General features: G+C 42.5%; 2 protein-coding genes across 6 annotated transcripts; one reads left to right on the forward strand and one right to left on the reverse strand.

Annotated features, from left to right (window-relative positions):
• Positions 1-40527: 40527 nt before the first annotated feature.
• On the forward strand, positions 40528-65815 carry TMEM184B (transmembrane protein 184B). 2 transcript variants are annotated; one of them, XM_060245462.1, is made up of 8 exons: positions 40528-40777; positions 45135-45300; positions 52988-53078; positions 54310-54385; positions 61540-61631; positions 62316-62485; positions 63152-63346; positions 65150-65815. In XM_060245462.1, the coding sequence occupies exons 1-8, from the start codon at positions 40574-40576 to the stop codon at positions 65419-65421; spliced, it is 1266 nt and encodes a 421-aa protein (XP_060101445.1). In that variant the 5' UTR covers positions 40528-40573; the 3' UTR covers positions 65422-65815. The 2 variants fall into 2 exon arrangements, with proteins under 2 accessions (XP_060101445.1, XP_060101446.1); XM_060245463.1 differs by having other exon boundaries at positions 65180-65815.
• Positions 65816-76591: 10776 nt separating this feature from the next.
• MAFF (MAF bZIP transcription factor F) lies at positions 76592-102098 on the reverse strand. 4 transcript variants are annotated; one of them, XM_060245466.1, is made up of 3 exons: positions 101877-102093; positions 82309-82379; positions 76592-79818 (listed from the first exon to the last, which is right to left on the reverse strand). In XM_060245466.1, exons 2-3 carry the CDS (start codon positions 82342-82344, stop codon positions 79405-79407), a joined length of 450 nt encoding a protein of 149 aa, XP_060101449.1. In that variant the 5' UTR covers positions 82345-82379; positions 101877-102093; the 3' UTR covers positions 76592-79404. The 4 variants fall into 4 exon arrangements, with proteins under 4 accessions (XP_060101449.1, XP_060101448.1, XP_060101447.1 ...); XM_060245465.1 differs by having other exon boundaries at positions 101767-102092; XM_060245464.1 differs by lacking the exon at positions 101877-102093 and adding an exon at positions 101172-101250.
• Between the last annotated feature and the right edge of the window lie 2071 nt (positions 102099-104169).

Genomic DNA, 104169 nt, shown 5'->3' on the forward strand with positions numbered 1-104169 from the left:
TGATATTCGTGTGATAGCTGAAGACACATGGGAAAGGCAACACCCTTCAAAACATGTAGCCTGTGCTTTGAATTCCAGAAGGGGGGTGCTATATGGATTTACAAATTCTGTGACAATCTCAACTGTCCAGACAAGTGGACATCAAGAACAGATTGTAGTACTCATTGACTTTATAGTGTTCAGTAATGTAACAAGTGTTTTAGTTTTGCACAGAGGATAAATTTATATTATTCCATTGAATCCTAAATTGGCCACTCCATGCAAATTAAAAAAAATCCCACAAAAGGGAAGTACCAAGGTTTAGGGTATATGCTCCTTCAAACCTAGGATATACCACTGGGTAATCTCCAAGTCTGCAGAAAAACAGGAAAACTTGCCAAGAGGGTTTTAAAGGACTGCATGCATGGACATTGTAGAAAAAAATAGCATGAAAATGTAATGAAAAAGGGGAACAGGAGAAGGGAAAGAAACCAAAAATAAGGGTGATCCATCTCTAAGACCCTTTCACTCTGCTTCTGACCATATTCTGTCCAGTTTTGGGCATCTTCATGACATAAGTCTGAAATTATAAAAAAGATCACTACCAGCAGGTATGTTGTACCGTTTCTATCTGGGCACAGCGATCTCTTCTATTATTATTTAAGCCTTTAAACCTTTTAAAAGTCACTTTAAAATTGGTTAAAAGATTTACAGTTTGGCCTATTCGTCTCGCTTTGTGCGTTCTTTCTAAACCTGGGAACAGAACCTAGCCACCTGCCTTGTTGTCTGGTGGTTCCTATCTGACAGAAGGTAATTTGAGTTTATTTGACCTTCCATTCTCTCCTGCCAAACAGCGTTTTTGGTTTATTAGTGTATGATGCTGGATAGTGGTTGGATTTCCGATTCTCAAAGCTTGAACCTTGCTGAATAGCCTTGAGAAAGCCACTCATACATAGCTGTGAAGAATATAGTGAGACGAAATTCTGCAGGCCTTTGTGTGCTGCGCTGTGCTGGAGAAATTACAGAGCTGGCAGGGATCTTGTTTAGCATCAGGAATCATGTTGAAAATACGTTGTCAATACTGCTCTGCTGGAGGTTCAGAGTCTTGCAGTGCCTGGATGGAAAGCACACTTAATGGGAACAGCTAACAGCTCAGTGCAGCAGCTTGGATGGAGTGCCTTCTCTGTGGCTAGAATTCAGATTTTAGGATTGTGTATCTGAAGATGTCACCTGCTTACCAAAGAAACAACATGAGCTGCTCAAGCATATTGGTGAGAATGCTGTGCTGTTGTTGCTAGCTTATAATTGCTCCAGTTAGTCTGCGTCAGGAAAGACCCTAATTGCCAGGTCAAATATCGGAGAGAACTCTACTAGTCACGCTATAGGACAGGGAATTTCAGTGGGTGGTATTTTTCCATCAGCACAGTGCTACGATTGATGTAAAACTTGCTGAAAGTTGCCCCTTCTGTATGGCTGCCTTCTTTCTTACCTGAATCTGGTAGCCTTGGACACACTGTCTTCATATGAGACAGCATTAAACTGCTCGGCTAGTGCAGCACAAACTAGCAGGCTTTCCCAAGCCCTGCTTTGTTGTGTTCCCTGTGCCTGGTATTACTAGGCTATAAGCCTTTCGTAGAGTATGTCCTCTGAATTCATTTGCAGCACCTGGGGCAACTCTGGGCACTTAATATAACATTCTCTTAATTTCGCCCATTAATGTTATTACTTGGCATTCTAGAAAATGAGAATGGAATAAATCACATTCAGGTTTTATTGCCCGCAACTTTATCAAAGCTGAATATTAACACTTTTTAAAAATGCTAGCAAAATAATTTTTTTTAAAAAAACTTGTGTGTTACCCTCATAGCCTGCTCAAAATAGCTTACAGAGTTCTGTCACAGCATGACTCTGAGAGCTGCTAAATTTGCATACCAATTTACATGCACTTTAAAAAACTGCACCATAGCTTTAAAACATTTGCTTTTCCTTGTCTTTTAAACATATTTTTGGGTTTTCTTTCTTAGTGTTGGGAATGCTACCTAAAAGTCAACTGTTTGTCTTTGAGGTTTAAGGTGACTGTAAGAAGATGGCAAGTTTGTGGATCTGATTGTGGCAGAGGTGTCTGGAGGCCTGTTTGGAAGGCTAAGCAATGCAAGGTGAGAAGAAAGACTGGGCTACATTTGTCTTCTGCTAGTTAGTTTCTTGGCTTGTTTTTCGAGGCTTTTATCCACAAATATGCTCTGTGGAAAGAATAAAAACAGCAATATATTTTGTTGTGCAATCATTCAGGATCCATGTATACAATTTAATACCTCCAAAGGTGGTGTTTTTAGGTGACTGCATAAACATCTGTGGTAATGCCACCCATGGGTAGCAGAATGTTTATGTAATCAACAGCCCCTTAGATCATTTCACTTTTCTGTAACCAACAGCAAGGAAAACTGCCAGATTTTGTAAAGTGCAGACAGTTGTCTTAAGATAACTAGCTATGAGGTATATGAATTAATCTCAACCCAGCTTGTTTCCTTGCTTGTACCTGCACCCTGACATGTCCTTCATAACTTCTTAACTTGTCCCACATCCTTACATCCTGGAGCTTCAGTACTGCCCCTCTCCACCCTTTACGGATGGTAATGTGACAGCTTCTGGAGAGGGGCTATTGAGCTGATCATGACCCAGGCCCCTGGACCTCTGCTCCAAAGTCTGGCCTTGGCAGCACAACTCTTGAGCTGTGTCCCTCAGGAGTTCAATATCACAGAGGCACAATCTAACAAGATATTCCTTGCTGAAGTGCAGGGTGGAGGTTTGAGGGAGATGATTTCATGCTTCATTTCTTCACTTCTGAGGGATTTCTTGCCAAGGTACAATGGATGAAGCGGGATCAAAATTTCAAGCAGAACTGTGAGCTAACTTTCACTTTTATGTTTTATATCTGGAAAGTACACCCAAGTGCTGCCAATATCAGATTCAAAGGAGGTATATATAACTTAGCACACATTTTCTTTAAATGACATGACTGCAGATAGAGAAAGGGTCAAGCTGCTGCTGCTTCTAAGTATTTTAATCTGATAGAAAACCACTAAGAAAATTTTGTATAGCTATATAAATGTAAACAGAGCTAATATATTCAATTTCAACATAAAATTCTATCACAAGCCACTGTATACAATCACAGGATCAACCTTTTTCTTCCAACCCTCCAAAAAATTAAAGTTCATAACAGAATCAATTCATGTGCAAAAATCTGGTCCAAAGGAGGGATCAGGAAATCTTTACAGCCTTCATACAGATGCCCCTTCTAGATAATTCAAGGCATTTCAATTCTGTTTTTTTTCAGTTGTCTGGCTGTTAAATGGACCCGATTTTAATAACTTTTCATACAGACACAAAGTTCACAGCTTACAACAATAAATCGGTGGGTCATTGCATTGTTTTGTTTTGCACTTAAGTTAGGGAGAATGTAAGAACATAAGAGAAGTCATGTTGGATCGAGCCAATGGTCCATCTAGTCCAAGACTCTGTGTCACACAGTGGCCAAAACCCAGGTGCTATCAAAAGATACACCAGTGGGAATAAAACTCTAGAATCCCTCCCATTGCTGCCCCCTAGGCACCAAGAATACAGAGCATCACTGCCCCAGACATAGTGTTCCATCTATACGTTGGGGCTAATAGCCACTGATGGAACTCTGCTCCATATGTTTATCCAGTCCCCGCTTAAAGTTGTCAGAGCCAGTGTGGTGTAGTAGTTAAGTGTGCAGACTCTTATCTGGGAGAACCAGGTTTGATTCCCCACTCCTCCACATGCACCTCATTTCGTTGCTCTCTTTTTGTTGAGAACAATGACAATAAATTTATCTATCTATCTATCTGATGTGTCTGTTAGTCAGTCACAACTTCTTGCACAGCTGTTTCTCTTAAGGGCGGTTTCTGTTAAAGCTCTCTTAGCTCCACCTACCTCACAGGGTGCCTGTAGAGGGGAAGGGAAAGGAGACTAAGCTGCTCTGAGACTCCTTCAGGTAGTGAAGGGTGGGGTATAAATCCAATCTCCTCTTCTTCTATGCCTGTAGCCACCATCACTTCCTATGGCTGTAAATTCCATGTGTTAATTACTTTTTGAATAAGTGCTTCTTTTTATCTGTTCTAAAACTATTGCTCATAAATTTATTTGTATTGTGAGAAAGGGAGAAAAGTACTACTTTCTCTAGCTTCCCTATCATATGCATAATTTTGTAAACCTTTATCATGTCACCTCTCAGTCATTATTTTTCCACACTAAAGTGGCCGTAACCTCTTTAACCTTTCTTCATAGGAAAAGTGTTCCATCCCCTTAATCATTTTAGTTGCCCTCTTCTGCACTGTTTCCAATGCTATATTTTTTTAAGTGTGACCAGAACTGTACACAGTATTTCAAAAGGGGTTGCATCACAGATTTCTACAGCGCAGCTAAGCGGTAGAGTATCCATTTAGCACTCCTAAAGCCCCAGGGCCAACCTGTATCACCTCCAATGAAAGATCTTACAGAACAGGTGTTGGAAAAAACTTTGCCTAAAATGCTAGAGAGCAGACAACACTGAGCTTAATAGGTCAATCATTTGATTTGGCAGAAGGCAGGCTTATCTTTTCATGTGAAAAAAGTAAATGAATTGACATGCTTCCTGCACAGAAAAGATGGATTACCAAGAATGTTATCAGCTTTCACAAATACAGAGACGGGTCAGTTTTAATATTAAATAATGTTTTCTCTTGTTTTCCTCTCATCATATTCTGTTCTCCAACCATATGTGTTTAATGTATAATTAGAATAAGCATTTTAAAAATTAAATTAAAACAGCTCTATAAAAGGGTTATGATAACTAACTTATGTTGCAGACTGAAAATAGTGATTCTTCAAGGGAAGGGGCATATGGGCATGGAGGAGGCTAACTATTGAGGGCCTTGAGGATTTTAGGCAGCCCCTTCTCTCTACTTGAAGTTGGTTCTGATGGCAGACAAGAGTTCTTTTCTATGACCCATCTTGTGCTGAGGATTAATTCAGATCCTAGATAGCTCCAAAAGGCCCTTTAAAAATGATACATAGCGAACAGCAGTTGGCCATCAGGTTAGATGCATGCCTGAAATCTATGTGCTTGTATGTATATATAAAAAATATACATAAATGAAGATAGATTCAGGTGGGTAGCCATGTTGATCTAAACCAACAGAACAAAGAAGTGTGCATGCGCACAAAAGCTTATACCCAGAATTAAACTTTGTTAGTCATAAAGGTGTCACTGGACTCAAACTTTGTTCTTTACCTAAATGAAATTACCTTGTCTGATGGAGTGTTGTTCTTAAATCCTCATTGTTCTACTGGATGTTTGATGGACATTCAATAATGTTGCATTAAATTCCCTGGAGTAGGGTTAACCCATGTAATATATAGTAAAATAATAATATATACCGGTATATAGAAAAAAATAAAAAAATGAGGAGCTTTGAAGGGGGGACTTCCCACTTTTACTAGGCTAAATGACAATGACGTTAGGTCTGTCTTAGCTAAAAATGGGCGATAATTTCTCTATCTAGATGCAGTTCAGTAATCAACCTGGCTGCCTGCAGAGACTGGGGTAATTTGTTGACTGTTACCAGTAAAAAATAACATCAGTATCTACCCAGGATGATTTAAGCAGAAGTTATAACCCTGTACTAGGGCAGAGTAGTGCATTAGGGACAATTCCCTACCAATGCTGATTATGTATTAAATACACACAGCTGATGGCTGTGATGATGCCCTATACTTCCTATTAAGCCTGTAGTGTAGAATTTCCTATTACGAGATGATGCTGAAACCATTGAGTCAGCAAGGTTTCCCATTCCAGCAAATATGAACTGTCTGTGGGACTAACTATGGCATCAGTTGTGAGATCTGCCAGGATTGCATTTACCAAGGCAACTGATTCACCTTCCTTTGGTGCAGTCTGTTAATCAAGGTGCATCAGGAAGCTCTTTTCCAATCTTCATCCCACCTATTCAGCACTGCACCAATGAGCACATGGCCCTTGGGAAACCTTCTTTAAAGCTGTTTCAGCAAAGTATTCCATTTCTAACCTACCTCTTCACAAGAGATTAGGATGACTAATACTGTTTAAATACACATTGCAATCAGTGTTCCCCCTAAGCTGAGTTAGTGAGAAGTAGCTCACAGATTTTTCGCCTCTGGTGCACACATTTTTGTCTTAGCTCAGGAAGGATGGGCACAGAGCAAACTAATTTATGCAGTAGCCAAATTGCTCTCTCACAACTTTAATACCAGTAGCTCACAAAGTAGAATTTTTGCTCACAAGACTCCACAGCTTAGAGGGAGCATTGATTGCAATGAAAAATGGTGCCCTCTTTTAAAAAAACAAAATAAAACAACTGCTTAATAAACTGGAGTTCCTTAAATGCTGGGTTCTTAAAGGCTGGTTCCATCAGAAGTATTTTGCTTCTGACTTCAGCCTTCTTCAAATGGTGTGAGAGCTGTTTACTTAGGATATTTTTGTGTGGCCTCTCAACAGCAAGGTCCTTGAGACAGGTCATCTGTGAGCAAATACCACAGGGCTAGGTACTGCCTCTAAAATGTCCAAACTACATGGGTAAGGCCAATCATTTGGGTCTTCCCTGTGGAATTGTTTCCCATTGAATAGTTTCCCCCCCAGTGGTGTAAGACCAACATGTTGGGTTCTGCCTACATAGCAGAGTCATTTAGACCTTGTTCACATACATAGGAGAATACAAATTGGTGGCAAGGAGGAAGAGTTCTCAGGCATTGAAGCAGAGTATCACTAGAGGATCATCGCCACTGCAGGTGGTGGATTCCAACTCTGAAAGGTCCTTTTGGCTGCGCACACAACTTCCACTCCATTTAAACCAAATTTGCACAGCAACCTTCCTTTTTTATTTCCATCCTTTCCTTCTATTTGATATACATGGTGGTCCTCTTTCTTTTATACTTGCAGCCTGTGAGGCAAGTCAGGCAGATAGAGACTGGCTAGCCCAAGGTTGCTTAGTGACAATATGACTGAGGGTTTGAATCTGGATCCTCCTACTCCAACACTCCAGCCCCATAGCTAGGATCTATGGGGGGAGGAGGCTGTAAGGGTAAGAACAGGAACCTGGGGGCTGCCCCTATCCCCACTCCTGTGCATTTTAAATCACACAAGAGAAGCATGCAGGGGCAGCCACATCCCCTCCCACATGATTTAAAGGGTTTACCAATCACTATGGCATACTGATCTTGTTTGGTGCAGTGGTTAAGTGCGCAGACTCTTATCTGGGAGAACTGGGTTTGATTCCCCACTCCTCCACTTGCAGCTGCTGGAATGGCCTTGGGTCAGACATAGCTCTCGTAGGAGTTGTCCTTGAAAGGGCAGCTGCTGTAAGAGCTCTCTCAGCCTCACCTACCTCACAGGGTGTCTGTTGTGAGGGAGGGGGGGAGATAAAGGATCTTGAGAGTCCCTTGGACTGCAAGAAGATCAAATCAGTCAGTCCTAAGGGAAATCAACCCAGACTGTTCCCTGGAAGGTCAGATGCTGAAGCTGAGGCTCAAATACTTTGGACACCAAATGAGAAGAGAGCACTCACTGGAGAAGATCCTGATGCTGGGAAAGAAGGCAAAAGAAGAAGGGGAAGGAAAAAGATGAGATGGCTGGAAAGCGTTACTGATGTAACAAACATAAATTTGAGCAGACTTCGGAGAATGGTGGAAGACAGGAGGGCCTGGCGTGACTTTGTCCATGGGGGGTGAGGTCACAAAGAGTCAGACTCGACTATGCGACTGAACAATTATATATATATCCCACATTTACATGGCACCTGATCTGTTTAGGTATACTACTTATCTTGGGTGGCCACCTCACCATAGGCTGTTTCATAGGTAAATAGCTCCCATGTGGCTGAGAGAATGCTTAAAAAGAAGACTTTGATGGCCCCCTTTCTTGCATGCTCACAAGGGAGTTATGTTTGTGTCACGCTCTTCCTTGCTTGGATGTGTTATTTACACATATCTCAGCCAAGTGGCGGAAACTGGCTCCCATGCAATTTGTTCTGTGTGTGTTTAGGTTAATTGATCTAAGGACAGGGCGTTCTACAACTGTGGAGCAATGGCTGAGAGTACTTCTGTTTGCACCTTTGCTGGTACACAGACAATGCACTTGATTGATCTTAGCAACATGATGGAACAGAGTACAAAAGATTGTCTTGGAGAGCTTTAGGGGCTTAAATAGGTCAAAACTAGCACCTAGAATTTATGCAACAGTTGTTGGTCTTCATAATACTTCATAATAAAAAATTAAAAATAACTCTTGGTTCTCTCTGGCCTTGTTCTGATCTATCTCTTGCATTTTTGCTATTGATCATTGTTTTTGTCTTATTCAAGCTTCAGGTTAATTTCAGCTAGGGCTGGGGGTTTAAAACACTGCAAAGGCTGTGCCCACAAACATAAGGAAAAGGTTCTTGCTTTTTTAGGGTCTTTTTTAGTGTTGGCTGGGGATATCTGATTTCAAATAACTGACTTTGTTATTAACCATACTGGGTAAATTCAATCTTGCCCCCCTCCTCTCTCACCCAAGCCTAACCCACAGGGTTGTGAGGATGTGATACAGGAGAAGATGAATGTGTACACTGTCCTGAGTTCCTTAAAGGAAGGGCAGGATACAAAAAGAGGTGGATTGAACTGCTGGCTACATTTATTGGGGACAATTTATTGTATTGTACTAAAAGGAAAGCATCTCTGAATGTAAGCTGCTCCTCCTAAAAATGAATCTACATTTATTCAGGATATTTTTCTATGCCTCTTCAGACTCAAAGCTCTCTCTCTCTCGGCTTGACTTCGCGAACGAAGATTTAAGAAGGGTGCAGTAGTCCATGTCTGCTGCAGGCTCGCTGGTGGCTGACAAGACCTATGCGGGACAGGCAGATCCGGCCACAGTGGCTGCAGGGAAAAGTCTGATTTGGGGTTGGTGCTGTAGCAGTGCTGTACAGTTTTGATCTGTCAATCTCCTTTTGTCCTCAAGACCAGCTATGTGTGCGTTCTCAAAGGAAGAGACAGCCTGGTGGATGGTGTGCCTCCATGCTTTGCGATCTGAGGCTAGGTCAGACCACTGGTGATGGTTGATGCGACAGGTGCCAAGGGATTTCTTCAAGGAGTCCTTGTACCTCTTCTTTGGTGCCCCTCTATTTCGATGGCCGGTGGAAAGTTCGCCATACAGAGCAATCTTGGGAAGGCGGTGGTTTTCCATCCTAGAAATATGCCCTGCCCAGCGCAGCTGCGTCTTCAACAGCAGTGCCTCGATGCTTGTAACCTCCGCCCTCTTGAGGACTTCAGTGTTGGTCACAAAGTCACTCCAGTGGATGTTGAGGATGGTGCGAAGGCAGCGCTGATGAAAGCGCTCAAGGAGTCGCAGGTGATGATGGTATAAAACCCACGATTCGGAGCCATAGATGAGGGTTGTCATCACAACCACTTTGTAAACATTGATCTTTGTGCCTTTTTTCAGATGCTTGTTGCTCCACACTCTTTTGTGCAGTCGGCCAAATGCACGGTTTGCCTTTGCCAGCCTGTTGTCAATCTCCTTGTCGATCTTGGCATCTGAGGAGATGATGCACCCCAGGTAGCTGAACTGCTGGACTGAAGCACCTTACAATTAAAGCTACATGACAATATTCCTAAAGTAATTAAAAACAAGTTACATTTCTGTAACTTGTATGCAAATTTAAGATGGCCAGTTCTTTTTATTGCTGGCACTTAGTGGAGGAGAACCTGCCTGTCTTTTAGGTAAACAGGTATCACAAGACTCCCAAAGGCTTCTGACTTCTAATCATCAGGGACTGCTGCCATGCTGTTTCTGCAGATTTAAATGTACAGACCAGGTAAGTCAATATTTCTTATCAGCCAAGTTCCGTTGATATAAGAGCATGAAACCTTCTGAGTTTTGATCTGTCAACATGGCCTTTGCCCTCCATGAATATTAGCTGCTCTGTTCTTTCTACTAAAAGAAATCCCCAGATCAATACACAGTATTCTTCATTTTATTATTTTTTTCTGTCCAGACAGGAAAGCTGTTTCATACTATGAATTATTTAAGCAGGAAATACTTCTGTTATGTCAGTGGATTCCATAGCAAGTGGAATTGTATTTTTTTAAAGTGCAAGCAAAAATGTGAATGTATGTTTGTTTGTTTTTTAAAGTGTAAGTGTGAGTTTCAGCACCCTGGCCCAAGCAAGGTTTTTAAGCACAAGCACACAGAATTATGGAATGGAATAAATCAATTTAGCCAATCTGTGTGAAGATATTGGATTTATATCCCGCCCTCTATTCCGAAGAGTCTCAGAGCAGCTCACAATCTCCTTTACCTTCCTCCCCCACAACAGACACCCTGTGAGGTGGGTGGAATTTAAGGCACTGTTCATTGTGTTGTCTCTAATTTTGTAAACCAAATTACATTGTAAATTGTAAATAACGTTCCACTAGACTGTTCCACAATTTTGTAATCCTTGCTTTACTGTCAATATTAAACTGTATTTTAGTACAGTGTTCTCAAGGAAGATTATAAATGAAATAAATAAATAAATGTAAAGATGTTACACACCTCTTTATTACATTTGCTGTGTGAAATACTGGGGTAACTGCCATTTCCTGCCCAATTCATCTTGTACTTGGCTGTATTAACAGCTATCCTTTTGCCTATCTTACAGCTAATTTTTTTTACTTCAGGTATATGAAAGGCATTCAACTGCTCTTCACCATGACACCTTATCTATGGGACCTGATCTACTTTGAGTATCTTATCCTAAGGGGAAGGATTGTATCACCTTGTCCCAGAAATAGTTTCCTGTTTGCGCAAGAGTCATGCCCCGACATGTCTGTGGTTGTGCTAATCTCTGCAGAGATCAGTATATGGCCTCTGTCATGTATTAAGGGGGGAAACACACCCAGTTTGGTGTAGTGGTTAAGTGCGCAGACTCTAATCTGGAAGAACCAGGTTTGATTCCCCACTCCTGTACATGCACCTGCTGAGTGACATTGGGTCAGTCACTGAACTGTTCTCTCAAAGCAGTTTCTGTCAGAGCTCTCTCAGCCCCACCTACCTCACAGGTTGTCTGTTGTGGGGAGAGGAAGGGAGGGAGATTGTAAGCCACTCTGAAACTCCAAGTGAAGTTTCAGTAGATGCCTGCTCCCCAGAGTGAGGAAAATAATGCCCAAAAGCCTGGGACTAGTTATTGGAGTCTCCAAGATAGGGTTCATGCTCGAGCACAGGACCCATGTGTGGGACTGCACAGAGACCACAAAGGTTATCTGTATTGATCTCATTCCTACACGCATCTCCAGAGGAACAAATCAGAAGTGACAATGTCAAATTATTTTCTAAACAAAACACAATAAATATTCCTAATTACTTCTCTGTTCGTTTGGCTTTCACTGTTTAATTAGCAAAGTGTGTTTATCAGCTTAATTCTGTTTGTCCTCACAATTGTTGATGGTATTCCCATTTTATTGAGAAGAGACTGAGGTTGAGAAGACTGTGACTTACCTAGGTCAATATAATGAGTATGCAACAGCTAGGATTTGAGTTTAAGTCTCCTGTCTATTAATGATTTATAGTTTTTGTGTTCAATATTATTACAAATGTAAATATATGGCTATAGTATAGCATTAAATTGGCTTCCATATGTAAATAGGCCTAGAGTAGTTTAAAACCTAGATAGTTCTTTTAAAAAGCCACTGCTGTTTTGTCTACTTTCAGGAAATGGACATGTATAATGGGTGTTAGTTATGTGAAAGGAACAGTATTTACTTGATTAATCTCTTATCAGAATGTTACAGAAACTGCCAAAGTCTATGCCTTATTCTGCAACCACACACAATTCCACATAAATGGAAATAGGTATTGGGTACAAATTTAGTAACTGGAGGATCTCAGCTTTATTTTCTTTTCAGATAATAAGTTTCTATTCCCCGGTGGGGAAAATAGGTTTACTGAGAATGCAGTGAAATTGACAGAATAGGATTTTATTGGTCAGGAATTTCAATCCCCAGCTCTTTGTTCTTCCTCATAACAAGCAGCAACAAAATAAATATATGCCAATATGATGATTTGCATAATTTATACAGGTGGGATCATCCAGATTTTTTGATGCAGTGTGTTTAGTTTTTGTGGCTAATCATTATGACCACCAAGGACTGTAATAAACTTTACTACCTTAGTACTACCACCAAGTATTTAGTTTAAGACAGGAGTCCAGTGATAACTTAAAGACATACAAAACTTATTCCAGCATAAGTTTATGTGATTCAGAGTTCATTTCATCAGATGTAATTTTTGTTAAGGCCTTCAAAGATCACCAAAGTCCTGTATAATTTTCCTGCTACCCATCTGGAATGATCAGCTAATATTAGAAGTCAATGTCTAAAGCTTGTGTCCCATACAGCAGAAATTGTGACTAGCCTGTAGGTGTCATTAACCAAAGCAATCTCATATTCAAAGGATTGGTGTGAACATACATTGGAGCTGCCTGAAAAGCTTTTGTAATGCAAATAAAGAATATTGGCCCTAACGAAAGAACAAAGCACCAATTTAAAGTAAAGAGCACTTCAAAGGAACAGAGGGTTTATCGAGATCAGCAGCATTTGATCAAACCTCCAGACCCTGAAGAGAATCAAAGGAGCTGAGCTTAGTGAAAAGTTAAGAGGGTTATACTTTGCTCCTTTGCTGCCAGCTACTACCATGGAAAGGGCTATGTATGGGGATGGAGCTTGCCAAAGGTCAGTTAGGTATTGATACATTTTAAAACTGGGATGGCAAGTACTAGTATTTAGCATTAAATAAGAAAAGATCAAGTGTTTCTTGCACCTTGTCATTCGTAATCATCATAAAATGTGTATCTCCTAAACACTGGAGTATAATAAATATTGTGGCACTTAAAATACAAACAAGGGAGAGTCTCTGCTAGAAACTAGATTGCAGTGAAACATGATACATAGTTCAGTTTTTCTACCTTGCTGTCTGAATCGATCCAAGTTTCAGAAGCACTGCATCTGAGGTAATGGGAAAGCTTTGTCCCATTTAGTTCTATGATGGCACATTCGCATGGTGTAAATGTCCTCATGCTGCTGTCAGCAGTCACGTGAACCAGCCCAGCCCATACTTCAAGGCCTGTTCCCATAGCACTCAGTCATGTTCAACAGTAAACAGACTGGCATACCTTCTCAGCGCAGTTCACTTTGTCCTGTGAACTGGCTCAGAATCTAATTCATAAAACCTTTGGGGAACCTTGTTTCAAAACACATGGACTACTAGTTTGTTTGCCTGGTTTGGCCGTACAGAGGGTTCTGGTGGCAGGTACATTGTATCATCCCTGTGCAAGCCTATGTGGCCTGAGAATGCATATGGGAGATGGTAGCTAACATGTCACCATTTACAGTGTCACTATCTGTCAGCTTTTTATGTTTTTATGGGTTTGAGAAGTTTTGATGTTGCATATGTGTCTCCCCCATTCCCAATTATTATGCCAAGTCAATATTCCAGTCTTTTGGTGGCCTTGATTATGTTTGGCTTTTCTACCTTTGAGCTATTATTTTGCTTCATACTCCCAGCTTTTATTTTGTTACTTATTGTCGGTCTGAGCTGTTTATAACTTTGTACTGCTGTTAGTGCTTTGAATTCTTATTCTGATATTATGGTTTGATGGTGTGATCTGCCTGAGTCACCCTTGTTCTGGAAATACAGCAAGTAAATACACCCAACAAATAAAATATTGGACTGTGAGTTTTGTGTTTTGGTCTGCACAAGCAATTTCATGTATGTTGGTGTTGACTGAGACACTCCCATAATTTGCCCTGTTATAATGAGATCTTTGTGATGTGTTGTGTGTTTTTTCCTCTGCAATTAAGTGCATAATCCTTTTTAATGCTTTCAAATACTTTTTCCTAAAGGATGTTTTTGCAATCAAAAATATTTTCCCCTTTTCTCACTTCAGGAGAAGTCCCTTTCTCCTCAGTCAAGAAAAGATAAAGGCACTCTGAAATTTTTTCCCCTTCAGGTGGGAAGACAAAAGTGGAGAAGGTGCTTTTGCTTATTCCACATTTAGCACCATGGTATCAATTTACTAAGAGCCCCATGGCACAGAGTGGTAAGCTGCAGTACTGCAGTCCAAGCTCTGCTCATGACCTGAGTCCGCTCCTGGCAGAAGCTGGGTTCAAGTAGCCAGCTCAAGGTTGACTCAGCCTTCCATCCTTTTGAGGTGGGTAAAACAAGTACCCAGCTTGCTGGGGGTAAAGTGTAAATGACTAGGGAAGGCAATGGCAAACCACCCTGTAAAAAGTCTGCCATGAAAACGTGAAAGCTATGTCATCCCAGAGTTGGAAATTACTGATACTTGCACAGGGGACTATCTTTTTAACAAATCAATTTACTATATGCGCGCCTATAATCTATTTGATAGAATCACACTGAAAAGACACAAAGATGTCATTTTATAGAAAGAGTCACAACTGTGTGTCATAAAATAAATGCTGTCTGATTCTAGAGAGAAGCTTCTAGTGAACCTGAAGGAGACTTTGCATGCAGATGTCACCTCCTGCAGGGTTTTAGACAGTCTAGTGGAAGGAAAGATGTTTACCTTCCAAATGGCTACTGTGGAAACCTGGGCTCAAAAGGTATGTGTGGGTGGACTCCTGCTCTGCTGGAAAAGAGAGCATGCTAATTTAAAAACGTATGTTAATAGAAATTATGTGTAAAAGAGATCTGAAAAGATTATTGTCAATAGCCTGCATAATGCCCACACATAATGCTTTGAGACATAAGGAAAGGCGGGGTATAGATATTTTAATAAATACATTAAAATAAGTGTGTTTAGGATTGAAGTGGGGCAACTGGAACTTTGCATGTTAACTCAGTCACAAATCCCTATAATCACTTCCTGCCTTAAAATGCAAAGTTTGGTTGGCAAGGCCTAAACAATTATTTGTTCTTGAAGTTCACTGTGAGAAGTTTGAAAACATTAGCAAAACAAAATGTGCTAGATAGTGTACAGTGTAAACAGGTGGAGAAGGTCTTTCAAAAGCATATATGCTCAGAATTCAAGCTGCATATTCCATAGGACCATCACCTTGTATGTAGCAGCCATTTGCAGTGAACAGAAAGTAAGTTTTTAATGTGATTCCTGATAAGACAAAAAGCCTTTCCTAAAAATGTCTCCTGAGTGCCCTCTTTGGGCACAACTGGGTACTATCCAGTTTTTCATAGGCATGGCCAGCTTTTCCCATTCTGGTCAATTGTCAGATAAGGCTTACACACACACAAGCAAATAGACAAGAGAGATTGTTACCTGTTTGGAGCTTTTGAGAAATGAGTTTGTTGTGATGTACCTATAAGACCTCTTCAGCATTAGGCTTGTACTCTTTCAGCCCAATTTTTTCAGTGCCTAAAAAGTATCTGTTTTGAGCTTCCTTTTCTGCTTCCTTTCCCTTTTTTCAGGTGTGGACTTTAACAATAATTTTCTATTAAATATGAACTGTGAGTTCCCCAGCATGTAGGGGCCTGATTCGAAGCAGGACTGCAGCATGTGTGAAGAGGGTGCTTATGCTCCCCACCTCCCGCCATCATTCCTCTCATAGGACCTGAAATGGCTTTTGCCCATTAGGTGCTCCATAATTTGGGTGTTTTGTAAACTGTAGTTAAGATTTAAGAAAAAGATGTAGAGAAGGCAGCCCAAAACAGGATGAGTAACAGGATGTTTAGGTACAGGTCCTTTCACAGCCAAAGCTGGACTTTGTCAATAGGAGAGTGCTGGCTCATTTACAGGTATATCTGCAAATAAGGGAATGGAAAATCCAAATCAATAGACCAGGGGTGGGGAACCTCTGTCCCGAGTGCCGTATACAGCCCTCGAGGTCACTTGGTGTGACCCTCGGGAATTGCTGGACCGAACCAAGCCATATGGCAGTTACTGCCACAGTTCAGTTTGCACTTGATTATCCCAGATGGTATGGCCTAATATAGTAATGAGTGTGTGATCTAATATGCTAATATTAGAGGATGTGGTCTAATATGCTACTGAGTTCCTGCTCTTTGCCTAGGGTGGCGCACTGGGTGTGTGTGTGTGTGCCAGATTAGACTCTCCCCACATGACTTCAAATAGAAAAACAATTATTTGCATTAATTTTGCTGGCCTGAATCATTTCCTTCAGCTGAGCACTGTTTTTTAAGTTGATAATTTTTATGGCCCATGAATGATGTTATAAATATCCATATGGCCCTTTGGAGAAAAAAGGTTCCCCACTCCTGCAATAGACTCTTCAAGAATTCTTCCACCAAGCCCAAATGTACCTCAGTATTTTAGTATCAATGATATTTGATAATCAGAAAACTATGATCTGAATATGAACAATTAAGTTCAGAAGGGTTTTTTTTCTTATTTTCTTGAGTTACCTTTCATCCTGTTTATGCTCACAGGCAGCCTTGCTGGAGAGGGATTTATTTCAAGAGGATGATTGGGGGAGGGGACTGAGTGAGGGGGGACATGCCTTAGATAGGCAAAACCAAGTTGATCAGGGTGGATTTTGGAATGCTACCACTTTTAGAAGAAGAATCAGCTGCCACTGATGTATTTTGGTAACCAGACTTTTTCCTATTATAAAACCAGACTAATCCTTTCATGGAGATATTTTTATGTCATACATTAAAGAGTCTCTCCCCACCCTCACCCAAAAAAATACTATAGGTAAGGCAAATGAATGCTTCAGACGTGGTGGAAACCCACTGGCCTCAGTTCTGGCTGGCCCAGCTTTGCATATGATGGAGAAATCCCATGAGCCTCTACAACATAGACAGACAACTCCTGAGAGAAGTCTTCAGCATATTTCTGCCTTTATTCTCCAGCAGTTGTCTTTAGTGTTGAGTTGAGAAAATCACAAAATTGTTCTTTTCCTGATTTTTAGCAATTTTCAGCTGTTAAGAGTTGATCGCATATTAAGCCAGTCCTTAAATATTTTCCTTTCACCAGAACTTTCAAGTGATCTTTGTGCTAAAATATAATTTCAAAAAAAATCATCCATAGACTACAATAAAAGAACTAATGCCTAGAGTTTCAGACTAGAATCTGGGAGTCCCAGGGTCAAATCCCTACCATGATAATGGAAGCTCACTGGGTGATCTAGGACAGTCACGTACACTCTGTCTAACATACTTAACAGGCTTGTTCTGAGGATGAACTGGAGAAATTATGCAAGCCATTTTGGATTCCCATTGGGGGAAAAGATGGGGGTATAAATGAAGTAATAAATGAAATTAGACTACTGTTGTTTTCTGTATGGGGCTTCTTTTAACTATTCTCATGCTGCTGTTTTGGATGTTAGAGTAGCTTTATTTGTATTGTGTGTATTATAGTACCAAGACAGGCCACAGCTATGATTAGAAACAAACAAAACCCCCCCACTCTTCTGGAAAAGTGTTGTGTTCAAATTCATTCTTCAAGTCAAGACTCTACCAATGCCCCAGGGCCAGTCAGTGTCTCTCCCCCTGCCCAGCCAACCTCATAGACTTGCTGGAAGTAGAAAATGATGGCTATTATGTAAATCTATCACAGCTCCTTGGAAGAAGGATGGGATTAAAAATAAATTGTTTTAATGCAAAGACACATGAGTCCTTGATGATCACAGCCTCCACAACTCTAAAGACCTTCAAGAATAGTTCTCTTTTTTGAAGTCTTGTGACATGGACTTTGTTGTAACTGATGCCTCTTCATGCATCTAATGAAGTGGTCTTCAGTACAAAAAAGCTTATGCCAAAACACTGAGAAAGAGAGATCATCTATGTAATCATAAACAGAGTCACACTCCACGGCAGGCTTGAAATTTAAATCTAATTTTTGCTACATTAACGGAATAGTAATTATGTAATTAATTAATTATGTTTTGTGATTATGATTATTGGTTTTCCCTCTTGTTAGTCTAGTTTGGTTTTAAATTATTTGTAATTTGTTTTCTATTTACTGTCTTGTTTTATCTTGAGCTTAGGACCATTGGTCAAAAAAACTAACAAATAAAAGGAAAGGATATATTTATTCATAAACCATTGTCTGTATTCACAACCAGGGCTAGTTCCTCTGCTCACCATGGTGTGCCCCCACTCACACCTCCTTTTCTGCTGCCTGATCCTGAGCCCTTCCATCAACCACCTGCATAAGGCCCTTTCCTTCTCAACACTGGGTTGTGTGTATGGCTTGCCCAGGGTGCTGTAATGTGCACATGTACACCCATCCCCAGAGCTCCTGGGCAGCATATGCAGCACAGAATGTGAGTGGTGGAATATGAACAAGCAAGCGGATGGGAGAAAACTGCACCATAAGGGGGTTGGTAGCAGGAAGCCTTGAACCCCTGGCAGCTGCCTCAGCCCATATGCTGATGACAGACCTCAACAATGATGCCATTTTGGAGAGTTATAGTCACTTATCATTTTCCAAAGAGAGAATGGTGAGGGTTTCCATTGCAAACCTCCACTGAAGAGTGAACTGAGAAGTGTAAATGACCCTAGCTGGAACAAGCCAAGTTGTTAAGGTTGCCAATCTCCAGGTGTGGTGTGGAGATCTCTTAAAATTACAGCAGGTCTCTAGATGGACAGAGCCATTCCCTTGAAGAAAATGACTGCTTTGGAGGGTGGACTGTATGGCAGTCCTCTTCAGTTCCTTCCCCTCTCCAAACCCTACCCTCAGTAGGTTTTGTCCTCAAATCTCAAGGAATTTCCCAACCCAGAGCTGGCAGCCCAAGACTGGCCCTTGTGCCACTACAAACCAACACTCTGGGGCCAACATGTAAGGCTACTGATGAACTGATCTTGTTGCTATAGAACAAAGCAGTAGACAAGTTGGTCTTAAAGGTACAACTTGTCTACTGCTTTGTTCTATTGCTTCAACACGACTGCCCACTTGGATCTGATCTTGTTGCTGCTGTGAAAGGTCTGAGCTAACTGGTTCCTAATGTGCTGGCAGAGTTGAGGGGCTTGTTTACGCAAGTGCTGATGACCCTCCAGGGCATGAGCCCGCTGAGAAATTGCCCTGTAAGTCTAAGGTGCTACTGCCCTGGAATCTACCTGTAAGTCAAATAGCTAGTCCCTTTGACCCCCTGTGCTATCCATTAGGGTTTGCTGATATCCCGCATCAGGGCTTACTTATCCATTAGGCACAGTAGGTACAATCCCTAGGGCCCATGATACTTTTTAGGGGCACATGAAAATGTTTTAAATTATTTTAAAATAGGAAGGGGCAAATGAACTTGAGTAAAGTTTTAATGTTTTTTCTCACATCAGAAAAAATGAAATATTTAGGGCCCATGAAAATCTGATAAATTTTGCATAAAACAGAAAAAAAATGTTGAAGTAATTAGTTATACAATTTTTTAAAAAATACTGCTATTAAGGTGGGAGGGGCCCACGAAGGCATAAAGTACCTTTTCCTCACAAAATTTTTAGGGCTTACAAAAATGTTTTATTTTCCCTTTGATAAAAAAACCATAAACGGTAGTACTAATGATTTATTTTCATGCCTTTGATATATGCACTATTTTATAGTATAGTGAGAAGCTTAGTGACTAAACTCTATGGCCAATATTGCCTTGGCCATAGGCACCAATTCAATGATGGCCCCAGTTTTCGCTCTGATATTTAGACAAAAACTCTATGGTAGACCCTTTGCTGCAATGATGGCCCAGCCTGGGTAAGTCCAATTTTTGAGGTAGGTCCCCCTGCAGCTAGCCAGTTGATTGGCAGCAGGGCAGTGGGGTTTAGCTAAGGTTGCCAACCTCCAGGAGGCAGCTGGAGATCATCTGTTATTACAACTGCTCTCCAGGTGAAAGAGATCAGTTCACCTGGAGAAAATGGCCACTTTGGAATGTAAACTCTATCTTCTATAGCAGGGGTCCCCAACCCCTGGGCCGTGGACCAGTACTGCTCTGTGGCCTGTTAGCAACTGGGCCGTGGAGTGAGGCAGAGACCTTCACCTACTCCTTACTTAAAGACCCCCATGGGGGTAGGGTTGCCAATTCCCAGGTGGGGGCAGAGGATCCCCCAGTTTGGAGGCCCTCCCCCCGTGTCAGGGTCGTCAGAAAGCAGGAGGAAGGGAGGGAAATGTCTGCTGGGAACTCTGTTATTCCCTATGGAAATTTATTCCCATAGAAAATAATGGAGAATTGATCCATGGGTATCTGGGGCTCTGGGGGGGGGCTTTTTTTTGAGGTAGAGGCACCAAATTTTCCGTACAGCATCTAGTGCCTCTCCCCAAAATATCCCCCAAGTTTCAAAACGATTGGACCAGGGGGTCCAATTTTATGAGCCCCAAAAGAAGGTGCCCCTATCCTTCATTATTTCCTATGGAAGGAAGCCATTGAAAAGGTGTGCCGTCCCTTTAAATGTGATGGCCAGAACTCCCTTTGGAGTTCAATTATGCTTGTCACAGCCTTGATCTTGGCTCCACCCCTAATGTCTCCTGGCTCCACCCCCAAAGTCCCCAGATATTTCTTAAATTGGACTTGGCAACCCTACATGGGGGGCAGGAACAGGGTGTGGGCATGGGGGCAGCCGGGGAAAGCAAGAAACCCCAGCATCCCACCCCCCTCCCGTGGAAAAATTGTCTTCCACAAAATTGGTCCCTGGTGCCAAAAAGGTTGGGTGCCACTGTTCTACAGCATTATGCCCCACTGAAGTCCCTTCCCTCCTCAAACCCCACGCTCTCTAGGCTTCACCCCAAATATTCTGGTATTTCCCAAGACAGAGCTGGCAACTCTAAATCTAGCTGAGCCTGGCAAGTGAAGGCCCCTGCCCTCCACCAGGAATCCAGCATCCTAATACATACTTCAACTGCGTTGGTATAAAGATTTATATAATCCAGTCTGGACTATATTCGCCTTTATACCAAGGCACTCATAAAATCTAATTTTTAATATTAACGGGGCAGGCAGGGCCCACAAAGGCAAAAGTGCCCAGAAAGTCATAATACAGCCCCGCTCACCAACCCATGGGCTGCAAAACATCTGGAAGAATACAGTTCCGTGACTATACTATAGAATGCCACAACGTTATTATATTATATATCCTATATAACGCCACAACAGCAGCAGCAGCAACAAGTGTCTCGTGATCCTTGAAAGGCTACCCACATTTGATGTGCGGCTTGAGGTTTTGCGTCTCTGAGTGACTGAGGAGGATGCTCTTCTTGCATCATCGGATGAAATGACGACCGAAGATGCTTCTGGCGGGGAAGTCTCTGAGATGCCACAAGAAGATTCCTTTTCGAAGCAGACTACTCGAAAGGGATTTTGAAGCCTGTATAAGTGTCGTGTTGCGGGGCTATTTCAGCACACGTGGAGTCCTCAACAGGTTTACACAAAACTTGAGGTAAGTCCCTTGTTATCCAGGAGGGTCTTACTCCCAGGAAAGAGTCCGCAGGATCGCAGCCTTTTGCGTATGTGTGGGGCGGAGAGGGGAAGGAGGAAAGCGGCCTCGACAGAGACCGGTGGTACTTAGCAACGTCAACTAAGAAGTCTGAGGAGGCCTGGGGGGGGGGGCGGGGAGGAAGCGGCCACAAACTGCGAGCCTCGGCCGCACTTAACGGCGAGACAAGGGACGCTGTCCTATAATTCACCAGTCGCAGAGTGGCGCCCAGAAGCCACCGGTGCACTGTCCCTTTAAGGACCCACTGCTTATGTCATTTTCTCGTTAGCCCCTCCCCGCCCGGAAGGCGGGGGGCTGTGGAGTGGGGGCGGAGAGAGAGGGGCGAGTGAGCGAGCCTGGCGCCTGCGCGGAACTGCTTCTCTCCTTCTGTCCAATCTTTCTGCTCAGCCGTTCTTCTCTCTCAACCCCCCCCCCCCGGGTCGAGGCAGCAGACCTGAGAGCGGCTCGGGTGAGGACGGGAACGGAGCAGAGCGGCTGCGTAGCCACGGAACTTGCCGAGGGAGGCCCGGCTGCCTTGGCCATGGGCTCCTGAGGGCCTCTCGCTCCGCCCCGTCCCTCGAGTGACGGAGCGGTCCGTGCCCGACGAGGGGGAACGGGGGGAGCAGCGACCCCGCCAGCCTCGGTCCGGCTGGCCCTGGCGGTGCCGCGTGGCGGTAAGGAGGGAAGGGAGGGATGAAAGCAGCGCTTGGACACAGTGTGGAGCCTCGCCGAAGAGTGCCAGCGGGGAATGCTGGGTGGCACCAGCAGCAGGTGATGCTGGAAGAACAGGCTGGCAGTGGCGAGGGAATGGCGATTAGCCACGAAGGGCAGCTCCTCCGGGCTCTCAGTGCCACCTTGGCCCAGTTGGCAATGCCGTAAAGGCCTTTGAAAGAGAGGCGAGGGGAGTTCCGTAATACCCTGGGTGGGGGGTGGGATATGTTCAACAACTGGGTGAAAGCAATCTGTGGAGGCATGTTCGTGCTGATCATTGGCATCACGAAGGCAAACACGCCCGCGAGCCCCTGAAAATCTGGGTCCTGAGTGGACCACATGGAGTTGCTTACAGATATCGTGCAAAATGGGCCAGACTGAATTTCTTTATTTACTCCCTTGTAGGTTTTCCAAGCCACGTTCTGCTTCGGATGTATTTAGGATGACTTAATGATAATCAAATACATGGGGATAATCCTGGGTGCTAAGGTAGTACGACTAGAGGCTCAATAAGGATAGTCTGGTGGGGTGCTGAATATGGGTGTTGTGGTGCTGAATGGGTGATGGTAGCCTTGGATGTTTGCACATAGTTGTGAGAGGTGTCACATTTGGGTGCCCATTGTCTAAGTGATGGCACCAAAAGGTGGGACCTTTATCCACACAAAGTGATAAGGGGGCACTTGTGCTGCAGTTTCCTGCCACAAGTGGAATTGAACATAGCAAGAAACATGGTAAATAGAATAGTGTACAGCAAGTACTATACATTTTACTTAATTTGTGAATTGTGGTGAATGTTGTCTTGAGTGGCATAGCATAGGCCATTGTATTTTGGTAATGAATGTGGCTCTAGGTGAAATGCTTGTGAGGTGATGCGAGGCTAATAGCTGTTAAGTGGAGTATCAGTGCTGAATCAGACTTGTTTTAATCATTCTTGTCTCAGTGAAATATTTGATGTTGGAATTAAAGCATTTTGATATTGATCAAAAGTGCTATTGAGATTTCAGTATACTTTTGATGCACTAAGCCTTTTGTTGTTGAACTCTTTTTTCCCCAGAGAAATACTAACAGTAGACACTCTACTTACCAAGTTTCATGAACCCAAGTTGAACGATACCATATTACCTGACTGTATTTCTTTCTCTTGTTTCTGTCTGTTAGAATATGTGTAGACTTACTTGTTGGAGGCCATGAATACTTGTTAAATGTAATTTGTCCATATATCACAAAACAAGTGCCTTAGAGGCACATATGTGTTATTTTTTCCTAGCCTACACTGTCATGTTGACTTCAAAGGTTACCCTGAGAGCCAGTGCACATTTGTTGTTTTGACCTGGAGCTAGGAGTTGGGAATGGCATGTGTACATTTAAATTATTCTATGTTTCTTCATAATATGCATGAAAACAGCATTCAGACACTGTTTCTGCACCTATTGCTGGGGAGGGGAAGAATTATTTTACCGCATATCTTTAGTTGTTGGTGCCATATGTACATTTTGCAGTTCACATTGAGTACTCTTGGTGCCCGAGTTCAAAATATAACATGTGAATTGGTAGTGTGATTTATGTACAAAGTATGAAGTAAGCTTTATGGAGAGTATATGGAAATGATAACACTTTTAACTATCATTCTCATAATTTGTTGTTGTTATTTATTAAATTTATAACCTTCCCCTAAAGGGCTCAGGGTGGTATACATCATAAAATAAACATAAACCATTAAAACTAAAAATAGAAAATAACAAATGGTTAAAAACAGATAAAAACTATAATTTCTCGAGATAAAAGATGGCGTAAACACGCCCTCTGTAGGAAATTTGTTGTGTGTTTGAAACTTCTGATATTAAAAACAAATACATACAGGTTTTAATATTTCATGTGTGATGTTCATGCAAATCTTATTTTGCATGCATGCTCAAAAGTGTGTGTTATAGAATGAAGCATGTATATAACTTGTAATGGTTGCAGTATACCCAGGTGTTGAGTGTATTCTGTATCATACAATATGAGATAAAATGGGTGGAACAACTCTACCAAACTACAATTCTAGTTGTACTTTTCTTATTCTGTAAAACCTGGGAGCAAAACTTAACTGGCAGTCACAGCAGCTCCTTAAAATTGATGCCAACTGTGATCCTGAATGCTACAGAAAAGGCCTAGAAAACAGTGATGAGTGACTTACAGACTTAAGACAGGACCATATTTTTCTTATTTTGATTTCATTCATTCCAGTCCTCTCACAGTCTTCTACTAGCACTCTTTCAGTGCAATCCCATTCAGAGTTTGAAATAAATGTGCTCTAGAGTAGCTCTGCAAAGGACTTCGCTCTTAGAACTATAAGTGATGGAAAATCAGTTTTCTGCCAAGACAGTTAATCTGGCAGAGCCCCAGGGCCGGGGTGTCCTAAAAAAGTGATCTGTAACCAATCTCAGCAGTATAGTGAGATAAATAAAGCCTTTAGCTAAAATAGCTGTAAAAGATGATGGACAATGAAAATAATATCTAGCAAAGCAATTTCCAGTATAAGTTACGTATTGGGGGGGAGAAGGGGGATCTCTCTTGAGGCAGCATGTTCTATAGCTATGTGGTCACTTTATCAAGAGCTGTCAGTTTTAATGTGTGATATTCTAGGTACATGGTGTGGCTCCATTGGAATCTTGTCTGTAGTTGCATCCCATTTTTGGTACTAGCCTAGCAGGATGTTCACTGAGGTTTAGTTTTGTTTATTTCAATGCAAACAGTGACTGAAAAGCAAAGGTTCAGTTTGCATCCAGGGAACACGGACACAACCGCAGAGCATATAGTGCAATCTAGTGATCATTTTAATAATCCCTGAGGGACACAATTTACAGGAAGCAGAAAGGGGAGGAGAGAATTAACAAACATGTTTCACCTGCAGCACTGTATGCTCTTTAAACAGCACTGTAACTGTTATTGGATTATGGTTACCTTTTAGCCTCTACTCTCACTGAGCAGTGAATGAATGGTTTCTGATAGTACAGTCATAATGAAACTGTTGTCTTTGTGATAGACATTATATGTCTGTTGGATTCCCATCTGATGGAGTTCCATCTCTTGGAAGACACTGTGTTTCCATGTCTCTTCCAATTATTGATCCCTCTACCTTATCTAAGGAAGGTACTCATTAATTTTCATAGGTGGGACATGCATGTCTTTGATTCATACATTATAGAGTACACGGGTTAGTTCTGGGGTACCCACACTGTGGCCTGTGTAACAGTTGCACATGAGTTGCAAGTTCATCTCAATTTCCAAGTGTGGGGTGCCCAATTTGGATTGCAAATCCAGTGTGCTGGAAAAAGACTTTTAGCCTTTCACCCTACACACAATTATCCTGTCCTGAAATGATGTGTGTGTTTGGGGGGGGGGGGGTGTAATTTGGTCTGTTGAGGAAGCTAATGGGTATACACCTGGGTTTTTCTATTGGGCCAAATAGCACACACCCCTAAGACCATTGCATGTTGGAAGAGAGCACAGGATAGGGGGGAGGCTGAAGCCCCCCTTCTTCACTTGCAATCCAGTTGTGATCTGAATTGCGCATCACACGCACAGGAACTGAGGTCATCCCACAACTCTGGTATAACTGTTACGCAGGGTGGGTAGCTCAGATCTAACCTATGTCCTGTGTAATGTGTGAATCAGTTTTTATTATCAGTCTGTCTAAGCCTGTAGTATTTTAGAAGCATAGTATATTATTAGATGTTCCTTTTTAAACTGGCATTAAAAAACACATTAACGTGTTTTATGATGTTTATTATATTTTATGATGTTTATTATACCTTTCTCACTGAGACAGTGGTTTAACCAATGTAAACTAATACAGTCAATAGAATGAGACATCTAATAGGCAGTGTAATAGGAATAGGATTAGAGAATTTTGAAACAAAGAAAGTTATAGCCATGAGACATTAAACAGTGCAGAAAACGTGATTTGCCTTTTCAATGGGCCAACTGTGTTGTCTCGTATACTCTTTATGTTATTCAGTTATATAATGTAGGTATCTTAGGAAATCCATAGTTGGCAATTATTTTAATGTGTTTATCAAAATGGAGCATTGTAACAGCTGTAGGGTCACTGAATTGTTCAGTGTACTTCAGAATCACACCCTTATATGTCCTGATGGATTTACTATGATGTGCTCTGTGTTGGACTGTGTTATGTTTAGAAAATCTTATTGGCCGAAAATATGGTTACAAGAGTAACTCAAGCCTGTTGTGAAAACCAACACCAGATTTGGTCCAGTTACACTGGTTGCTACATTATGTTTTGGCCCCATTCACAGTGCTGGTGTTGTCTTGTAAAGCCCTAAATGTTGTAGGATGGAAAATACCTGCGGGATCATCTGCACTCATATGACCCTGCTTGTGTTTTGAAATCTGTTGGTGGTGCCCTTCTCTGTGTGCCTACAATAACAGAAGTAAGGTTTCTGAGAAAGGGCCTTTTTTGTTCTCTCCCCAGGAGTTTCATCTGCCCGCTTACTCTTGGCCTTCTAGAAATCTATTAGAAATGAAATCAACAGATTTCCTTTCCCTGATTTTGTTGCTTCTTTAATCATCACAATTTGTGCCCCCCCCCCCCCGATTTTATTACTGACTGCTGGTTTTGTCCTATCCCTGATTTTGCATTCCTTCAAGTTTTGTCATTTGCTGCTGTTTTAGCATTTATTTTATTTACATTCCATTTAAATCTGCAGGTGCATGCTCATGATGAAAATGGACATCCAGTGACATTTTATCTATTTATTTTATTTATTTAGACTTTTATACTATCTTCCCCATCAGTGGGCTGGGGGCGGTACACAACAAATTAATATAAAATACATTTTAAAAGATAAAAATATAATACTATAAATCCAACATTGCATGGCACCATAATACAGTTCTGCCCCCTCCCCCATTTATATTAGCAATGTGGGGAGAGGGGAAAGCAGTTAGTGAACCAACAAGTGATTAAAATCATTGCTGCCCTCAACCATACACTTGGCAGAACATCTCTGCCTTATAGGGATTGTAAACAGATCCTGCAGGGTCGTGATGTTAGTAGGCAGAGAGTTCTACTCGAAGTCAAGACCAAGAAGGCTCTGGTTCTGGTTGAGGACAACTGGATGCTCTTTAAGCCAGGGGCTTATAGTAGGTGTTATTCACTTGAGCATAATGCTCTCTGGGGAACATACCAGGAGAGACAGCCTTGTAGATATGTCGGTCCTTGACCATTTAGGGCCTTAAAGGGACCAAAACCTTGAACCTGACCCAGTACTCAACTTGAAGCCAGTGTAGCTGGCAAATCACAGGTTGTATGTGTGCAGTTATCAGTGTCCCCATAAGAACCCTCGCTGCTGTATTCTGGACAAGCTGTAACTTCCAGATCAATCTCAATGGCAGCCCTACATAGAGCAAGTTACAGCAATTAGTATAATTGAACACAGAGTCCAGTGGCATCTTTAAGATTAATAAAGTTTTATTCAGGACACGAGCTTTCATATGCACGCACACTTCATCAGACAGAATGGATCAGTCTGTACCTGTGCGAGTTTCTTTGTACTTGTGTACCTGTGTAAGTTTCTTTGATTGAATTAGACTTTAGGGTATCACAGATCTCTTGTGTTTAACTTCACTAAACTAACATGGTTATCCTCTGGAATCTGTGAAATTTGGGAGCTGATGACGTCTCCCCATTTCAAATATTTTCTTTGCTACAAATCCAGTTGGTTTGTCTCAGCAAGAAATTAGATTTCAGATTACTGAATGAGGTTAGGGTACAAAAGAAGTTGTGCCCACTCCCCTGTTGTATCTGCAGAGCTGGGGAAATGAAACTTTTTTCCAACTTTCTGTTCTCCTAATTGGATTTTAGAAAGTCCTCCAAACTTGCATGCACACACACAAACCATAGCTTGTGATCTTCTGTGTACTTCTTTTTATTTGGGGAGCAACAACAGTAGGGTCATGGGTTCAGAATCTGATTCTGGAAGCAGTCAAAGAATTTGATCCTGTTTTCAAAGGAAGCATGGGATCAGCTCCTGGCATTTCCATTTGTTTCCTGCCCCCCCTCCTCCCCAAAAAGGGACTTACTGTGGTATGCAGACCTATTATAATGAGAATCACCCTACCAAAACAAAGAAATGGCAGAAATTAATAGAGCAGGAAAATGCTGTCTTGGAGAAAGAGAGAACAGCTCATGGTAAGAGGGCTTCATTTCCAATCTCAGGTCTGACTTGGTGTATAAATGGGCAACTGAATTGATTGCCTTGGAGCAAAGGGAAAAACAGGCCAAAGATGGAATGATGAGGGTGCAGACAGCCACAGGGATGAGAGGAAAGGACTGTGAAATAACGGTGAGGAGACAAGTTTATTGCTTTGTTCGGGAATAAACTGAGAAACTTAAATTTGTGCAGTAATGTTATTGCATGTCTAAATCATGTAGATATTGTCAATATGCATTTAATTAAAATTTGTAATCATTTGGAAGTTGAGCAGTTACCAGACAAAATCATTGTCGATACTCCTTTTCTTTCATCGTTTACAGCAAAGAGCCTTTTGTTCTGACAGGGTTTTTTTTTAAAGCCTGAGTGGTATTTTCTGTCTTTTGTTCCACTGAGTGCGTTGCCAGCTGTTTGGATAAGATATGATGAATGGACAAAAATCTCACGAGCATTTAGGCTGTACACTCCTCCACAGCGTGATTACAAGAGCTTTGTTTGGATGATAGTTTGTTATGCAGATAGTTGAATTATATCATTTAATGAACAGGCTGGTCCATGTGGGTGGACAAAATTGTTATATGCAATCCAGAAGTGATAGTAAGCTGGTTTGGGGTGTGTGATCCCAGAAGGTACAGAAGAGATGGGGAGCACCTGGTAACAAGAAGGCTTGTGGTATCAACTGATCTTTTGTTCTGTGATCAAAGTGGCTGCAGCCTCATTTTCTTCTTCATTATGAAGCTGCATCATGGTGTCATGGCACAATAATAGTATGTCAAAGAAAGGCAGAGAATGAGTGTGAATTTGGTGGGTGAGTTGTTTCCTACTTTCTCATTCCCACTGCCCCCCCTCCCAAGAACAAAAAACATAGAACAGAAATTGGTGATGTAAATTGTAAACTGATTAGGTTTTTCAATTCTTTTAGGCCCCGTTTCCACCTTTTAGTTCATACACAAAATACACATCTGCATGTTTCCTCTGTTATACTTACCTGTACCCTGTTTTCCAAGAGGTTGTGGAATTGCTTTACATGATTTTTGTTTTTTAAAAAAATTCTAGACAAAACTTTCAAAAACACACTCCACTGCATTCCAGAATTGCTTTCTTCTTGTAATTGGAATGCAACTGAAGAGCAGATAAGGGTCCTGTAACTGGTTCTGAAAAGTAGAGACATCACCCTGCCAACAAAAGTCCATATAGTCAAAGCGATGGTAGTAATGTATGACTGTGAGAGCTGAACCATAAGGAAGGCCGACATGGGGATACTGAGGTCTGCCTTACAGTGGCTCTCCTCTTTCCTCCAAGGTTGGGGACAAAGGGTGGCGAGTGGGGAAATGCTGTCTCAGAGACACCCACTTATTTGTGGGGTGCCCAGTGTTGTTTAATAGCTATATGTGCCCCCTTGCCCAGATGGTCAGGAGGTATGGGCTGGGTTGCCATCAGTATGTGGATGACACCCAGCTATATCTATTGATGCGTGGCCGGTCTGCCTGCGCCCCAGAGAATTTGGACCTGGCGCTGCAAGCTGTGGTATCATGGCTCATGCTGAGTTGGCTAAAGCTGAATCCAATGAAGACGGAGGTTTTCTATCTAAGTTGCAGTGGCCCGGGAAGGGTGATTCCTCTACCAGCCTTCGATGGGGTGCCATTGACGCCAGCATCAAGGGTTAAGAGCTTGGGAGTGCTCCTGGAGTCTTCCTTAGCTATGGAGTCCCAAGTAGCAGCCACTGCCAGAGCTGCTTTTTTCATCGACGAACACAGTTGGTCCCCTACCTTGAGCGCAGTGACTTAGCAATGGTGATCCATGCCTTGGTCACCTCAAGAATTGATTACTGTAACGCTGTCTACATGGGGCTGCCCTTGACTCAGATTCGGAAGCTGCAGCTGGTGCAGAATGCTACAGCCAGACTACTAATGAGGCTTCCTTGTCAGGAGCACATTCAACCTGTGCTGGGAGCGCTACACTGGCTGCCTGTTGGGTCCTGAATCAGTTTCAAGGTCCTGGTATTAATCTTCAAAGCCCTAGGACCTACCTATCTGCGGGGCCCCCTTGCCCCACATGTTCCCCAGATAGCAGTGCGATCAAGTTCTCAAAATCTTTTGGCTGTCCCTGGGCTAAAGGAGGCTAGACTCCTTCACCAGAGCAAGAGTCTTCTTGGTTGTGGCCCCAATACTTTGGAACACCCTTCCAGAAGCCATCAGGGCCCTGTGGGATTTATCGCAGTTCCGCAGGGCCTGCAAGACTGAACTGTTTCGGATGGCATATAGCATCTAATGGGAGAGGGCTGCCACCACAGCTGGATCCATAGCACTTTTATTACTAATTGCCCAGGATCTGTGTGCGTGAGAAATAAAATATTATATGATCTGCCTGAAGTAGCACCATTGTTATTTATCTGATTGTTTTATTGTTTTAATATTGTTTTGTTTACTGTCTGTTTTATGCTGTTAGCCGCCTTGAGTCTGTATGGAATGGGTGGGATATAAATATAACGTAAATAAATAAAGGCCGAGCACAGAAGAATAGATGCTTTTGATCTGTGGTGCTGGAGAAGAATCATGAGAGCCCCTTGGACTGCAAGAAGATCAAATCAGTCAGTTCTAAGGGAAATCGGCCCTGACTGTTCTCTGGAAGATCAGATGCTAAAGCTGAAGCTCAAATACTTTGGCCACCAAATGAGAAGGGAGCACTCACTGGAGAAGATCCTGATGCTGGGAAAGACAGAAGGAAAAAGAAGAAGGGGAAGGCAAAAGATGAGATGGCTGGACAACGTTACTGATGTAGCAAACACGAATTTTGAGCAGACTTTGGAGGATGGTGGATGACAGGAGGGCCTGGCATGACTTTGTCCATGGGGTCGCAAAGAGTCGGACTCGACTGTGCGACTGAATAACAAAAATAGGATCTGTTATAGACAGCTTCTGTAGAGAATACAGTACTGTAGTTCTTTTTGTCATACCTACCTATATTAGGTGATTCCTTTTCTTTCTGATGTCTCTTATTTGATCCTTTCCTTCTGCCTTTTCCTGGTCTTGAGATTTTCACCTGTACTTTTAAAAAACCAAAATACAAAACACCAAGAAACAAACTGATGTCATGATGTACCTAGAATCAGTGCAGGAATTATGGGCAGAATGTGGCCAATCAGAGGAAAGCCAGGAGTTCTAAAAGAATTGGCAGGGTGTAGCATGTGGGATAAGGTGAATGGATTTCCCAGTGTCTGTCAAATGCCTGCTTGGCTTATTACTGTTATTTTTTTTTTGGGGGGGGGGATTACCATCAAATATAGTGACCCAATGTGGTTTTCGAGGCAAGAGACTTTCAGAGGTGGGCTGCCATTTCCTGCCTCTGTGTAGCAGCTTCATATTCCTTGGCCGTTTCCCATCCAAATACTAATCAAGGCTGATCCTGTTTTAGCTTTTGAGATGTGATGAGACTGGTCTAGCCAGGGCTCTCTAGATCAGGACTGTTACTACAGATTACTAGAACAAAATATGAGTCTGAAAGCACCTTAAAGACCAACAACATTTTCCAAGATGCAAGTGCAAGTTGCATGAGTCAAAACTCGTTTGTTAGATACAGATGAGAAGGAAGTTCTATCAATTCTTTATGTCTATGTCAGAAGGTGAGAGGGGGTGTATCAGAGAAGGGCCAATGGGTCTGTGAAAAAATGAATTTTTTCCTGGGAGGCTGGCAAGGATCAAAGCCTCTGCTTTGCGGTTTAACAGGTTTTTTCTTTTCTTTCTCTGGGCAGAGAACAGGTTTGCCTCAGCCCACCTTATTACAAATGTTAATGGTTGTAGACAAAAGTGGTCAAGCTTCCCCTTTTCCCCACCCCCCTTCAGGCAGGGAATAGAGAGTTGAGTTGTCAAATTGTAAAGAGGCTTGAGGAAGAAACTTTTTGGATACACAGGAAAAGCTTCCTTGACCTGAAGAAGAAGAACTGCAGATTTATACCCCGCCCTTCTCTCTGAATCAGAGACTCAGAGTGGCTTACAATCTCCTATATCTTCTCCCCCCACAACAGACACCCTGTGAGGTGGGTGGGGCTGAGAGGGCTCTCACAGCAACTGCCCTTTCAAGGACAACCTCTGCCAGAGCTGTGGCTAACCCAAGGCCATTCCAGCAGGTGCAAGTGGAGGAGTGGGGAATCAAACCCGGTTCTCCCAGATAAAAGTCCACGCACTTAACCACTACACCAAACTGGCTCCAACCTGGACTTATTGGTCAAAGAGTACCAGAGATGACAAAATCTCCTTGCAAGAGGGGAAGGCTCTCTCTTTTCTTTGGGATGCTGCTTTCAGGAGAAATCTCAGCTGAGCTCTGAAGCACACACCCATTTTGACCATGTGCTCACCTGGAGAGTTGGAAGAAGCTTTAAGGTAATGGTAACTCTGTGGAGAACTAAAATAATCCTATATTTCAACAGCTGATAGGGTACGTATAGAAAAAGGGACAGAGGATTTGCATTTTTACCAATTTCTTTTGGATTCCTAGCTCAGTCTGGTGCTATGCTAAAAGTATGTTTGTAGACATTTTCTTTTTAATACATACCTTATAGCTCTTCATGCTCTGTATTACATAGATCTACACCATCTTGAATATGCTGTCTGAAGAGGGGAGCCAGGGGGGCCGGCAGTTGGCAAGCAGCTGTTTCCCCAAGGGTGCCCAAGGCAGTAATCTGTCCCCACTGAGCAATGGGGGAGACTGAGACAAGGCCTCTTAATTTTGAAGAGAATCTGGGAGTCCTGATCCTCCCAGTGGAAAATCAAGTGGTGTGGTGAGTTAATAGTGAAAAAAGCCCCTCCAGGGAATTGGGAATCTCTAGGTAGGCAGGGCAGAATAGAACTTGCAGGCCAGAGCAGGCATGTTCTGCCACAGGATCAACATGCAAAATTACAGTGCAAACATACGCTTGGTAAGAGATATAGACAAAGGTGGGAATTGCAGAAAATTAACATCTGTTATGGGATAGGAATCTTTGCCCCTGTTTAACCTGAGAAGGGGGGTGCGGTCTGTGGTCCTGAACTTGTTAATGAATTCTAGTTCAGCACTTTCATGTTATAATCTCCTCTTGCAGCTTCAGTGTTGAAGAATTACCACTCTTAGGTTAGCAATCAAATGTCCTGAAACACTGAAGTATTCTCCTGCTGGTTTTAGAGTATTGTGGTTTTTAATGTCGGATTTATGTACAGATTTATGTACACTTATATTATGACATATATTGTCATGAGCCCTGACGAGGAGCTGGAAGGGTTAACAGACCTGGAAGAGTTGCCACCCAGTTCCTCAGCTGAACAAACAGCAGCTGGCTGGCCCATCAATCACTCTCCAGGCACCAGTGTCAGCTGTTGATGATCAATCTCTTCCAAGCTCTCCCCATCCCATCTCAAGAGTTCAAAACAGGCTCCGGAAAGAACTTTCATAGTGAAGACATGAGGCACGCCGATGCTTCAGATTTCTCAGCCCTGAGTTTTAGCAGAGTCACTGCCACCCAGTGAGCAGGCTGATTGAGGCTCCCATATAGCTCCCAGGACCTGGTAACTTTGTGGAAGCAACAAGTCTATTCTCTGGCTTGCATCCATACTCCTTCCTGATTCCTGATCCTGAGGAGGAGGAGCTGGAAGGATTAACAGACCTGGAAGAGTTGCCACCCAGTTCCTCAGCTGAACAAACAGGAGCTGGCCCATCAATCACTCTCCAGGCACCAGTGTCAGCTGTTGACGATCAATATCCTCCAAGCTCTCCCCATCCTGTCTCAAGAGTTCAAAACAGGCTCCGGAAAGAACTTTCAGAGTGAAGACATGAGGCACGCTGATGCTTCAGATCTCTCAGCTCTGAGTTTTAGCAGAGTCACTGCCACCCAGGGAGCAGGCTGATTGAGGCTCCCATGTAGCTCCCACCCAGGACCTGGTAATCTTGTGGAAGCAACAAGCCTATTCTCTGGCTTGCATCCACGTTCCTTCCTGGACTCCTTCCTGGACTGGCTTTGGACTCCTGCCTGCCTGCATCCTGAGAATGTGACATATATAACATTGGGATATGAGCAAGTGAATGAACCTGAGATGGTACGACTGTTGTTATTAGGTCTGGTGCTTGTGTTGTCAGAGTCTGTATGGGGACAAAGTTGCCATTTTGGTTTATTGCATGTATTGCTCTCATGGTATCCATAATGAAACTTCCTTCTTCCTGATTTTTTTATGTTTGCATTGCATTGAGACTTTTTTTTATATAGCTATATATAGCTTTCAACTATATGTATTTGTTTTGCACCTTTTTATATCCTTGTGCATCACCTTTTAGGAAGATTGGTTGTAAACCTGTTCAAGCTGGCTTTCAATATCTAACCAGGAGGCAACCACTATTCCACCATCCCACAGCATTAATACCTGAACCCATCCCAGCATAAATTTATTTATTGCATTTATATCCTGCCCTCCCCTAGGGCTAGGTATGCAGGAGGCCTCTGCACACTTTATTAGTTTTTAAATCTTGATATTTTTCCTTCAATGGAGCAAGGACTAGAAGGCCAGCAGCACTGGACAAGTGACTGACTCCCATATAAATTCCAAGGAACAGGCAAAGAACTGTTTAACCTCAGTTATTCCTCCTCTGTGGACAGCATCCACAAGCCTTGGTAGAAAGCTTTCTTTAGGCATCTGAGGTATTTGCTATTAATTTCCAGTGTCTTTTTCGCTTTGCTGTGCGTGATCAGCTGAGAGTACATAATAAGGGAACGACTGATTTTGCTAGATTAAGTAGCCCTTTGTGTGCCTGAAAATTAAGGGAAAGAAAGGTGGCTGAGGAGCATAATTTATGTGTTGGGAGGAGGAAGACAGTGCTTAGGATCAGGGACTGTGCTGGCATTGATAGAAAACTTTTGTGAGCCACACATAAGATGTGGGCCTGAAGATATTTGTCCCTGTTAATGTGATCCTACACCCTGGCAGCAGCTGAAGTTTTCAGTCTGTTTTCAAAGGCATGCCTACACCTTGTAGTACCTTAGGGGTCCTTGAATTTACAAAGACATGAATAAGTGGTAGCAGGAATACATATTCATAGTAAAATGAATATTTCCCCAGCCACAGATGAGTTTTTTATTTTTCTGTCAGCAAGGCCAAGTTCTGGACTAAACCTCTCTGTCCCTCCAGGGAGATTTTGTCAGAAGCTACTACTCACCAACAGGTAGTTGCATACTCAGATTTGCTACCAACTTGGAAAAATAACAGTAAGGAAGCCATTTTTCAGTTGTATGTTATTTCACCATTGAACATCTCTTGTCGAAATAAAATTTGTTGTTTTCCACATAACTTGATTCTTTGGTTGCTGTAAAACACAGAGTAGAAAACATTACCTGAAAAATACAGCATGTGTTCTGAAAATGTATAGAGGAAAAATGAGTATTTGTGAATAATAGAGATGTCATGTGGCAGTATTCAACCTGCATTCACCAGAGGGCAGTATGTGTCTCATGTGTTGTCTTTATCCTCATCTAATTACACACATGCCATTTAAAGTACTCTCCTTTTCTCTCTTCCCCTCCCTCCCCAATCTTTGTTGTCTCCATTGTCTTCCATTTCTCTCAAGTCTTGGTTGGCTTGTAAGAAATTAAGAATAGGGTCTTTAAGATCTTGAAGTTTATAGTTTTGTGCCTGGCTAATAAGAGAACAAGCTGGTCATAGCAAACACCCTCTTCCAACAACCTAAAAGGTGAATCTACACATAGACATCACCTGATGGGTGACACAGAAATCAGATTGATTATATATTCTGCAGTCAAAAGATGGAGAAGCTCCTTACAGTCAGCAAAAACAAGACATAGAGCTGACTGCAGCTCAGATCATGAGCTACTCATTGTAAAATTCAGGCTTAAACTGAAGAAAACTGGGGAAGCCATTAGGCCATTCAGGTTTGACCTTGATCACATCCCTTATGAATATACAGTGGAGGTGAAGAATAGGTTTAAGAAAGTTTATATTCCAATCCCAAAGAAAAGTAATGCCAAGGAATGTTCAAATTATTGCACCATTGCACTCATTTTACATGCCAGCAAGATCATGTTAAAGATCCTACAAGCTATGTTTCAGCATATGTAGATTGTGAACTACCAGAAGTTCAAGCTGGGTTTTGGAGAGGTAGAGGAACTAGAGATCAAATTGCCAACTTTCACTGGATTATGGAGAAAGCACGGGAGTATCAGAAAAACGTCTATTTCTGCTTCATTTATTATGCTAAAGCCTTTTACTGTGTGGATCACAAAAAACTGTGGCAAGTTCTTAAAGAGATGGGAGTACCAGACCACCTCACATGTCTCTTGAGAAACCTGTATAAGGGTCAAAAAGCAACTGTCAGAATGGGATATGGAACAACTGATTGGTTTAGAATAGGAAAAGTGGTTCAGCAAGGATGTATATGGCCACCTTGCCTATTTAATTTATATGCAGAGTTCCTCATGCGGAATGCTGGCCTGGATGAAGCACAAGCTGGAATTAAGATTGTGGGGGGTGGGCATCAACAATCTCAGATATGCAGATGACACCACTTTAATGACAGAAAGCGAAGAGGACCTAAAGAACCTCTTGTTGAGGATGAAAGAGGAGAGCACAAAAGTAGGCTTGAAACTCAACATTAAAAAAAACTAAGATTATGACATCTGACCCCATCACTCCTTGGCAACATTTAACACCTTTGGAAATCCCACAGGGATGAAGTAATAGGTTATTGCAAAGATTCTAAGCACACTCTTTACCATGAATTTGAGCAGACTTCAGAGGATAGTGGACGACAGGAGAGCCTAGCTGTCACAAAGGGGACACAAAGAATCAGAATCGACTGTGGGACTGAACAACTACAAAAATAATACTTTGCAATTATACAGCGCACTGGAGTGGTCAAAATGTCTCATGTACGTTATTTCAAAAATTCTTGCAATAGCATTAAAAGTATTGTTACTCCCATATTCCAGATGGGGGTTAGGATGGAAAATGGTGGCTTGCTTAAATCTTGCTACTTCAGTCTGTGGTAGAAGTAAGATTTGAACTTGGCATTTCCTGCTTTTCAGCTAAGTCTCTTGCTGCTGGTCCTTTTGTATGTTTACTCATAAACAGGACCTGTTTTCTTTGTGGAGTTACTTGTATGCATGTAGCTATAGCGTTTTGCATTTTTGGTCACTGCACAGGGCTAATGATGACAAACTATTCTTTTGTTCTTCAAAGTATAGCCTCTTTGCTGTGCATCATAACGCGTCTTCACAGATCCCTGGTGTACATTGCAAAAAAGCTCCCTGTTTGGGGGTGTCTGGTTATGTAGCCTCATGGTTTCATGCAACAGGCTTTAAGCCTGCTGTACATCATGGTGGCTCCATTTCATTCATTCATGCATTCATTTATACCCTGCATTTCTCCCCAGTGGGGGGGATCCAAAGCAAGTTACATCTTTCTCCTTGCCTCAGTTTTATCCTCCCCACAGCCCTGTAGACTAGGCTGAATGGTTGGCCCAAGGTCACCGAGCAAGTTTCCATGGCAGAGTACTGATTTGAACCTTGAAAGGGCAACTGCTGTGAGATTCCTCTCAGACCCACCCACTTCACAGGGTGTCTGTTGTGGGGGGAGAAGATATAGGAGATTGTAAGCCGCTCTGAGTCTCTGATTCAGAGAAGGGCAGGGTATAAATCTGCAATCTTCTTCTTCTCCTCCTATCCCTGGGGCTGTGTATAGTTGTGTGTGATAGCTGGCTTTTGGCTCATGACCAGGTACCTAAATACTGTACTCTTAGGTACTTTATTTTCCAGTATAAACCCACTTGTCAGTTTAGGTTTGCTCAGCAGCTGCTTCTTGAAGTGCTTTCCTTTTTGATTGGTCCATTTGTCTGTTAGTAACAGCATCAGCCTTTCTGGTAGCAGCACTCCAGAACAGCCTATCAGAGCAGGTGGATAGACTGCGTACCCTGGTTAGGTTTCATAAATTGTGCCAGGTCATCCTATTCCAATAAGCTTTTCCAGAATTATTGCATTTTCTCATTGTTTTTTGGCTGTTTGTAGTCAAAAATGTCACTGATTGTGTTTCTAATTTTGCTAGTTTCTGTTGTTTTTCTTATTGGTCTGTTTTATTATATTGATGAAAGTCGCTTCCAGCACAGGAAGGGGCACAGTAAATGTTTGAAATGCAGGCAAACACATTAGAGGTGGGTTGGAGCCCATCTCCTATAACCAGAGGAGTTAGCCATGTTGGTCTGTTGCTGCAAAACAGTAAAGAGTCTAGTAGTACCTTTAAGACTACTACATTTTACTGTGGCATAAGCTTTTAAGAAACACAGCTCTCTTCATCAGATGCAGACAAAAGTGCTACTGGACTCTTTACAATTTTGCATCTCTTATAAGGCTGTGTTGCTAGCTAGATCAGTGTTTCCTAGCCTGTGGGTTGGGTCCCAAAAATAGGTTGAAAAAGCCTCTGAAAGTGGGTCACAGGCCAGCCCTTTCTAAGGGCCACCCCTACTATTTCCATTACTCTCTTTATTATATTAGAGAACCAAGATCTTCCATGTCATTCATTAGTTGGTATTTTTTTCTTCACTGTGTATGCATATTGATGAAGTAAAATATGTCCTGATGGTTACCGGAGTGAATTTTATAGAATCTTAGGGGGACTAGAGGGTGTCATGGAGAAGGACAGGGTGGTCAAAGGCTGGAATGTAACCTTCATAAGCAAAGGCTGTGTGTGTTGGAATGCCATGTACTTGGGGTTTGTAGTGGGAGCTGTTGTGCCATCTTGACTTGTGGGTCACATACCAAAAAGGTTGGGAACCACTGAGTTACATTATAGGCACACGAGAGAGCTATGCACAATATAATTGGTCTCCAGTCTTGTATTGAAGATAACTTGTTTCTTCTTTTCTTCTCAAAATAGTTTTGTTTTTCCCTAACACTTTTAAATAAGTTCACCGTAGGGCAAAGAGAATCTATGGAAGAATTTGCTCCAAAGAGTTGATGTTTCAGTAATGAAAGTTGTTTTAAAAGGAGAGAACTAAAATAGAAATTGTTATATAACTTGAGCAGTGGCTGCTATCACATCCATAACAATAAAAAGATCTGTTTTGAAAGGAATCCAGCTATTTCCTTCGCTGTGTTTTACCTTATTTGCTCTCTTACAAGGCAGGAGGACAGCAAGATACAGTAATCACATTTAGTGTTTAAACAGTACATTAAGTGTTTAGCATCCTGGGTTTTTAAATTGTTAGTGCTTGTATGTAATTCTGATAATTTACTTGGTATTTTAAATCCACAGGCAATATTGATGTATATATTTCCTTCTCTGATAGTTTCCATTTTGTAAAGAACTCCAAAGAATCAGTATTCCCGAAAAAAAGGACATGCTGTACTTATATGTGCTTCCTAAATGCACACATCCCCACAAAGGATCACATGCACCATGTGAATCTTCAGTTGCTCTGTGATATTGTCAAAGGTCCATAATATTGCATGGCTTTACTAGAGTTCAGATGTCTTGCTAAAATCTATAATGGATACTCTTAAATCCAAAGCAAAAGGTACGAGGCTGAGATTATAGACTTGACACTCAGGGGATATATTGATGAGTGTGATATCTTCATTGAACCTACATATACTTTGTAAGCTAACCTTCAGTTGGACCTCTGACAATAGACAGGTATTGTTGCTTCATGTCATCCTCCTTTTGGCTGTCCAGCACCTATTATCCGCCAACTTAACTGGGTGCCCCTGCCCTGAGTTCTAATATTATGGGAGACAGATAAAAGTTCTGTCTATATAATTTCTCCACCTCAAGTTGAGGTCAGCATTTTCTCTAAACTGAGTTAGCATGAGCTAGCTTACAGATTCTTAGCCTCCAGCTCACACATTTTTGTCTTAACTCAAGAAGGATGACCCCAGAACACAATAATTTATGCAGTAGCTCACAACTTTAATGCCAATAGCTCACAACTTTAATACCAGTAACTCACAAAGTAGAATTTTTGCTCACAAAACTTTGCAGCTTAGAGGGAACACTGATTGAGGTGTAATTCACAAGTAAACAAATGACATCATGTAGCTTGAAAAATGCCTGTAAACCATTCTGGGGCCTCCCTGAGTAGAATGAATCGACTTCAGTAGATTGTGACTATTAGCTTTGATTCTTTTTGTTGATACTTTTTTAATACTTTCCCTTCAGGTTTAAGGACCAACAGCTCCTAAGTGACTGCATCCACAGACATGATGATGGTAATGACCGGAGTCATGTCGGTGCCAGATCTGGGCTCCACAGCCAGCACCCTTGCTGCAGCTTCCAATTTATCTGGGATGCCTGAAGACGGCAGGCCCACTGCTGTGGAACAGCCGATATTCCTAATGACAACAGCTGCTCAAGCCATCTCAGGTTTCTTTGTGTGGACAGCTTTGCTCATCACCTGCCATCAGGTAAAATAAATAAATAACCCCCCCTTTAAAAAAATGACATCAGTTAAGATACCTTCCGTGATGTTCTCGGATGAGGCGTCTTCAATTAGGGCAAAAGGAAAGCAAATACTTGGGTGCTGGAGTAATGCTGTGTTCTTGTTCCTGCTGCTTTGGTACATTTTTGCATCTGTGTCCCTGGAGGAGAACTTCTCAAAAAGCTAATCCTGAATCTCAACTAGGGGATGAAGCTGTTGTGGTTGTTTCTGAAACCATTTGGAGTAGGTTAAAGTGGCCCTCAGAAGAGTTATTTATTAGGCAGGTCACACAGTGTCAGACTCACTGATCCTGTCACACTCTGCCCTGTTGCATCCTTCGACTGTGTGGTATTGATGGAACTTGCTGCCAGAAATGGTTGTTGTATTAGGAATAGTGCAGTCTGCTTTCATCCAAAAGCACTATCCTTATTATGTGATGTTATTGACTGTAACATGTATGAGCAGTTCTGTACTCTGTTTCTGCATGACAAAAATGCCTAGCTGATCACCCTCTGTTTTAAAGTCTGGGGTTGGCCACCACTTGATATGATGTCTTTGAACAACCCCCTAGGTAACAGTACTGGAAATGAATGAGTGACATGTATGGGAAACATTTCATTAGCAACTTGCCTGTTTTCCTACAGAGTATTTGTCTTACTATTTCTATTGCATTATTTCATAATCCGCCTTGGGTTTCAGTGAGGAAGGTGGACTATAAGTAAATGTGAGCTGCCAAAAAGAACGTGGCACTTACACCCTCCTGGAGAAGATAAATTCTGTGTGAGAGAAATGTACTTGAAAACCCCAGAGCTGGGCAGGCTGTGCCTGTTTATGTGTAAGACTGTAGGTGCCGGAAAGGTTACCCACAAACATAGTTTCTTCTGCTTGCCATATGCTTATAGTGCCCAGATCTTTAACTATGTGAACAATGAGTAGGGAAAAGCAAAGTAATGTCAAAGCTATGGAAGATCAAGCTCCCACGCCCACTTCAGTCGTGTTGTTAATATCAAGAAAAGAACTGGTATGCCAGGCCCAAGGCTTTTAATTCCATAATCCTAAATAGTGATCAGTACTTCATCTTCAGAGGCATATGAACCACCTGCTTCTCTCATATTAATTCAGCTGGTTGGCTGAATAATGCTTCACATTTAATTAATTGAAGCAGATGATGATGAGCCTTGATTCATGGGGTATAATAAACTTTTGGCTTTATCTTTCCATTTTGTAGCTCCATCTGGTTCTTAAGGCAAGGAATAAGCAACTGTAGAGCAGTTAAAATTTCTGCCCACGGTATCTCTCCTAACAATGAACTCTGTGTACAGATGATTTCAGCAAACCTAGCTGCCCTCTGTAGAGAAGATGACTTTTTTTTGTCCTCTCTTCTCTGTTCTTCTGCTCCAGCCTCTGTGGTGCAAGACTTGGCTGCCATACTTTCATCAGGTTTACACAAGCCAAATTTATCATTCTCTTTTGTAATGCATTCTGCTATTATCCCCATGTGATGAGTAACTCATGCAAACCCTACAGTTTATCTACCTGTGCTTAGCTCCTGTGTGTTAATGAGCAGATAAGTGACTGTTAGAGAAGCTAGCTAGTTGTTGAAATATCTGGCAGGAGAATTAGCCCTTTATGAGTCAGAGTAGCATTTTCCCTGTCATTGACTCAGGCAGCAATTACAGATCTCATGAAAGTTTCTATTTCAGAGCATGTTCCCTAGAATAGCATCAGTTGCTGTTGGTGTATGGTAGTGGGCCTGGATCCTCTAGAAGGTTTTCATAGATGGAAGTGTGTTGGTGATATTTGCCAAACCCCCCCCATCTGCTGCAGACCTCCACCTCCTCCCCTCATGCTGTTCAGGGGGATCCCCCCAGAACAGCAGGGGGTTGGTTGCGGGGTGCTGCAAAAGGTGTGGATGAGAACCCTTTCCATCTGTAAAAATTACTGGTTGTTCCAAGCTGTGGTAAACTGTCTGGATTGTGAGTAGGATTCTGACCCAACTACTTCTCAGGTGGTGTAGAATTTGTTACCACAACAAATGCTGATTGGTACTAGTTTAAATGTCTTTAAAAGGGAGACAGTTTATGGAAGATGGATCTATCCATGGATATTATCCTGGGTCTTTGTGTTTAGAGGTAGAATACCTCTGTATATCAGAAGCTGGGGATAGAGGAATGCTTCATGCTGTGTTTGTAAACTTGCCAGAACCATTTGTTTCAGCAGTGTTGGGGAAGAAAGTTGGACTAGGTGTAGTTTTGATATGATCCAACAAGTCTTTTCTTAGACTATCAATATATCATTTCCATTGCTAGCTATTAGGTAATGACCAGGATTGACTGATCAAAATTGGGATGCTGGGTTAATGTGTATCCTGGACTTAATTTGGCTGTGGCATTTCCTTCCTGACTTTTATGAATGATGCATAGCTACAATTCTTTGATTAACTGTGAAACCTAGGAGTCACTAGAAACAAAATTCTCAGTAGCTTTCCACTGTGTCACATACGGCCAACTGAGTACAGTGACATTATAACAAAGCCGAAAATGGGAGAGGGTATTATGCTATAGCTAGCTAGCCAAAGCTGCACCAAGCCAACAGTTGACCATTATTCACGATGGACATTCTGATGTACTCTCAGTTCAGTCTGCAACAGCTTTATAAGGATTTAAACTGATAATAGAAATGAGCTACTGTAGGGGGAGAATCTTAAAATATAATTCAGTTTAGCTACAAAGTTGTCAGAAATCATTCGTGTTGAACAGCATTGATGGAAATATGTGCTCACAGAAGTTGCTATTAATATACAGTGCTGGGAATTCCTATGCCATGTGTAGTAAAATCATTTTGTGTATGTGCGTTTTAAAACTGGTTTTCTGATCATTTTTGTATTGACTCTCATGAGACTTCCATATCTGACTTGCGTTTAAGGAATGGTATAAAATAGCTTCATTGTCTTGCCAACTTAGGTATGAAGTGTTTTTTTAGTTCATTTTTTTGGTGGGTAAGTGAATATTTATTGATTATATTTGCTTAGATATACCGCTCTTATCTCCTGTCCAAAGCTGCCTAAGAACATTACTCTGTCCTCCTCTATTTTATCAATCCAAAAATAACCTTGAGAACTTGAATGTCATTTTGTGAGGTTGGTTTGGCTGAGAGAGGAAGAGAGAAAATGGCAGAAGGTCAACCAGGAAATTTCCACAACAGAGAAGGGATTTGAACCCATGCCTTCTAGTCTAACATTCTAACTACTACACCACAAGGAGTTGTGTCAGCGAATATGATGATACACTTTGAAATTCTTTCCACTCAACTGACATAGATTTCATTCAGATTTCCAGTTCAGTTTTATAAAAAGTGTTTGTGGAAAGTGCTTATGAATATGGATCTTTTCTTCCAGTCCATTCCCCCAGCAGCCCCAGAAAAGCCCCAGAAAAGGCTGTGAGGCCCGTGTGAATATGCAGCCACATTGTCTGGGGGCTGCAATGAGGAGGGGAAACCACGTGAAATAGCTCTTGCACCAGTGGTGGAAGAGGAGGGTGATTTTATCTGTTTCCCCCTCCACACAGCAGCCAGATTTTTATCCACATGAGATATGCAACCTTGAGCAGGGCTTTTTTTGTAGCGGGAACTCCATTGCATATTTGACCACACACCCCTGATGTAATGAGTCCTCCAAGAGCTTACAGGGCTCTTAGTACAGGGCTTATTGTAAGCTTCAGAAGAATTGGCTACATCAGGGGTGTGTGGCCTAATATGCAAAGGAGTTCCTTCTACAAAAAAAGCCCTGATCTTGAGTATCAATTTTCAGATGTCTTGGGACAAACTGGGGGAAGGGGCGCCACTTTCTGGAGAAAGGTTTTATGAATGTCACTGTGTTGGCAGTTTATAGGAGCAACCAATTGCTAAACATTCATTTGAGACTCTCTCTTATGTATTTATAAATATTTATTATAATAATTATTATAATAATTACTTGCTTTGTAAAAGCAGTTCAACATATAATAATTATTCCATATGAACAGATATAGAGTTTCTAGAGAATTCATAAACCAAGTGTTTTTAGTAAGCTTATAGCCTCTAAGGAGACTATGTGAGAAGACGGGGAGGGTTGGGGGGGGGAGGGTTATTTGTAATTTCAACATCCATATGCTGGAATGGCCAATTGTACTAAAGTCAATAAAACATAAAAATATTTATTAAAAAAAAAAAAAAGGAGACTATGTGAGTGTGGTGCCTGACTTTGCATTTTCAATTTCCCCTTGTTTCTCCCTTCCTTCTTCCCTCGAACTTGCTTTGCATTATGATCTGTCTCTGATCCCAGTGTCTGTCTTTTTCTCATCTAGATCTACATGCACCTCCGCTGTTACAGTTGCCCCAATGAACAGCGCTACATTGTCCGGATTTTGTTCATTGTGCCCATTTATGCTGTTGACTCGTGGCTCAGTCTCCTTTTCTTCACCAATGACCAGTACTATGTTTACTTTGGTACTGTGCGGGATTGTTATGAAGGTAAGGTTTTGGGAAACATGGAAACAAAGCTGAATGAAGAGAATATTTTGAGTGAGCCTGAAAGTATGGAAAATAAACCCTTTCAAGGTCATTTTACATATAAGTACTAGTTAAAGGTTAAGGCTGATATGCTTATAGGATGGATAAGTGATCAGGTACACCAGGAGGACTATAATGATAATGGGTAATGTGCTGGGTTGCTGGCAGGTTCTCTTGTTCAGTATAGCAAGACGAAGGGAAAATGAACAAAGATAAAATTGTATTCGGATCTAGGTATTTCCCCCACAGCATGATAAAATTTTAGAGATGAAATAAATTTGCCACAAAATATGTATCTACATCAGCACCAAAGAGAGATGAGAATTAAAGAAGTTATAGAGAGGCAAGACTCTGGTGCATAATATAGACGATTATGCCAATAGTTTCTCTTCGGTAAGAAAAGGGAACTTAGAATTGGCTCAACCAGCAGAATACTACAAACTGAAGTGAAAAGTCTTTGAAAACATGAAGTGGGCTACACATAAGATTACTTTAATGCCAAGAAATAAGATCAATTTTTTAAAAATGCAGCTAGCCAACTGCTTATTCCATATCTTTGGAAGATACTTTCTTGGAAATATATTAAATGGACCAGTTCCCCTCGTCTCTTTGTTGAGATTACCATAAAGATTATCTGAGACACACAAAATACTTTTTTCTGTTATGTTTCTTCTGGCTTACTGTTTTAAGATGTTCAGAGGACTACGTGCTCATGTGTATATGAGACAATGACCGGATTTTGGGTTCCAAAACCAAGGAATCCATATCTCTTATCCCATAAACAAGGAGAACCCTCCAACTGAAGATGGAGCTACAAAACTAGAGACAGCTCTTCTGCAGAGCAGTCCTTCAAGTTACACCCCTACCTGGCCACTCCACCCCTCATCCTTCGGAGCCCCGTGGCCTCCCAAGGAAGTGGCTGGTTGGCTTTTCTCAAGCACCCACCAGTCTTAAAACAGGTGTTGCTTTTTTGCAGCGGTTCAAGGAAGAAGACCCTTGTCATATTCAGAAGGCAGTTCCCAGGGAGCATGGAGGACTGGGAGCATCACATTTGTCTGGCTGGCTGGGAGCGGTTAGCGGGGCAGTGGGAGTGTGGCTAGTTCTGGGCCTGGCGGGAGATGTGGGGGAAGTCAGGAGTGGTAAGTGGTGGAACCAAGTAACTGGCTTCCATGTTTCAGTGGTGGAGCCAGGACCCTGTAGGCCTGATCATGGCTATGGCCCTGGCAGAAGTTCGGGTATTTTGTGCTACCTGCTATCTTTGGTCCAGGCAGCTTCTGTTATCATTTCCTGAGCAGCAGTATTGACAGAAGCATGGAGCCTTACTGTGAAGAAATCTTACTTCAAAAAGCCCTTCATGTGTTTCCGCCTCGCTCTCCCAAAAATAGGTAATAACTCTTTGGAGCCTTGCCTAGGTTGATGGTGATATTTTCTTAAACCACAAATTCGTTGTAACATCCAATACTTGTAAAATAAAGATTCTCAGTGTCAGATGTATCAACATTCACATTACTTATGTACTTAAATTATTCAGCTTGTGATATATTTGTACACTCACAAATTCCAAGTTGCAAAACATTGGGGTCTTTTACTTGGCTGTGCTGCTAATCATATTCATCTGGTTTCCTTAAACCTTCCATGCTTGAAACTGCTCTCTGATCTCTGGTTTGCAAGACTGTACAGAGATCACAGAGAACTAATTTCTCCTAGCCATAATTCTTTGAATGTGACAGACCACACAACACAACTCTTGCTCTTTGAAATAAGTTTTTGTAAGATGGGCATCTTCAGGGACTGGAGGAGTTAAGTAGGGATTGTACTCTCCCTCCCATCCCCAGCAAACATCTTGTGATTTTTAACGTATGCATGACCAGCAGGAATTGAGCAGGTGAAGCATTTCCTGGCATGGAGGGAAAAAAGCTTTGTTTACTGAATTTTGACTGGCTGTGCAAGGTACTAAAGGCACGGGAGCCCTGGCCAAACAAATGGTATCCTAGGCAGAGTACTTCTTATTCTCTTGATCTGGTGAGTGCTGATCTCATAATTTAAGATAGAAACTTAAGTTCTCCCCAGTGAACAAAACTTTTGAAGTTTCCTGGCACAGCCCCATCTGTATGACTACACTAAAGGGCATTCAAAGAATTGAGGCTTTAGCAAGTAACTTCTGTGTATTATTTTCTTGGAGCAAGCTGTACTAAGTAAGAGACCACAGTAACCTTAATTTGCTGCTGGCCTTCATGGCTCTATGCCTTGTATGGTGCTAGCGCAATATATGTTTTGGGGGGTGGGGGGCTAGCACATGGAGAACTTGAACTGATTGAGGGATCAGTGGGTCATTCATGCCTTTGACAATGCATTGGGACTTGATAGCAGATGGCAGATGCGCATGTGTGCATGGACAATCCAGACACTGTTTTTTGTTCATCTCTGTTTTCCCTGCACTTGCTGCGTGTGTGTTTATACAAAGGCCCTGCAGGAAGCCCGCTGCTCTGTGAAACTCCTCTCCTAGCAACAGCTATTATCCCCTCTGCCTCGCCTAGGGAGTTTGCAAATATCAAAACATCTGCTCAGAGGGTCAGCTCACATTCTAAAGTTCACAAGTTTGCCCCACTTGATGTGCTGTATGTATGCTGAGGGTTTGGCCACCTTCCCCCTCCCCTCTTGTCTATATTGGACAGTTCAGAAAAAGCAGGAAACAGAAGAGGGTGGGAATCGGACTTTGTTAAAAGGGAGCTTTTTCCCCTGGGAAAACTACTATTGGAATAAGTTAACAGAACATCCAGTTTTTAATCCTAAATCTAATTTGTATAGCCAGTGCCTCAGAGCCACTGTGTATGCGCTCTCTCTTTTTTCTTATACACCTTTTTATAAATGCAAGCTTTATACAGGAATCTGTGCCATTTAGTGGTTTGGGGTTTTTTTTTTTTTGGGGGGGGGGGCGTTAAGAAGTAATCTTTTTTGGCAATTACATATCTTCTCATACTGGGGAAATGTCAGCAATATGTTGCCATAATTAATGTAATGTAGAGGATGGTGAGAGTACATCTGTCTTCTTTTTCCTAATTTAATCTCCTCTTTTCCAAGAGTTTGGAAGGGCAGGTCCTGCTCCAATTAACCCTTCCTATTTTAAAGGACAGGGAAAGAGGCCTTCTGGAGGGAGCCCTGTGATTTGGTTTTCCCTCCCACCAAAGAACTGAGCCTACTTTGTGGATATCTGAAGTTAACAGGCAGTTTGTTTCAGTGATTGAAGCTTTCTTTACAAAGCAAAGACATTTAATTTTCTTGGGTCCCATGCAAATTCTGTGATAAGAATTGAAGAATGCCTCCTATGGTGTTAATGTGAGAACAGCGTTTGAGTATACATTAAGACCATTTGTTTGCTCTCATCATTTTTCACATTCAATGATTATATGTTCTCCCTTCTGGGTCTTGCTGCCTTTTTGTTCTGGAATGAAGAAGAGGAGTTATATGACAGCAGGTATTTTACCAGAAGCCTTAGGGGCCATAAGAGAGATCCTCACAGAAGAGGGCAGCATGGCATAAGAAAGGAACTTACTCAGATCTTGGCTACTACCTCAGGACAATGGACAAGTAGATCACAAAGACAAGGTTCATGCCAAGAAGACACTTTGCAGAAAAACAACCTCTGCAGCATCTGGCTGAAACTTCTGCAATTCATTACAAGAAAGCTGAGAGTGACCCAGCTCTCAAGAAAGTCCCCCCAAAAACAGTGATAGACTTAACAGTTGCACCTCTTGTACTTGAGACGGCTGCTCACTAGCACACCATATCAATTTCATCAAGGTGCAAGCCACTACAACAGATGCAGATGCCAGTTGGTCTTCTACCTGCAACCTAGAGTTTGGTACTTTATCTTAGAAGCTTAGCCAGTCAGAGATGACTGTGACTGGGATCATAAAAATATCAAGCTTGTTGGACCACTAATAATAAATTACAAGACCACTTTCCCTGTAACTCTTAACACAGATCTGCTACAATAACTCACCTTTTGAATGCAGATCCTTAGATTTCCAAAACATTCTCCTGTCTTCCTTCTTTCTCCTCATTGGTTTCATCTAGAAACACTGGCAGACACTCCAGGTTTTGGTTTTAGTAGCTGTAGGATCAAATGTTACTATGCATGAGGCCTTTTCTTCCTGCATTTGGACAAATGTGAAAGTGAGAAAGCCCAGTGATGTGACTCGCAGCAGTTTGTGTCAACCAACTAAAATAATCTGACATTAAGAAATCTTTGAGTAGACAAGACCTCAGTGTAACAACTTTAGGGAATCCATTCCAGTGGAGCATGAAGTGACTCAGAGGAATTCAAAGGGAAGATGTCTTGCTAACCTAAGGGCTTTTTAAAAAGATTGGTGTGTTAATGTGTTTTGAGTGTTTTTGTTGTTGTTCAGTTGCACAGTTGAGTCCGACTTTTTGCAACCTCATGGACAAAGTCATGCCAGGCCCTCCTGTTTTCCACCATCCTCCGAAGTCTGCTCAAATTCATGTTTGTTACATCAGTAATGCTGTCCAGCCATCTCATCTTTTGCCATCCCCTTCTTCTTTTGCCTTCTATTTTTCCCAGCATCAGGATCTTCTCCAGAGGGTGCTCTCATTTGGTGGCCAAAGTATTTGAGCTTCAGCTTCAGCATCTGACCTTCCAGGGAACAGTCAGGGTTGATTTCCCTTAGGGCTGACTGAATTGATCTTCTTTTAGTCCAAGGGACTCTCAAGATTCTTCTCTAGTACCACATCTCAAAAGCATCTATTTTTCTGCACACAGCCTTCCTTATGGTCCAGCTCTCACAGCCATACATTACTACTGGGAATACCATCGCTTTGACTATACAGACTTTTGTTGGCAGGGTGATGTTTCTGCTTTTTATTATACTGCCCAGGTTCGCCATAGCTGTCCTCCCAAGGAGCAAACGTCTTTTAATTTCATGGCTACAGTCACCATCTGCAGTGATCTTGGATCCCAGAAACTATTTTTTGAGTGTTACTTTCATTGTTTTAATGTTTGGTTTTTCCCCCTTGTGATTGTACACAGTTTGATAATATTTTATATTGTCACCTGCTTTGAGTGAGGAGTTGCTCAGGCGAAAGGCAGGCATATGAATATTTTAAATAAATACATTCAGGTTTCATTGTGTTAATTTGGGGCCTAAATAGGAGCAAAGTGTGTTCTTTTTCTTTCAGAGTGTGCTGCTGGTTTTCCCATATAGCAGGGGTGGCCAAGGGTAGCTCTCCAGATGTTTTTTTGTCTACAACTCCCATCAGCCCCAGCCGTTGGCCATGCTGGCTGGGGCTGATGGGAGTTGTAGGCAAAAAATATCTGGAGAGCTACTCTTTGTCACCCCTGCCATATAGTTTTCAATAGCAGTGGCTGCCCCTTTCAAAGCTGTGTAGAGGATGACTTGTGTGTAAACAGCCAATCTGTTTCCTGTTGCTTTCTGCCAACCATTCTGCTTCTGGCACTAGAAGGAGAATAACAGAGTTTAAAATGAGCTTGTCTTAAAGATTTTGAATGCCTTTAAACATTTCCTTGAGTAACCATAATCTAAGACTAATGGTAAGCTTAATTTTAGTATACCATATAGGAAAAGTGTAGTTTCAGTAATCTTTACGACACGTCGTTGTTGTACCTGCAGTGCAAATGGGGAGAGGGTTAACGACTGAGATGAGGTTCTGAACAAGCAATGTGCACCAGAATTTGGAACTGTGTTCCTTTGGTTTTTAAAATTTTATGTCTGAATATTCAGAATTCTATTTCCCACTAAAATCATGGCAAAACAGAACGAGCACTAATTTACAGAGAACAGTATAGAAATTATAAGAAGTTATGTCCGCCTTTTAAATTGGAATGACCAATGAGAAAATACTTTCTGTTGTCTGCTTCAGGATTCCATAAGTGCAAACAGGCATCAGTCACAAGCTGTGCTGTTAGGATACTCCCTTGGTAAAACCTTGGCAGCACCAATCACTGTATGCCGCCATGGACCGTCTGAGGAATTTATTTTCATTTCCCAGGCATTCTCACCCTGCTTTCTATAAGAACTAGTGTAATTTGAGTATTTGGAATTATTCCAAATATTTGTGTTTGGAGTATAAAATTAATTGATGAAATTTGAATATTTCTGAATCCAAGTTCCACAGTCCTGCTGAGAACTTACCCACTAGCCTAGTGTAGGGCCATGGTTGAAACCTTGCCACATTGTGATATTCTAGATGGGTAGGAGCATGTATAAATTCCCACATGCTTGATGAACAAAAATTCTAAGGGCCAAGCTATCCTTCCTGTTTAAAAAATCTGACTAAAGAGCCAGTGGTCATACTAAGGAGGGTCCCATCAAGTTTAGCACTTAGGTATTTGGTGAGTATCTGGATAAGAGACTTTCAAAGTAAACAGAAAATGTTCAAGGAAACTACGTGGCTGGGTTGTTTTGTGGGGGGGGGGGGGCTGGTTTTTTAAAGACACTTCCCTGTCTGCTGTGGTACATTATCAGTGTCCCAGAATGACACTAGGGAGCACTGTGCTTCTGGAAATGGAGTCTTAATTGAATGCAGAAAAAAGTGAATCAGTCTGGAGTATGTTGTGGAAGAGTGGCTCAAAGTTCAAACTGAATATTGCGTAACTATTTTGGTAGAAGTTTGGTGAAACAAGGTTAATAGGGAATGAATTGTATTCAGACTAATTCTGTGTATACTTACTGAGAAGTCATACTTAGCTGCGTGGGGCTTTTGACTGAATGTGTAGAATTTTAGAGAAGAATATATCTAGAAACTTACTATATGCAGTGAGATCACAGTCTGGAAAATCTAGCATGTCCTGAAAATCTAGAGTACAATCCTAAACAGGTCTGTTCAGAATCTTACTGAGATCTAATGGACTATACTCCAGGAAAGTGTTCTTAGGATGATACTGATAGAGTTTCAGTGGAATACCTTTAAGTCTATCTGAGATAGCTGCCTACTGACTTGCTCTCTTTTCTAATGTCCTTAAATGGAGTTGGAATATTTTGCATCACACAAGAAATTGGTTAATTTTTATCTCTGATCTCTTATAAACTCAGGCTATAGTGGTGGTATTTGGTGAACTTCACCCTGAAAGCTTCCCAATACCATGTCTGTAGTTGCAGCTGCCTATAGGGGCTTCACAAGACAGTGGCCACCAGTGGAAAGCTGATATGTGTGATTATTTGGAATTGACCAATTTGAAAGGTGGGAGATGACTGAATGGCTCACCAGAGTATTTTTTATTGAAATAGTAGAGATGATTTTTGGTTCTGATTTTGATTGCAGCCATGGTATGGAAGGATAGGAGACAAAAAAACTCCTCTCCACCTGCCACCTTTTTCTTAAACTTAAAACTCCCTCTCCCCTTCATGGAGAGTTGTGTTATTTGCACAGCGGGGAAACATATTAGTACCAGCACCCTCTTTCTTCCCCAGTGGCAACTGTTTAGTAGTACAAAATGTGTGGGAGCTCCCTTTTGGCTGAAAAGCAGGGTATAACTCTTTTAAATAAGCATCTTGTCTAGTTTAACCCTGGAACAAGCTAGAGGTACTCTTCCATGCAGTCAAGGTAGTTTTTTTCTTTTGTAATACTGTCGGTATATTGAGCGACTCTTCTGGTTTCCTCTGTTTTGCAGCCTTTGTAATCTACAACTTCCTTAGCCTCTGCTATGAGTACCTTGGTGGGGAGAGTTCTATCATGTCAGAGATCAGGGGGAAGCCTATTGAGTGAGTATGCAACATTGTCTTATATAACTATATCTTTTCTACTTTGGTGGAAGTGGGTGCACAAGGAAGCATGTATTACAGTACAAAGAGGTTGTGTGCCAATGCTAGTGATAGGAAGGAGAAGCCCATGCAACAATCTGTGGCTGGTAGGTTGTTGGGCAAAGGTGTTGCACATCTGCATCTTTGGAGATGAGGCCCACCAGAAGGCATATGACGTTCACCCTCCACCCCTACAGAAGCCTCAGATTGGGACAAGAGGGGGTTGAATCTTCACTCTGGTTCACCTCCTCTCATCAGGACTCTCCCTTCACTCTCTGTGAGCTAGCTTTTTGGAGAGAGGAGTAAATGCAACTGTTTCTTTCTTGGCTGTGAACTGGAGGGGGTTAAATAGCTCCCTGCCAGTCCCAGGTGTTTCTTCCCATCCCTGGGAATGATCTGTGTCTTCTTGTGGCCAACTTTGCTCTGGCCTTTTCCCTGGCCTGACTCCATGAGACTGCTATTGGGCTGTGGAGGCACAGCTTTGATTTCCAGCCTCCCAGGGCTTGAAGCCACAGCAATGCCAGCTCACCACCCACTTCTGCCACCCTGAGGAAGCCTGGCTATGAAGCTGCACTGACCACTGGCCTTACCTTTGGAGCTGTAGATAAGCCCGGTGTCTGCTTCTTGCCCCTGCCCTCCTGTTCTGCCTGGGCTGTTGGAAACTCAACCGTGAGAGAGGCATGGCCTGATCCCTCTGTTGTGCTTACTATTGATTGCACCAGAGTGGCTCATGCCATTATGTTAATAGCGTATGAATTGTATTTACAGCTGTTTTGCTCTTGGTCTCTCAACTATCTCGCTGCCTCCATTTAGTGGAGGGAGTTTTGTCTTTGCCTTTTGGCACTGATGGCGTACTTTCAAATTATCCAGCATTGTTATGCCTGTACATGAGGCACATTATGTATTCTGTGGTGCATCAGAAAACAGGCTGACCTTTTCTTCTGGTCAATATCTCTGGTAGAAATGGATAATGCTGCCCATTCTGTTAAAATGAGTGGGGAGCATTGCCATTAATATTAGTGGAAATGGCTTAGCCTGTGAAGCTGGAGGCTTGAATAAAGGAAGTTGTGGTGGAAAGGGGGAGCTCTAAAACCCCTTTCCATAAAGGTTAAAAGGAATATAATAATAGTGTTATTACATCGTAAGATGCCAGAACTTTCTCTGATAGGCTGTCCTGCTGTATTGCTTTTAGGTCCAGCTGTATGTACGGCACTTGTTGTTTATGGGGGAAGACATACTCCATTGGATTCCTGAGATTCTGCAAACAGGTATTGGCTGCAAAAATCTGATCCGTGAGCTAGCCAGTTGCAGCGATAATTCTCTTCGTGAGATCGTTTGAAAGAAGGGCCTATCAAGACTTCTTAAGACTGGTTTAAGGGAGCACTGACTGTAAGAGTATTTTTTTAATCATATTTTTAAAATTCTTTTTCCCCCCCCATCAAGTCAAGCTGACTTCTCATGACCCCTAGTGGGACTTGAAGGCAAGGGATGTTCAGAGGTGGCTTGCCATCGCCTGCCTCTGCATCCTGATCCTGGAGTTCCTTAGCGGTCTCTCATCCAAATATTAGCCAAGGAGGACCCTGCTTAGCTTCCAAGATCTGACAAGATCAGGCTTCCCTGGGCTATCCAGGTGCGGGATCTGTAAGAGTGTTGTTGTTTTTTTAAAGGTAAAATATGTTTACTTCCCATCTTTTCCCTTAGTTGGGATCCAAAATACAAAAAATGAAAAAAAAAATGCTCTTCAGATAAACAAACAGTACAGCATGTTATATTCTGGGCTGGTTTGGATATGCTGGCCTGGTTCCCTTGGGGCCATGGGGACCAGGTCACAGGTCAAAAGCCTTTTGCCTTACACCTCTAGCCACTCCTAACAGAGGAGGAACAAAAGCTCAGCCGAGATTTTATTCCATAAAAGTGGCAATTAAATTTCTGCCCCTGGGAATATCTCTACCTGGGAGGGAAGCTGCTTTTTTGTCAGCTGAAAATTTTAGGTTAAATTTCACACCAATATTAAATCATACAAATTGTTCTTACCTCTGAAAATGTCACTACTGTTTTAAAACACTAGAAATGGAAGGCAGCTATTTAATTACACTTAACTGTCTAATCTTGAAGAAATAGTTTTGAACTATAAAACAGGAAATTGTGAAGCACAGTCTCGCTTGCTCTACTTATGTAACCTACAGCTTCACTTTTCAGCCACAGCCATGCTCTGCAATAAGGGAATCTGTGCCTTTTCATTTAAAAAAAATTATGAAAAGTTCTAATGTGGAAGCTACAGTACAGAACTCCAACATAAGTAAAAATTAATTTCTAGCCACTTTACTGGCTTTATGGTACTATGAGTTTAACTTGGAGTGTAAAATGACTTTCTCTTAGGGCATACTTGCATTACTAATTTTTCACATGATTAGCTTCTCTGTTTCCACTGCATTCCATGTCCTCTCTTGACTATCCCAACATCTTACTGGTTTTGTGGTATTTATTTAAAAAGTATTACTCACTCATTGCTTCTCCCCTTCAGTGCATCCCACTGTCTTATAGGGCAACAGTATCTGGCCAACAGTATCTGGAGATCATGCCCTTCCTCCAAGGAATGCACGGCAATGTGCATGGTCCCCTCCCCCATTGTATCCTCAAAACAACCTTGCATGATAAGAACATAAGAAGAGCCCTGCTGGATCCAACCAGGCAGTGGTCCATCTGGGTTAGCATCTTGTCTCACACAGTGACCAACCAGTTCCTCTGGAGGGCCAACAACAGGGCACAGAGGCTGAGGCCTTCCTTTGATCTTGCCTCTTGGCTCTGGGATTCAGAGGTTTAGTGGCTCTAAATGTGGAGGTTTCCCTCAGTCACCATGACTAGTAGCCAGTAATAGACCTATCCTCCATGATTCTAGCTAATTCCCCTTTTAAAGCTGTTCATTCCTGTGGCCATCACTACATACTCAGGCAGTGAATTCCACATTTTAATCTCTTTCTGTGCGAAGAAGTGTTTCCTTTTATCTGTCCTGAATCTACTGCCCATCAGCTTAACTGGATGCCCTCAAGTTCTAATATGTTGGGAGAGGAAGAAAATTTCCTTTTGGTAACTTGTCTCTGCCCCCTGAATAATTTTATAAACCTCCATGACGTCCTCTCTTAGTCATCTATTTTCTAAACTGAAAAGTCCCAGACTCTCCAGTCTTTCCTCATGGGGAAGGTGCTCCAGCCCCCTCGCTCATCATCTTGATTGCCCTTCTCTGTACTTTTCCAGCTCTGCAGTGCCTTTTTGAGATACGGTGACCAGAACCGTACACAGTATCTGAGAGGGTATGACTACTCCAGTGAATCTCATAGCTGAGAGGGGATTTGAAACCAGAACTCCCTGGTCATTGACACTCTTGCTGCTATACCACACTGATTCTCATGCTTATCCTCCATTATCCTATCCTTGTAATACAGATGGAGAATGTCCACATGCAAAAATGGCATTATTCTGAAGCCCCCAAACAAGATATCGTCACCTGCATGCTTTGGTAAAAATGTACAGTCTTGCAAATATTGACAGACTTTTAAAGCAAATAAACAAGCATGAAATGGTGCTGTCTAGGAAAGGTACTCAGTAAAAGCTGAATGCAAAAAAATTACCAAAACTCAAATGAAGAGACACAGAGAAGAGGCTTTGTGAAAGGGAAGGCGTGATGGGAACACTTTTAGTGTCTGGGTTACCAAAAGGCAGTGAACATTCTTCTGTCTAAGTAGATTCTAGAATAAGAGGGCTTACGACAGAAGGCTCAAGTACATCTTATGTAAAAGAATGATGTATAACCTAATTGTCTCTTTGAAAGCGGGGGTTGGAGATACAGGGCACTAGTGTTGTTGCTACTATTTTTAATCCATGTAGGCAGTCAGGCAATTGGCTTCTTTTTCAAGTTTTGATCAAGATAATGTAGATTTCTGACTCATCTGTGTCCAAAATGTTTGTACTGCACGGTGGGTGTTGCATTCCTTGTTCGTGTATGCAATTAAAATGTCACATGCCAGTCATATGGGCAAGCCAAGGGATCCTTGTGGGGAAGGCTTGCACAAAAAAGCAGTCAAGGAAGAACTATGTTCAGAGGCAGTCTCTCCCATGCTATTAAACTTGAATAAATTATGCAGTCAGGTCTGCATAAACAGGAGAGAAAATTATTCTTTGGTAAAATCTATCTATAGGATTGAGTCGTAAAAATTAATGACCTGTTCACTTCCCAAAGTAGTGGAGCCATTAGGAACAGAGAAGTCTTGTCTGCTGTCAAGCAACTGCTGCTTGATCTGTTTCCTTCCTTTCTGGGGGGCCATCTATTCCACATGACATCTGAATGTGTTTCTGGCACCTAAGAGCTGTTGGCTCCCAAGAGAGATTTCTTGAACCTTTCATTGAATTTTCAATGTCCTTTAAAAAAAAAAATTGACCTCTATAGCCTTATTACATATGGGGATAACAAAGAAAAATGTGGAGGCAGTATTTTTTACCCATTGCTGGCAATGAAATAAACCTGGATTTCATTGTTCTTGCCAATGAGGGCAAAGACAATGGAATGACTGAAAAATGAACTCACAAGCACTCAGTTCTTAATAATGTTCATTTTAATTTCTGTTTTATTGTTAAAACTATTCAGCATGTCAAAGAACTTCTAGTGGAAGTCCATGCAAATACATCAAACACCTAACATCAAACTATCCAAATTATTTTATATTTTGTTTTTTGCTACTTTGCATAAACTTTTATCACTTGGCTCACTACTACTAGATTTTCTCATGCTCAACCTGGAGTACAGTGTAACGCTTACTTCAGGGGGACCTTCCCTGTGCCCCAGAGCTGAGTGTGTTTAGGAAGACAGAGGAGTCAAGAGCAGTGGTTTGTAACCTTTGCCAGTGTTTACAACCCAAAAGACAGGCTCTTCCAGCTACCATGGAGGTAGCCATATAGAAGTGTGTGTCTGAATTTGCTAATCTGCTTAGGCAAGGGTTTCTCTGAAAACAGTTGTTGAAACAACAGGTTTGACAGGATTGGAGAACTCTCCCCCCCCCCCCTTTTCCTCCCTGTGGCGGCTGCTTGCTCTTGGCACTATGTTTGCCTTAGGCAAACGTGCCATTCTGAGGCAACAAGACAGCAGCTTGAACATCATGGAAGACTCCAAAGATGGTCAGTTTCCATTCCAGATTTTGCTCAGTCTATCCTTCCCCAGATTTCTGCTCAGTGACAGGGCTGCTGCCTGTCTAGGTCACCTGTACCCGCTGGCTCTTCCCGTATGTCTTAACGCTTTCTTCACCGGGAAATGTCTAAAAATAAAAGCATTGTGGAGTTGTGTTGCAAAAAAAGAAGAAGAAAAAAATTACATGATTTTCAAAATGGAGAAGAGGAAGCTCAAAGGCATAGCTTAACAATTAGCTTGACCTTTTCCAGTTCACTTAATAGCAGTGACTCACCAGCTGGCTTGTGCTGGGATTTTTAATCTCCTTGAAGTCTTATGACCACCATCCAAGAGCATCTTATCACAAGCAATCTTTCTCTCCCTCTCCCCACCCCTCCTTTGGCTTTCTCCTTGCCTTTGTATAACTATAAACCAAGTCCTGCTTGGTGCCTACCAGAAAGGAGATTGCTGTTGCTGAAACCCCAGAGTGTTTTTGCTCTTTTCTTTTCTGGACACATGATGCCTAGTTCACATTTTCCTAGGAATGTAAATGGATAAAGGTAGCATCCTATGTATGGAGCAACAGTTTGAATCAGTAAGTGACCTAGTCCATCCTGTACACTAAGAAGGTAAACTCCATACCAAAAACATTCTTCCAACCTGAGCTGTCCAAGACCCCCATCAGCTGTCATTGTTTCCTCCAACATCTCAGATGGAAAATCAGGATATTCTTCTGAGTATATTCCTGTTTTCATTCTGAGGACCATTGTTTAACTTCCATCATCCCCATCGTTTGCATCTTCCCTAGCTGTTCAGGTAATTTTCTATACAGTAGCCAGGCCTGTATTAGCTTCTGAAGCAAGGAACAGCAGTTCCCTTTTTAAGAATATTTAATTTCATAGTGGATCTACTTCTGGTTTTGATAAACAGCCACAACTCAAACATACTCAACAGCGCTTACTGTCTTGATGGGTAGTTAGGGGTGGTGGTGGAAGGAAGAAAATAGAGCTTTCTGTAGTGCAAAAATGCAAAAGCCAGCTCCCTAAAAGCTTCCCAAGAGTGAATAAAGATGAATACCAGGAAAAGGGGAACGTTCCTGGTGAACAGAGACACTTGGATGGTCTGTAGTAAAGACTTAAATTTGTTTGCAGCAGTGTGTGCAAACAAGAACGGACTATTCTGGCTAGAGGCAAGCTGATTTGTGAGTTAGAGCAAGGCTACCTTAAGTGAAAGTGGTCAGATTTGGTGAGAGTGTGGTGTAAGAATAATTAATGTAAACTGGACATGGTCCTTATGTGCTTTCGGCTAGTTGTGTTCATGGCCCTCTCAACATTTGGCAGTGTCTAGGAGAGATGTTCCCAATTACTTAGCATTGTTGTAGTACAGGCTCTGTGTGTGGGATGTCTTACCTTGCTAAGGGGACTAAGGAGAACATAGTCCCCTGTACTTTGGAGTTCTGTGCTGTGGCATAACAGCAGGTTAGAGCAGAGTTCATACTTGAAAATGTAGAATTGGTATGCTGACTCTGTTTCTAGAAATGGCAGCTCAGCTCTTCCCCAGGCCCCCTGCAGCTTCTAGTCAGTTTGACTGGAAACTGAACAGAAGTGCAGTGGAGTTGGGAGAGGAGAGCTGCCACTTCTAGTCAGTTTCCAAGCTTCCTGGTGGTAAAACCAACCAGAAACTGTAGGGTAGCTTCCCTTTCTTTCCCCAGTTTGACATACTCCTAGGAGAGCAGCTTTGGGAGGCTGTAGCTTGGCCCTCCAAAATCCAGTTTGCACCAAACTTGGAGAGCAGGTAGAGGAGACTCTGCTGAAGAGTTTGCCATATGTTTGGTGTCTCTAGCCCACTTGGGGGTCATTCTACACTTTCCTGAACTGAACGAACCAAAGAACTATGAATTGTTCAGGAAATTGGGCGGGTGGGGACTAGGGATGTGCAAAAAAAAAATTCGGAATTACACGGATTCGGAAGTATATGGGGGGGGGGAAATTCGGAATCCCGTATATTTCTGAATTCCGTAGTCGGAATAGCCGCATATACGGTAGATGCGCGGCTATTTCCGAATATACGGCCCCATTATTCACTATGGGCCATTGAAATCAATGGCAAATAGGGTGTATTTGAAGCCACCTGGAGGGGAGGGGGTTTGAGGGAGAGCCCCCAAATTTGCAGGGGACTCTCCCCTACAAACTCCCCAAGTCCCAAAAAGATTGGGCCAGGGGATCCCATTCCAGGGGCACCCTGCAGTCCCCTTCAGGGCCATGAACTGCACAAAATGGTTCAGTTCATAAACAAGGCTCCATGTTCAGTTCAGGGTTCAGTTCACGGTTCAGTCACAAACCACATCACATTGTCCCTAGCTCGTAACATCCCTAGTCTGTATTACACACAAGTGCTAGAGGTTGCCAAAGTGAGTCAAAAAGCCCACTTCTTTATTCATGCCACTGTTGTGGATATTCAAACTGGAATAGAGATGGTTATGGAATGCGAAAATGGAGGTTCGTTTCATGGTTCATTGAGTTGCCCAAATCAGTGATTCAGTACATTTTGTGTCCCCACTAGGGGACACAAAACTTGGTCACCTTTTGCTATTTTAGTGAACAGCTGTTGTATTTAGATATTAGTGGAACATCTAGATAATTGTTCCACAGTGGTCTTGTATGTGTGTGTGTGTGTGTGTGTATAGTGTGTAAACATACTTAATTTTTTAAAATGTGGAGCATATTGCTGCCTTGTCTTTTTCTCTGCCCAACTTCAGAAAGAGCTGTAAGCAGCCTCCTGCAGTACATATTCATCATAGAAAAGAAGCCACATTTTACACATATTTTTACCGTTTCTCCTATCCAGGATCTTTTAAATTCAGCTTACCAATGAACAACTTGTCAGTCTGATTAAAAGAAAAAAAGCTAGCCATAGTTCTCAGATGGTTTTAGCTGAGCAGAGATTGAAACCTGAAGAGGAGGGGGTAGTGCTGGAAAGCACCGTCAAGTCACAGCTGACTTAAGCTGAAGGTGACCCTGCAGGGCTTTCAAGGAAAGAGAGGAACAGAGGTGGTTTGCTGTTGCTTGTTTCTGCAGAGCAACCCTGGAATTCCTTGGAGGTCTCCTGTCAAGTATTAATCAGGGCCAACCCTGTTTAGCTTCTGAGATCTGATGAGATTGGGCTATTCTGGGCCATCCAGGTCAAGGTGAAGAGGAGGGGAGATGTGCTTGTCTCTTCTTCTCATACTCATCACATCTGCCTTCCTTTGTCTGTCTCTTCCAGGCTACTCTGCAGTTTTGTGTGGTGAAGCCCCTCATGGCTATTAGTACAGTTATCCTTCAGGCTTTTGGCAAGTACCAGGATGGTGACTTTGAGTAAGTAACCTTTTCACAGAAACTGCTGTCTGTGAACCTGTCTGGGACCATGGGGTGGAGTGAGATGCAAATCATTAAAATATGGTACAATCAAAGCACTGGAGATCAGAGCCCAATCTTTGTTCATTGAGAAGCTCACTGGGTAACTTTGAGCATGTAACCCTAGGCCTAGCCTATGTCTCTAACAGTGCCATCCAAATGACTTTTCTAAGTCCCTTGAGGTCAGTGGGGTTAGAAGGTTGTAACTCTGCTTAGCGTGGTTCTATAAGTCATTGTGAGGATAAACTCAGGAAATATTATAACCTGTGCCAAATCCTGGAGGTGAGGGGATGAAACAGAAATTAAAGGTGTTTAGCACAATTGTTTAGACACATGGCAGCCACAGGGAAAGCTCTAGAAAAATCTGCATATGTTTTTGCACAAGTTGCATGTTTACATGAGCGTGCTTTTCTCACAGCTGTGTTCTCAGAAGGAGGTCTTGAATAGGCACTACATGTATTGTGGATGGGGGTTGCTGTAGTGGGCTGTACTGATAGTATGATGGCTTCTACCTGTACCTTTTGGCATTGGGTCCCTATTAAATCATAGCATTAGTCAAGAGAAATTTTCTAACATTGCTTTTTTGGGGGGAGGGGGGAGTACTAAAAGTATCTGAGAGATCACTCATGCTTTCTTTTCTTACAGTGTCAGAAGCGGGTATCTGTATGTGACAATCATTTATAATATTTCCGTCAGCCTGGCACTCTACGCCCTATTTCTCTTCTATTTTGCCACTCGTGAACTACTCAGTCCCTATAGTCCTGTCCTCAAATTCTTCATGGTCAAGTCTGTCATTTTTTTGTCCTTCTGGCAAGGTGAGACACTTGGCTCATCCCCTCTGTACATAGGATGCAGATGTATTCCTCAGATACTGTTGCATTTGTTTCTCTTTGTTGGGTTGCATGTGATAGATAGTAAGCTCTTTTTCTAGCAGGAGCTCCTCTGCATATTAGGCCACGCCCCCTGATGTAGCCAGTCCTCCTGGAGCTTACAGTAGGCCCTGTACTAAGAGTCCTCTAAGTTCTTGGAGGATTGGCTACATCAGGGGGGCATGGCCTAATATGCAGAGGGCTCCTGCTAGAAAAAGAGCCCTAGAGTAGATTTATCAACAATTAAGTGGGATCTTACTCCTACTGAGATTGCAAAAAAGGGGGGAAATGCGGGGTCGAATCTCTGGCAAAACTGTGAGTTGAATTATCTCATGTTGCAGATGAAATGGTGTCAGGGGAAGGGATTGGTAGGAGGGGTGTAGTAGTGGGGGAAGTGGTAGAAGAAGGAGGGTAAGAGCTGAATGAGGCTGCTTAGTGAAGTTTCTTTCTGGGGGAATGAGCAGGAAATGTACTAAATTTGAAGACCAGGTGGGTATGACACTATAAAGTTTAGGACAGCCTCATTTGCAGATAGCTGTTAACTGCAACATGATAGACTATTTTGCATCCCCTTGCAGCTTTCACTACTCAGTTCTATTCTGTTCTCTTCAGGGATGCTGCTGGCCATCCTGGAGAAGTGTGGTGCAATCCCTAAGATCCAGTCCGCCAATGTCTCTGTGGGTGAGGGGACTGTGGCAGCTGGCTACCAGGATTTCATCATCTGTGTGGAAATGTTCTTTGCAGCCTTTGCTCTGCGTCATGCCTTCACGTACAAGGTTTATGCAGACAAGCGTCTCGATGCACAAGGTAGGGAGGCTGGGGCAGCCCAAGGGCCTGTGGTGAGATTGGGGAGATCCAGTCCAGAAGAGTTCTTTTTTCCTCTGAGCTCTACATGTGGGCAACTACTGAACAGTCTGTCTTTACCCTCTATGGCTCAGCTGATCTGGTTTTCCTTTCCATGGGCTCAGCTGTACCCATTTCAAAGCTGAGACTGTTTTCTGTTGGTGAAGGTGAAGCTTTCTTGGGAGCACCATTGCAGCTTTCTTGCTGTGCTTATGTAAATGCACCCTCCTTTTGTTCCCCCTTATGAAGGAGGTGCAAGGAGAACAGAAATCCTTTTCCTGCTTGAGCATCTCACCAGGTGAGATCAAAGAATGTAGCTCTGGGGCAGTTCTCTTGGCATGTCGGGAGGTGGGGGTGATGTTTGGTGGACAGAGAAGCCTCATCTTGGCTTGGGAGATTATGACTGTAGAGCAAGGCAATCATTTTGACAGTAAAAGGGAGATGGTGGAGATTGTTTCCCCTCCTCTGCATGCTAAATACCACTGTGAGGGGCCAGTCTGTTCAATACTGTAGTCAAAATTTGATAATTCAGATTGTCTTTCCTCTTGTTTGAGAATGGGAGTAAGCTCAGCACAGTGCTGAGAACAAGGTGGGCCTGGAATCCTTTGGGAGGAAAAGCAAAGGAGAGCCTTGTGGTCTCCTCTAGAATTTTTTCCCAGTAGTTTACAGTGTTAGGCTTGCTGCCGAGTGGCATGTTGTGATGAGGTTGTGATGGAGAGTCTAAGAATAACCTGCTTTTTCAGCCTGATATTTCTCTTCTCTTCTCTTCCTTTCTTTCCCTCCCTCTCTCTCACTGTCTCTTGTTTTTCCTCCCCTTTGTCCTCTTTCCTCTGCTTTGGGCTATGGTGTTTGGTGCAGCTGTTCCGTCTTATGGGCCTTACGGTAGGTGCCATCCTCTCTCTCTGTGTGCATTTTTTCTCTTTGTTGGGAACCGTTGGTCTTCCAGCTCTGCTGCCCTTGTTCCTTATGCGTGTGCACCATTATGTGTAAATAAACATACATGTGGGAAAACTGTGAATGCTATGGGAGGATTCTATGAAGTTTTTATTACCCTCAGAAACTTTAATGATCACTGAGGTGTGCTGTTTTTTTGAAGAACAAAAGGGGCTTTTCTCCGCAGCAGTAGCAGTTACTTTGAGGAAAACTTAAACAAAAGTTTGCAGCTGCTCATGAAGTTTGTCCACTGTACATGATTATGTCTTCTGTGACACCGCCTTCAACTCATTGGTGACATTATTTGTATAGTGTATTTTTTAAACCTATTAAAATTAACATATTAATGTGTTATCCAGAAGGCAGGTTTCACAGTTATTTAAACTTAGAGTGTTTTAAAGTACAAAGATTGCCAGTTGGAAATAAATTTAGCAGCATCTGAAGCTTCCTCTTCACTTTATGAAGGGTACCCTATAAAAATTTGCGGTGCTTCCTCTACCCTTTTCCTATCCAGGTGTCTGAGTTTCATTTTGAGCTGCTACTTTCATTTGCTTTTGCCAGCATGCTCTGAGGGTCTGCTTTGGACACCTACTCCTTTTCTCCCCCCCCCCTTTTTTTTCACTTTTTCCTAACTTGGACTGAAACTGCCTAAAACCACTTTTCTCCTGAATATATTTCTCACCCTTACAGTTCTCTTTTCCCTTTAACTTTTGCCAATCCTTTGCCAAAGTTACCTGATGGTTATGCATTAATACTTCATGTGATTGTTGCCCAACCATCAGGTAACTTTTGCCAGATATCCAGCTTGGGGTGAGGAGTAAAACCTGTGTCCAGCTATCCTGACTTGCTTTGATTTCTCTTTAGGTCGCTGTGCCCCCATGAAGAGCATCTCTAGCAGCCTTAAGGAGACCATGAACCCCCATGATATTGTGCAGGATGCCATCCACAATTTCTCCCCTGCCTACCAGCAGTACACTCAGCAGTCAACCCTAGAACATGGACCACCCTGGCGTAACGGCAGTCATGTCATCTCACGTTCCCATAGCAACTCTGGTGCCCGTGACAATGAAAAGACCCTATTGCTGAGCTCAGATGATGAGTTCTGAAGAGCTTGATGACACATGCCACAACCTTTATTTATTGAACCAGAAACACAAGTCATATCCCTTTTTAAATGGTGCTGAAGTCAGGAGTGGGCTCTTCCTGTCACCAGTTGCAAGCAGGGACCATGTTGGCTAAGGCAGGTGATTTGGACTGTCTATTCCCGGACTCTTCTGTAAAGGTTTAACTGGAGCACATCTTACTAAGGAAAATTTAAGGAACTCCAAAGCCGCCAGGTGCAGGAGGAGGGAACAAAGCTTCAGGGTGGACCATGTTTTCTTTAAGGTGGTCTTTCTATCTTTATTATTATTTAGGGCAATGTTAGGAGCTGGGCACAAACAAAATGCGTTGTTACTCACTAGCTTTAGCTGTCTGGAATAAAACTGACTGAAAACAGAAGCAGACAATTATTTTTCCACCTGTACTACTAAAATGCACTTCCATATGCCTGTAAGAGTGCAGGCTGAATATTCGGCTATTGGCTCAATATTAACTTTGTCAATCTTGACAAGAAACCCCTTAGCAATGTTCTGGTCACTGAATGAGACCATTGATCCATCAAGGAGAGCGTTGTCTACTCAGACTGGCAGCAGCTCTCCAGGGTCTTAGGTAAAAGTCTGCAACCTGATTCTTCTTATTTTTTAGCTGGAATGCCAGGGACTAGACCTGGGGCTGCTTTTGCTTGCCGAGCAGATGCTCTACCACTGAGCCATGGCCCCTCCCCAGTGGTCCACCTTGGGCTCCTCAGAAGGGAAGAATATTCTGCTGTACAAAAGGGGAAGTAGAATTGGGGGAGGAGAGAGAAGAGAGACTTTTGGATTGAAACAATGAGCAGCTCTCAAACCTCTTTCTTATTGAGGTGGAGGCTGGGTTTGGGGATGAATTGTGTTCTCTAAAGAGCCCACTGCTTTTCAGAAAATAGTACTTGTCAACAACAGAAGACGACATGTTTATAGTGAGAAGTTAATGGCCACAGTCTAGAGATTGTCCCAGACAGTGGATGAGATGAGAATGCCCACTCCAGTCATAATGCAAGGTGGATGAAAATGCATATCCTCAGCCATACACTGCAGTAAGGATGAGGGATCACAGTGGATGACCTACCTTGTGCTGCATTGCTGATCCAGTAACAAAGAACCTGCAGGGACAGATTTGCTTCTCTGCACAGATTTCCTGTGCTGGATCAGTCATAAAGCCCTTATACATTAATTTTTAGAATACTGTAATTTCATTCCTTTTTGCATTCTCTTTTGAACTGGAGGATTTTCAAAGGCAACGTCATATTTTTGTGTTACACCAGGTCCTCTGTTGGGACTCTACATTTTTGTGTTTTAAATTCTAGAACATCTGTTGCAAAGGAACCCAATAATCTTTTACTGTCATCCATATTTTATTCTTTTGTTACAGTTTTACACTTAGTATCACTGGTGTGGAGTGTACTGAATATTCACTTGGGACGGACATTCCCTTTTCCCTCACCCATATTCTGGGCATGTTGCAGTTTGACCAAGAGCAAGAAGAAACATCTCTTCCCAGTGTGCACCTGTTATTGTGCTATTGCATTCTCTGTAGCCCATGTGGTAAAAATTGCCTATGGATTTCCTTTTAGTCTCCCATTATATCTGACCCAGTCTTTACAGAACATCTCTGTGTCAGACTCTTATGTTTCCTTTACAAACTGAAATGCTGCCAGTTACCTGACACTTCTGTATGCTGATGATTTAAAGCTGGAAACAGCAATACAGTGGTGCAAAGTATTGTACTTCTGTGCTGTAGTTATGGTTAATTGTGCCTGTATTAACACTGCCCACAGAAAAGGGGAATAACATTAGACCTCTTCCTTCCCCCTGCACCTCTCTCGATTCCTCTTCCCTATTCACTGCCAGTAATGTGCGTTCCGGTCTAAGCAGCTAGACTGTCTTGCTACCACAACTCATTGTGATTATTGAGCACTTGTTTTCTTTGATCCCTTCTGTGAAGAGTCCAGAAATGAGGATTTTGTGGGGAATGATTTTTGCTCCTTTTCTCTGTGCCTTAATATTCTCTCTGTCTCTCTCATACATGCAAGGAGTTGTGGCCAACGGCAGTAGCAGCACCCTTTATCCAGGTTGTGCCTGGTTGGGCAAGAGTGCTGCTGCGTGGAGCTGGGCAGGTTGGCAAGACCGGTGACTGTATTTCCTGGAGGGGTGGGTAGCTGTGCTGCTGCTGTGGTTTGCACTTCACTCTGTACGTTCCAGAAGAAACTGGATGGGAGGCGGGAGCACAACAGCTCCATTCATATCTCCTGCTCAAAATAGCTAGAGGGGTTGAGAACTCAGAAATGAAGGAAGTAGAGGTTTTAAAAGTAACGTGTTTCTGTAAATATGAAATCATCCCCCCTTCCCCCCCACTTTTTTTTTCTTTTAGACCAGTGCAATAGATTCATGTGGGTTGGGTTTTAAAATCCTGTTGCTGCTTTAAAACACACACACACACACACAATCCATGAAACCCACATACTGTCTTGTGATAACTGACACTCCAGTTGTTAAGCTGTTACGAGACCAAAGTTTGACTTGTGGCCTTTACAGCTTAAAGGAAGTTCCTGAGCCCCACTTGGCAGGGAGTTTTTGCTCTTTCTTTCATACTAGACATGGCCACATCAAGCCGTGTTGTCTTTCCTGCAGAATGGTGGGGTGGGGGGGGGCAAGAGGAGCACCTGCCCACCTTTTTCACCAAAGTAGCACCCCCCATGAGTGGGGCTGGGCCAGATCCCTGCTCCATCAGGAGAAGATAAATTGTTCATTTGTGCCAGCAGAAATACTTCTATCCAGTCCTTGGGCATACAGCCTTATGAAATGGGGATGGATTTCAAAGAGCCCTTTGTCGAAATGACCTTTTAACTTCCGTGTTTGAACTTTATTTTGTGATTTAGGAGGAGGAGATGTTGCTCCATCTACCCACACCTGTTTTTATAGGCCTGTGTTTCTCCTCCATATCTAGTTCTTTGTGCCCATTGCCACCACACACCTTCTCCACGCCCCCCCCCATTTATTAATGATAAGTCTTCCCAAGGAGCCCACTTTTGTATGGGATGGGTGGAAGATGTGGCTGAAATCCATGCTGCTGTCAAGCAGTTATTTCAGCACTGGGAGGAATTCTATATATATATCTTTATATTTTTATATATTTTTTTAAAAAATGTATACTATATATAAATATATACTGTGCATAGGATCAGAAGTATTTTGGAAGCTTCCCATAAATAATGGTGTGAAGTTAGAATAAACACATCGAACCAAGTGCAAGGTCCAGTAGTAGCCAAAAGTGTGCTGTACTCTTTGGCTGGACAGCTTAAAAAAACAAAAAGTAGAGCCATAAAGGCTCCAGGACCAAGTCTTTTTGCTGTTTCCCAATGAAGAAAAGAGATAGGCCCAAGGAGCCGGATCACTCAGCCCAGTAATGAACCTGCATTCTGTGCAGGGGTTCTTAAATGCTGATCAGCAGTATCCTTGCATCTACATCAATCCTGTCAGTGCTCCTTGCTTCATCCTCTTCTGGTCTCCTCACTTTTTTTTTTAAACCATGTTATATACAATAATTCCCTGGAATTTGCTTTTTACTATTTTTCCATGTTGTTTTAGTTATTTGTATATAAATGACAAAAAAAGTATCCTGTATGATAAGACAGAGTTACCTAGTTTTGTACCTATCGTGTAATAACTGATGTGAACTGAGAGGCAAGAGCTGTCTCTCTTTTGGTCGTTGTGATGTTATACAGCTCTGTGGACACAAGCAAATATGACAAATAAACATATAGAGATAATATAGATTGTAATTAATATGTCTCTGGCTGCTGCTTTGTGGATCTTGTCTATGTTTCTATCTGAATTTTTCTGTGTAGTTTTTACAGCCTGGAACGCTGGTGGAGAAGAAACCTGATAACTGTTTATGTTGTTTTGTTTTTAAATGTTGTCTTTGAACACAAATAAGATGAAGGTTTTCTTGGGGGCAAAAGGAACAGATTGGAGGCCATGGAAAAGTGCAGGTATCCCAACTGCAAGAATATGTCTTCTACTCAGCACAGTTCTCAATCTCAGTGCACCTGAGACTGTCATTTATGCCTTTCTTTTCAACATTTTTCTTTTCTAACATATTTTTGTACCCAATACATTGCACTGCACTGTTTCCATTTACCAAATGTGAGTGTGGTCGTACCTAGCAAGCACCGTTACATTAGTCAGCAACTGCAGTAAAACAAAAATGACTCCATCCAGTTTTGAACATCCCTTTTTCTGGCAAAATGCTTTTCCAACCCTTTGCCCAGGTTCCTGAAAGTGTCTTCTTCGCAGCCTTCAAATAGTAAGCATCACAGTCAACACTAAAGTCTGTATCTGTCCTTTTGATAGTTTACAGTGAGCTAGAAACTGACCAAGTTTTGAGAGCGCAAGTTCATGCAGATAGTGTGCTCAAAGAAGACATGTCAGCCCCATTCTTGGTCTAGAGATTTTCCTCCCTTGGTCAAGAGATCTTCCTCCCTCTGCATTCCCACATACACAAACACCCTACTGCTCCTGGGCATGCGATAGAGGCTGATTTCACCACCTCCTGCCAACAGTAATGATGTGAGCTTAGGTGTTCTGCATAATGTCAACGGGGGGATAACAGCACTTGTTCAGCTTGACCTGGAAACTCATTGAAGAGAATTGAGAAATCAGCATCTAACCTGACCAGCCTTCCAGAGATATGAGGGCAAAGGAAGTAAAAGTTGTGAATTTTAAACTCTGTATGACTCTGCTCAGTGACACTGAGTGACAGCGCTGTGTATTTAGAAGTGAACGAGAATCTAAAGAGCTTTTTTCTTGTTAATAACATTAGGAGGAAGTATACCAGGCATTCCCTTGTAACCGACATGAAAGCCAGTAACTATATGTGCATCTGCATCCTCCTAGTGGAACTGTGCTTCCTGTCAACCCCAACAACCAATTTACTAGCTTTAGGGTGGTATATGTGGTTCCTTCCCCCCCCCCTCCCCAATTTTATAAAGTAGGTTATGTTGAGAGACAATCACCCAAAGCCACTCAGAAGGCTTTATGGTAGAATGGGCATTTGAACCTAACTCAACCACTACATCACAGTGGCTTCTCTCCTTCTGAGGCTTCAGGCATTGCTCTTCATTTTCTACTTCTACCAATGAGTGGGCTTTTTATTTCTGAGTATCCTGAATGTGTTTCAGCCTGCAGTACCTGCCACCTCTTGCTTTCCTCCTAGGTCAGAGGCTACAGGCAGACTTGACTGTTTCAGCTACAGCTTTAGCCAGGCTGCAACTCTGCATGGCTCACCCCTCAATTTGGCATCTCTTTTCTGTCTTTCAACCCATGTGGCTATCCCATGGCCCTGATGATGGTGTTATCACACACTCACCGAAATAATGTTAAGCTTCCCCATGTCCCTAGAAGGATGATGACTATTTCTGGAGACTGCTAGCAAATGGTGAGACTACACTTTCACTTCTCTACAAGCCTGTTTGACTCCTGGCTTGAGGTCAGGGGAAGATTAAAACTAAAGCTACTGTAGCTGCACTTTTCTGGAACTTGGCCACAAGTGATTACAGGTGGCATGAAATGCAAAAAACCCACAGCCTCAACACTGTTTGGACTTGCATCAGAGCTGAAGTTTTTTGTTTTTGCATGTACTGTGGTGACTCACTTCACAGGCTTGCATTAGCTGGATCTACTTGCCATCTTCAAACTTTTGCTGTAATTAGTTGCTTGTAGCACATAACGGGGGAGGTAAGGTGGCATGCTATAGCCCAGGGGTGGCCAATGGTAGCTCTCCAGATGTTTTTTCCCTACAACTCCCATCAGCCCCAGCCAACATGGCCAATGGCTGGGGCTGATGGGAGTTGTAGGCAAAAAACATATGGAGAGCTACCGTTGGCCACCCCTGCTATAGCCTGATCTTATCAGACCTCGGAAGCGCTAAGCAAGTGTCAATACTTTAAAGGGAGACTACAGAGGAAGCCTCTGCAGGAAAAGGCAATGGCAATCCACCTCTGTTCATCTCTTGCCTTGAGAACCCCTTGCTGGGGTCACCATAAGTTGGTTGCAACTTGAGAACATTATACAGAGAGAGAGAGAGAGAGCACACAGTGGTCCATAGTGATGGTAATGATATTGGATTTATATCCCTCCCTATACTCTGAATTAAGAGCCCCATGGCGCAGAGTGGTAATGCTGCAGTACTGCAGTCAGAGCCCTCTGCTCACGACCTGAGTTCAATCCCAGTGGAAGCTGGTTCAGGTAGCCGGCTCCAGGTTGACTCAGCCTTCCATCCTTCCGAGGTTGGTAAAATAAGTACCCAGCTTGCTGGAGGAAAAGTGTAGATGACTGGGGAAGGCAATGGCAAACCACCCCGTAAAAAGTCTGCCATGAAAATGTGAGCAACGTCACCCTCGAGTCGAAAATGACTGGTGCTTGCAAGGGGACCACCTTTACCTTTTATACTTTGAATTTCAGAGTCTCAGAGCAGTCACAATATCCTTTACCTTCCCCCCTCCCCACAACAGACACCCTGTGTGGTGGGTGGGGCTGAGAGAGCTCTCCCAGCAGCTGCCCTTTCAAGGACAACTACTAGAGCTATGGCTGACCCAAGGCCATTCCAGCAGCTGCAAGTGGAGGAATGGGGAATCAAACCTGGTTCTCCCAGATATGGGGCACTAATTTTTTTTAATCCCTTCAGCCCTGTGATAATTCATACATAGTTCATAGCAGGGCCCAAAAATAAATCACAGTCAACTTTCTATGCATCAGGCTAGATCTGCTCAGCATGGTAGCCTTTGATCTGATCCATCAAGACAAGAGTGCAGGACAGATTAGTTGTGCCTTTACTGTTAAAACAGATATTCAGGAGGGTAGTCGTGTTGGCCTGAAACAGGAGAACAAAGTTTGAGCCTAGTGGCACCTTTAAAAATAATAAAGTTTCAGTCTGGGTATAAGCATTTGTATGTATGCAAATGTCTGTGCACATGACAACTTATATTCAAAATAAACTTTTCCAGTCTTAAAGGTACCACAGGACTCAAACTTTGTTCTGCTGTTAACAGAGTGTGTATGCTGTTTTCCGGTATACACTCAAAACACACTGGATGAGGATGGAGATTCTAATAAAACCAAAACACAAACCACCCTGTTTGAATTAGCCCGCCACTGGCTTGCTGCTTAGAGAAGGGGTGTGACTGTTAAATAATTAGGCTTGTCTTTTATGTAACTGTGCAATTTGTGCTGACAGCAAGAGAAAGATGTAGGCTGTCGAATCTGTCTATCCTTGAATCAGCCACAGTGTTTAACACACTATGTAGTAGACCTTCAGGCTTAATGCTTTCTCAAAGAAAACATCTTTCTAGATACGTCCAATGCCATTATTCCCAAGGACAGGCAATATTAAACTGAAACAAACTACGCTTGGTTAGTTCGAAACCTAGTGACCTTGAGCTGCTGGTAGTTACCTAATTCTCCCCACCCACCCAGGCTCCTAGTAATGATAGGTTGCTTGATTTCTCATGCATATGAAGAGGATCCTTGTTTTACAGTGATGGCAATGCTATGGAATGTGGAGTAGGTGAGGCCACCTAGCAAACTCTGACCTCCAGGTAACATTCCAGGAATTCCATCACATGTTTGCTTCAGCTGCTTTGTTTTATGTTCCTAACAGAAACAGCCACTTCACTTCTACAACATTTATTGAGAACGGAATTTCCAACTGATCCATCAAAATGATCATTGGATTTGCTTAGGTGGCATACAATCTGTACTCACCTTACTCTCTTGAAACCATGTTGAAAACTATTGATGCCATCTGACACAAATTGTCTAGTAGGCTTTATATGCAAATATCCCATGCCCTGACCTGGATAGCCCAGGATGACCTGATCTCATCAGATCTCAGAAAGTAAGCAGGGTCAGCCCTGACTAGTATTTGGATGGGCAACCTCCAAGGAGTACCCGGGATGCGATGCAGAGGCAGGCAATGGCAAATCACTTTTGAAATGCCTCTTGCCTTAAAACCAAGTCTAGCTTACCACCTAGTGGTGTGTAACGGTAAAAGAGCTAGAACTTCTGGCCAAACAATCTTGGGATCTCCGAGCTATACTACACACACTGCCCTGCAATAATTATTTATTAACTATTATTATCTCATTTATGTATTTAGGGTCCAGAAAAATCCCACTGATGGTAACTGCAACTGATGTTAGTGTGGCTGGAATAGCTGTAGTCCTGGAACAGCAGCAGCTTGTCAAAGATGTGGTGAAATGCCAGTGTTGTGGTTGTTACCAAAATCAAACTATTTACATTGGAGTCTACAGTTTACTCTCTTTTAAAGCAATTTATTCCTTCAATGTCAGTGAAATAAGATGTGTAGGTTTAGAGAAGACAAGGCTATGACCATGCTCCAAGCTCAGTCCTCATGTAAATATGGCTATAGCATACAGGTATACCTGTGGTGGTGAAGACTGCCATCAAGTAACAGCTGACTAATGGCAGAGACCCCTTGGAGTTTTCAAGACGAGACATTCAGAGATGGTTTGCCACTACCTACCTCAGCGTTGGAGGATGGTGGAAGACAGGAGGGCCTGGCATGACTTGGTCCATGGGGTCGCAAAGAGTCGGACTCAACTGTGCAACTGAACAACAACAAACCTTTGCGTCATGACCCTGATACTCCTTGGTGGTCTCCCATCCAAATACTAGCTAGGACTGACCCTGCTTAGCTTCCAAGATCGAGCTAGCCTGGGCAATCCAAGTCAGGGCAAGTGCAATGTACCCTCTAAACTGCAGAGTCTTGTGAGCAAAAATTCCACTTTGTTAGCTGCTGGCATTAAAGTTGTGAGCTACTGCATAAATTAGTGTGCTCTGGGGCCATTTTTCCCGAGCTAAGACAAAAATGTGTGAGCTGGAGGCTAAAAATCTATGAGCTAGCTCACACTAATGCAGCTTAGAGGGAACACTGGGCAAGTGTACTTGTAGCATATAATAAATCTTATGTGGAAGTTGATGGCAAACCACTTCTGTTCATCTCTTGCCTTGCACACCCTGTGGATGGGGTCTCCATGAATCGGTTGTGACTTGATGGCACGTTAAATATGTCCTACAGTGACTACCTGGCCACTCCATTGCTGCTGCCTCATTCCCCACCCCAAGAATAAAATGCCCTGCAATTGGGTGCCTGAGTTGCAAAGCAAATTCATAGCCAAGGGAAAATTGCCAATCGGTCACTGGTGGACAGAATAGTCAAGCCCCAGTAGGTGCTTCCAATTATTTCTTGAAATATTTGTGCCCTGCTTTTTCTCTTGGCTCAAAGCAGCTTGGAAGTAATAATTAAGATATTAGCTTGAAACCAGATAAAAACCCACCCAGTACTTTCACCCAATGTCTGCTGCATTCTTGTTTGCTATCAAAAGCTTTGGCAAATGGATAAGGTTTGCTCTGCCTCCTGAAGATCTCCAGTGAGGGAGCTGCTTGCTTCAGACCTGGCCAGTGGCTCAAATAAGGGGGACTGACTCAACCATGGATTTCTCCTGTTGTCAGGGGATGCAGGAGGAAGTCCTGAGTGAACAGATACCTCTCTTTGATGTTGCTGGCTCCAATTCTTAGGTGAGTGGCGTACACCCCCACTGGCTTGTAGTCTGAGTGGCCCCTGCTGTGTGCTATCTTGTTTCTTGGCCAAATTAACTTTCCTGTTTGCTCCTGTTCACAGCATTGTGATTTTTTTTTTAAAGTATCTTCTCCCTCCAGTCATCACAAGCAACCCCTTCCTCTTCCCACCAAACCCATATGATAAAGTGCTACGAACAGAATTGAGCTGCCTAAAGAGAGCCATGTCACACACTAGATGGCTTTAAACATGAATATTCTGGTTTGCGAGGCCAAATTCCCACAGGCTGTCTAGATGATAATTGTCCCATTATGCCAGGATTAAGCACTCTCCAAAATGTGGCTCATTCTCTATCAATCATACTCAAAGTGTGTCTGTATTGGGTCAGCTGCAAGTCACCCAAAATTAATTTATTTATATAGGTTTGGTACACATTCAGCAACACAATAAAGCAGCTGTGTGGTGGCTGCCTAATGTGATTGAATGTGAAACCTGATCAATGGATAGTAAATACGGTGAGAGCAGTGAAAGTGCACACAAGCACCTTTATTATAGAACCCAAAAGCCTGCCCTGTGTGTAAACTGGTGGTTCTTTGTACAGAACATTCTCTTAGAGTCGTTCAATCACATTTGATTTTTTTTTTTAGCTTTTGCATTCATTTTTCCTCCATGTGATAAACAAAAATGATTTATTTACACTTTTTTTTACACCCACACCCAAATCTACCAAAACTGAAGCAATTCAATGTTCAATGGATTTCAGTAAAATTAAGATGCTAAAGTCTCTTCCAGTGCAATCAAGAGAGCATAAAGCTTATCTCAGCTGGATCATGCCTGAAATCTATTTCTGCACCCCCTTGCATTTCCATGCTGGGCTTGTCCAATTTTTGATGGAGCCATTCAACCAACATTTGATTTATTCTAATTTGCTGAAATGGCTTGGTTCTATTGCAGCTACAGTGACTTCATTACAAGTACTGAAGCTGATGTGGATGACTTCTATTGTTTTAACACCACATGTCCTGTCTCTTGTACCTGGGAATGCTAGTCATCTTACCTCCAGCTAGAATGTCCAGTGCCAGGTGTGAAGGGGTTACATTCGTATAATTGGCATCTATTGGCTACTGCCTGTGATAGGAAACTCCATGGCAGAGTCCTATATCTTCCCCCAACAGCAATTGCCTCCAGCCCTGCTTTAAACTAGAGGCTAATTGTTTCTCCATATTATACCTGTCCATTAAAGTTAGGGCATTTCCTGTACTGTCCATATCATCAGATCTCAGAAGCTTAGCAGAATCAGTCCTGAATAGTCCTTGGATGGGAAACCACCAAGGAATTCTAGGGCTGCTATGGCAAATGTCCTCTGTTCATCTCTTGCCTTGAAAACTTTACAGGGACACCATAAGTTACTTGTGACTCAATGGTACTTTATACACATAGGCAAGTAGGCTCAGGCAAGTCCCTGAAGAAGCTGAACAAAAAATGTTCCAAATAAATAAATACAAGAACAGTTTGAGAAAATACAAACACCATGTTTCCAGCTTTTCGGTTTTGGAAAAAAAAACTGGCTTTATTTGTAAAGTCTACAAAATACAGAGGAGTCTGGCAGGACACTTACTGTAAGTCAGAAAATAAATAAGTACTTTTTTCTTACTCTATAGAAGATAAAATGTGATTTGCATATATAAAATATAAAGTACGGCTCTGTACCAACATCCTGGCCGTGCCACAAGGCGGAATGGCATAAAGGACGTGAAAATAACTTATATTCGTGCAATAAATAAATCAAGGGATGGGAGATGAGGAAGGGGAAGGGAAGAAATGCTAAACAAGAAACCCACCCATCAGGATCATCAAGGTAGTGGGAAGGATGGACAACACTGGCTTGGAAGCCGATCCCATCATGGGGGGTGGATGTCATGGTAAGCTGCAGGATGGGTGAACCCACCCATATGTCTAAAGAATTAAAGGGGTAACTGTTTGCCATTTAAATAACTCACAATGGTACAATGCCTAGAAGTGACTGCCCACAAACACTCACTGGTTCCTATGTTAAATTTATATGCTAAGAGTGGAAGGTGCCTTTATGAGTCCTCTAATCTAATGCCCTTTCTGTTATTTAAGAAGGAGCACTTGAATCCAAGCCATCCCTGCCTTATTAGCTTGCTTACTTTAAAACAAACAAACAAAAGATCAGAAAGATTGACCTGGCAGCCTCTTCTGGGTATAGAGGTGCTATCTACAGCTTTGCTCCTTGCTTGGACCACATTCCCAGGCCGGTTTACACATAGCAGCAGATGGGCTAAGACTGCATAGCCAGTGTGGTCTTATTCCTGGGTGACATGTTCAAATGAGGCAACCCAACCAGGTTGCAATGCCCTACCATGAGAGGCAACCTGGTTGTTGAGAGACACTAGCGCCACAGACCCTTGAACCGTTTCAAGAAGTAAACCTACACCCAGCATCCCATTTCAGCTGGGGCTAAATTAGCCCTGCAGCCCCACTATTTCATAGCAGAACAGCAACAATCTACTAGGAAATCCAAGAACATTTCTCCCTTTGTTCTTGAGAAGGTGGGGAGAAACCACACTCAAATTCTGAGTACTTAGCAAGGAGTTTCCTCAGTTCTTTTGCTTTAGTAATGCAGCAGGATCCAACAGGGTGAAGAGAAAAACACAGTGGGACATAAGACATTTCAGCAGCAGCAGCTCTCTACTCGCGCACATCCCCCCAATCCATTTTTCTGGTTAGGTGTTGTTTGTCTAGCTCTTGGGAGCAAGTAAGTGATCTTCCTCCTCTTCCAGGAGCTTTCAGTTTTTGGTTTGTGTAAAAGGCGGCCACAAACTAACTTTCTGCCCTTGATGAAAACAAAATTAGAGGAAAGCATTTAAAAACAACAACACCAGATCTGCAGTTAGATTTTGCTAATACATTGCACATTTATCTCCACAATATTAGCAAGGAGTTCTTTCTTGATTTCTAGTGTTTCCATCCAATGAAAAAGTCAAAAGATGGAAAGAAAATGTAAGTAATTCCATCCAGAATTTCAAGGGAGAAAACACTTCAACTTCCTATTATCCATTTTCAAACAAGCTGATATAGCCAAGCAAGACACTAGCCCCACCAGACTTTCTTAGGGAATGGGTGACTTATGCCGTTTGTTTGTTCCCCATTTGTGATACCCATTACACTATGCATAGCACTCCAGTTGCAAAGTCAGGCAAATTTTGTTGTTTACATCGAAACAGAAAGGCTTCCCTGCTGCCACCTTCCTACCCAACCATCTCATCACATGCTTTATCCTTCTCTCTCCTGGCTAATCTCAAACCCATCTTTACTTTCCTCTCCTTGAAACCACTGTATATGAAGTTGCTTCCATTCCATGAAAGACATTTTGTATCCTCAGCCCAAATAGCACTGTTTGGTGAAAAGTATACACGACCCAATATTTACATGAATTCATAGCTACAGGCAGCAATGGTCTCTCCTTTGATATACAGTATGGGATGCCAGCAACTTTGCTTTAAGGAGGGACCTCATGATCACCTTCCTCTCATTACCATCATTATCACCCAACCATCATTTTCCTTCTTTTGTCTTACCTCAGCTAATGTCCCCTTTCCTGTATTGCATGCTTGCTCATCAAAAGCCCTAACTGGGATTGCTCTTGTAATGCCCTCATCACATGGGGTTTCACACTTTAGGGCTGCTCATTTACAGTATAACATTAGGATGTATACCAATCCTCACAAACAGGACAAGGGCAACCTGGGCTGTCAAGAAGTCTGAAAGGTAACCAAGTCTTTGACTTCCTACATTACTCCTTGGTTCTTACTGACAATATAGATTTCTATTACATTTATGTCCTATCCTTCTTCTCATTTCTCCTTAACTTCAACTTAGCATCCTTTTCGCTCCCTTATGAATAAAGATATTTCCCTTTTGCTACCTATACAACCAACCATTCTCTATAGCTGTATTCCCAGCTATCAAGAGAAGCTGTCTTCCACTCATTACACTAACTTAGAGGGGGAGACGACAGACTATAAAGTGGAAAGAGAAAAGCAGACTGGGAAGGGGAAAAGGATAACTGGCCACTGCATTCCAATTCGGGGATCACATTAACAGCAAAAAATAACACGTCAGGCACCACCTTCCCACCCTCTCCCAACAACGACAAGGGATAGAGGAGGAAGTTCAACGTTCAGCCATTTTGTCTTCAAGTCAATCCAGTCTCCTTAAGATGGCAGAAGAAAAACAGAAGGAGAAGGAGCCAGTGCAGCTACAGCCGTTCTAGGTGAGAGCTGGGCAGAGGAATGGCAACAGGACTCAGTTCACAACTCTGCTTGCAGGCACTAGGAGTACGATGCCTGGTTGGAGCCAGATTTGACGATAGTAATAACACTGGCGGTAGCCACCTTGGCAGTAGTACCATGAGCAGTGACCGTGCGGGCAAAGCCTTGCAGCGCCTCATACTTGCTACGCAGGGCGTCAAGCTCAAGGCGCATGGCAGCATTCTCTCGAGCCAGCTTATCCACCTCCCTTTCCAACTCCGTCTTCTGCTTCTGCAGTTCTTCCTTCTGGCAAACACGCTTGACCCGGCAGCTGGCTGCATAGCCCCGGTTCTTCAGTGTACGCCGGCGTTGTTTCAACCGGGCCACCTCCTCCTTGGAGAGGCCTCGCAGATGGTGGTTGAGCTCTCGCACCGACAATCCCATTAACTCCTCATCTGACAGGTGTGGCGTGTTCTCACCCATCTCCCGCTTGATCTGTTCACAGAAGCAGCAGGTAAATGTCAAAAGGAAGGAACAACAAAAGGAGGAACACAGGAAACAGAACATACCTGAGTGCTGGCCAGCTCAGGTAAAAAGGTTAAAGTACTGGAGAAAACAGAGCAGGTCCAATAATATTTTGCACCCAGAAAACTTAAATTCTGCAACAAATATGCTCTTAATATACAAAAAAGGATATACACAAACAAATGTGCAGTTAACATCCACTAGGGTTCTTAACCCTGCCTCAGCAGAGTCTAAGGAAGAAATTATATTTCTGGGTGATGCTCTAGGTTGGCTCCCCTAGTCTGTGGTCTTTAACACAGAGACTACAAGAAACTCCTAGGGCATCATTATGTGGTGGCCATTTTTCTCTCCTATTCAGTTCCTCAGGGGTTGGAAATTGGGGCTAGGGGTAGGTAATTCTCTGCCCTGGTCATGTAAATGAGAGGTCTGCTCTCAAGTCCTGGTCTTTGCCCCCACCCCCCATCTACACAACTGAGATGCGTGAGGACCACAGACAGGACTTTTCAGTGGTGCTACCTCACTTTTGGAATACTCTCCATTTGAAGGCTTGTCTGGCACCTACATTACTCTCTTTAGATGTTTACCCCAAACATTCCTTTTTACCAGGTTTAAACTGAAGAGGTCCTTTTTAACTATCCTATGATCTGCTTGTAGCCAGAGGCTGTTTTATGGGTACCATTTTAGGCTGTTCACATTTCAAATCCCAAGACTATATACCCAGCTAGCCCTATACCCATCCTTTCATAAGGGGCCCTCTCTTAGACAACAGAATCCTCTCCTCTCCTAGAAAGCCAGGAAGGTAATGGCAACGAGTTAAATTCCTTTCCCCTCATATGCTAATTTCTTGCCCAACTTAGGAAAGCTGGGAAAGGAAATTAGTTATCTGGGGGTGGGAAGGGAGGGGGGGAGAGTGGAAAACAATTCCTGGGCTGTTTTTTTAAAGAAAAATATTATCCACTGAAATTTTCACCATTACAAGACAATAGTGATAATGCAAAAATGAACAGTACTATTCATACAAATTAAATCATATTTGACACATGAGAAAATATAACATCTGGAGTGTAGAAATTGTGGTATGCATTATGTACATAGAAAATAAGATTCCTGACTATGAAATATCATCTTTCTACTTTCCTAGCCTATTCATTTGAGGGGGGGGGGCATGGAGGTCCAGAGACATAACCAGGGTATTGTATTAGTCATGCCACCATTTGTACCATTTAGAGATGGATGTCAAATTGTAACACAGGGAAAACAAATGAACAACCCCCACTTCCATGGAAGCTAGTTGTACAAGGGTGATCAAGACAGAGAAATGTGGTGCCAACTGCATAGGATAATAAAAACAGATCACTTTGAAAAAAAATCAAAACCCACCCAAACATATAGTCACAACTCATACAATTACACCTTAGAGGAAAAACATCATAGGCCAAAAGGAAAGGATGCTGAAGCTCTTCCCTCTTTTGGCTCTACCTCCACTGGAACCTCTTGCAGACATTGTCTGCACGCTTTGGTCTCTCAAATATTGGGATGCCAGCTGCAGGCTCAGAAATCCCTGGGGATTTGGGAGCAGAGCCTGCAAAGACTGGGGTTGGGGAGAGGAGGGACCTTGATGTGGTAGAACGCCACAGAGTCTGCCCTTGAAAGTGGCCATTTTCTCTGGGTGGAGTGATCTCTGTCATCTGGAGATCAGTTGTAATTTTGGGAAATCTCTGGTCCCTATCTGGAGGATGGCCACCCTACTCAAAAATAAAGTTTGGACTTTCAGGATTCTGCAGAGCTTGTCTGACTCTTTCCAGTTGTACGCTAAGCCTTATGTGGGTGTTTGTATACCTGACAATGCAGGAACTGGAAGAGGAAGGTGGACAATAAGTAGAGGCAGCAAAGACAGTTATGAAATAAGAAACAGAGGGAGCCAGCACAAGGAAGTGGAGCAAGGTGCCAGAGCTGAAACAAGTGTAAGGCAAGTGAGGTACTTGCCTTAGCACAAAAAGCTGAGAGGCAAAGAAAAAGGATATAATGACTAAAATAAACATTCTGTTATTATTACTTGTTATTTTTGTATTTATCTTTTACTAAAGTAACTACTATGAAGTATAGGGGGTGCAATTTTATATTCTTGCCTCAGGTACAAAAACTAGTTATGGCTCTGAAAGGTACCAAGGGGGGAAAGGGTTTGGAGAGAAGTAAATGGAAGAGAATATGCAGAAATATGCAAAAAGTCTGCCAGCAGCATGAAGGATAAAGATACCCTCACCTTCTGAACTGCTCTAGATTGGGAAATGGAGGCCAGTTTTAGGAGCCGAATTGTGACCAGAATGTGAAACTGTCTATTTTTATGGAGGACTGAGCCCTCCCTCCCTCCCAGATCTTGGTCTGACTTGATGTTGGTTTAAAGATACATGAAACCCGTGTCTGGGAGAAGCTTGTTCTTCAGCACTGACAGGCTCTTACCTTGAGGGCTTTGCTTGACAGGCTGTCAGCTGACATTTCCCCTTGCACTTCGGTCTTCCCCAGGAAGGCCCCTGTAATCGAGCACAACAAAAATGGCTGTAATTGCTATTCACCCCTATATATTTTATGCTCTGTTGAGAAAAGCAGCTTTTTCACATAAGAGGGTTCCTCTCTATTTCCTCCATGTTCTCCAACCCCAGACTCTCCTACCCATCACACTAAACAGAAAGATGTGTCACAGAAAGTTGGATTCATCTCTAAGAAAGCTATCCTTTTGTGGGTGGAGGTATCCTAAAATGTTCCACAATCCTTTAGTCCAGCAGAGCAACGGAGAGATACCAGATCACAGAACCAGCGTCAGAGTGAGTCATACTTTTGGAGATTGTTTCGCTTCTGACTAACATTTTAAAAAATCCTTTCTAATTTCCCCAAACTGGACCATGTCAGCAGCCAGCAGTTTGATGCTGTCCCATAAGCTCGCCTACCTATCTGCCTAAACAGAGGTTAGACAGACGCTATTCATCCTCTCCACCCTGGAGTGTCTCTCCACTGGACATGGCCTGCAGCTACCGGAAACTGCACAAGGGCAAACATTTCCTGAGAAGGAGGAAACAGAACCGTGGGGAGCCAGCTAGCGGGTGTGTCCGTGAAATGCCAGTGCCTGCAAAGAGACACATGTGGTGGTGGTGTGTGCATAGAGGGGGAGAAATATATGCTGGGGAACTGGTATCTCTTTAACACAGAACCCTAAAATAGGACAAACCAGACTGAACAGTAAACTGGGTGGTTTGTGCCGATCACAAAAAGAAGCAAAATGAGGCCACCCACTGAGAAAGTAGGGGTTTCTACGTATTTGGAAGATTCAGCAACAATGAAAAAAATGACTGAATTAGTTTATTAAAACAGAGAAAAACAAAATCCAAAACAGCCTGATCAGAAGGGTGTATGCTCCAGAAGGCACAGAAAGTTGAGAGCAGAGTAGATTCAGTTAAAATTGGGGGGTGGGGGGCAAGAGGATGGAAAGAGCAAAAGTATTCTATACATTCTCCTGTCAGCTTACTGGATCAGGAAGTTCTGCAGATGTGTGAAGGCAAAATTCCCAACCCACATGTGCCCACCTCACTGATTCTTTGCAGACCCCTAGTAGTCCTTCCACCTGAGAACCATGCATTATTTGGTTGTGTTGCTGGTAAATTTTAGAGGCTGCAGATAACCCTGTTGCTCCAAAGAAAAATCCAAGAATAAAAGGCAGAGAATACCTTTTACTAGGATAAAATACCTTTTACCAGGATTAATCACAAAAACAACAAAATGTGCCCCCCCTTGCCCATATATAAACAAACCCTAGCTGCTTCTGGCCCTGATCTGAAGGGAGCTTCCCTTTGTCACTTTTACACTATTACGCACAGATCTGAATATAATGGTCTTTTGTGGAGCTGCAAAATAAAACGAGTCCAGTGGCACCTAAAAAACTAACCAAAATTATAGCATAAGCTTTGATGAGTCAAAGCTCACTACATCAGATTTTTATCAGGGTGTCCTTCAGGCCTTCTTTTAAAAAAGGAGAATGGCAAATCAGCTGTTTCATGAAAGAATGGGATTTTCCTCATTTCCATTGAGCAAGCTCTTGCGAAGTCACTAACACACTATTGTAAAATACTTGACTAAAATAACTTTTGTGAACCCTTCCTAGGAAAAAAAAAGAACAAACACCACCATTTCCACCTTGGGAGGTTGGGCTTACTTTTATTGAAGATCCAACTTGGGTCTTCATTAAATGTAAGTCCAAACAATTGAGAAATCCTTGTGTGTTTTCTGTGGGTTATGAAGAAGCTGAGTGAATCACATTTGAAAGGCTGGAGAGAAGACAGACAATTTATATAGTACTATCAATATGTGTGGCACAGTGCAGAGTAGAACAGCTAATGCTCTTCGCTCCCCAGAAGTCTCTGTGGTTCATTTCCCACCAAAGAGTGCCCTACCAATTTCTTCAGCGGTGTTAACATAATATTGACTGCCCATCTTGGGGGAAACTCAACAGGTCAAACAATACAATGAATTCTCATCCCAATGCATGGCTCCCATAACTCTATTTCTGGCCTGTTCTGAAACTGTTCCACCTGAGGCCCTTGACATTTTCAGAGATCACATGGTCACAGCAAAAAACCTGCTGAACTTTACATGCCAGGGGGGGAGGGGGAGTCCAAGATCAACCATCTATGGTTCCTATGTGGATGTTTCTCATGAATTTCTCAGAGGACACAGCACAATGGGAACTCGCTGAACATGAGAACAGTGTGATGCAGTGGCTAAAAAGGCAAATACAATTTTGGGCTGTATCAACAGAAGTATAGTGTCCAAATCATGTAATGTGATGGTATCGCTTTACTCTGCTCTGGTAAGACCTCACCTGGAGTATTGTGTTCAGTTTTGGGCACCACATTTTAAGAAGGATATAGACAAGCTGGAACAGGTCCAGAGGAGGGCTACAAAGATGGTGAGGGGTCTGGAGATCAACTCCTATGAGGAAAGGTTGAAGGAGCTGGGGATGGTTAGCCTGGAGAGGAGGCAGCCGAGAGGTGATATGATCACCATCTTCAAGTATTTGAAAGGCTGTCATAGAGAGGATGATGTGGAATTGTTTTCCATGGCCCCAGAAGGTAGGACTAGAACCAATGGGTTGAAATTAAATCAAAAGAGTTTCCGGCTCAACATTAGAAAGAACTTCCTGACTGTTAGAGTAGTTCCTCAGTGGAACAGGCTTCCTCAGAAGGTGGTGGGCTCTCCTTCCTTGGAGGTTTTTAAACAGAGGCTAGAAGGCCATCTGACAGCAATGAAGATCCTGTGAATTTAGGGGGAGGTATCTGTGAGTTTCCTGCATTGTGCAGGGGGTTGGACTTGATGACCCTGGAGGTCCCTTCCAACTCTATGATTCTAACTCATACATCTTCTACCTCCTTGAGCAAACCCAGGGCACACATCCACACCTATTCAGCTATACCCCATATACACAAGCCAGTCTGCTCCCATTGTGTGGCCAATGGATTATGTAGTGGTGTTCAGTCCCTGTTTCTCACCTCACGTTCTACACCTAGAAGGTTGTTGCCAGGGGAAAAGGAGGGACAAGGATGGAGGGAAAGCCCTGAGTTCCATGGATGAAAGTGAAAATAAGTATCCATTGGAAGAGCTTTAATGGTAGATGGGGGGGGGGCAGACAAACTGTTTATATTAATTGCTTTTAAAAACAGTTATTGTTATTATACATACAAGGTCTTTGGGAGAAGAGGGAATAACTATATATGTGAATGGACATGCTCCAATTTATCCTGTCCTTACAATATTTGATATTAAATGACCCCAAGTTATTTCAGAACTCAGATACAAAAATGTTTATTATGTAAATGGATGTCTGAACAATTTATCCTGAGCACAGAATGTATATGCAGAACCATGGAAGCACTAAAAACAACTCCTGACATAATTATTGGTGTTAATGGAAGCTTTAGCTCATTGCTGTCTCAGAAAACAGCAATTTGAAGGCAACTCAGCTGAGCAGCTAAAGCCACTTTTTTCAGTAATTGGGCTTACATTTCTCACTTTGTTGGATCTCTAAAGCCCCAGGGAAGACACCAAAGGCAGATCAAACATGGACTTCTCTAAAATCCCTACTTGTTTTCCTTGAGTCATGGGCTATCACAACTGCCATTTTTCACTCCTCTTCAGAGAAAAAGTAAAAGTTTATGGCTCAGAGGTATTTATGGAAGATTCCTTATCCTCAGAGATGAACGTTCCCCTCAGAATACAGAAGAAAAGAGGCAGAGAAGGGAAAACATTATTCAAGTTTGTTTGTTTTGCTCATACTAAGGCATGTCCAGACAGGAGACTGTGGACAGATGCAATAGGAGATGGGCACAGACCCAGGAACTGGAGATACAAGAGGCCCCTGAGCCTCATAGAACTAACACAGCATTCTGTTTGAGAAGGGCAGGACTTCAGATAGTCACAATTGAGGGCACTGCCAACTTCTCTCCCTTCCTAGGAATGAAGGCTAGTCAAAGTCTGAGCAGAGGCCACAAAAATATGTGCCTTAAGCTCCACCAGCAAGCCGAAGTATACTCCATTTTTGTGACTTTTGTGTCTCATCGGAGATGGATGACATTTTCAGCCCTCAAGATAGATGCATTTTGGACAAACGTTGCCATCTGTAGAGTTAAAAGACATTCAAAGGGGAAGGCAAAGGAGAAGCACGTTCAGCACATAGGCCACTGCTGGCAACCACAGGAGCATTCAGGGGACAGAGACTGGCATGCCAGCATTATGACAGGATATTGATGTCACTTTTGGTGAAGACAAGAAGTGATATCATGGTACACTCTAGGATTTGCCAAAACTCCTGTTGTAGCAGGGAACCTGGCAAGTTTACTAAACATGTGCACAATCTGTGTACAGGGTACACTTTTTAAAAATACATGCACTGAATAAATCTTATGTTGCACTCAGTGCCTATACTGATGAACATGTGATACAAACTCCACATTTGTCCAGGTACTGGTCACATATGCAAATTTAACATGCATTGACTCCTTCTTACAAGCAAATGTACATATTTACCTGCAAGATGTGTGTGTATTTACTGTAGCTGTGACTACGTTACTATGCAGTCACTCTGTAAAGCATGTAGAAAAGTGATTTTTCTAGAAGTCTCTCTCTCTTCTCTTTTACATTTTGATCTCCCTCTTACTACAAAGAGCTCAGGGTAGCATGCATGGTTCCCCTCTCTTCCATTTTATCCTTACAACCACCATCCTCCGACTGCACTCAAGACTTCATGTCTGAATGCCCCTAGTCAATTGCTCTAACCACTATACCACGTCAGTTTCCAGGAAGAAACTTTCCAGCCAGGCAATCATTTTTTCCATACAACAAATACACAGCTGTATAAAGTCATTTGATGTGGGAGCACCCAACTTCCTTCCTGTGGGGAACAGGCATTCTATCAGCACTTTATCTACAAAGTTTTATAAGTGAGAAACTAACCACACAAAAACACAGAGCATCCATTGAAATTGCTCAATAGCAGGATGACTGAGTAAATGTCACAGGCACCTACTGGACAATGCCTGTGCCATCATTAGCAGGGGTGAATGCAACTTCCCTGCTAATGCTACAGTTCACTTTATTAATTTTTTCTTCATTAGGGACTGAACACTCCCTCCCACTCTACAATACAAGTCCACGATACCACCCCATTCCTTCCACGGCTATCCCATTATACTTTGGCTTAACCAAACAACTGTGCATCCATATTCTCTTCTGTTGTAGCACACATCCCTACCCACATCTAATTTTTAATTAAAATAAATGCAGGTATATTGCTATAAAGGATCAGGAGAACAGACAGATTTCTTCCCTTTCATCATTATATACAGAAACAGAATATCACACTATGATGCTATGGAACAAATACAATACTATGTTCTCTTTAAATACTCAAGAAAAGATAAAGTAGCATCACACGTAAGACAGGTCATACTTATGGTTGCTGAGTAATTCTTGGATTTCTTCTGCCTTTCTCATGAATCCATCAGATCAGGAATTGGAAAGCCATCCTTCTCTATTGATTGTCAGAATTACGGATACCAAAGTGTAACCATCAAATTTTCTAAAGTTTTCCTTTTTGCCATGTACCCTTAAGATTAGTACACAATCATGACATTGCAGCAGAGCCTTCTGTTTGTCTCATGGATGGGGGAGATATTACACAGGGCAGTTTTTCTCATGCCTTCATGACAAAGTTTGAAAATCTCCTCAACAAGCCTGGGATTATTAGGTACCTCAAAACTGAGTATGATAAACAGCTAAGGCCCACCATGCCTTACAGCAGTGGGGCTCAGTCCATGGTTCACAAAGAGCCATGGCCACCATCAGCCAAAAGAGCCACATTCAATTCCATCATTGGCATGAAGTCTGCACCTCAAGGCCTGTACCAACCACAAGCTCTAACAGTTAATAGTCTTGCCCATTGTCCTGAAACAAGAGGCAGGTGCTGCACTAGGGAACAGTGGTCAGAAGAGCCACAAGTGGCATGCCAAAGAGCCACATGTGGCTCCTGAAGCCAGAGTATCACTGACTTTTTCTTTCCTAGAGTCTTCCAAAACCAACAGCAGTCAGTCAGTCTCTCTCTCTCAGTATATGTAGTACCTTTTTAATTAGGCACAAACCAAAAAGTCAAAAAATAGCCAAAACCAAAACAAATCAAACCTTTCTGAGTTCCCCAGAGCTTTTAATCAGGGTGAATGTTCAAAATAATTTACAGGGGGGGGGGGAGAAAAGATATTTCAGATTATATTTCTACATTTCTATTCCATTTGAAGAATACAGATGTGTTGCAGACTTAATTGTATGAAATGGTGCTGTAACACAGATTTCGAGGTGCACCAAAAAGCTGCCGGAAAACAATAGCCCCCAATCAAAAGTCCAAAGGGCCAGACACCTATGAGAATATAATAGCCAGCAGTTTATCACACCTGCACTAATCAAAACCAAAGGGAGGGTTCCGGTAGAGCAGGAGCTGTGTGTGAGAAAGACATAGTATTGCACTACGTCTGCTGTAATAAAGGTATTATACTACTGCTGTTGTATTCACCTCTAGACAAGTTCCAAAACCAACTACAATCTTTACTTCCTTGTGGAGATGGAAGCAGTATTTTGAAAAACCTGCCTGGGCTAATTTCCAGGGTTCAACTAGCCAGGGGATAAGGATTTGTAACTGTTGTTTTAATGAGGCTGAATTTTAGGGCACATTTAATAATCTGTGCCATGCCCCCATGATGGGATGGCTTGTCAAACCAAATAAATAACTTTAAAGGTTTCAAACATCCCTGAAGGAGGAATGATGGGTCAGAGACAGCAGGGATGTGGGAGGGAGAGACGCCGTCTCACTGTGAATCAGCAGAAACTGTGAAAGGTTGCCAAGGCCACATGTGCTGCCTTCTCCACCCTGTGTCTTCACCCATAATGAAGGCATAATGCAGTTGCTATGAAGCAGGCAGACACAGGCTGTACCCCTGCCGGCTTTTCAGATTGACTGACAAGCCACCAAGCAAACAGGTCAGGTGAGGGAAGGCATGAGAACAGTGGAGGAGAGCAGAGCTGGCTGGGAGAAGTGAATTGAAAGCTGTCTTGCTCAGATGAGACTAATGAGTGGCCAGTTACAACCTTGGAGTCAGATGTTCTGGAACAGCAAACAGCACGCAGAGGTCTGTGACACACAGCTAACATACTGGACGGCCCGGCTTTCATCCAGCATTTTCCCTCAAAAAATATGGCAGCACTGTTTCTACTCCCTAGTGTAAATGGCCCAAGAAAAAGAAGGCTAGCTATCCCAGGGTACCTCTTCCTGGCAGTACAGGTCGAGAACAGCCAAATACATTCTGCCTCCTACACTACTCACAATAACCCATCCACTGAGAAAAAGAGGCAGACTCAAGCTACCATCTAAGCAGGGGATTCCCAACTGTTTTCAGCCTGCAGGTACCTTTGGAATTCTGGCACAGGATTAGGCTTCCCAACCCCCCCGCCCTGGCGGGAGACTCCAGAATTTATAGCCTCCTCCCCCGGTCTCCAAAAGTCCAGAAGCGGGGGGAGGGGGGGAACTTCATGCCACTCTCCGGAGAGAGCCTGCCTGATTCCCTGCACCCACCGAAGGCTCGGCACTGGAGTCCAGTCCTCACCCAGGCATGCTAAGCAAGAGCCGAAAAAGAAGGGAAGGGAGGGGGTGTGTGTGTGTGTCCTGTCCTGTTAGTAAAGAAGATTTGTAGAGGTGGTTGGTGTGTAAATAAACATTCCTTCCAGGCACAGAGAGAGGGAGATTTAGCAAACATTTTCTCGTCACACAAACCTGCTCTGTGCCTTCACTGCAGAACAGAAAGGCATGAGGTGTTCTTGATAAGATTTTGAATGATGCATGAACTGATAAACTGCCTTGCCCTCAACCTGTCAGCAGCAACTTCTGCAGAACTTTGCAGTAGAATACTTATTGAGAACTTTTGGGGTTGTTTTGCCTTTAAGAAGAAAAGCCTCTCTTCCAGAACAGGAAGTGCAGGCAAGGAGTAGTCTTCTGACGCTGTTTTGCTCTGCGACTAAGGTGCTTTCTAAAGCTTGATTTTAAATGATTTAAGGTATCGGTTTAGAGTGCTTAAGTTTTCGTTTTATGTGCTTCTCAGCCGGGCTGGGCTAAGCGCATTCCCAGCCTTGTGTTCTTGTGGAGACTGTTTATTTTTTCATTGTCTTATCTGATTTATTGCCTCCTCTGCTTTTATTGCCTTTGGCTACCCCATGTTCAGCTTAACTTTGGTATATGCTGGCCCGGGTGTCTGGAACATTCTGAAGAAATTTGTCTTAATTTTTAAAACCTTGCTAAAACTTTGAACCCAGTGGCACCTTTAAGACCAACAAAGTTTAATTCAAGGTATATTTTTTCATATGCAAGCATATTTATTCAACTGATTTGCAGATTACAGAAGTCATTTTCACTTGAGAAAATGGGTGTTAAAACTAACCTATTTTTATTTGCTAGCATTGTTTTGCTGAGTTAATTATCCTGCTCTCCTTCCCCCCCCCCTTAAGATATAGCAGGTTTTTTATCACAACAAACACACCAAACAAACCAATCCTATAACGACTGGGGGGAGGGATTTTCCAGGTAAAGATCAGATAGTTTGACAGGAATTGTATTTTTTGTGAAAAGGAAGCAATATAGTTTATTGCATTATGAATATGTTGGTTCTAGATGACTTTTAAACATATTTTTGAGCAATGTTTCCTCTAAGCTGAGTTAGTGTGAGCTAGTTCAGTTTTTAGTCTCCAGCTCACACATTTTGGTCTTAGCTCAGGAAAAATGGCCCCACATGAAACTAATTTATGCAGGAGCTCATGACTTCAATGCCAATAGCTCACAAAGTAGATTTTTTGCTCACATGACCCCACAGCTTAGAGGGAACATTGCTTCTGAGTCTCAGGTGTTCTAAATGCAGTACTGCAGATATTGTTTTGATATTGTGTTCTTTTCTAATCCCACTAAATGAAAAGATGAATAACTGATACTTGAAAGTATTTCCTGGAATTATGGCATATCTCCAGATTACAAAGTCAATTTCTGCTGGAGAAAATGGATGCTTTGGAGGGTGGACTTTGGGAGCATTGTAATCCACTGAGTTCCGTGTCCTCCCCAGGCTCCACCTCCAAGTCTCCAGGAATACCCCAACCTGGAGCTGGCAACCCTACTCCTGCCTCTGGTCAGTGACAGGTCCTAGCAACCCTAGAGCTATTCTATTACATGATGGTAACCAGAGCTGCTTATTAGGATTTTTGGTAGGGGTGATATATGCAAACCTCCACTCCCAATTGCTAGACATAGAGGAGGACATAATATGCTCTAGTGTGCATATAAGAATTTTCTCTGGTGTGAATTATCTTAAGCTTCCAAATTGCCAAGTTCCTGAAGCATAAAGAGCTACAAATTCTTTTTTGTGGCAAAGAGAATGCAACTGAGAAATACCTGACCACAGAATTACCAGAGGTATGATAGAGCTACTTAGGCTTGTAATTGTGTTTGACCTGAGAAGACAGCAGTAACTAAGTCTTACTAGGTTGGGAATGGCTTCCACTGTTTCAGAGGGAAGCCCATATCTGTTTTGAATTAAGTGACATTATTTAGCAAGCTTTCATCCAAATTTGTCAATTAGAATCTTATCATTTGAATTGAGTCTAGCACTAAAGTCTCTCTCCCCCCCCCCCCCTTTAGAATCAGGTGTGCTGGAGTATCTAATAAAAGTTCTTCAATAAAAAATTCAGATTAATTACAGCACCTTGCTATATCTGATCATTTTTGCTGGGGAGGGATATATACATTTAGTATTAGAAGAGACCCCATTTTGAAGTGTAGGAGGATAGCCATTGCCCATGGGTTTGAATTTTTTAGATGGACACATTCAATTTAAGTGATGTAGAAATTAGGATTCCTAAACCCCCATGAAGGGTTTTAGAGGTGGGGTTTGATGCAGTGTGCTGGAAGTGATATAGAGGAGTGAAGTTCAGGAAGTGACATCACTTGACCTTTGACTTGGAAGTGATGTCACTTCCTTGCTCCTGGCTCCACCCCCAAAGTCTCCTGGCTCCACCCCCAAAGTCCCCAGATATTTCTTAAATTGGACTTGGCAACCCTACACAGGATGGTGGGTGCAACTACAAAATGGCTGCTCCAAGAGGTGGAGCCAAGTACAAAATGTCAGGAAGTGAGGTCGCACATAACTTTAATGGTAACTCTTCCAGCATTTCAGACAGATGCTCTGATACCTTTAAAAATATTGCTTAAAATATACTCTTGCACAGACACAGCTTGCCTTCAGTTATGTAGTGAAGGTCCTTGTGATATGGCAGCAGCTGCTGCCAAAGCTACATAATCTGAACAGCCAGTCAAATCTCCAATGGCCAATCAGAAGCCTTGCTGGATAGAAGCTCCACCTAGCCCTGTCCACTTCCTAAAGTACCTGGCGGGCATCAGGAAAGATGCCAGCAGCTGCCTTGGCACTACGTAGGAGGCCCCTGCATAAGAGAATCTCAAAAAAAGTGTCAGGGAGAATTGGACAGAGTGCTGTGGATAAAAAGCAAACCAGGAAGTCCTGTTCAAATCTTGCCTTATCATAAGCCCACTAGTTAGCCTTTAACAAGCCACTCTCCCTCCAGTGATTTAAGGACATTTATAATCTCAGTGTGAAACTAGATGTTTTCTTTTTTAAAAAAAGAGTTGGGTCTGGGTTCCCTGGATCCAACTCTGGTTTCCTACAGCCACATACCAGCTGCAGGAAATGGGCCACTGAGGGCCAGAATACCACCCTGGGAGGGGAATGAAGGACTCCTGCTCCCCAGCCATTTTTCCATGGTGATACCATAACTGGCAGGTGGATGGAGTTATTTCCTTGTTATTGCTGTTCCCTGTGGAGCACCAACCCTCCTCTGCATCGTTTTGCATGGGAAAGCAGCTTGTGAAGGATGGCAGGAACACTCACTCCTCCTGTGGTGTTCTGAGCCCAAATAGGCATTTGTTTGTTTGTTTTTTGGGGGGCGGGATTCACAGCTATTCCCTACAACTGCTGAGAGAGTGCAGAGAAGACAGGCCCAACTCTTTAAAAAAGCAAACATCGAGTTTGGCCCTTACTTTACAGTAACACTTGTTATGTTACTCAGCATATGCAATGCTCTTTTAACACTTCAAAAGCCTACATAAAATGTTAGTGATTAACAGCCCTGTATTATCTATGGATTCAGGGTCTTTCTGTACAGTCAGGGAAAATTTACTACAACTATATATACATATGAAGCTGCCTTATGCTAAAACAGACTATTGGTCCATCAAGGTCAGTACTGTCTACTCAGGTTGGCAGCAGCTCTCTAAGATCTCAGGTAGAGGTCTTTCACATCATCTATGACCTGATCCCACCAAACAGAGATGGTAGGGATTGAACCTGGGACCTTCTGCATGTCAAAGAGATGTTCTACCCCTGAGCCATACCCCTCCCTTCTTAGCCTTTGGGCCAAACAAGCCCTGATTTCTGAGACAATAACATCCCTTCCCCATAGAGCAGATGGGACAGGGAACATACAGTATGCCACAGAAGTGAGTACACCCCCTCACATTTTGTAAATATTTAAGTATATCTTTCATGTGACAACACTGAAGAAATGACATTTGGCTACAATGTAAAGTAGTGAGTCTACAGCTTGTATAACAGTGTAAATGTGCTGTCCCCTCAAAATTACACAACACACAGCCATTAATGTCTAAACTGCTGGCAACAAAAGTGAGTACACCCCTAAGTGATAATGTCCAAATGGGGCTCAAGTAGCTGTTTCCCCTCGCTGGTGTCCTGTGACTCGTTAGTGGTACAAGGTATCGGGTGTGAAGGGAGAGCAGGTTATCACTCTCACTCCCTCATACTGGTCACTGGAAGTTCCACATGGCACCTCATGGCAATGAACTCTGAGGATCTGAAAAAAATGAATTGTTGCTCTACATAAAGATGGCCTAGGCTATAAGAAGATTGCCAAGACCCTGAAACTGAGCTGCAGCATGGTGGCCAAGACCATACAGCAGTTTAACAGCACAGGTTCCACTAAAACAGGCCTTGCCATGGTCAATTGAAGAAGTTCAGTGCCTGTGCTCAGCATCATATCCAGAGGTTGGCTTTGGGAAATAGACGTATGACTGCTGCCAGCATTGCTACAGAGGTTGAAGGGGTGGGGGGAGGTCAGCCTCTCAGTGCTCAGACCATACGCTGCACGCTGCATCAAATTGGTCTGCAGGGCTGTCGTCCCAGAAGAAAGTCTCTTCTAAAGATGATGCACAAGAAATCCCGCAAACGGCTTACTGCAGACAAGCAGACTAAGGACATGGATTTCTGCAACCATGTCCTGTGGTCTGATGAGACCAAGATTTGGTTCAGATGGTGTCAAGCATGTGTGGCGGCAACCAGGTAAGGAGTACAAAGACAAGTGTGTCTTGCCTACAGTCAAGCATGGTGGTGGGAATGTCATGGTCTGGGGCTCCATGAGTGCTGCTGGCATTGGAGAGCTACAGTTCATTGAGGGAACCATGAATGCCAACATGTACTGTGACATACTGAAGCAGAGCATAATCCCCTCCCTTCGGAGACTGGGCTGCAGGGCAGTATTCCAACATGATAACAACCCCAAACATGCCTCCAAAATGACCACTGCCTTGCTAAAGAAGCTGAGGGTAAAGGTGATGGACTGGCCAAGCATGTCTCCACACCTAAACCCTATTGAGCATCTGTGGGGCATCCTGAAATGGAAGGTGGAGGTGCACAAGGTCTCTAACATCCATCAGCTACATGATATCATCATGGAGGAGTGGAAAAGGACTCCAGTGACAACCTGTGAAGCTCTGGTAAACTCTATGCCCAAGAGGGTTAAGGCAGTGCTGGAAAATAATGGTGGCCACACAAAATATTGACACTTTGGGCCCCATTTGAACATTATTACTTAGGGGTGTACTCACTTTTGTTGCCAGCAATTTAGACATTAATGGCTGTGTGTTGTGTGATTTTGAGGAGACAGCACATTTACACTGTTATACAAGCTGTAGACTCACAACTTTATATTGTAGCCAAGTGTCATTTCTTCAGTGTTCAGATATACTTAAATATTTACAAAATGTGAGGGGGTGTACTCACTTCTGTGATATACTGTAGCTTGCTAGATACAATATTTAGGTATAGAATTTACTCAGTATGACATTGGCACCATTTAAAATATATATACATACATACGCCTACAAACCCTGGTGCCAGTATTACTCCTTAACTCTAATTTCCCACTGTGACTGAACAACAAGAGAATTTTTTTTGCTCTTTTTAAAAATTAAGTTGCAAACAATCTGAAGAAATCTGGTGAATTTTGCACTGTTCCTAAATAGTGTTCATGAAGAATTAAGGGATTAAAAAAAACTGAAAGAGGAGCAAGACTACCTTCCCTGAATACACTGTCTCACCCTTTTGTCAACCTCTTAAAAACATATTTTAAAAGGAAGTTCACAGAGTGATGTGGAGGCACTGGGGGGGAGGGGGAGATGTGCTAGTCATCACTGAATTGTATAATAGGGAATGTCCAATAAGTCTCCATGACACTTGGGCAACCACCTCCCCCAAAGCAAGCAGAACAGCAATGAAGGAAGTCTTGAATTTGCCCAGGATCTAAATATTATGTTGCATTGAGTTCTTGACACAAGTGTAACCTCCAGAAAAGCAAGGGCAGACTGTGATGAGCAAATCTGTATTTTTTTTTTGTTGGGGGGGTGGTGGTTCCAAGCAAAAGGCCCAAAGTCAGACTAAACTATAACAGCTATGACTGCCAACCTCCCGACTCTGGTATTCTCTGGAGGTCTCTCATCCAAATACTTGTCAGGATCAGCATTGCTTAGTTTCTGAGATCTGACGAGAGAAGGCTTGCCTGGGCTATCCAGGTCAGGGTGACACTAGAATATTTTACTTTAAAACATGGGCATACCTGTATATCACCCCCACTCAGGACAAATAGGAGCTTCATGAGGGTATCAGAGTTCTGGGAATATCTGTATACATACCCTTGTGGTACAATGTCCTCAGCCCAAATTTCTTCTCTCAGTGCTTTTAGCCTTTAAAACACACAGATACCACAGCAGGAGATCCTGACCACAGATTCCCAGGCACCTTCTGGATTGGCTATTAGCTAGATTGAATTCAATGGGCCTAGTGGCTTAAATCCAAATGCTCATTCTCAAATGGGTTGTGAACTGGGCTGCTAGTGTGTTAAGAGATGTGTCTATATTTCAGTACACTTGGGGAAAAAAATCTCAGTAACGAAACATGAAAACAAAAAACAGGAGAGAGATACAACAAAAGAGACGTGAACAGTCTTTCTTATCTCTTCTTTAGTCTTCTCCTGAAGTATCTACATGTTGCAGTGGGACACATATGACCAATGAGAAATTTAGACGATATAAATGACTAAAATAGTTTTTAAAAAAGTGCTTCATTGAGTTTTTAGCTACTAGTTCTAACATTAGAATGTTAGAACATGAAACGGGTCACATCAAACCATACCTCACAAGTCAACAACCAGTCCTTGCTGATCAAATCCAGATGCAAGGAGCGGAACAGCTGGAGCCTCAAGAGCTCAACTATCCTGTGTCTTACTGGCATGAATGATCCATAAAATGCCTGTAAAATTCTAAACTGAACAGAAATTCTGTTCAAGGTTTGGTTCATCAACTCTACCATAGTCCAGGTAAAGACTTTCTAGGCAAATGTTTATATCTCTTTCAACTTAGAGCTACCAATTAAAATCCTAGAGCAGCAGCAGCAGCTTGGAGGATTGTTATTAAACAGCTTCAAAATTAGTTTCTGAGGAAGTTTCTTCCAGTGGCATGAATTAATATTAATCTGATAATTTAAGTGTAAATATGCACTAGTTAAGGATTCGGCATCTAACATTTAATGAAGTTTAATTATCTATGAGAGAGTTGTTACTTCAGAGCAGGCAGATGTTACTCAGTGCTTTGTGTGCTATTCTGAAAACAAAAGAAACACATAGTTGTAAGCATGTGTGCAAATACACACACATATATATACAGGGGTGAAATTCTAGCAGGAGCTCCTTTGCATATTAGGCCCTACACTCCTGATGTAGCCAATCCTCCAAGAGCTTACAAGGCTCTTTTCTGTAAGCTCTTGGAGGATTGGCTACATCAGGAGTGTAGGGCCTAATATGCAAAGAAGCTCCTACTAGAATTCCACCTGTGTGTGTGTATAAATTCTGGCACATGCTATCAGATGCTTAAAATAATTCTCTTAGGGACTATAAATTGTGCTTTCCAAGCACACAAAAACAAAATGATATTGTTTATTCTAATTCAATTGAAATTAATGGGCTTAGCAGAGTACAACTCTGTTAAGGATTGCTCTGCAAAGCCATATTCAGCGAGATACAAGAACTGCTTGTGTCAGGAGAGTTTGTACCAAAGGCAACTCAAAGTTATTTCTAAGCCCAGATATCAAAAGGGTTTTTTTTTTAAATCCATTGCCAGTGCTACCACCATAGACTGCACTTCAAAGAGTAACATGAGCAAGAAGACTGGTCCCTACCCTGAGGAGCTTACTATCTAGATTTCAACAAAAGATGGAAGCAATAAAGGTATGGGAAAGCAAGCCTAAAACAGGAGGAATGAGAGTTACTCATCTTCAGTTTCAGGAGGAGCAGTCCTAAAGCATTTTAGCCAAAGGCCTTAGTAAAGGCTTTGAATACAAACCTTTAAAAACCAAAGATTTATAATAAATGGGAGTGTGCGCTGGACAAAAGACACAGAGAAGTGTTTGCAAAAAGAAAGTGCCACTCAGCACCCAACTGATACTACCTAGTGCAATCCATGACACTTAGAAGCCTCATAAGGATGGTGAGTAAAGAGGATTTTCAATATTAAAGGAGAGCTGACAGATCAGTGCATGTTCTTAGCAGCCAAATGGGACAACTGAGAAAGGCATTTGAGAACCAGTGGTAATTAATAATTTAAGGGCTATTTTTTGGGGATGGGGGTAATTTTCTTATCCTACATTTGTCTCCTAATTCAGCCAGCTGAATTCAAAGACAACTCCTGAAAAAGTCACATAAAAGTGATAGAGGTGTACAGGGTAAAAATAGATGCAGTATCAAAAAGGTCTTCCTCCCAGCTTCATAATTTAATTAACCAGGGTGCATCCTAGCAAATGGAATGCTGGCTCAGCTATCAGTCTTGCACCTTCCCAGGCTTCAGATGGGTGGTCCACTGGTTCATTTTTTAAAGCAACACATGAGCATTCATCTGCCAGTTCATGGCATAGAAAAGAGAGTGTGTTTAAACACAAAATGACTCCAAGGATTAAAGGGTGACATTGGAGAAACCCAGACAATTAGTGACATGCACAATCGACATCTACTTAACAACTTGCAACTACCACTGCCCTGAGTTTAACAATGGAGATTTATAGGCACATTTGAACTTAATGCAATGAGGCTACTTCCAGCTTTAGATTGTTAAACCAGGAAGACTCAGATTTAAATTCTGACTTAGCCATGAAGCTCATTGGATGATCTTAAGCCAGTCATTCTTGCTTGGCCTAAACTACCTTAGTGTTGTTGAAAGTATAAAATCTGGAGGGGAGAGAACTAGCACACCTACATGAGGTCTCCTGGAAGAAAAATGAATAAAAATTCCTATCTTGACTTCAATTTCTCCCAAAACTATAGATTAAAACAAACCTATTAACCTTTGCTTAGAAGAGAATCCTTCTAATGCTTTCAGGATCAAAGTCTAGCCTTCCAGTTCTCTCTCTTGCTCCTGCTCTTGTTCATATTAAGGTTTAAAAAAATCCCCACCAATAGCTGGTCTTCAGAGCAACAATAAGAACAGTGTCATTGTCACAAAGGCTGTCAAGAACTGACAGTTATGCAAATTAATACTATGTGGTAGTTTAACAAAACAAGTATCTAAACATTCAAATATGCTAAAGTCTATAATGGCATCCTCACTAGAATATATTCAGTCCCTATGGAATATGTATGCAAATCACCTATATCCACTGATGAGAATATCAGCAACAAAGTCACCAGTGACTTCTTCCTTCCCCTTTATACTCTCCCCTTCTCTTTCTTCCAGCAACAATCTGAGAACGTACTTGCAGCAAGGCACACAGATATCCAAAAATAATGAGATCTAGTTTATTTAGGGTGTATGGAAATAGTTACCAAGTGTCAGTTAAATGAAGGGTTTTAAAATTCTAAATCTGAGCAATAACTAGACGATGAAGCAGATTTCTCGTTATAGAATTACATTCCTTAGAAGTTGTAAACATGCATCAGAGACAGTTTATACAGGGCAAAGTCTGTCCCTCCAGAAGACAGAATCCGTGTGGCAGAAGTTTATGTAAAAACCACAAAACCTAATTGTGCACTTGCGTCAAACGCTTTGTCAAACATCCATTTACAGGTCTGTAAAGCCACCTAAAGCTTTCTATAAATAGACATTTGACTTGCCCTATAACAAGATGAATATACAACTTCCTATTCAGTATATAAAATCATGGAGTTTGTGGTAGATGAATTTAAGAGGAGTTCATAACAACATGTCTTGCCAGTAGTGGACACTGTAGTATTTTTGAGACATTTGGCTTTTGACATAGGGTCTTTTTTTTTTGTCTTATTTCCTACCCCTTATGAAAGGTAGCTTTCACAACAATAGTATCTATTAGGCAATACCAGCTGCAGTGGCACCTGTTACCTACAGTTCTTGCCCCTCCTCTCAAGCTAGTCATCAATCACATTACATATACAAAATCCTCCAGCCATACAGGTAAAATGCAGCCCTCCTTGGTGACCTCCCCAGATTTCTTACAGCACAAAGTTACACTGCACAATGGGAATTAAAAACGCAAGACATAAGATGTCTGAAGGGAAATAATGCAGAATTCGTTCCTATCCATTTATTATAGGTCTAACTAGAAAGGTCCTTTTCCCCATGGTACTGAAATTCTAAGGAACAAAGTGGATGTCTTCTCAAAAACCTAAGGAACAAAGTGGATGTCTAAGGAACAAAAATTCTAAGGAACAAAGTGGATGTCTTCTCAAAAACCTGGAAATATATATATATATATATATATATATATATATATATATATATATATATATATATATATATATATATATATATATATATAATCCTGCTAGTTTGACTCTTGCCCCAACAGTAGCACATTCCACACTCTAGGCCCCACGGACCCATGACAGGGCCCAAAGATTTCAGCAAGAAGGTAACAGGTGCACTGGAGAGCCAACACCTCTCTAGTGACCTTAGGAAGGCAGCCAAGCCACAGTTACACAACTAAACGATCAGGATCGGCCGGTGTGGTATCTTTCTATAGCCACCACAGATGCCTTCCCCATCCCAAACGTGAAAACTAGTTTAAAAAATAAGAAGAACCCACTAGAGGAATCCACCTCCCCGCATTTCTTCCGGAGGACGCGTCACATAGCAGAACGCCAGAGTTTTCTCTGGTTTTAAAAACCTTTGATCTGAAAGTTCCAAGTTTGGGGAACTTTGTCGTCGTCCCCCCCGTTACAAGCTCACCGGGCAGCTCGCCCTCCGTCATCAAGCTTCAACCCTTTGGGAATCCACCCCCCCCCCCCCGCGAATACTTCACAAGCCAAAACAACATTCTTCCTGCAAATGAACAATCCTGTGGGGCGGGCGGGGGGCGAGTAAAGGCAGGACCTACTTGGAGTCCCATCAGCTTGCAAGCGACCCCGCCATCGCCCCTCAAAGCCCAGCTCGCCTCCGTACCCGTGAACTGATCGCCGCATGTGACCAAGGCCTCAGCACGTGCACACACATGGTTAATATGTGCCATGAGTAACTCCTATGTTATTGAGCGATTTCCTGCCTTGGGCAGCTGGAGTCCGTCTGGGGCTCCCTAGCAAGTGCCGAGACCGAAGGCAAAAGTCACCCCATAACGTGGGGATCCCGGAAGAAGACTCCCCCCCCCCACCTCGCCACACCGTTCACCCCACCCCAGAGGGAGAGAAAAATAACTATGAAAACGAAGACGACGACAACCACGTAGCCTTGCCCTGAAAGCGAACAACAAACAGCGGACACTCCTCACGCTACGCACCATCTCGTCACGAGAGCCCACATATATCGGGGTCACGTACCCTTTTCACGTTCTCCGGCTCCTCGCCCGGTGGGGTGGGCACGAAAAAGATCCCTCTGGAAAGACCCGCAAGCACCCCAAAGCAAACGCAGCCCGTCCTTGGCTCTGACGTCTGTGAAGTTTCCCCTACTACAGAGTTACGAGGCGAGCCTCCACTTACTTCACAGAAATCCGTCTTTGTTTGCTGCCCGGCTCCTTCCCTCCTTCTTTCTGTCTTCAGAGAGGCCTTCCTCCCTCTATTTTTCCTTGCTTATTCTGCTTTCGATTCACCTTGTTTGCTTCTGTAAATGAAGGTTGTTGTTGTCCAAGGAGAAGGGCTGAGCGGAGCTCTGCGCTGTGAGCTGCTGAGTTGTAATATGAGTTTCCTGGAATTACTCACTCACAGGATTCTTTTCATTCATAAAAACACAGTCATACGATGACATCATTCTTTCCCTTCCCTCCCCATCTTAGCGAAGGGCATAGGCAGAGAGAAGTGAAAGGAAGCTGCCATCTTGGTCCTGGGCACTAATTTTAAAGAGACCGGCACCTAAATGTTTCCCTGTTGATTCTGAGGCTCGCCAAGACGAATACTTCACTGCGTATGTCATTCCATATTAAGAAATACATTTGGGCAGTAAAGAAAGAATGACTGGGAATGCAAAGACAAAAATGCTCGCAGTGTGGTTTTAAATACTTTTTTTTTTATTTTAAAGAAAAATCCTTTATTTCAAATGCCAGTATAGCTCAAGCTAAGGTTTGCATTTTTGTTAAAGACAAGAAGCAGAAAATCAGAAATTTTCAGGCTAGGAAGATTCAGGCTGCATCTATTGACCTGCTGCTTGTCATGCAGTTTCAGCCTTGTGCTCAAATATGGTTTAAACAAGTTTAGTTTGAAACTTCTTGGCAAATAAATCAATAATAGATACACTTGAAGATGCTTTAGAAAGAGCTGTCGTGGTAGAGTGCCTGTAGTTTGGATGAAGGAACCAGTTTGCCACAAAATAGTGTTCTAGAGAGAGCAGAATATATTTGAAAGAAGGAGCTGGCATACAGTTCTAAAATTACAGTATCATATGTATCTTGAAATTCAACATACACATATTATTGTATCTTTCATTCATCTTGTTACTGCACATATCAAACACAAGGAAGTGTGTATGCACATAAAAGCTCATACCTTGAATTAAACTTTGTTGGTCTTAATGGTGCCACAAGTCTCAAACTTTGTTCTCAAGCTTCAGACCAACATGACTACCCACTTGAATCTATCAAATACAGAGTTTCCCTGCACTGATTTTGGATACTTTCATGCAGGGTTTTTTGTGTAGCAGGAACTCCTTTGCATATTAGGCCACACCCCTCTTATGTAGCCAATCCTCCAAGAGCTTACAGGGCTCTTATTACAGGACATACTGTAAGCTCTTGGAGGATTGGCTACATCAGGGATGTGTGGCCTAATATGCAAAGCAGTTCCTGCTACAAAAAAAGTCCTGCTTTCATGTCATGTTTGGACTATACAAACATTGTGATAAGTGTAGATAGGCTGGTCCAGATGTATTTATTTATATTTCTCCTTCCTTGCAATATTCAGGGCAGGTAACAATAGATTGTGAAAGCAACGTCACCCCGGAGTCAAAAAATTACTGGTGCTTGCACAGGGGACTGCCTTTACCTTTAACAATAGGTGAACAAAACAGATTTACACTACATATAAAATAGCTGCTTAATTAAAGTTACCCCCATTAGTATCATCCTATATGGCTCTTCTGGAAAGTATAAAGGCTCAGACTTTGATGAATCACAGGGGAAAGGGAATTCCACAAATTGTCAAGAAGTCACCAAGCAGCCATCTCTGGGTACTCTTCTACTTGAAACAGCTGGAATCAGTGATTCTTAAGAAGAATAGTCTACCAAAGGGGGAAGGCATTCAGAACTTCTGGGGTCATTCAGTGTTTTAGGGAGTCTCCCCTCTCCCCACATGCAATAGCTTTTGTCAGCCAGCAGAGAATAATATTTATTTATTTATTTAATTATAACTGGCATTTCTCACTGAGACAGACATATATTTAAGAACTTCAGTCTGAGGGCATAAAACATCCAGTAAACAATGCAATAGGACTAGGATTACATAACCAGAAAAGGATTACAGTCAAACAAAAACCTCTGTCTAAGGCATGACATTTCATAAAGCAGAAGAAATACTGCTCATCCTGCCCAGAGGCTAAATCTGGGATCTTAGATTTCTCCCCAAAGCCTTTAAAAGGGGCACCCAGCATAAGGCAAGCAGGAATCAAACCTATACCGTAATTAAGGTAGAGTTGCCACGTCTGACTCAATAAATATTTGGAGACTTTGGATGGAGCCAGGAGACTTTGGGGGCGGAGCTGGAAGCAAGGGCATGACAAGTACGATTGAACTCCAAAGGGAGTTCTAGCAATCACAGTTAAAGGGATCACACAGCTTTTAAATGCCTTCCCTCCATTTGAAATAATGAAGGATAGGGGCACCTTCTTTTGTGACTCATAGAATGGGACCTTCTGGTCCAATCATCCTGAAACTTGGGGGGTGTTTTGAGGAGAGG

This window comes from Heteronotia binoei, chromosome 8 (genome assembly GCF_032191835.1).
Source record: "Heteronotia binoei isolate CCM8104 ecotype False Entrance Well chromosome 8, APGP_CSIRO_Hbin_v1, whole genome shotgun sequence".
NCBI classification, from domain to species: domain Eukaryota; kingdom Metazoa; phylum Chordata; class Lepidosauria; order Squamata; family Gekkonidae; genus Heteronotia; species Heteronotia binoei.

Coding starts and splice junctions, on each gene's coding strand:
- TMEM184B (XM_060245462.1), top strand. CDS start 40,574: ATGATGATGGTAATGACCGGAGTCATGTCGGTGCCAGATCTGGGCTCC. Junction 53,079..54,309: donor ATCAGGGGGAAGCCTATTGA/GTGAGTATGCAA, acceptor TATTGCTTTTAG/GTCCAGCTGTATGTACGGCA. Junction 63,347..65,149: donor CAAGCGTCTCGATGCACAAG/GTAGGGAGGCTG, acceptor ACCTGTGTCCAG/CTATCCTGACTTGCTTTGAT.
- MAFF (XM_060245466.1), bottom strand. CDS start 82,344: ATGTCAGCTGACAGCCTGTCAAGCAAAGCCCTCAAG. Junction 79,819..82,308: donor TGTCAAGCAAAGCCCTCAAG/GTAAGAGCCTGT, acceptor TTCTGTGAACAG/ATCAAGCGGGAGATGGGTGA.